Source organism: Hemibagrus wyckioides, linkage group LG01, assembly GCF_019097595.1.
Source record: "Hemibagrus wyckioides isolate EC202008001 linkage group LG01, SWU_Hwy_1.0, whole genome shotgun sequence".
Lineage (NCBI taxonomy): Eukaryota > Metazoa > Chordata > Actinopteri > Siluriformes > Bagridae > Hemibagrus > Hemibagrus wyckioides.
Window position 1 is genome coordinate 11,085,186 of NC_080710.1, and position 125,594 is coordinate 11,210,779.

The 125,594-nt window shown below is 38.9% G+C and overlaps 4 protein-coding genes and 1 long non-coding RNA gene across 10 annotated transcripts; 2 read left to right on the top strand and 3 right to left on the bottom strand.

The window, feature by feature from the left end:
• Window positions 1-9,335: 9,335 nt before the first annotated feature.
• ephb6 (eph receptor B6) lies at window positions 9,336-58,376 on the bottom strand. 3 transcript variants are annotated; one of them, XM_058385859.1, is made up of 19 exons: window positions 58,142-58,375; window positions 39,467-39,531; window positions 36,769-37,041; window positions 32,650-32,813; window positions 32,008-32,303; window positions 24,891-25,046; window positions 24,146-24,417; window positions 22,652-22,733; window positions 20,195-20,319; window positions 18,753-18,915; window positions 18,289-18,403; window positions 17,573-17,628; window positions 16,907-17,023; window positions 15,433-15,680; window positions 15,053-15,271; window positions 14,067-14,216; window positions 12,930-13,114; window positions 12,318-12,473; window positions 9,336-9,748 (listed from the first exon to the last, which is right to left on the bottom strand). In XM_058385859.1, the coding sequence occupies exons 1-19, from the start codon at window positions 58,197-58,199 to the stop codon at window positions 9,643-9,645; spliced, it is 3,006 nt and encodes a 1,001-aa protein (XP_058241842.1). In that variant the 5' UTR covers window positions 58,200-58,375; the 3' UTR covers window positions 9,336-9,642. The 3 variants fall into 3 exon arrangements, with proteins under 3 accessions (XP_058241842.1, XP_058241897.1, XP_058241977.1); XM_058385914.1 differs by lacking the exon at window positions 12,318-12,473 and having other exon boundaries at window positions 58,142-58,376; XM_058385994.1 differs by lacking the exons at window positions 39,467-39,531; window positions 58,142-58,375 and adding an exon at window positions 36,268-36,349 and having other exon boundaries at window positions 36,769-36,938.
• Window positions 58,377-58,435: 59 nt separating this feature from the next.
• On the top strand, window positions 58,436-68,539 carry LOC131351063 (uncharacterized). Its single transcript, XR_009204337.1, has 4 exons — window positions 58,436-58,662; window positions 63,647-63,860; window positions 66,968-67,168; window positions 68,401-68,539. It is a non-coding gene; the product is annotated as an uncharacterized LOC131351063 (long non-coding RNA).
• On the bottom strand, window positions 61,792-74,139 carry slc2a3b (solute carrier family 2 member 3b). Its single transcript, XM_058386117.1, has 12 exons — window positions 74,101-74,139; window positions 73,372-73,471; window positions 71,180-71,281; window positions 70,821-70,981; window positions 69,865-70,105; window positions 68,983-69,145; window positions 68,425-68,612; window positions 67,548-67,652; window positions 66,726-66,830; window positions 65,796-65,882; window positions 64,238-64,441; window positions 61,792-63,842 (listed from the first exon to the last, which is right to left on the bottom strand). The coding sequence occupies exons 2-12, from the start codon at window positions 73,396-73,398 to the stop codon at window positions 63,582-63,584; spliced, it is 1,644 nt and encodes a 547-aa protein (XP_058242100.1). The 5' UTR covers window positions 73,399-73,471; window positions 74,101-74,139; the 3' UTR covers window positions 61,792-63,581.
• Window positions 74,140-81,347: 7,208 nt separating this feature from the next.
• Window positions 81,348-85,443, bottom strand: LOC131359261 (cytochrome c oxidase subunit 6B1). The gene is made up of 4 exons (XM_058398974.1): window positions 85,285-85,443; window positions 84,559-84,695; window positions 83,329-83,429; window positions 81,348-81,598 (listed from the first exon to the last, which is right to left on the bottom strand). The coding sequence occupies exons 2-4, from the start codon at window positions 84,662-84,664 to the stop codon at window positions 81,545-81,547; spliced, it is 261 nt and encodes an 86-aa protein (XP_058254957.1). The 5' UTR covers window positions 84,665-84,695; window positions 85,285-85,443; the 3' UTR covers window positions 81,348-81,544.
• A 6,740-nt stretch (window positions 85,444-92,183) lies between these two features.
• On the top strand, window positions 92,184-105,849 carry rasip1 (Ras interacting protein 1). 4 transcript variants are annotated; one of them, XM_058398167.1, is made up of 16 exons: window positions 92,184-92,592; window positions 93,498-93,619; window positions 94,156-94,595; window positions 94,950-95,219; window positions 95,597-95,799; window positions 96,968-97,120; window positions 97,551-97,755; window positions 98,995-99,293; window positions 99,476-99,637; window positions 100,970-101,010; window positions 102,644-102,798; window positions 103,309-103,421; window positions 103,518-103,809; window positions 104,052-104,215; window positions 104,542-104,683; window positions 104,766-105,849. In XM_058398167.1, exons 2-16 carry the CDS (start codon window positions 93,498-93,500, stop codon window positions 104,942-104,944), a joined length of 2,940 nt encoding a protein of 979 aa, XP_058254150.1. In that variant the 5' UTR covers window positions 92,184-92,592; the 3' UTR covers window positions 104,945-105,849. The 4 variants fall into 4 exon arrangements, with proteins under 4 accessions (XP_058254150.1, XP_058254129.1, XP_058254142.1 ...); XM_058398146.1 differs by having other exon boundaries at window positions 92,185-92,592; window positions 95,597-95,829; XM_058398159.1 differs by having other exon boundaries at window positions 92,185-92,592; window positions 94,950-95,210; window positions 95,597-95,829.
• Window positions 105,850-125,594: the final 19,745 nt, after the last annotated feature.

The window sequence follows — 125,594 nt, forward strand, 5'->3', positions numbered from 1 at the left end:
TTTATTTGGTCTGTTCATTGTTGTGTTCAGATTTAAATCCCCACCAGGTTTGCAGTCAAACAGTGTTCAACGTTTCTATACTATAAAAAATGGCTGTGAATTTTTATAGTAACTTACTACTACTCTTTAGCAAGACTTTTACAGTGAAAATGAGATTAAACAACACATATGTAGTATAAGGTACTGTAATATCTCACATAGTATGAAATAACATAATCCAGTGCTTCCAGTACATTTGCTCATTTGGATGATGTTTATAAAAAAGTCAGTTTACAATTGATGTAGGATTCCAGCTGAGCTAAAAGTCTTGCTCAAGGACCCAACCATGGCAGTTTCACACACAATGAGACACCATAACAAGTTACTCGACATTGATTCAAATGTGAGTTGGTGAAGGTTTTCATTCATTCATTCATTCATTCATTCATTCATTCATTCATTCATTCATTCATTCATTTATTTATTTATTTATTTATTTATTTATTTATTTATTTCAGCAACTGTACTGGATTATGTGTTATTTTATACTATGTAAGATATTTCAGCACGTTTCAGTGTAACACTTTTCTATAAGGCCCAAAAATAAGTTTCACATTAATACACACACATGCCCTAATGCTTAATGCATCAATATACATAATATTTGAATAGTTTTAGTATTAGTTAACTTCATTAATAACATAATTTTCTCAAATCAATACCATGATGCACTATTAATAAAGATCATTTGCATTTAGATTCCAGCACACCCAATTCTAAACAATCATCAAATATTATGATAATAATTAATAATTAAATATAACAGTTATCTAAAATCACATGCTAACGACAAGTGAACTAGCTTTTCTTAGCATATTCCACAGACCTTCCCATCTCACCGTCTCACTGATAAAGCAGTTTGATTTTGGTTTGATTTTGCTTATCTACCTTGTATAAAATATCCTTAACAATTCTGAGTAACTCATTATAATTAATTAACAGAATGGTTCTTAATGTATTCACTACACCATCTCCTGATATCTAAATGATTCATGCGTGTATTTGTTCACATCATTATGGTAAGCATTAAGGAAGTATTAAATTATCGCCAATTGATGTACCTTATATTAAGACGCTAGTTTTATAAACTATGAGGTAAAATTTCTAAATGTGGTGTGGAAAAGAAAAAACACAAAACAACAACACAACAAACCCTAATTGGACCTCAACCATGATGTAAGTGCCTAGGAAGCTTTACTCTAAGATCTAATTAAGGTAAAAGATACATACTAAATACACAAACTTTTTGTTATGTGTGGTAAGACCCATGTGATAAGGAAAAGTACAGATTGGTACCTTTATTTCTGAGAGCGCATGGCATTGTGATAGAACTGAATAGAAATGAATCTGGCAGACATGGGAAGAGGAACTTTACATTTACATTTATGTCATTTGGCAGATGCCTTTTATCCAGAGCAACTTACAGAAGTGCTTTAAAGTCTCTATCAATGAATACAACTAAGGACTAAGAATACCATCAGTCAGATACTTTGTATGGGGGTAATACAACAAGAAGAGCACACACTTCAGGTAGAGGAAGGTCTTTACACAACATTTGAAGACAGTTAGTGACTCAGCTGTTTGGACATCTAGGGGAAGTTCATTCCATCACCTTGATCACCTTGATTTCAGCTTGAGTTGAAAAGAGTCTTGATGCATACCTTGATGTATCCAGAGAGATGATTGGACCAGTTGAGCTGTGCTGGAGAATCTGAAGGAATGTGATGCAGATGGAACTGAAACCACTCTTGAAGTGTGGGAGACATGGCTTCAAAATCTACACCATAGTTCTATCAGTGCTGGCCACAGTCTAATACAGTTCAAAATAGTACACTGGCTTTATCTTTCTTGAACAAAATTAAATTATACACACATATTTCAACATTATGTTCAACAGACATAGGGACAGTAATGATATGCCATACTTTTTAGTTCATGGCACAGATTAAAATTATTGGACCTTTTAATTTAATAATTTTGCAGTAGCTTTTAAGATGAAATTATAAGCTGTCCCCACATTTGAGATCAGTTGTATTAATAATGGAACCAGTCTACTACATACACTCCAAAAAAAGGGGAGACATTAATATTTTGAAGTGATTTATTAATCTGCGTGACTGAAATACTGTAAGGTTATGCATCACTATTTATGTTGTATTGCTCAGCTTTTTATGTAACCCTGTACAATGGATCTTCACCTCTCTTTCCCTTTCCCTGTATATTTTCCTATTTTTTTGTAACCAAAGTGTTAAAATATCTGACCAGATCAATTGGCATTTGCTTTATTTTACAAAGTTTACATGTAGGCTAAATATGCTTATATGTGTGAAGTATGAAACAACATAGTGAGCAGTTCTGATATTTTCAGACTAGTTAGATGTCGTAACCATTAGTCTAAAATGTCAAGATCTGTTATTTAATATTATACAGGCTATAAAAGATTTCCACTGGCTAAGACAGATGTTAATAAGGTGCTTTTTTTAAATCCATCAATAGAAGGTTTGTTGAGGGACAAGAAGGAAGAAAACAAGCCTGAGTTCTAATCACATATTTGGGCCGTAAAGAAAAGTTTTGTTGCTATTTGAAGAAAGGTATCTGGAAGGATGAGCCAAAATAATGTCTATAGTCGGAGCCTACATCATTTAGCTTTTATGTCCACATACAACAAAAAGTGTCCTTGTCTGTTAGTCATTTATCAGCTTAAATGATTTGTGTTTGTTGATCCATGAGGGGAGAGAGAGACAGCAGGGTAAGCGGGCAGCTAGTCAGCTCAAATAATGAGTAATAGCGGTCAGCCAAGTGCTTTTTAAAGGATGAGTGAATGTCTTAAGAAGGCACTGTGCAGCACTATCTTTAGTACAGGCACTGAATCCAGGTCGGCTAGGTGTTTACTAAGGCCTAATAACCATTTCAGACTCGGCTCTGTAATGTTTTGTTGTGTGCTGCAACACTGCATGTCCCCCGTATCATTATGGGTCTTTGGTAAAGGGTGGCCTTTTCACCTTGTTTTTATAACCTCTTCATTGGTTTGTTGCTCGTGTTGCGACAGATTGTTTTTTGTAGTACTGGACCTTTTGAAACTTTTGAAGTGAAGCAGAATACAATTTAAGCAAAAAAGCTGATGAATTAGCTGAAAACAGAACTTCAACTACTTATTTTCATTTTTTTATTATCAACTATTCAGAAACATAATGTGTAATTACACAACATAACACATTGTTCTACTGTATTACAGCCTGGAGGTTGTGAGTTCAAACAACAGGACTCCAGGACTGGGATTAATTGCTAAATGCTCAACCATTTGCTGGGGTTTGATTCTGCTTTGGAGAAACACCATCCAAATGATTAAAAACGAAGATTTGTTACCTTTTGAGGTCATTGCAGAGTAAGGGCTGAGACAGTGTTGGGATTGATGTCCACTTGTCTTCATGCTTTAAATGTTATAGCTAAATAGTGGAAGAGATGTAGTTCTATTGTGAGGTATGTGTATGCTCTACTTAATCAATTTTCTAAAATTATTGCTCATTATTAAATGATGATGATCACAATTACTTACTCTTATTAAGTTAGATTAAGTATTTAGCAATACTGATAATCTCTTAACTTATAATATAGTAATATAATCACACGGTTTTAGGCTTGCAAGCTCATAAGTCTCAGTTCATATAAAAGTCAGTTTGGTCAGTATTAGGGGACAGGTTAGTGGGCTATTAAATGATATGTATGTTTATTTACTTCAGGATGCAACATGGGAATTTACTATTTACACCTGTGTGAAATGATCCATTGGCATTTCTGGTCACTTGACCACAGAAGTAATTCATAATTATGTAATTAATAAGAATAATACTAATTTAATAATTTACTACTTAGTACTAACAGTATACACAAGCCATCAGCCATAACATTAAAACCACTCACAGTTGAATAACATTGATTATCTTCTTGTCACAGTGGCACCTGTCATGGGGTGTGATATTTAGACAAGTGAAGAGTCAGTGCTCAAAGTCGATGTGTTGGAAACAGGAAATATGGGCAAGTGTAAGAATCTGAGGCCCTTTAACTAGGGTCACATTATGATGGGTAATATAAAATTGTTTAAGAATGGTTTGAACAATGGTTTCAATATGTCTGCTGGGAAACCTGGGCATTCATGTGGATGGTACTACCTAAACATTGTTTCAGACCAAGTACACCGCTTCACAGCAATAGTACAGTGACCTCTTTTAGCAGGAGATTTGTTTAGGAATAAAACAGACTTCAAGGTGTTGACTTGGCCTTCAGATTCCCCAGATTTCAATCTAATCTAGTATCTGTGGGACGAGCTGGACAAACAAATCTGATCTATAGATGCCCCACCTCAACACTTACAGGATCTGCTGCTAGTGTCTTGGAGCCAAACACCACAGCACACCTTCAGAGATCGTGTGGAGTCCATACCTCGACAGCACAGAGCTGGTTTGGTGGCACATGGGAAAACCTACACAATATTACACAGGTGGTTTTAATGTAATGGCTGATCAGTGTATAGATATAATTGTGTTGTCTGAAAGAAGTATTAATGTACAAATAATTATGATGGCAATGAAAACTGCAAATACCTTTAACACAAAATGTATCTGATATAAATAACAAGGAATGTTCCATCATTGCCCTAGATATACAGCACAAATTCATAGGAAATATCTTTTTTTTGTAGCCTATAGCCACTATGTGGTAGACAACAATAAACCCATTTTGAAACTGCTGTTCGTGTTTTTGGCCCGTATAATAGATTAAGATCTTATGCTGTATACAGATCAGATCTCTCTATCTAGAGCTGACTAAGACTGAACAGGAGCTATCTGCTGACTTGCAGTGTTTTATGAGAACAGTGCAGTACATAACACTGCACTGGGAGAATGTTATGAGAAGGCATGTACTGGGTGGTTCATAAATAATTCAGCATAATTCAGTGAAAATAAATAAAGATGTGTTGCTATGTTTTTAAAAATGACATCTAGTAAGTTCAAGCAACTGGATGAGTTTTTTAATTGAATGCTGCAGACAAAATTTGAATAGAATATTTAGAAGATAGAAACGTTCTCATATACTAAAGATATATACCAAAAAAAAAAACATATACCAAAACCATGAATATTAATTTGGTTCCACATAGGTTATAACTGTTTACCCTCCTCCCATCAAGAAGATGCTACCGGTGCCTCAGTGCCCACACAAACAAACTGGGAAATAACTTCTTCCCTATGGCTGTTTCCATACTGAACAGCTGATCACACTGTACTATCTGTTTACATTTGCTGCACCTCCTGCCCATAAGACATTCACCCTGTACATAGTTGTATATGTTTATTCATAATTTATTTTAAATATGCCACTTATGCCTTTCTGGTTAGATGCTAACTGCACTTCATAGACTTTGCACAATGACAATATTTGAATCTAATCTAATCTAATTTTGATTTCTCAGAAAGAATAAAATTATTTGATAGTCCTTGATAATGTAGGTCATATATCATTGAAATATGTTATAGTAAATTTTCATTGTAGTAAATAATATATATATATACATATATAAATAAAAATTATTTCATTTATTTATTCATTTTTACAAATATTCACAGTAGTGTAATATTGGTGAACAATAGCAAATTATACAAACTCAGGTGCTCCTGTGAAAACACACTCATTCACACACACACACACACACACACGCACACATGAGACAGAAGTGTGCACAAAAAGCATTGTCCCCTTTTCTTTCATTAATCAGAAGTCCCATGAAGTCCTAAAATATTGCCTTATTTGATGTGTACATTGTTACTGTGTGATGTTACAAGCAGAATAAAGCAGGTGATACAGCAGGTGGTGACTTGTGTAATACACAAATATGGGGTGATTCGGACAGAGTACTGCCTCTGGGAGATTCACCGTAATGACCATATGCTTTTAGTACAAGGAAAAACAGTGACTCCATTAAAAGGGACAGGGAAGTGCTTGTGGTTTTGGTGAGCTCAGCTGTACCAGCTGTTCTTCTGCAACAAAGCTGAATGCTTTTGAAGCATTTATTAGAGTTATTTAAAATATATGCACTAACAAACGTCCTGATTAACAGTGGGCTACTGAGTTTTACCAGGGAGCCAACGGGCAAGTATAATTCTGTGACAGGTTATAATGAAAAGGACAGCAAAAAGAAAATATACTCCAGGTATAATGCATATACATTAACATATGTTTATGCACTATATAGGGCTTTTACTCTTGGAATAGTTAAACCTGGCTTATTGTAAACACAGAGTAAGCAGAATCGTGGTTTATCTTGTTTCAACTTTTTATACAACTCATACTTTACCTGGGGTTAACAATAAACCCTGAGTATTCATAATCTCACTTTTCACACTGAACATTCCTAAACCCTTGGTTAACATTTTTATTCGCATATATGTGGTGTCCACAAGCATGATTGGATAAATACAGCACATGACTGCTTTAAATAATAGCTTGTCTCTTGTATTGTTGGTAAGCTTAATATTCTAACACTGCACCACAAAGTGGAGTTAACTTCACAACAGTGAAACGTTCCTCCACCCGAGGTTAAAAAGCAGGGTTTTGAATGTCAGTAACCCGGGGTTAAGTGAAGTGTGAAAAGTCCTCATGTCTTTTTGATAAATATATAAAATCCCATTTGTATAATCCCACCATAAATGATGTAGTGGCTTGTCTCTGGTCACGTAGTTTGAAAATTATATGCCCTAATTTTGCACCCACAATTATAGTAATGTACTGCATTATTTACTGTTTTACATAACTTAGGTGTTTCTGTGTTCTATAAAAAGTATATCAAAGAGCGTTGATAGGTTTACCAAGCATGCAGAAATCCTGTTTGAACTATAGACTAATCTGCTTTGTTAATATGCTGCTACTGTACCTTCTCAAATCATAGGCCTTTGCATTATGTTGGTATAAAATCTAACCATAAACTACAGGCTATCCCAAAACACTGGTCTTCAACACTTCCAGCCTTTTTAAATTTGTTTGTAAGATTGGGAACAGCGTCATGTGTGAAGTGCTTGCTATGTTTCCTGTTAAAGCCTCTAACAACCTTGCAACAGCTTTCTGATCCAGCCGTGAATACGTTCTTCTTTTGTCAAATTGTTCATTTCTCCTATGTGTTGAGACTTTTTTTGGGACACCCTGTAGAGTCACTGTGTCATCAAGAATGGTTCTGAATCAACAGTTACATGTTTTGCTTTCTGGCAGCCTGCATACCTCAAGTTATGCTGCTGCTGCTGCTGCTGCTGAACTGATGAATTTGCAAGCGTAAGCTTAAGGTCATTGACTTGAAACTTGTGGGTTTGATCCTAATCATGGTAGCTCAAGGATCTGAAACTCAAACTCTGCGCCGGTGACTTTAGGGAGCATATTTATCCATATCCGTATATATTATTTAAATCTGAAGCAGCGTATACTGCATGCAACAGAAAAATAAATAAATAGAAATATTAAATAAAATGTTGTATTAAATTAGAAAAGACTGCAACAAAATACATTTTTCTCTATTTTTGCAGGCAATATATGCTGGTCTAGAAGATGAAGAAATGGAGAAATTGCTGAAGGACTGCCTTTATATTAAAAGTCATGGCTTCATCATTTTTTTTTTTTGTAATGTTTCCTATGAATGTCCCTACAAAATGCACACTAAATTCCAGTAGCCAGCACTGGTAACAACTCAACACACAGCATTCTACAAGCAAACAAGTATATGACAGATAGAATAATAATTTGGTTCAATTTAAATCAATCAATTAATGAATCGATTAAAACAAGCTAAATCATTACCAATAACCTCCACTGAAATAGTCAGATGAGTGCTACAGCAAACCTATTGCTATAGCGTGGTAAATAAGTGCACTTGTGCTAAACCTTTTATGTAGTATAAGCTACATTACAAGAAGCATGAATTATGAAATAACTTCTAATAACTACTCATACATTTCAGTGTAATGTAGAAGCTTGCATTCTACTCAGCTCATTACACAATACACAGGGACAATACACTTAGAAACACTTTTGGCTGAAATTGTACATGATGAGGTGACAAACGATATCCTGTTAACAGTGAACACTGTTTGTTTAAAGACCGCTAGCCTATAGCTGACAATGAAAACAAATATTTTACTGTGAGTGTTAAAAAAAGAAAGATTAATGGGTCTTCTTGTAATATATTGTTGCAAATAATAATAATAATACAGAAATGTACCTCAGTTTACACTATAACGGCCTGTTATAAGCAATATGATTCAAATATGAGTCAAATCAGTGGAAAAATACCCAAATCTTTCCATTCCGTAATACCTTCAAGCCGTAATGCTGATTTTAGCACATATCTGATGCTTCTTGTCCTCTGAGTAAGTTTATGTGACCCATATGTAACAGGCTACCAGTGTCTGAATCTGATCGTCATGCACATAAATTGTATGAACCAGCAGTACAAGCCTTGAATGCTTGCAGGGTCATTGCAAACAAAGGGTAATAGTAGGCCAATTGCATTGCTTTTGTTGCAGATAGTACTGGTGTTTCTTTGTATGCAAAACTGGTGCCAGGAGTGATCATGCAGATTTGAATCACATTTTCAAGACGGTCACAGCTGTGTATGAGATATGAATGCAATCTTGGATCAGACATGACTGTGGTTCAAAATTATATTTAAAAAAAAACAATCAGAATCATATCTAGGCAAAAATCTGGATTTGAGCCACCTCAGCCATCAAATCTGACTAAGAATTGCAAACTGGGTACAATTGAAAGGGTTTTGGAATAGTGTTGAATGTTACTGATTTGCTTTTCTTTTTTTTTTGAAAAGGTACAGAAATTACCTTAAACAGACATAAAACAGACATAAAAGACCTAATTTTGAAGAAAGTGAACAAATCTGCTATTCTGATTGGTGCTTGACATTAATGAGTGAATCCAAAGCAACTCAATACAATCATATAAGCTCTAACATTTTAGCTTCACTGCCCTGCAGAGTTGCAAGTGGTCCCTACTTCAAAACAAAATGGGATTCAGCTCTTGAAAGACTGATGAACTGTCTTATGTCTATTAGAGGAACAGGGTCCCTAATCATTAGAGATGAGAAGCCTGGAGTAAAGTGGAAAAAGATTTGAATTAGTATTGAAATTCCTAATTTGAATGAGTATTCCAAAGCTTTGTAATTGCTCAATTAAATCATAGAGTCCGTCAAATAATGTAAGGCAATGCCCTTTGTTTTCTTTTCAGACATTAGCTTATAGCTGTTGTTTTTTTTTTTTTTTTTTTTTTGCAATTTGCAATTTGCACTAATTAAAAATAGACATTTGAGTGTGTGTGTGTGTGTGTCTGTGTGAGTGAGAAACAAGGCAGACAGGAACATGGATAGATAAAAAATAAAGACAAACGATTGAGGAATATGGATACCTAAAGAAGCATGGCAAGAAGAACAAACAAAGTTCTTCTCAGTAAAGTCCTTTTTATCTCCCTGTGTTGCAGGGCTTGGGCTGCTGTGTAGGCTGGACTGGACATCTGTGTATTTAAGTGTCCACACAAAAGTAGGGGAAAAGTCCTCTATACCTCCACCTGTCCCTGAGTGAGATGAGTCCTTAGCTGCTGTGCTGCATTCACAATCTTCCTTTGATGACCCAACAGGTTCACTCCCAAAGCCTGCACATCTCTGAAACACACACACAGTATGCACAATTTGTATAGCCGCACCAACAAGGTCCAGTAAGTGCACACATTAATGAAAAATATCAGCAGCACTGCTGTTAATAAAAGACTCGTACAACCACCACACACACACACACACACACACACACACCCCACAATGCCAGTATCACTGCTGTGTAGAGAATGATCCACTATCCAAATAATATTCATTCCCTGGTGGCCCTGTAGTATCTGATAAAATGACCAATGAGAAGACACACAAGGTATGTGTATATGCATGGGAAATCATTAACATGATGTTAAAATATGATTGGTCTTCCATAGCTTGCTGTTATTTAAAAAAAAAAGCATAATTGCCTGCACACCTCCTTCCCCACTGGCTTGAATTTTGTCCGGCAAATTGCTATTATGACGTGAAACTGTTTTTATGAAAGAGAAAGGTGATAGTTGTTGTTTTTTTTCCTGTTCAAACTGAGCAAACAGTAATGTTAATAATGCTGGCCACCAACACTGTGTGTTTCTTGAACAGGATGCTTTCAACCATAAAGCGTTTGGCTACAGAATTTAAGATCAGCTCATTTTAACAGAATAATACTGTATGTGGGAAATCCCATAACATCTGGAGATGACATAAATCTGGATGTATGTGAAAGCAAAGCAGACTGCACTATGCAAAAATATATCAAGAGTGACCTGATAAAACATCTTAAACAGGGAACTCAGAGTTCATTGCTACAACAAATGCTGCAGCAATCACTGGGTAGGCGAGGTAAGTGAAAGCCTAGGTAAGTGAAAATAACAGCCTTTAACCAGTATACTCTTCATGAAAATGACTATTGGTCTTTAACAAGAAGGGATTCTGAAGAAATAAAAAAGCTCTATTCACAGCTATGCAGAAATATGTTTGAAACACAGCCTGCTCTCTACTGCAACCTTTTCTATTAGCTAACTAAACTAGCTAGCTAATCAACTCACTGAAAACAAGCCTTGTAGCCGATGCACATCAACATACTATAACTAGGGGAATGATAAACAACTAAATGAAACATGCCATGGCACTCAAGTATTCGTATTGATAGTGGTACTAGTATAGACCAAAACTATGATTAAATGATACTAATGTATCTCTTATCCCTATTATTTACACTGTGATATCAATCTTTTTACAGATTTACTCTAGCCATTCTCTCAAAACTTTTGACATGAGTGAACAGTAGATCTTTGGCACAAAGAACAAAAGTTCCCCTCAGTTCAACTTTAGTGTTCTCAGATGATGTAACCCTGTTCGCAGCATGTCTAGTATCTGAAAATCATAATGACAGGACCTTTGGCCACTCATCCGAAGGACTCATCAAATGAGTGGTGGCACATTCTCCAGCAATTAAACTCCAGCGTGTGAATCACATCAGTGTTACGAACTTCATTAAGGTCACAACAGATTTGCTGTACTCTGGAGGTGTAAATGGGAGTGAAGCTGTCAGGCCAAAGATGAAAGTTGTTATCACAGCTTTACAAATAGCTGATAAATGGTGGCGCAGGCCTCCATTTCAGTATGACATAAATGCCCTCCAGACTGTCCTGTCTTGTCAAAAAATGTGCTAGTGGTCACTTTTTAAAGTAGCTTGCATGTCTTGATTGCCCTGAGAGTCCTGTCCTGAGGAATTTGTGCAGATATGGAGTGTCTGCTTTCTTTTAGCAATTTACAAGTCTGTACCTTCCCTGCACTACACGTTTTAGTGAGAAATATGATGGTAAAACATAGGGCATAACATTGTTGTTCTATTTGCACTGTTTCCTTCGTAACCCGCTTGTATGTATTCCTATTGTTGATAGTTTTGGAGCAATCTAGTCAGAGTAGCCATAAAACTCCTCTGAAATGTTAGCAGTTCTTGTTTTTTTTTTTAGATTCATTACACTTTACACAAGTTAACAATACCTGTCACCATGCCGTTGTAGGTGTGCCTATGAGTAATGATGAGTAACAAAAGGCCTCACAGAATCTAGCAGTTGCTTTGACTTTGATACAAGCAAAACAACCTGGATAGCTGAAAACCAGTTTACTATTCATAGTAGATGCTGGATGATTATTGACTGTTAACAGTAATTAATGACATTGCTATTTTAGACCAATTCATTAGTGCAGATAAATGCTATTAAAAAGCAAATAATAATTACATTATTATAATTGCAATGCATAATTACATTATACACTAAAATAAATTCTTATTGTACACTCTTAAAAAGCAAAAATAAACAAATCAGTGCAATAAATGTGTGCTGTACAACTGTGTATTATATTGCACTATTCACAGATGAACCAGTTCTTAAAATGCATTGGTCTGGACAACCTGGTGGCTGCTTGTGAAACTGAGGCTGCACAGCATGGAAGCCCATCAACAAGGGCCTTATAGCAGCATCATAAAACAAATCTGGCTTAGATGTGCCACTCTACCCTAGCTGATGAGTGAATTTGCATTACTCTGTTGTCTGTAGTGAATGTATTAGTCCACTTGCCCTTAATACAGAGCAATTACTATGACTAGGTTATAACCGTGTATGCTAAGTGTACTTACTCCATAGTAAGCAAGCTCACTCTCTCCAGGCTGTTTAGCTGTGCTCTCTCAAACTCATCTTTGTATCGGTCCATCCTCAGCGCACTCAGCCACTCACTGACTGTTGTCACTGTTGACAGATCTGTGGAGGTGGGGCTAAGCAGGGGTTGGGTGGGGCTTAAAAAGAACATGTTAAGAGGGATATAACGGGAGAGAACGCATTATCCAAAATGAATCCGAGTGCCGTGGCTCTTTCAAATATTTACATTGCATTTAAGAATTTCACAATATTTTATCAGGAGCATGATATAATTTTAATAAGGAAGGATGGAAGGATAGGAAGTTTCTCTAATGTTTTGGACACATTTGGATTACCTTTCTTCCTTTTATTGGCATAGGCATTTATCTTTACTTTATATTATTTTTTTTGTAATGAGATATGCAGTAGTAAACTAACTGCATGATATGAGTATGTTGCAAAGATCCGATTTTGTCATTATCATGGTGGAGCCATAGGCTGAATATGTTTTGGAATTCCGAGTGAAAAGCTGACACAGTTCCTTGTCAAGGACACATAAAACCTACTAAAGGACAGGTCCTGATGACAGATGTAGTTTGTAGTGCTTGTCGTACCGAGCATGCTCAGCCTTCAGGGATGCAGGGTGACGTATGAGACGGTCCAGAGAAGAGAGGATAGAGTCGAACCTGGGACGGTCCTGTCTGTCAGCCTGCCAACACTGCAGCATCAGAGCATGTAGAGCAGGAGGGCAACTGTTAGGAGCGGGAAGACGATACTGATCAACTACTGCCTTCATTACCTAGAGACAGAGAAACAGGGAAAAAAATTAAATAATGTGTAGGTTAGTAATGGTGACAGCTGTCAGTTGCCATTTCCTACCTTGTTTGTCTGTGAATTGATTTTGTGGTTCATTGCATAATTGCAGTGAATCTGAAAGGACGATTTTCTTGAGTGTTGGCACACACATTTTGCTAGTGGGTGCCTTTTATTTTAGACTTGATTAGATTACATTCAGCTTCACTGTTGTTGAGCAGAGTACAAGTACAAAGCCAAGGAAATTCAGTTAGCATCTAATCAGGAGTGCAAAATAACAAGTAGTGGTCAGCCACATGAACATTTCTTCATGTAAATTATTTATGCAGAGAAGGCATTCCACAGAAACGTAACCTTCCAACCACAATAGTTATAAAAATAGATGCACATGCCACATGAATAATATTGCTTCAGTTGCATGGCTGGAGGACTTTGGTGACATTACGCATCTTAGTGTGCACTCCACACACACACACACACACACACAGAGTTTTCAAACTGACTGAATCACATAACAGCTCCTTCATTAGAATGCTGTAGGCATACACAGATTTATTCCTCACTGCACATAACTGATTTAATTAGAAGTAGAAAAACTGGAGGTTGCTTATCATGTCTTGAGCTGCATTACACAGTCATGGTTAAACAGCCAAATAAAAAAAGCAATTATTTGAATGAACCCTCATATGAACAAGCTCCTGCAAAATTTTTTGGCTGTACTGATGCCTAGTGTATTAACCCATTGTGCCTTATCAAATTGGTGATTATGTTGTATTTGGAACACTTGTATACCATAAGTCTATAGAAAATATGGATTTATCTGCCCATAAATGATTCATTGATTGACCACAAATCACTCTGTAATTTTCCTTTAATTCAGTTCTTGAGCAAAAATCTAGAAGGCCTTAACAAACACAAACAGAAAACACAAGCCTTACTTCTTGGTTGCTCATGTCCCAGTAAGGCCGTTCTCCATATGACATCACCTCCCACATGAGGATCCCAAAGCTCCAGACATCACTAGCTGAGCTGAACTTACGATGCTGGAAAGCCTCAGGAGCTGTCCATCTTATAGGTATTTTACAACCCTGAAAAAGAACAAAACCAGTTTATCTGGGAAGATATGATGTGCCAAATGTATTGTTGACTTTTTTTGAACATTTTAGGAAATTCTGGTACATGTAGATGACGTGACAAATAACAGTTTTAAGTTTTAAAATCAATTTCTGAATAAATCTAAATGGTAAAAGTAAAATTGAAAGATAACCAGATAACCTAATTGTTAAATATAAATAATAAATGTTATTGTTAAATCAAAATATTGAATATAAATGTTAAATATAATTGTCAATACATTATACCTGGTAACTGAGTCATTACGGATGCTACATGTATTTACATTTACCTATTTCTGTATGTTTATACATCAGTAATTTAATAGCAGTGACTAATTTCAGATTTTATTAGTTAGTAATGATGACACTGCATTTCCTGAAGACAGAAGTGGTTCTGTTTATAAATAGGTCTAAACCCTCTGCGATTAAATTTTCCCTTTGCCATTGCATATATTCACAAAAACTGATTTGATTTCATTCCAATTATTTGCTCTAAAGCAAAATCTTGGCTGGCTGGATACTGTTTTTAAATCAGCCCATGAATTCCATCAGTTGACCTGCTTTTCACATCTTCAACCTAGTTCCAAACTAGCACAGTGATGTACAACTGATTTAACTGTTTATTTATTTATTTTTACATTTAAGATTTACATTTAACATTTATGTATATTTTTAACATTTACATTCGACCATTAAAATTTAAAATTTAGGTTTAGATTTAAAACTTATACTGAAATGTAGTTATTTGAGAGTAAGTTATTTATTTATATTTATAGCGAAGTGACTCAGCTCAGTTTCCAAGAACATACCAGTGATGCAGTGTAGGTGGGCATATTGTGGTCCAGGTCCTTCATGAGCCGTGACAGACCGAAGTCTGAGACCTTACAAACCAGGTTTGAGTTCACCAGAATGTTACGAGCTGCGAGGTCACGATGGACAAAGTTCCTCTCAGAAAGGTAACACATTCCCGCTCCGATGCCTCTCACCATACCCACCAGCTGCAACACACTGAACTGGTCCTCATTTTCCTAGAAAATGGAAACAAGAGAAATAACATAAAGACATCACATACTTCGATTTCTAGGAAAATCAGATTCTCAAACTGTTGCCCAAAAGTAACCTTGTTTCATTTAGAGCAGAATCTATCATGTTAAAAAAGATCTGTGGTATAGATTTTCCTCCCTCTCACCCTGAGGAAGGCATCCAGGGGGCCGTTCTCCATATACTCCATAATGATTCGCTCAGGTGGAGTGTGTGTGATCACCCCCTCGAGCTTCAGCACATTGGGGTGATCGAACTGACCCAGGATCCCAGCCTCGCTGAGGAACACTCCTCTCTCACGGTCTGTGACTCCCCAACGCAGAATCTTCACCACTACCATCACTTCTCTACGGCCCAGAGGTCTGTATCTGCCCCTGGACACCTCCCCAAATTGAGCTGAAAAGAGAAACAACAGGAAAGAAAGAATGAATTACAATATAATACAATATACAGCTAAAATTCCACTAATAATAATCTGAAAGAAAGAAAAATAGAAGTAAAGACACATGATTAGCAATATATCTATAGAATAATATCTGATGAATAAAACAGACATGCTGACTCCCTTCTAATGGCTCTTGCTCCACATTTAAATCTGCAGTTTCAGAATTCATGATGTCCTTCTGCAAAAAATTCCATTTTATTTCTTGTTCCATTCTTGGCATTAATATTCACTCCCTCTTCTTATTATCAGTGGACTTGTCCACAGCAGGCCTGCTAGTTATCTGTAGCAGCTTCACATTTCCATTTTCCTACATAATCTATAGTGTGTGTCAATGTTAGTCGCTGTTAGAGCAAACCCAATTACACACCGACTCTTCTTCTGGCTCTCTTTCTTTCTCACATACATCTGTGCAAAAAAATGAAATTTCTGGGCAATGTATTTCAAATGTTTCTGTAAATGTGATTGGTGAACTCTCCTGCCTGCATGTTTTAACTACACTCTTAATTATAATTATTTTTCTCAGCAGTTAAGTCACTCGTAACATCACAGCTCTGTGGTGCCCCCAGAGGCCTAAGAAACTCTTAAAAAGGGCCGTGAAACATAGCCAACACAAAAAATGTACTCACTTTCTGGATGACACTTCAATAATTTCAGGCTTTCTAGAGAGACTGTTCAATTAATTTCAGAAATTTGGAAATATTTCAAATGTTTCTGCAAATGTGAACTCTGATTTCATTTTGCTTTTAAATGCAAATGATGACCTTTCCTGCTCACATATTCTAATTACACTATTATTATCACATTATAATCATTTTTGACTGTTCTTTCTCTGCAGTTTAGTCACTAAAACAGCTCTGTGGTGCTCCTAAAAAGCTTAAGAAACAATAAAAGAGGTCACATAAAAAAGCCAAGACAAAAAAGCGACTCCATGACACTTCAATAATTTACGCCTTTCTAGAAAGACTGTTCAATTTAATGTCAGAAATTAAAAAATCAACATAAAAAAATAATAAATGAGATGATATTAATGCACGAAAACTTGAAATATTTTTTTAAACACTTGGATTCACATGGATTACTTTATATATATATATATATATTTTCAAACCATAGATCTTTTAGATCTGCAATGCAGCACTGATCACCAGCCAATCTAAACCCTTATCTGTCTACTCACCAGCACCGATGACTTCCTCAATCTTCAGGTGAGCGGGCTCAATTTCTCTGGCAAATTCTTTGACTGCCTCACTCGGATCCTCGTAAGTGGAAGGATCCACATAATATTTTACCCCAGCTAAACAAGAACACAGAAAACATGTTAATATTCAGAACACCATAAATAGCAGCTCATAATGTAACCTCTGGAGCACAAAACAAAATCAGCACAAGCATCCTACAGACAGCAGGAAACTCTTTGAGAATGTTGCTCTCTCTCATCCTTAGAGTACAACACACCTGTCAACCAGTCAAACATGAAAAATTACAGTGCAGCTGGAGAATTATTTACCAACGTAGAACATGGAATTAGAACACATGATGCTGTATTTTCTTTGATATGTTAATGCATTTCGAAAAAAACATCTTTTAAAAACAAAACTGTTTTAAAAACATTTTAAAATAACATCATGAGCTCACAACCTGAGCTGTATAATGAAAACAAAAACAAAAACAAAACAAGGTAAATATAGAGGCTGTAAAAAATGCAAAAGATGTGTTCATGATCCTGAGGGAAATGTGCTAAAGAGAAAATACATTCTATAAAGCATTCTTTATTGGAGCTAGAGGAGAAGAAAGCACTATAGTCATATTACTGCTGTTCATACACACACACACACACACTCACCTCGGTTGCTAATATATCTCTGAAGTCTGTCACTGTAATGGCTCTCTCTCCTTTTTCTGTTGAAGGAAGAACAGAAAGAGAATTTTCATCAACATAACATTGTTATTACCTTTTATAGATTCATTTCTTCATGTCACTATTCAGTTTAATCAAGCTTATAATTTATCAGTGCATCTGGATCTTTGTACATGCAGTGTACACCGTTCAGACACAACATTAAGACCACTTACAAGTGAAGTGAATAACACTGATTATCTCCTCATCATGGGACCTGTTAGTGGGTGGGATATATTAGGCAGCAAGTGAACATTTTGTCCTCAAAGTTGATGTGTTAGAAGCAGGAAAAATGGGCAAGTGTAAGGATTTGAGCGAGTTTGACAAGGGCCAAAACTGCATTCCAGGTGCTTCTGGTCTGCAGTGGTCAGTATCTTTCAAAAGTATCCTTTAAATCCTGTAAATCCTTTAAGTCCTGTAAGTATCCTATAAGTCCTGTAAGTTGCGACTTACAGGACTTAAAGGATCTGCTGCTAACATCTTGGTGCCAGATACCACAGCACACCTTCAAGGATCTAGTGTAGTCCATGCCTCGATGGGTCAGGGCTGTTTTGGCAGCAAAATGGGGACCAACACAATATTAGGCATAATGTCATGCCTGATTGGTGTATATAGTATACATAACTAATATTAGAATCGATTAAATATTCAAATAAACTTACGTCCTGAAGACAAACACGATGACAACTGCGGCCACAACTAACAGGAATGCAGCTCCGCCCATCACCGACCCCACCAGCAAAGGCAGACGGCTCTGAATTTGCCTTGACCGCTCTTCTACAGTGACAAAAACAGCAATCAAGACAACTTCATCGATTACATGGATACTTTCTGAATAAAGTCATATACTTCTATTCATTTTTCCCATTTCTGTTTACATTTACACTGCCACATAAATTCCACTCAAGTTTGCTGCTCATATCTATCTATCTATCTATCTATCTATCTATCTATCTATCTATCTATCTATCTATCTATCTATCTATCTATCTATCTATCTATCTATCTATCTATCTATCTATCTAAACAGTACTACTCTTTTATATTACAATCTGCATCCTTTTGATGTCAATGGCATGAAAGGTGAGAAATTGGTGGAAAAGTATATAATCTATATAATCTGTACCCATAGCCAGAGTGCTGAAGTAAACCGAATTGCTGTAAGGGCCATAGCCTCGCTCATTGCGGGCTCGGATCTGGAAGGCGTAAATGGAGCCTGGGGTCAGATCATCTATGGTCACTGTGTTGGTCTCAGTGAACACACTGGTTGCACTGCTTTCATCAGAGCTCTGCAGAGGGAAAAATGGATTGTTAGCCACCCCTGTCCAAATTACATATTTTACTGTTTTTCTTTCCTAAGAATGAAACATTGAAAAAATAACATTGTTGGCAAATGTTAATGAGAGATCATTTACATCATGTAAACATAAACAAACAAAAAAAAAGTAATTGTGGCAAGTTTGGTCATCTTACTAAGTACTCAGGACTTAGTAACACCCGCTTTGGCAGTGTTCACAGTGTGCAAATATTTTTCTAGCCTGCTAGGAGTCTCTCATGTTTTAAGAATTTTAGCACACTCTTCTTGGCAGAATTCTTCTAGTTCTGAGATATTCTTGGTCTCTCTTGCATCAGTAACTTTTGCTTCTGATCACTCTTCCATGTAGCAGGATGTAACACACAGCAGAGCAGAACGGTGCACCACCACTCCTGTGTCAGCTAAACCATCCTGCAGGTCCTTTGCTGTCATGTTTTCTTTGACCATTTGCCCAGTATACAGGCAGTTCCATCTGATTGTTTTTCTAGTCTTCCAGATCTCGTCTTGGCTTTCACAGCTCTCCTTATCTGTTATTTCAAAATGAGATTTTGTCATCTTTTTCTTGACTTTATTTGGCTTGTAGGCATCAATTAGTTTGATTTTCTAAGCAGATCCTTAGTCAGCTACTTAGAGAAGCCCAACGTTGCTGAGTGTTACAAGTAAAAGGCTTGAAGAGTCAGAGAATTAATTACACTCTAATTCCTAATAATATCTTGACCTGCTGAACAAGTCCTAATGAGCCAATTAAGACCTAATGAGTTCATTATATTCTGTGAGTAGAAGGGGATCCATTTTCCCCTTATTACATTTTGGCATTTTGATTTGCAAAAAAATGTTTGCTTCAGCATGTGTTTAAAAATTATTTTGGATAAAGGCATCCAGAATTTTATATACAACTGTACTGAGTGCAAGGATTTTCAAGGATATCAGTAAATATCAGTAACTATGCACATAAAAGAAGACACATGGGGAAAGCTGCACATGGCTAAACAGACCAAAAACATTTTTAATTTACATTTAAATCAATTCAATATCCTAACAAATAGGTGTGGCAGAAATAAATAAATAAATAAAAACGAATTCATAATTTCCATTAATAAGTTCACATCCCTCCCCCTTCACTTTATTTTACGACATTAATTAAAAAACATGCCTCGGAGTCATTCGTGACCTAAAAATAGCATATTGAAAAAACTCAAATATATGTCATGACAATGTTATGATAGTGAATTTTAGTGTAGATGCAGTTAGACCTTGTCATAGTATCGAAGCTGATACTCCAGGATGTCTCCGTTGGGCCGGTCAGGCTGAGGCCAGGACAGAGTAATAGAATCTGAAGCACTGTTGAGCTGATGCAGCATGGGAACCTCAGAAGGTACTTAAAGAGAAACACATAGTGAGTGAGACTGCTATTATAACTGTAACCACATGGGGGCATGAACATATAGCACGGTCGAATACTGTATAATAACACTGTTTTGCTCTACTAAGTGTAGATTTTTGTTATTCATGGGGCTTGTAATGATTTTAAAATAGGAATACATTAATGTTTAGTTTTAGATGAACTCCCTAACAAGATGGATGCGGAGAGCAGGTTAGGAACAAAATCTGTTGTTTGCCAGTGTTCAGTTTGACAGAAAGAAACACTGAAAGACTCTACTGACCCTGATGTCACACACATTACTCATCAACTCATTGTTCAGGGACAACCAACCCCCCCACCCCCCACCCCCAAACACACACACACACACACACACTCAGCTACCTCAACTCTCAAGCAGTCGTGTACAAGAGCAAGGACAATTTACACTGAGAACTGGTACAGACCACTTGACATTTAAATAAGTGTTACATCATATCAATTTAGGGAATCTGTACAGAGTAAATGTGTATGTGGGTGCAGACTAAAGCTTTGTACTAATAGACCAAAAAGTGGGAGATGAGATAAAGAGAGAGAGAGAGAGAGAGAGAGAGAGAGAAAGATCAGGAAGAAAGAGTGTGAGAGTGAGAAACACACAATCTTTTCATGATTTCATGTGGAGGGGGGCCTGAACTGTGTTGTTCATCCCCAAAGTTTCTGTGAACTGCCATAACGATTAACCTCTTCCTCTTTCTGCTTTCTTGAACATTATTTGAGCTGACAGGATATCGTGACCTAAAATCACCACAGTCCAAAGCCAAGGAGGAGAAATGATAAGACTGTGAGAGAGGAGGAGACTCCAGGCAAAAATACACTAATAACAAATGATGGACATTGATATACAGAGTAAGCATTTGCATGTTACAGAAACACAAATCGGCCACAAGATATGACACGATCACTGACATTGTCTAAAAACAATCACAGATAAAGAACAAATCGTTTAAATTTTTTTTTTATAGAAACAAAACCTGACAATATGACAGACAGAAACATGCTCACATCAAATCTATACCTTCTGTCAGTGGTGGTTTGCCTGGAGGGGTAGCTGGAGCGGAGCCCCACCACATATATCAGCTGTTTAACAAATGTTTATCTACCTAACCTTGTCCTCATACATAACTCTAAACATTTTAAAATTTCATCTAATGACATCTTTTAAATGACTAAAAATGAGAACTGCAACAAGTGCTAATAAAGGCCATTGGGGCAGGAATCACACTGCCCCATGATCAGAGAGGAACAGCAGACAGGACAGTTCATGGGGTTGACTGGGGTTGTTCATGGGGTTAATCAGGCTAGTTTGAAAAATACTAGCTGAAATCTTATTTTATAGCTATAGCTTAATGTAATATATTGTCACAAACAAAGGCTTTGTATGTTCAGTCTTTGTCTAAGACATGCAGAAGTATGTTGTTTGTAATATATACTGTATTGCAAAGACTGGGTGAGGTCAAGGGGGATTATAAATGGGATATTATCTGCACATTAGAAATGCATGTGCACTACGGTGACCTTGTTACTGATACAAAGCTGTGTTTGAGGCATAGTCGGGCTGAAATCTGGCAATGCTGGTTAACGATATTAGCTTTTCTCTGTGTGTCTTGTATCAAACACAGATTACCAAACGTGTGCCTAACAACTCTCAAAACACTAGACTGGATGCTGGATGACTGTTGATACACTATACTGCCAAAGGTTTTGGGACACCTCTCCAAATCATTGAATTCAGGTGTTGTTTTTCAGGGGTTGGGCCTCACCCCCTAGTTCCAGTGAAAAGAACCCTTAATGCTTCAGCATACCAAGACATTTTGGACAATTTCATGCTCCGAACTTGGGGTTGTCCAGGCCAGTCAAGCTCCTCCACAACAAACTCACTCATCCATGTCTTTATGGGCCTTGCTTTGTCACTGGCCATCCCCAAACTGTACCCACAAATTTGGGAGCATGAAATTGTCCAAAATGTCTTGGTATGAAACTGAAGCATTAAGAGTTCCTTCCACTGGAACTAAGGGGCCAAGCCCAACTCCTGAAAAACAACACCTGAATTCAATGATTTGGAGGGGTGTCCCAAAACATTTTGCAATATAGTGTATATTGATCACTCTCAACTGCAGTTACTCGAGAAAAGCTTGTTGTTTAAGGCTGTGTTGTCATCCTGCCCCAATAAAATCTCTGGTCATGAGAAGTTTCTTCCTCTCAGTGTACACCTAAATCTATATCTATACACAGGTACAGACACACACTCACTGATTACATCAACCAATTAAATCAAGGTAAAATAACTCACCTGATTGGCTGGTGGTGAAGTTGATACTAGCGAATTGCGGTGGGAATGGACTGAGAGGAGACACGTCGTTCATAGCTTGAACCTGCCAGTCAACATTTTTGAGAAATCATGCAAAGTTCAAAGTGGTTGTTATTTCTCATCAGTTCTCATCAGTTTCTCATCTCAAAAATCTATACATTTCTTTTTTAATTTCATGCATTTATACTGCATATGGGATTACAATTAATGTATACAAAAAACAACAACAAGATAAATCTTCAGTGCATCACTGTTGGACATGTTTAACAAATGAACCCATTTATTCTCACTGCATCTGAAAATGTAGTTTGGAGAGTAAAAGAGATTTGTATACAAATGGAGGGGCTGCTATATCTGTCTGTGAAAATGATGGATGGTCCATTTAGGCTCATTTTAGTAAATGGGCTGTAAATGAACATCAAACTACATTGCTTTCTTCTCACATCCACTTTCAGGTTTAGTTATCATTATAAAACGGGGTCAGGTGTCTTTTATAGACACTATTATAAACAGGAACAAGAGATTTACTGAGACTGGAGCAACATACACAATAAGACATGAGTTTCATTGCTCATCCGTCTTATTTTTTACACATGGATGATGTCGAGGGTCATATAGGAAGGGTACTAGTCTTAGTACTGGAGTGAGAGGGTTTTGTATTGTGGATCACAGTGTTATCATTTATAAAGTTATAATTTATCATTTATAATACATTTATAAATGTATTACAATAGTGTTTTTCCAGAGCACCAGCTGTTTTACACTGGATCCAATAAAACAATGTCTGGATTTTATTCAAGTTTTTGATAATGACACAAAGGAAAAGGTAATGAGTTTTGGAATAGTCACAACACACAGTACCACCCTGTGTGTTTCTGAAAATTTAAACAGTAATAACCCAAAACAGTAAAATGGGGTGTCTGAGAACACAAGATGACAAATACTCATAAGAGAAATCTCTAACAGATGAGTCGAATCAGAGATTGTTTCTTGTAAAGCAGTAAAGCAACTGATGATGATGAACAGGTTTTAAAACTGCTAAAATAAAAAAAATTCCCTTTTCATGCACACACACACTATCTATCTATCTATCTATCTATCTATCTATCTATCTATCTATCTATCTATCTATCTATCTATCTATCTATCTCTCTCTCTCTCTCTCTCTCTCTCTCTCTATATATATATATATATATATATATATATATAGATATAGATATATATATAAAAAATTAAGCTGATTTTTGGATAGCATCTTACAGGCAGACAGAGAGAGAGAGAGAGAGAGAGAGAGAGAGAGAGAGAGGGATGCATGATCTACATATTGTACACATATATAATGCCAGGCTGATTTCTGGATAGCATTAAATAATTAATATTACATTACATTTTTATACTATTCTTTCGATAGTGTTCTGTATGTTGGACTGCTCCTGTGTTAGAGTGTGTAAGTGCTCATGGATATAGTCTGCTTACCTGTATGAGATAGGTGACTCGGGTAAGCAGATTGCCGAGGGTTATTTTAGTTTGTCTGAGGCCACTTTTATAAGGAGTATAAGTGACAGAATCGCCGCACCAGGAGCAGGCACCAGGCTGTGTCTGTGTGGCCGAGGGACAGATTCTACACACCACACTATATGTAACTTCACTCCGACCCCCCAAGTCCAGAGGGGGCTTCCAGCGTAGAGACACCCCTCCCTCTGAGCTCTCGTACTCCCAGGACAGAGACACAGGAGCTGAGGGTGGGGCTGGTAAGGCAAACACACTCAAATTACTCAGAGTTTCCAAACAGTATTTCAGTCTCTCTCAAATCATGTCTGAGCAGATGTGGAGCCTACAAATAACTATAATGACCTGTAACTACTCAAACTGCCCTGCTTAGGCTTCATCACTTTAGAATGGTCTGTGGTAATTAATTAGAGTATTCCTAATCACTTTGTTGATTTGTTCCTTTATGTAGGCTTTTTCTCTTGCATTTGTGACAGTGTTTGCAAAGGAAGCCAACTTACCCCCCAGTTTACCCGGTAAATATAGCTTTGCCTGTTGCATAATATCTGGCTGTTCCTTTACCCCAGCTAGAGGCCAGGATTATGACGCTACTCTCCTGAGCCCCTAAGAAGTTATTTCTGAGCACCTACTGCTTACCTAATTAGGTTTCTTCTAAATTTTGTTAGTTGATGGAATCTGTAAAGACATGCTGCATTAGTCATGTGGTCCTTACTAGTGCAGGCAGTAGTGTTGGCATCATTTGGCGCCCGATAGTAGCCACTGCGGCACTCACAAACTTTAGAAGCCTCCAAGCTGGTTCTGCTATTAGCTGGACACTCGGTGCATGAAACCGACCCTGACACGGCTTTATAGAAACCCATCTGACAGGCTGAGGATGAAGAAAGATGCAGAAATTAGTGATAGGATGGGTTTGATGTTTTATGAAAAATGCTGTCAGCTTTAATGTTGCAGAATAAAACTCAAAGGCAAAACATCAACACGAGGCTTTGTAGAATCTGAATTCACCTGTCAGTCGTGTGTAAATAATGAAACGTAACTAACTACATGCATTCATACTGACACAGTGCCAAATAGCATGGTCAGGTGGTCAGGTGTGTGTGTGTAGATGTAGATATACATGTAAAGGTGTGTAAAGCTCCATTGAGCTACCTGAGTGCTGGCCCTTAAATCCCTCACACTTTTCTCTAGTCTCACAGCAAGCGCTGTCTAACAAGTGTAACACCTTTTCAAGCCTTCAGTAGTGTGCATGTGTCTGAGTGGGACACGTCAGAGCACAAGAAAGAAAGAGAGAGAGAGAGAGAGAGAGAGAGAGAGAGAGAGAGAGAGAGAGAGAGAAGACAGCAAGAAAGTATTGCAATTCTCCCCAAGATAAAAGCTTTTCCTTGTTTTCACTTCTACTAAATCTGTGATTCGCTCGCAGCACCGTTGTGAGAGGCGAAAGAGGAAGAAAAATAAGGCAGAGAAAGAAAGCGACAGGAAGATGTTTTCTATCTTTTATGCTGTTGGAACTCATTATGTGATTTTCCTAGAGCTTTGACAAAGAAGGTACAAAAAAATGCCCTGGCTTTCAGTGATCTCTTTGCTCCCCATCATTTACTAATCACTGCTCCTCACATCCTCCTTCTCTGCCTTTTCTCTATTTTAAGTAATATGATAAATGCAGGTACAACAAAGGAGATATGCTAGAAGAAAAGTTTTCTTTTATCTCATCTGTACAACATTTTGGACACAGAGTCTGTTTACTATTTGTCAGCCATCACAATAAGAAAATATAATGCCTGTGAGTTATAGATGGAAGAGGCATAGAAATTCTTCACTTGACTGAATGCATAAGCTGATGTCAAATTGCTCACAGCATCACAGGATAGTAAAAGGAAATAGGACAGATGATGCGGAATATATCAAAGCGAAAAAAGGGATGTATTGTGTTTGTTGTAGTTGGGATTTTATTGTGATTTATATATAAAATAAGGGGAAAGCTGCCATTTCAACAAGAGGGAATAGATTTTGGAGGAAAAATGGAAGCAGCAAACAGGAAAGAGAGAGACATCAGTGGCGTGTGTAATCTGCCGTTGACATTGTACTTGGTATTTAGATCACTGACCCAATTTCAACCTCTCTCTCTCTCTCTCACTTATTTTGTTTTGCTCGCAGCGCTACATACTGACAGAAACATGCAGGCACAACAACATACACACTTCCTCATACTGTGTCTCCTATAGAGCATTCGAAAAACAAAAAGATTTTCTTTTTCTGATTTTAATTTACTTTGTTGTTATGCTCTTTTACCTCACTGGCCTTAAATATACATAAATATATACACAGATCAGGCATAACATTATGAGCACTGACAGGTGAAGTGTATAACAAGTGTATTATCTCCTCATCATGGCACCTGTTAGTGGGTGGGATATATTAGACAACCTTTTGTCCTCAAAGTTGATGTGTTAGAAGCAGGAAAAATGGACACGTGTAAGGATTTGAGCGAGTTTGACAAGGGCCAAATTGTGATGGCTAGACCACTGGATCAGGGCATCTCCAAAACTGCAGCTCTTGTGGGGTGTTCCCGGTCTGCAGTGGTCAGTATCTATCAAAAGTGGTCCAAGAAAGGAACAGTGGTGAACCTGGCGACAGGGTCACGGGCGGCCAAGGCTCACTGATGCACGTGGGGAGTGAAGGCTGGCCAGTGTGGTCTGATCCAACAGACGAGCTACTGTTGCTCTAAGAGCCAGAACCAGCATTAACTGGTTAATTAATTAAGAAGCTAATGCTGGTTCTGATAGAAAGGTGTCAGAATACACAGTGCATCTCAGTTTCTTGCGTATGGGGCTGCATAGCCGCAGACCAGTCAAGGTGCCCATGCTGACCCCTGTGCACCGCCGAAAGCACCAACAATGGGCAAGTGAGCATTAGAACTGGACCACGGAGCAGTGGAAGAAATTGGCCTGGTCTGATGAATCATGTTTTCTTTTACATCATGTGGATGGCCGTGTGTGTGCATTGCTTACCTGGGGAACACATGGCACCACGCTTTATGGGAAGAAGTCAAGCTGGCGGAGGCAGTGTAAAGCCAGTCCTTTGGGCAATGTTCTGCTGGGAAACCTTGGGTCCTGCCATCCATGTGGATGTTACTTTGAGAAGTACCACCTACCTAAGCATTATTGCAGACCATGCACACCCTTTCATGGAAATGGTATTCCCTGATGGCTGTGGCCTCTTTCAGCAGGACAATGCGCCATGCCACAAAGCAAAAATTGTATATATACACCAATCAGCCATAACATTATGACCACCTGCCTAATATTGTTTTAGTTCCACTTTTGCTGTCAAAACAGCACTGACCCATCAAGGCATAGACTCCACTAGATCCCTGAAGGTATGCTGTGGTATCTGACACCAAGATGTTAGCAGCAGATCCTTTAAGTCCTGTATGATGAGATCCTCCATAGACGAGACTTGTTTAAGGTTATACTTAGCACAAAGCAACCAAATCCAGTTTTGTCGAAAGGCCAGCATTCCACGGTGATGTATCAATAATGACTATATTGTTGTACTGAGTATATGTTTACAACTACTTATGAGAAGATGGTGCTTTTTAATAACAGCATGGCTGAATCTATTTTGGAATAAATATCCTTGTTCTTATATCTTATTGGTTCTGTTTAAATTCCCGTATGCCAAATGCTTTAATAATTTAAGCTTAATAATAAGCAAATGTTTTTTTTTAAAATACATGCACATATTGAACATGTATATAAGGAGTTTCAAGCATGGTAACTCACCTCAAACTCTAAAGGAAGTCTAAAGGAAGTCTATCACTTCGTCTCACTCACTGTCACTCAGTATACAGGACAGAGCTGTATTTGTATTTTCTATTATCAACTTCAGTAGAAGGAAAAAAGAGAGGTTGCCAAGGGGATGAATGTTTGTATCTGCTATAACGTCAGTGTTCACATGCGCTTACTTGTTTCCATGGGCGTTGAACATTGGGAGCAATGATCAAATGATTGTTTCATTGAAAGAAATTACACAGAGTGTAATAACAGTCCAAATGTAACTTAAACACATCGTTTATTGTGATATTTTAACACGCCATGGTAGTGCAGGCAAGAGAAAGGGAAAGTCTGATCTCCTTTGCACAACGTCCAGTGTGAACAACGCTGCTGTTGTTGATAATAAAGGGTTTTCGATAACTTGCTATGTTGATAGTTATTGCAATGAATTAGTCATCTAGCTACAACATATGTGGAGTGTCGTTAAATAGATGTTATTGCAATGAATTAGCTAGCTAGCTAATATATTTGAAGTGTCATTAATTAGATAGTATTACAATGAATTAACTAGCTAGCTAATATATTTGAAGTGTCATTAATTAGATGTTATTGAATTAGCCAGCTAGCTAATATATTTGAAGTGTCTTTAATTTGATGTTATTGCAATGAATTAGCCAGCTAGCTATAATATATTTGGAGTGCTGTTAGTTAGATCACACCTCCTTATCCAAATTTTCTTTTCATTTTTATTCTTCCTCTCTCACCAGCAATGCAAAGCAGTCTGCTGAGCAGTGCATCTCATCTTTAAGAGCTACCTGTGATCTGCTCTCTCGGTCAAATGGCAATAATTGGCTATTACTAACTAGTCCAAGGGGGGATTTTTGTATTTGTACATTTTATATTTATTATGACACACTTACAATCTATTTGGATCACCAGTAATGTTACACAATAATTTACTTCTTCATATCTTTCAATTGATCGTGGTATAAAACATTCCACAAAATGAAATCTTACTATAAATGGTTAAATAGGGCACTGGTGGCTCGGTGGTAGGTTTCTACCCTACCATGGGCAGTGCCCAAACCCCAGCCACTGGATGCAGTGGCAGTCCCAAGCCCGGATAAAAATGGGAGGGTTGAGTCTGGAAGGGCATCCGGTGTAAAAACCTGTGTCAAGTTGTTGTGCGGACCAGTTGGTCCACTGTGGCGACCCTTCACACATGTAGGGAGCAGCCGAAAGATCAACAACTTAAACATAATGGTTCAACATAATCCTTAATAATTCTTTAATATATGGAAAAAAAAATCAAATTGTTGTTAAATTGCTGTGGTATAAAAGGAACAATCAACTATTGTACTAACACGGCACACCCTGATGTGTATTATTTCTTACTTAATCTTTTATTGTTATACAATAGAAGTTTATGTTGTCATTAGAGCAAGTTGGCTGATGTTCATTGCTCCTTGTTTGTTCTTTCTGTTTCTGCTCACTACCTTGACAACAAATCCCATCATCTAGCAGACTGAGCTGGACAGTGATCATGTGACTTAAACACAAAACAAAGATGAAAGCTGAAATTTTCTCTTTTGATACCAAAAAGGCAGTGAACTAGGCCACATGCACTGTAGATATTCTGCTGCTTTAAAGTCAGGTTCCATCAATGAGACTATTATATCATTAAGATTGTTATGTATATTCATTGTGTGGAGGAAGATGTTTAGTGGTTAACACATTTGCCTTACACCTCCGAGGTTGTGATTCCCGCCCACCTCCACCCTGTGTGGAGTTTGCATGTTCGCCCTGGGTTTCCTCTGGGTACTTGTAATAGGCTGATTGGCATCTTTAAATTGTATGTAGTGTGTGAATGGCCATGTGAGTGTATGTGTGTCCATGGTGTCCCCTGCCTTGTGCTCCAAGTACCCTGGGACTCCAGCCTCCCCACAACCCTGTGTAAGATAACACTTCAGAAAATATATGGATGGATTTATATTCATGGTGCACTTATACTCCTTATAAAATATTGCCTCAAGGAAGCTGAACAGAGAACATCATGTTGTATTATTTATCACAAGAAAACTGCAGGAATCTATATGTAAATCTATATAATATGATTCAATGTCATTATATATGGCTTTTCTGCATGCAGTGTAGAACAGGGCTAAATGATCAGAGGCAAAGAAAGATATAGCATGTGTGTGTTCAGTCTGCCCAAATGTCCATGTTTGTGTTTTTTGTATGGCTGCCCAACATTTGTGGATCATTTGATCCACAAACTCTCTGATCTCTGTTTCTCTGAGCTTGTATGTGTGACTGAACATCAATGAGAGAAAGTAAATGAGAGAGAGTGAGAGAGAGAGTGAGAGAGAGAGAGAGAGAGAGAGAGATGCTAAAACAATTAGAAAAGTTGGTATTACAGTATGTCAAGAAAAGATGCAACTTATGATTTATAGCTTCAGAACACTGTTCTTATGAGTGTGTGGACTGAGATAGGCAGCTGTTTTCTGCTCCCTCGACATGGAACAGCTTGCAGAGGTAACATTTCAGGCCCTTGTTACTCACTGTGAATTTAATGTCATGTTGACTTTTCACACTTTATTATATCCTCCAGTGTTTTTATACCAGGCACAACCTCAGTCGTTCCCATACCTTTTATCAATCTTTGTCGAGGATTTACTCTAGCTTAAGTCTTGCGTCATTAACTTGTGTCCACTCACTCTACTGTATGTTGGACCCCTTCCCCTGCACTTTCTGTCACTTGTTCACAGTTGAGTGGCCAATGCATCAGTGTGACCTAAATGTGTCACGCCCTGCTCTTTTCCTCTGCTCTCTCACTCTCTTTTCTTTCCTCTTCTATCCAAGATATGTTCTCCTCTGAGTTTCTGCCATCTTCCCTGGAATTAAGCTCCACCGTTCGTTGCTGCTCCTCTAGGAGGACGAGCACTTGTTGCTGCTTCTCTTTCTTTTTATCTCTCTCTTGCTCTCTCTCTCTCTCTCTCTCTCTCTCTCACACACTTTCTCTTTAAGTAAAAACACAAAGCGTCACTTTGTGAACACTTACATCAACTGCCTACACACACATACACAAGTGTTCAAGGGAGAGAATGATGCACACACACACACAAATTTTATATACACAATTTCAGTAAAAGCTCACGTGTATTGTGCAGTGACACAAAAAATGTACAGGTTGCCACAAAAACACACACAAACAGTGCAGTGACACACACATTTATAGACTGGCACATGCACTCACAGATACACACAGCATAAAAGAACACTGCGTGCTGCAGATGGTCTCTTTTGTCCATGAACAAATCTGTGCAACTGACTCCCCCCCTACACACACTGTCCACTGTAATAACACACACAAACGCAGACATACACACCGTCTTCTGTCCATCAAGCCAAGATTATAATTACAGTGACAGGAGGGCGCATGGACTATTGATTCAGAGCCACACTGACACAACGAAGACATACAATACGCTTATGCTCTATTGGTGTGGACAAAAGGAAACAGTTAGGGTTAAGAGTAATATTCCCATAATATGTATAATAGTTTAAAAAGTTTGGGATGTGTAATATGCTTGGGGTTACCTTGACCTGGTTCATCCTTTTGCCTTCATTAGTCTTTTGTATATAGATCAGTTTGATCCTGTTTTTATTGGATGGATTTTTATGTCCAATTGATGGGATTTGTTCAGCGGCATGAAAACCACAGATGGATGTTGTTGGCCCTGGAGATTGGTTGGTTCAGTGATTGTACTGACAGGCATATCTTACAGGCAGTGATGGTTCAGTGGTTACGGTTGTATGCTATAAATACTGTAAATATCATGAGCTCTGAATCCCAGTGTTGACTCAAAGGCACTGATTCCACCGTTCAACAACCTTAACTCTCAGGTATAGACTTAGAAGGTATGATATAAATCACTTCGGATAAAAGCAGATGGATGAATGTACATGTAAATAGTCCCACAACTTAGACATATGTTGATATCATGCTTGAGACCTATTTCATATAACATCTCAGTACAGCATTACAAAACTCACCAAGGCAGGAAGAGCCATTGTGATTTGGTTCGTGTCCTGCGTCACATGTGCAGCCTCCTACAGGCACCATCCATTCACCCTCTGCATTACAGTGCATCCGGGGAGCCGTCCCGCCCTGTGATTGACTGTGAGGTACACAAGTCCCAGTCACTGGCACCAGAGCTGAAGGCTCTGCCCCTGAGGGCGTGGCCATATAGGAGGCCAGGTACAACGTTGTTGCTGGACAGCGGCGATAAAATATGGACACGCCCATGAGTGACACACATGCTCCACTGTCTACTATAGCCAGCACAAATCTGAAAGACAGAGACAGAGAGAGAATGAGAAAGAGGGATGAAAGAAGGTGAAAAATGTCATACACTGCATGCTCAGCTGTCATCCAGAGCAGAAGAAAACAAGCTAATGTGGACTGACTAATTCCCGTTGTCTGTTTTCTCTCTAACCAGACTTTCTTTCCTGCAAATATTAGCACTGGAACACACTGATATTTACTCAGTTGAATTGCTTTGGCTGTGCAGACACACAGAGCCGGCTGAACCATACAGAGCTTAATTTCATCTCGGAACAGTGATCCATCACATATCAGCATTGGACCACGCAGTTGTATGAAGGTGACCGTGAAAAGGTTAAAGGGAATAGTACCCGCGACGTGTCAGAGGGCCAAAGCTGCGTGTCTTGACGTTGATGCGCCGCATCCGGTCTGGTTTGTACTGGTGAGGAAGACTTGGCTCTACACGACTAAAACTCTTGTCTGCTGCGATGGTGTCTATCTTCATCCAACCCTCTCTTGTCTCGCCACTGGAAGGCTAAAGAAGGACAGAGAGAGAGAGAGAGAGAGAGAGTGAGGGAGGGAGGGAGGGAGGGAGGGAGGGAGGGAAATTTGAGCACATACCAAAGAGTACTGGGTTTAAGCTGCAGTTTGGCAAAAACACAAGTTTTGAAATGTTCATTTATTCACATCCAGCAACTGCTTCATCATGGTCAGGAGTGTAGTGGGTCTGGAGCCTATCCCATACACCTCTCTCTCTCTCTCTCTCTCTCTCTCTCTCTCTCTCACACACTCTCTCTCTCTCTGTCGGGCTACACATGCTGCTCCTGAGATACCACTGATCCTGCCCACTTCTGCTCTCCGGACCTGCCTTAATCCATCCTTATGCCCTACTTCTGGTTGGAGTTCTCATCACTTGGAGTAGCACTCGCTGCTGCTGAGGATGCCCCATATGGACAGCATCAAGATACGCAGGATTACTGTGGATAGTACCACATAGAAACCATGTAGATGGCTTTGGGTCTGTAATTGTCACAAACAGTTTCGCACTCAAGTCTCTATCAATAAACCGCTGCCAATGTCAACAAGATAGGCTTCATGTTAAAACTACAATTACAGAACCAGATAAGATTTCCTTTGGAGTTTGTTTCCTCTCAAGGTTTCTTCCTAATATTGTCTCAGGAAATTTTTCCTTGCTACTGTTGCCTCTGGTTTGCTCATTAGGGATAAATGTTTAAATGTTTATAATTTCTATCCAGAATTTATATATTTCACTTAAAGCTGCTTCATGACAATTGTACATTGTTTAAGTATTAAACTAATAAAATTTATCCTAGCCATTTTCTACCCACTGTACTATCATGTTGCCCCCTCCAAATGTTTTGATGTGATTTTTTTCTATGTTCCTTGCCGGTATTCATAAGGATAAGTGAGACTTATTAATCCCTGTTTTCAAAACGTTTGTATTTCAATGTAAGGTGCCATTGCTTATGGCCCACAGCAACTGTAAATAGATTTACTGTTCAGTGTTATGGATGTTGTTTTCAATGTTTCCTCCTGTGTTAGCTTTAAGGCCTGGGTTTGTTGTGTTATTAAATGTTTCGGGATATTAAGTGTTTTCTTAGTTCTGTTGTGTTTTCAGTTATTCATTTGTGACTGTGTGTGTGTGTGGGCATGTAGATTGGTTCCGCCAACTCAACTGTTGTTATGAAAACTAGCATAGGTTTAAGTCTACATTGTTTAATAAAAACGTATATGTCCAGAGCAATATAGACATCTTGTTCCTGTTAATGAACTGGTGCAGAAAGGAATATTATAAAGTCTACAGCACAACACCAGAGATTAACACATAAATGTGTTAACTGCATTAGCTGATCCTAAGAGAACAAGAGCAAGAATAGAATGCATGCAAAGATAATATTTGGAGTGTGTGTTAAAGGTATCGTGGGATGTGCCAAAATAAAAGTGAGAGCATTTTGCGTCTCAGTGCAGGAGTCCAACTCCCTGATTATCACTCTCCAGATCCCCTCTCATAATGCTGGGGTTTCCTTTGCATTTTAAATTGGTGTAGGACAGCTACATCAAATGCCATGTCCCATGAGCTAAGTCTAAACTTAGCAAACTGTAGAACTGTCAATAAAAAAAGACAATCCAAAAACTTTATGCTTTAAGCATGTTAATTTTCACTGACTTATTATTCTACAGAATTAGATCCGAGTTTGATGTGAACAAGTGGATTTGGAAATTCAGTAAATGTAGGCTATCTATTTTGGTAATTCTGTAGCCTCCATTTCCTCTGGCCTTGGGATGCACTCTTGAGTGAGGATACCTCTTTAGTGATTGGAGAACACACTAGCACAGTGGATCGAACCGAATGGCAGACAAATACATCTCAACTTTCATTGCAGATTGGAGCAAAGATACCATCTCCTCCCCTTGAGGAGCATGAGTCAGTGTCGTGGATGCACACAGTTGCCATTACTTGATGGGGTGTTGCATTGGTACTAATTAGAAATGAAATAATACATTTAATTTAGTAATTATATCACTAGAGATTGAGCTATACTGTATATTAGTGTTCAAATAGTTCAATAAAAGAAAGGTGTGGCTAATTTGATCATATGGACTGGGAGTAATGCTATGAGCTCTGAACCTTCTAATCCTCTCATTACTTCAATGGAAAGATACCTTCTAACTTGTAATTCTGACCAGATATTACCTCAATTTACTCATTTCATATTTCCATACATTTGCTATTTCTCGCTCTACTAAGAAGAGCAAAACCTATAACATTTATAACATTTATTTCAAGACATATGAAACCAGCCACGCAATCATGAGGTCCATGTGTTATACTTCCTGGATTTGACCGTCACTTGTTTTACAGGTGACCCTAATTAGGAATAAAGCGGGTATAGAAAATGGATGGATGGATTGCTAGCCTCCAACATGGTGGAATAGTAAAGCATCTCAATCTATTGACGATGCCATAGCTATCCATGGTCCTGAGCCAAGAGAGCAGGATTGGCTCTGCTCTCAGGGTGAGAGGGATGGCATACTTTCCCTTTCCTGTCAATAAGAACGACACTAGCCAATTGCTGGCATCTGTGAGCTCATTCATGTGGAATAGGGATAACTCTTTCCTCCGAGTGTGTTACACTGCCCTGTGATGCTGCATGAGCAGCAGTTAAAAAAAGACTGTAAAAGCATCATGTCTCAGCATGTGCACAAGCATGTGCCTGCCCCTGTCCCTGGTTGTTAAATGGCTTGATATTTGCAAGAGTTATATTATGTTTTAGATTATATTATAGTGGGTATGAATTGGAAAAAATAACAGAGAAAAAAATAAAATTAAAAAAATCATTTGCATGTTACCAAGTAGTAAGGCATTTATTAGACTGATTAAATGCTTTACTGATTTTCAGTCTCCTCTGAAAGCATCTAAAAGTGTTAACATATCTCAGACTCTGTGATATTCTCAAACAAGAACTCCATAAGAAGAGAGAAAAGAGGCATGATCTTAGCTGGTCTGTCCCATAGCTAATGTGTAACGGGAAATCAAGTTCATACAATTTTACAAACATCAGAAAAGCATGGAGATGAAACTATCCAGACAACAACCCCTCCCTTGGATCACTCTTATTCTTGGCTGTAACTCACACAAAAAGACTCTAAGCCAGGCTGAGAGTTGTTTTATGTCAGTGTGTGTGGGAGTGCTGAACAAGACGCCAAAAACAACACGTTTTCAAATACTCAGAGATGCCAGTTTTAGCCAGAGAATAATGCAAAAGAAATGCAAGTTAGGAAGCACTAATTTACTCAACTGCCCATTTTTATCAGGTACAGTCACTAAAAAACTGCACTTTGTTCTCAGCATAGCAGTAACACTGAGGTGTTTAACATTCCTGGCGTTTGTACTGGTGCCACACACATACTAAGATGCCATCGCCATGTCAGTGTCACAACTGTGCTGTCAATGGATAACCACCCACGGGCGGTCCTGAAGTGGTCCTGAAGTGGTCCGTTCCCTCTGATGGTTGGAATAGAGAGGTGTGGTTGATAAACTGAACACAGCTAAAAAAAAAAAAAAAAAAACTAAAGTCCCTGACAAAAATGCACCTAATTTTAAACATAGCTGTTAAAATGATCAGATTTAGATTATACAGAATTTTGCATTATAGATAGTGGTCTGTCTGTCAAAACAAGATGGTCTTTTGTCTCTGGTCTGAATTGTGTTTTGTGTGAAAAATAAATGGACTTCCAATTTAAAATCATTACCTCTCCTTCTTCCAACTGTGCCAATTCAGGAACTGAGTGTCTTATAAAGTGGCAATTGATTGTGTGTGAGTGTGCATTCAGCCTACCAAAGTCTATGGTTCATTATCTGATGATGCACAACAAGCTTCTCTGTCACCCTATATGGCATTCACTTATCAGGATTCATCTCCATTTGTATACATAATGTTGAAGACATGTAGTCCTGTGGCTCTCACCTCTGCGCTCCAGGTCCTCTCCAGCTCTCTCTGAGAGTCAGCCTGTCTGTAGTAAAGCGTGAGTGTCTCCCTGCAGGTCGGTGAAGGTGAGCGCAGACTGGCACAGTCACGTACGGAAAAGTGTAGCGTGACGAAGATCCGAGGAGCCGAATGGCTGTACAGGAAGGGCGTGGCCAACCAGTTGTCATGGAGGCGTTGGTTTTGATTGACGTTGCATACCTCAAAGGTGCGGATAAGCTTGCCCTTGTCATCAAGCACGCTCACTTCATCCCACTAAAAACAGGAATGGATGTAAAATTTCACTTTCATTAAAAAAAAAATCACAGGGATCTGTTTTTGTACAAGATGCTTTAATGCCAGTGTATCACTAATATGGTTGGAAGTCATTTTTTTTCCCCCAGTTGCAATTTTTTATGTTTAGAAATGAACATGTCTGATATCTGATGTGGGTGGAGCCGTATAACAAGCAGTGATGATGTAATTTTCAACACAGTGTGACCCAAGATTCCTCTATGTTCACACTAGCAAAGGATAAATTGACAGGTTTCTGGTTATTTTCTACACACACATGCATTTTCAGCTACAGTGACTAACCACTGCATACCAGGAACACCTCATAACACCAGTTGTTTCGGAGATGCCCTGACACAGTCGTCTAGCCATCACAATTTGGCCCTTGTCAAAGTCACTCAGACCCTTACACTTGTCCATTTTTCCTGCTTCCAACACGTCAACTTTGAGAACAGACAATTCAGTTGCTGCCTAATGTATCTCACCTCATGACAGGTGGCAGTGAGATAGTCAGTGTTATTCACTTCACCTGTCAGTGGTTTTAAGGTTATGCCTGATTGGTGTAAATCATTAAAATATAGTCCTAGAGGCTCATACATGAGAAAACACCCATAAAATTGCATAGGACTGAAGAAACATTTGATGTAAGTTTAGTCAGTGTGTTTGCTAAATTATTTAAATGAAATGTACAAGTAAAATCTAATAAATTATAATGAAACCTTTTCTTTTTTTTCTTTTTTCTTCCTTTTTTTTTTTTTTTTTTTACATTTACACAGATCTTCACCAGATTGCCACCTGCCCTGATGATGGAAATACCAAAAATATTTCTGCCACCTTCACATGTGCCAACACTGTAAATCTTACACCTTATTTTGTCTCAGGAAATATGGCCAAACAATCACTATTATTGATTTCCTCACACAGAAGAAAAATACAGTGAGAAAAAGAAAATCTTTGTTGTTGTAAGGGTGATTCATTTGTCATTACAAAAATATACATTTGTCAGTTTTCTTGGGTAGAAATAACAGACTGGATCAGAGAAATGACTCAACCTGAGTCCCACTTAAAGTGATATGATGTAATCTGATCTGAAATTCCCAGAAAATGCACCAAATCTCTTCAGGACAACTATCACACAGACACAATCACACAGAGACAGGGAACAACTGGCACATGAGAGAGAGAGAGCGATCTGAAGGACGGACAAATGGAAGAGAGAGGGACGCCAACAAGACAGAGATGTGTGATTGATTCAAATGAATGCTGAGGGACAGAAGAGGGGATGAGGAGATAGAGACTGGCAGCTCGAACGGGAGAACGGGTGTTAAAAAACAAGTAGGCAGATTGAGAGGGGGGTGAGAGAATCGAGGAGGGGATTATATAAAAGCACAGATGGATAGATTAACAGGCTGCAGAACAAACAACAAAAGAGATGGAAAGAGACGGGCGAGAAAAAAGGATTAGAGGGAGAAAACGAAGCAATGAAAAAGGCTTAATGTTGTATGTGGTGTATGTAGTATGTGAAACTAAATAATCATATGAGAGTGGATCAGTAGGAGAGAGAGAGAGAGAAAGAGAGAGAGAGATGAGTAGTGCACTCATCTGTTGTTCAGTCACTAAGATGCTCCAGGGCATGAAGGCAGCATATCTGACTGGTCTATTGGCATCACCAGTATAACATACTGCAACTCAAACAAAAGGAGAAAGAGACAGAGAGAGACTGACAGAAGAAAGACAGATCCCTTAGAGAGGAACGACTGAAGAGGCTGTGAGTAATAAAGGTTAATAATAAACTCATGTCTCTCTCCCTACATCTTTATTCCTCCCTCGCGCTGTCTGAGCCCTGGGTCACATCAGCAAATCTGAGTCACAATGTGAACTGTTAACACCAGCAATATCCCCTTAATGATCCCAATAGCCACACACACACACACACACACACATCCTATACATACATATACTTCACATGCTGAGTATTCATTTATGCAAGGATTTTTGTCTCATATCACATCGATTCCCTATGAGATAAATAGGACAAAATTTCAAGAAGCAATGACCGTGAAAGATCACAGCCCTCTATTAAATGTACACAATGTCTTTTCTTTAACAAGATCATCTTAATTCGATTTTAAATTGCTTTTTTAGTCATTTTTCCCCTGACCCTGAATTTTGAAGAATAAAAGTGCTAGTTATGAGAAAGCTTATGCTATATGCCACTAATTGTAGAAAGAATTTGCAAAATGGCTTTACCCTTTCAAGAGTGAGTGATTCATTGTAGGAAATCATGGAATCACACACACACACACACACACATACAGAAAGAAAAGGAGAGAGAGAGAGAAAGAGAGAGAGAGAGAGAGAGAGAGAGAGAAAGAGAGAGAGAGATACACACTGCTTATACACTCACCCCAGTATCAGGATAAGTTGTCCAGCCAAGTTCAGAGGTGGACTCAGTCGTGTCCAGCAGCATCACTCAGAGAGAGAAAGAGAAGTGTTCAAAAAATGTAAGTGAAACAGAAAAAACTGCTACAGAAATGGTAACCATTACACTGACGCATACAGACAAATGAATACACATCTATACAGTACACTGTTCTATATACACTCACTTTAATGTCACTTTAATAGGGACACCTGTACACATGCAGTTAAAGTTATGCAGAGATGGTTCACAGGGCATCAATTAATGTTCACACTGAACACCAAAATGGCTCAGTGCCTTTGCATATGGAAACAGCAGAATGATCAAACTGCCACGAAGGCTGACACATGATTGGCTCATTGAATAATGCCTCAATAATGTTCCTTTTAAAGTGGCCATTGAGTATATATCATATGCAGTAAATTACACCTTCTCTAACATGAAATATTTAAGACTGACTGTTATAAAGTGCCAGACAGAACGAAAGTGAGATTATTTTATACATGAAACCTGCCACATTGTTTACAAATAAATTATTTCTGTAATTCACTGGTTAAAACTTTGATGTTTCATGTTTCTTTAAAGCAACATATTTTTTCACTTCAGGGGTGAGTCGATGCTCCTGTTGTGTAAAGCAGCCTTTTAATAAACACTGCTTGTGCTGTGCATACAGTCCGGTCTATGCCATAAAAAGCTTGAGTGAGAATGCTAGTCTAGAGAAGCTCACAAAGCATAAAACTGAGTGATGAGTGAGTTCAATACCTGTTTTAGTGAGCACGCTGAATAAAATGGAATATGTGTTAAAAAAAAAAGTATAGTTTACATTAAAATATAATGTTTCTCAACAACACATGACTTTATTGCTTATACTAAATTTAAACAAGTTTGTAATGACAAGACTGAATGCTGTAGAGCGAGGGTTACACTAATGGAAAGTATAACTATAGTATAATTATAGTATATATAACTATAATATTGCACATTTAGGCAATTTAGATGGGAATAGTGTAACAGTAGGCAAAGAATGTGTCTGTTGTTTGCAAACTGTTGGATGTACAAAAGCTGATTGTGTTAATGTTACTCAGGTAAATCACAATACACTAATTTCACTGAAGTAAATTCAAATAAGCTTTTTTTCCCCAGTGTATTCAGCATCACTACAATAAGTACTGAGACTCACAGAATCCATAGTTTAGCATGGTTTTCTAGAATTTCTTTTGCCACCACATCAGCATCAGCAATTATTAATGCAAATAATCATTTAAACTTAATTCGATTTAACTAGCTTTTATTAGTGAAAGATTATCATTTCCATTTAGATTTTGCTTTCATTTATCCCTCACACAATTCTGTATAAATCTACCCCGTAACTACTGTCAAGCAATAAAGCCTTTTTTATGAGGAATATTTGGGTAAATTTGGGTAAACTGAATTTGTTAACTTCAATTATTTTGCTCTAATTCTGACACACACACACACACACACACACACAAGCTATTATTATTTCCTAAATGTTGCACTTTCTACCCTAACATCTGGAGTCATAACATACACCTGAGATTGATCTATACAGTGGAATATTATATAGCAATATTAGTATGATGATGGTCTAGGGCTATAATGACATATTGGAGTGCTTAGTCATGAGTATGTTGTCTCATGCTTTGTCAGTGTTCCAGAAAAGTTTGGTCTTACATGCTAGTTGGTGTTAACTACTCATTTGTTATTGTTTTAGAGTGTGGTAGCTAAAATAAGCTTGTTAGTCAGCCAAGTTAGCTAGGATGTCTTGCTAAACAGCCTACACAGAAATATGGTGAATATAGAAACCGAAAAATGAAAGGGAAAAAAACTTTCTTTCTTTCTTTCTTCCTTTCTTTCTTTCTCTCTCTGAGTAAATATTAATACATGTTTTGATGTAAGAATAAAAATAACAATAACAATAACAATAATAATTTTAATAATAATAATAATAATAATAATAATAATAATAATAATAATAATAATAAAATAATAATAATAATGATAGATGTTTCATAAAAGCATAAAATAATGTAACTCATATGCTATGGCCTTCACACTCACCAGATATCAACAAAATTAAACACCTAAATACATGAGATTTTTGATTGATATTCTACTTCGAAAGACCTTAGCTGCATTTAGCAATTCTAGGCACTAGATCGTGTAAAATAATTTAAAATGATATCTAAAATGTAGAGATTAGCTCAGCCCTTTCACCCCATCTATCATGATCTTTAATATGAAAGCTTTAATATGAAATCTGGACCCACCGAAGGGATAGTGTTAAGTGTGTGAAAAGTTTCAATATATTTAGACTAGGGATAAAAAAATTTTTTTTGTTGGTGTCCATTTCTGCCTTCAATATCTTTGTCATGTCACACTCCACAGTAGTGATTAATAGCTCATATGAAATTAGACACTCAGTGTTTTAAGAATTTGTCGTTGTAAGTAGTTCTGTTTTTACTTTGCTTACTAGCAGCAAAATATTCTTAGTTCCATAAAAAACAAAAATGTTAAATTTTTTTTCACGCAAATGTTTCTATCTTCAAAGTAAATGTTGATATCAAACCTATTTCTGTTCTCTGAGATGCCCCAAGTGCTTGCTCAAAAGCACCTAAAATCTGAAGGAGTTAAATTCAACCACTAAATTTCTGTGTAAGGTTATTCCAACAAAGATGAAAACATCTCACACTGTAAGCCAACTGTATCTTCTCTAATTTTATATTATACTTGCAGTGCTAAAATATTTCATTTGTTTTAACTGATCAAAAATGTCTGATAAATTGATTTCAATTCTGCTGGCAATATGGAAAGCCAGTGTATTGGTATAAAGGGTTAAAAGGAAACGATAGGTGCTATTTTCATAACATTTAACTCTGTCTGACTCTCATTCTGTAGATATTTTAGGATATTTGTAAAACGGCCATATTTTTTACCCAATCACCCTTAAAGCTGCTGGAAAGGGCAGTGAAACACTGAGAGCAGTTTGATTTTTAGGATGGAGGTGGGGGGGGGAGCACGAGCTTCAGTAGCTTCACTGGGGCTACGCTTCACTAAAGGTTTTTCAGCTCATAGCTAAAATATGTTCAGTCCATCTGGAGGTTGCTGAGAGCCAGATCTGTGCCTTGCAGTATTGGCAAGCACCATCTAAAACTTTACCACCCGCTTCTCCAATTTTCTTACACCCAGGTTGTGTCAGACTACATTATAGCAGTCCTGTCGGAATTTATGGAGCAGCATCGTTCAGCTGCAGGGCTTCTGGTAAATATGGATTTGCAAGTCATGCTGTGTGCGCGCCTTTAATTTAATCAGCTAAATCCCTCAGCATTCATTCATATAACCTTGCCTGTGGTAAATATGGATCATTGATGATGAGCTAGCAAGTCTGATTGACTCTTTTACTGTTGAACACCGGAATATTGAACCTCACAAACAAACAAACAAACAAATCCACAGGATTTTTTCAGAGCTTGGTTTTAGAATTAGACACAGTGAAAAAGACTGATTCTGAAATTCAAGACGAGTCGGGTTATGTGAGATCTGATAAAGAACAGGACATTGAACATATTATAACTTGGGATTATTTTACTGCTCTGGACACAATACAGTGTTGTGGACGGCTTCGGCATTTTTAAACGTCAGAAGAAAAGTCAGTACACAAACAAAATGGCAACAATATGCCGAATGAAAATGCCAAAAGGGTACACTGCAAGTCCCTTACAGTGAGTCAGAGAGAGGGACTGCGTTTTTGTGGCTAGCCCGATATAAACACAGCGTTAAACACTCTCCAGGGCCACTCCTATGCAGCTGCTTAGGGCTACACATCCAGCCACTAGACCGTAATACTATTACACTATAAATAATAATGTAAATGTTAATAAAACTGTTTTCTTGATCAGTTTAAGCCATCACAGGAGAATCGAACTGTTCTTAAGGTGCAGCATTTTTTTTCCTGCTTTGAATCATCTTTTTTCCAGATCCCAATAATCTCTGTTGTTTCACTCTGTACAACCCGGTGTGAGTAGAGAGGGCGGTTGAAATATTATGACATTTTCAAATGCTTATTCCAGGGTGGTTAACATAACACACACATCCAATGCAGATGATTATATATGTGTCAAATAACAGGTTTTGCACAATAATTGCAGTGTATGGATGATCACAAAAGGTCGACAAAGTCATCATTACCATCCCATATTTAACCTCTCAAATGTCAAATACATACATATGTCTCTTATAGCCAGCTATCTACAGCCATGAAAAACAGGATTAAATAGTCAGAAGCATGCGTTTCCTTCATTTCTGTTGATCCAGCTAGCTGTTGATCCAGGGGTGGGCAATTATTTTTCCAAAAAGGGCCACATGAGAAATTGGAATGGTTTTAGAGGACCGGAATATATATAATATATTTAATATATATATATATATATATATATATATATATATATATATATATATATATATATATATATATATATATATATATATATATATATAATATATACTTTTCTTTTTTTGTTCCTAGCCTACTAGGGGTAATGTATTCATAGAAAAGTACCAAAAAACCCAAATTAACAAAATGGTTCATGTTTTGTTCACATAAATGTTTCTATCTTCAAGGTAAATAATGGTGATATTAAACCCATTTCTGATCTTAGATATGAGAAGTGCTTGCTCATAAGCAATAGTGTTACCTTCAACCACTAGAATTCTGTGTACGGTTTTCCCAACAGAGGGTTTCAACACTCACTTTATCAGACTTAATAAAACAATAAAATAATTCATTTGTTTATATTGATTGAAAATATCTGATATGTCAAGAACGCCATTGTACTGGTAAAAAGGGTTAAATGTAGCTCCAACAATTAATATGGCAAAATTAATTATCTGTAGATGTCAACATCCACTTAAAATGTACAGTATCAGCATATTAAGCCTATCAATATAATTGTAAAGCTCACACATTGATTTTAATTTGAAAATTTCTTTATCCTGCCCTTAACTTAATTCCTGGCTATGCTGCTGACTCTCTGAATTATGAAGTTAACACATGGAGCAGTGTCAGAAAAGTATTTATTTAATTTTCATTCCATTTTCAAAAGTGTAATCCAGCTCTGCTGACTGCCAGAGGCGGTGTGAAATCCGTTGTACAGATGACTGGGGCTGGATTGTGCAATGCAACCCACACTACTGTATGCACTCATTCTCCCAATGATGACAGACTTTCCACAGTGCAAAGGTCTGAAAGCTGTATAGAGGATTTGGGCCCTCCTTAACTCTCCTACACCCAAACTCACTGGTGTGTACTGTAATAAATCAAGAACAGCTCTCTGCGATGAAAATTTAGCACACACCCTGCTCAGGCACTCTTTTCCTGTTAATGGTCATTGTATTGTTTAAAAATGCTGAAGGATTTTAAAAAATCATTTCATGTTTCTGTATCTCTGCTTGAAAACGCTCATCTTTAAACTGTAAGCCACAAGCATGGTAAGCAGTGCACTAATTTTTGTCCTGCCAGCATAATTTAATGTAACTGAAATGCCACATCTTGCTCTGGGCTCATAGAGTTACCCATCAAAACATGACCAAAATGTTTAGTCATGATGATGCTGTCATTCAGTGTTCAGAAATGAGTTTTTATGGAACTGTATATGCCCAAGATGGAAGGCAAGAATTTGAATTTCCAAACAGAGCAGGCTGGAGAATTTCACTAAACAAAAGCACTTTGAATAGAACTATCCAATTTAGAAATACAGGCTCTGCCATTCGCTGAAATGAAGCTGCGAGAGAAACATTACAGAACTGTTTCAGCACGTCGTCTCTCCATCAATGTCAACCTGACAAAATGCAACAAAATGAAGTCCCAGTCTCAGCAATAAATGCATGCACTCTCTGAATGCATTATCTGACACTTTCCACATCTACACCTTCAGTTCCTCATCACTAACCCAAGCCATTCTGAGTCTAGGAATGAATGTCATGTCAAGTCAAGAAGCTTTTATTGTCATTTCAACCTGGTGCACTACATACTGAAATGAAACAACAGTCCTTTGGGACGCTGGTGCTACATAAAATGCAGAGTTACAAGAGACAACACAGCACTAAGTACACTACAAGGTACACTACATAAAGTGCATGTGTGCAGACACTGCAAGACATTTGTTGTTGTTTCTGATGCTCCCTGTTCGGGGTCGCCACAGCAGAACATCCAATCCGAAATTTTGATTTGGTACAGGTTTTATATTCATGACGCAGCCCCCCCATTTTATCTGAGCTTGGGATTGGCACTGAGAGTTAACCCCTCAGTGGCTGGGTTGGTTCCCTGCCTAGGAATAGCTCCTGGACCAGCAGGGACAAACGGTTCAAGACAGTACAGTACAATATTTCACACCGGTCAGTCCACCACCACCCAGTACTCAGTTTTGTATTGAGTAAAATGCAACAGATGTAAACATAAAAGATTGTTTAATAAAAGACTATTTAATAAAAGTTTAATAAAAGACTAAAAAGAAATGTTCAAAAAAAAATTTTCAAGACAGTGCAGTTATGTACAGTTGAGTATGAGTTCATATGTGTGTGTAAAATTATTATTTAAAAAAAAAACTCATGCTGCATATATGTTATTTACATGTAAAAAAAAATTCACAATATGTTTCAAGTAGCCTGTAAAGTAATCCTTAAAACAAGAAATGAACAGATACAGTACTGACACTACACTCTAGAAAATTCTAAAAATTCTCTCCTTCAGAGCGAAACCATAATGGTTCTATATATAATCATACAACAGCGCTTCACTTGCAGACAGGGTTCCAAGTACAATCAGTTTGAGAAGATAAGACTGTTTAACTATCCAATAAACACTTAAAGAACAATTTTATTAGTATCAGTAATTATGGAATATATGTAAAATATTTTATTTATGTAATTTTTTTTTGCACAATTTAGTGAGATTACTCATGTTGAGATCTATGCTTTCAATCTAATGTATGCTGCCTACATTCTCTTATATGCTTTCACGGGGCATCAGAGTGGGTGTGAATAAATATTTATTTCAAGATCATTAAAATCTGTGTAGCGGATGTGGACCAGCGACATTCAGATAAGGACAGAGCAGTAAAGTAATCCAGAATAATCAAGTTAAAGTCCACAATGAGTTCTTGTTCTAGAAAGACACAAAGCTTTGTTAGTCTGTGGAAACAGGAAGCTGATGGAAGGTCATTTTGTGTCATGTATCGCTAAAGTTGCTTTACAAAACTGTAGAAATTGCCAAAGAGATTTGGCAAGTTCCTGAAATCTGAGCAAAACTTCACTTCAATACTCCATACACAGAAGTTTGGAGTGCAGGCACAGAGGTATTAAAAAAAAAAAACGCTCATCCTGTCCCTATTCAGACAGAGTGCAAGGAGGAAACTTTCAGTGCTGATGGAGGCATAAATTGCTCCGTAGGCAAAAAGCCCTGTGAAGTGCAACAGTAATGCACTGTGCCAACAGGTCATTCATATGCTTCTGACACACACACACACACACACACATACGCGCTATTCTTTCTCTCCTTCACTCTCGGTCCTTCTCTTTTGTGTGTATTATTAATCGCTAAAGTGACAGAAGGCCACTGTCAGAGCTTAAACACAAGGCTACACTGAGTTCTATTATTGATGTGTGAGAGAGAAAAGAAGAGTCACTTTGTTTCGAAAGCTGTGACACATGGACAGAGAGGAGAGAGAAAGCAAGAGATTGAGGGAGATGGACTCCATGTCGAAAAGTCACTCTCTTTACTTCTATTATCTCTTGAGTACCTCCTGCCAGCTTTCATTTCCATGTTGCTGATGCTAATAGAAGAGTGAATTACCATGAATAAACTGTATTATCATTCTGTCTCTCTCTCTCTCTCTCTCTCTCTCTCTCTCTCTCTCGGCTGGGTGTTGATAGTCTGAATGGTTGTCCTACATTAGTGGCTCTCTGTCTCTCTCGGTGTCAGAGCCACGTTCACTTGAGTGCTCAGACTTGCTCTCATTCTCACTCAAGTGCAGGCGTGCTCGCCTGCTAGGCGTGCTAATGTTTTCTGTTCTCTCTGAATTGTGTGGGCCTTTTTTTTTCTTGCCTTCCAGACGTGTTAACACGCTTTACTTTAGTTCGTGCTTGATTAGGCCGTCATGCTTGAGGTGAGGATACAAGGTTAATAGTTCTGTTATGTGACTAGTGAAATGTTTTTCTCTAACACCTTTACTGCATTGAGTGGCTTCACACACACACGCACACACACACACACACTACACACTATACAAACAATACACACACACACACACACACACACACACTACACACCATACAAACAATACACACACATACACACACACACACACACACATACTCATACTGACTTATAGGCACTTATGAGAGGGCAAGGACAAAGTAATAGACAAGGGTATGCCCCATAATGTGAATTGAACTGTTTGAAAATCTGTATGTGTGTGGCTTAGAGAGAGAGAGAGAGAGAGAGAGAGAGAGGGAGAGAGAGAGAGAGAGAGAGAGAAAGAGAGAGAGATGGCCCTGTCTTCTCTTTAATATGCTCCAGATGTCACTATCTACAAAGAGTCACCGCAGGATGTGAAAACACACACACACACACAGTTAGTCTTACTGTCCTTGTGAGGACCTTCAACTGACAGAAAAATGAATGCAGCTATACATAATGCTATGCCGACACCTAAATCTAACCCTAACCTTAAACTCAGCAATCAAAAGGAAACATTTCTTTGTCCAATAAAATCTTATTAAAATGTTTCTTTTGAAAAACAAGCAATATCAGCACGGCTGTGATTTAGTGAAGGCACACAAAAAAAAAAGCCGCAGTCTGAATCCTGTAGCTAATCACAGCCTTGCAGAAATTTAGTGTGACTGCACTTTTGCTCACGTTTTTATGATATTGGTTAAATACAACTGATACTTTCTATAAACAAGAAATATATACTGTGTATGTAACTTTTCTGATACAGTATAGTCAAATGTTTTGTTGAATTTTGCCATGCTAGTGGTATTCGATGCAGAAGATGCCACACCCAATGTATAACACCTCACCAAGCTGAGGAGAACATGCAAACTCCACACATACAGCGCAGTCTAGATTTGAACCCCCAACCCTGAGGTGTGAGGCAAATGTGCTTATTTGTATTCACGAAAAAATCTACTGTTTGCCAACTCCACTGATGATGTCTTTAACTCTACTGTAGTAATTGTTTCAGACTAACAAGTGGAATTTTATGCAGTGAACACAGACAAGCAGAGTGATCCAGTGAAAGGTCACAGTGTAGTTATACTAAATGTAAGTACTCTTGGAAATCCACTCAACCGATCAAATTAGTTGACCAGAACTCAGTGTTGTATAAGTGTATTTACACGTATCTACACCAGACGATGCAGTACCAGAGCTGCTAAAATCACCAAAGATTCCACCCACTGTAGCCTGTTGCAATCAGCCAAGCACTTCATCTGAATGCTAAAACAGAGATAACCTTCAATACAGACATGTCCATCTTAAAGATCCCTTAATATTGGATGAAGACTCGTTTACTCCACTGTCATTCTGCACACTGCACTTTCACACATTACAAGTAACTCACCTCCATGTTTAATACATCACTTCCCATTCTGAAATGTTTGCACCTTCTATGTATCATATTGCACACACATTTCTATTCATTCTATTTTTAACGTAGTTTCTTGTATTGACTTCATTTATATGCACAGTCTAAGGAGGAGTGGCCGGGGTTTTCATTTCACTGCAAGTTGTGTGTGACTAATAGAATCTTGTGAAAGAATAAAATAGTGTCCACATCACCTAAACTTAACACTGGCTTCATTAAAGCACCATTTGTTTGTAATGCAGCATTTTTGTACCGTCTTAGGTAAGAGTCTACCATATTGCTTTGGCAATTTTGTTCCAGAAATGCTGCAGATCTTTTGAATTGCAAATGGATCTCCTGTGTGCAGCTCTCTTCACATGATTCCACCATTTTTCCGTGGGATTTTAATCTGAGATCTGACTGGATTCCAAAACAGTGATCTTCTTCTTCGAAACTGATTCAGAAGTTTGCTTGCTTTGAGTCGTTATCATGCTGGAAGGTACATTTTTTCTTCTACAGATGCCTTCACGGCTGAAGAGAAGCAGCAGCTTAGCATGCTGTTTTGTATTGATGCTGCCACCACCATGCTTCACAGTGGATATGGTGTTTCTTGGGTGATCAGCTGCCTTGTTTTGGCGCCAAATAAATCTAGAATTCTACGAAAAAAAGTTCTAGCTTTATCTCCTCAGACCATCATACAGTGTGCCACATGGGTTGGGGTGATTTAGTCAAGCCTGGATTTTTTTTTCATTTCATAAGATTTAGCCACTTTACCCCACAACCAGACAATATGACAATTTGTTGCCACTTGTAGGCAGTCACTAGTACTAGTGCTAGATGTTCCTGCAGCTCCTTTACATGTCTTGGCAGCATCCGTGATGTTTTTGTCTTGTCGTGTTCTTGGTGATATCACTGTAGTGCCCCATTTTCTCCACTTTGACGACCGTCTTCACAGTATTACATGGTACATCTAATGTCTTTGAACTTCTTTTGTAACCCTCAAGGATCAATATCTTTCAACAGTAAGATCCAGTACATGGTTTGTAAGCTCCACCATGGTTTCAGCAGACGGATGAAACCAAAAAGATCCTACAGATGAAGCTGATCTTTATTTGGGAATTAATTAGAAAGACCTCACTGTATGATAATTACATATATATATATATATATATATATATATATATAACATTTAGTTCCAGTCAGTTAGATAAAAATACAACAGACTGGATTTTTGGTCAGATGAAGATGAAAAGGAGGAAGGCATGCAAGTTTTTACTCACAAATAATTGTGAGTGAGCGAGCCAGCTAGAAGACGCGCTGCAAAGTGAGTGTGGTTTTTTTGGGATCTATTTCCATTAGCGGAGCAAAAATAAACAGGACATTTTAAATATCACTGACTCTGATTAATTTGTTATTTAGAAAAAAAGTAATATTGTACTCACAATAGCACGGATATACTGAACATTGGCATTTCTGTGATTAGCAGCATTCAGCCTGTGGGCTCAGGAATGCGGTGAATCACAGTCATGCTGATGTTCAGTATAACGGCAGTCTTCCTCATGCCATATTGATTAACTGAGCATCATTTTAAATACGATTGATTGATTATGAACACAGTGGCATGCTTCATTATGAAAGGATCTTTTTTTCTCCTCTAAAATGCTTTTATTTGCTTTTTTACCTGGATTTTGTCAGTTTCTGTATCATATTATATCATATTCATTTTCTGCATAACAAAAAATCAATTTGGGAAATACTAAAAAGTGCAAACTCCAGTGTCTTGTGTGTGAAGCCTTTCTGTAAATGTTAAATTAACTTTTACTTACAGGACAATTATCAGCAATAAGTTTTCATTTTCTTTGCTAAGAATATGCTTTTAATCCATATAGCGTATTATCCTTATATTATGTAAATCATTCAGCATCTCTGAAACAATAATGTATTACATTTAAAATCATTTGTATTACAGTCAGCACTGTGCATGTCAGAGCCATGCAGTTCTGGAAAATGAATCAACACCTTCTGACCAATCAGATCTGAATTCCACAAAACTGGGTTCGAACATCTGAGACCACATTGAAAATCAAAGATTTTTTTGTTTATTTTTTATTTTTGGAAACAAATGTGCACAAATTGCTTATATATGCACTTTATTCATAAACAGAAAATCTATATTCACATCATCTGTCTTTTTTTTCCCTCATATGCTGTATTTGTTTATATTTTGTTTCTCCTCTGTTCTGTATAGTTTGTATAGTATGGTCTGTTAGGTATAGTTAACTTTGTTATATTTTACTCCTAAATTCCATATTGATGCTATTTCATTTTGAATTATTTAATTTAATTTAATTTAATTTAATTTAATTTAATTTAATTTAATTTAATTTAATTTAATTTAATTTAATTTAATTTAATTTTCACTCTACTCTTATAGAAGCATTTTACTACATATCATACTGCATATGGGAGCAGCATGGTGGCTTAGTGGTAAGCACTGTTGCCTCACAGCAAGAAGGTCCTGGGTCCGAATCCTGGGTTCGAATAGGCAGGAACCTTTCTGTGTGGAGTTTGCATGTTCTCCCTGCGCCTGCATGGGTTTACTCCGGGTTACTCCTACTCTGGTTTCCTCCCACAGTCCAAAAACATGTACATTAGGTTGATTGGTAATTCTAAATTGGCCATAGGAGTGAGTGTGTGTGGTTGTCTGTCTATATGTGGCCCTGTAATGAAATGGCAACCTGTGGGTGTACCCTTGAAATTGGATGGACGAATGGATCATACTGCATATGACTGTGAATGTGACAAATAATGTTTCAATTTGAATTAACAAAAAAATTTAAAACAATATAAGTAACTGTTCTACACTATTCATTTAGATTCTGCACTATTTCTTTATCTCTATTTAAATGTAAGCAAATTTATGATTAGGATTGATGATGATAACTGGTTTGCAGAAAAGTTTAGATTTACCTCCTGTTTAATCTTTTTTCCTGAAGCACGTGTTCAGATGACACTCTGATGGATTTGACCTAAAATTGATCTCAATTTTTTGCACAAACTTGTGGAATCTATGCCAGCTTGAGTTGACACTGTCATGTCAAAACAAAACAGGGGATGAACTAAATGCTAAGAAACTCATGTAAATTCATGTAAATATTTCAAAGATTTGACATTTTCCTCAAGTTGCAGATGATCTGGGTTCGGGGTGCTGAAAAAGGCAAGCAGAAGAAATTTGAAGAAGTTTCTTGGCTTCAAACACTGCATTGGTTTTGTCATTTGCGAAATGCTAATTCGATTCTGGAAATTTCTCATGAATGTTTTTCTGCATCAGGGAATAAATTTGGTGTAAAAAGGCACTAAAATGAATGGCTGCAACATACTTGAAAACGTTGCTTGAAAACGTTGACGGTCAGTTGGCGCTACAGTGCAGTGAAGCAAAAAACTCATCACGCTGGAGCATGAACGACGGGAAGGGGTGTGTGTGTGTGTGTGTGTAGGGAAGCGGGGGTTTTTTGGGGGTGGGGGGTGCAATCCTTGGAGATGGTATTAAAGGGCACTGCATCTTGTTGCTGTGTGTTTCGTTTGGATAAAGGCTGAAAATGGAATAAAATTGTCTGATTCTTGTGTGCACTGCAGTGTGCCTTGGTTATTAATGAGGCCATGCATGTGTGTTTCATCAGCTCTGATCTGATATGAACATGTCTTCTAATATAAACCTGAAGCTGCTGATATCGCAGTGCTTTTTCTCTTGGCTTCATTGCTAAATGCATGTCGTGTTCCGTGAGTGTGTTTTGTTTGGCTGGACGACGGTGTGCAGGGATAGTTGACTGCACAGAAACCCAAGGATGCACCGGCATGAGAGATCAGTCATCTCAACAAGCTGGCAGGACACACACACACACACACACACTTATACATAGAGTAACAGGAGAGACCTCAAAAATTGTGAGCTGACAAGCAAAGACAGAAGCCCATAGCACATCCACTCCACTCTGCATGAGGTTAACGTCCCCTGGCCCTGTTCCCTCTGTCCACTTCTCCTTCCAGTCCTCCTCCGCAACTCAGGACCGTACTGCACTGTGGCTGTGGGCGGTAGAGACTCTTAATGGAGCCAGGCTTTTAAAATGTTCAGCTGTCTTTCAGCTCAAAACACCCTGCTGTGTGCATTCACACGCTCCCTCTCTGTCACACTGCACTCCTAGGCACGTGTACACACCACACACACTTTCACTCACACCATACAGCTGGAACGAGTGGGTCAAGTGACTGACTAATTAAAAAATCAAACAAAACAGCTGAGCAGTGTGGCCATGCCTTGGAAAGTGACCCGATGCATTGGCCATCACACATTTCTGTGCTAGAAAGACACACTTAACCCAGCACTAGAGTGCGGTTCTTAGCGTTGCCATATCATTCGGATAATCTGATACAGATTCAAAGAGAACAATGATTTTGAGTAGACATGATCCCGACACTCTTCCATTAAGAGACAAATTTAGAAAGGAGCCGAGGATAATAGCCAGTGAGTAAGCAGATCTGATATGACAAGATGAATGAAAAAAAATGTGACAAATTAATGGATACAGAAAAATCTAGTCAAGTCCACTGGCTCATCTTACTGGGAAATATATATCAGAAATGTTTTCCGTCTTGAGCTACTCGTCGGTGGAGCATGCAGTGTTGCTGCCTCATAGCTCCAGAGTCCTGAGTTCATATTCTTTCTGTTCATATTGTGTCAACCCAGTTCTTGTCTCACCACACCCTACATTCTGGGATAGGCTTCAGATCTTCAGCAAACAAGAGAAAATACAGTGCTTATTGAATGAGTGAGTGAGATTGAGATTGTTGTATTGTTATTCCTTTCTTCCTTACTTCTGTCTTTGCTGTTGTGGATCTGGAGCCCATTGTGGGAACACTGTGTGAGACAGGAATATACGCTGGATGGAATAGCACCATACACACAGACATTCACACACAGGGCAAATTATTATAGCCAGGCCACCTACTGACATGTTTTTAGAGTTAACTCATCACTCAGGATAAAATCAGGGGCTGTGAGCTGGTAAACAACCCCCTGCTATGCCAATGTGTCACCTACAGTCTCTATTTTTTGCATAATAATTTGCATATTGGATTTTTGTTCAAGTTATGAAATCTATACTTCACACATACAGTGATTTTATCTCTGCAGGTTACCAGTCGCTGTACTATAAAGTTGCCAGTCGGCCTTCATAATACTGGTTGCCATAGTAATAACATTTCTCAGTGGGTGGTGCAACTAGAACTCAAACTCACTTGACAACAAATCGGTTTTCTTGCCGCTAAAATGAAACACTCTGGAAGGAGAATTGGTGTTTGTATATAACAATTATGAAAATATGGAGTGATTTGGCATACATGCTCTGCAGCAAAGAGCACACTCTGCTTCTGCTTCATCTCATATGATATGATGTATGTAAACACTGGTGAATCTTATATACAATCATAGCATACAAGATAAACAAGAGCAGCGTGTGATCTTTACCACGGAACATGTATGCCAAATCACTCCATATTTTCAAAATGGTCAACTTTTCTCAACTTCGTGGTAAGACTGGACACACCCCCGTCTAGTTGTTGCTCAGCTCACCGGAAGTTGCAGCTCTCACAGAAAATTAATAGTATCTAGATAATATAATAGTGTATAATAGTTGCTTTGTCACTGTATGTGTGGACGTAGCATCACTCTATGACAGCATGCAACGAAATTCACTGTGGATAAGTGTCAGTATTGTGGAAGTCTTCTTACCAGTGGTGATGGGAAAAGTACATTATCTCAGTGGTACTCAGGTTGAGGACAAATTCCACGATCCACAATTCGAGATCTACACTTTCATTTGTATTCTGTCTTGATTTCTATATATTTCTGTGATGTAATTGAACATAAATGTACATTAAAACATCTGCATCCAAATTTAGACTTTGCTTATATATACTAGTCGTGGTAACAGTTTGTGAATTAGTGTTAGTCAGCTGTTTAACAGAATGTGTGACTTTCAGATAAGCTGCAGATGTGGTACTATGCGCTACTCTATTAAGCTTCCATGGTGGAAAAAGTAGACTGGATTGAAGTAATATTTAATGTAAGTATGGCTCATGGTCTATTAATAAAAATCAGATGCTCGAGCATTGTTATTATATACCACTAAAAACTAGTTGTAGTCTCAGGTCTGGTGCAAAATGTGTGCTGTATGTATTTCCAAGTGTGTTGATGATGTCAATATTCTCAGCAACCACCATTTTCTCACTGGAGACAATTCAGGTCAGTTCAATAATGTAACATTTGGTAGTGTACAGTGGCAAAGAGATGAGTGTTACTGGGTTAATACAGCATTAGTGCAGTATGAATCAACCAAGCACATATCACTGGGGTATGTCTCTCTCTCTCTCTCTCTCTCTCTCTCTCTCTCTAGCTGTTCTATTTTCCAGTCATTTAAGTCAGTGAATTTGCTCTGTTGATGTACATAAATCTCTCTCTCTCTCTCTCTCTCTCTCTCACTCTCTCTATCACACACACACACACACACACATCGAACTGTGAAATGTAGGGACACTTATGCATGCTCCACAAAGACAACATCAAAAGTTCACGGGCACACATTCTGAAAATTGCCTCATGTAACGTGCTCAGGAATTCAAAATTCTCTCTCTCTCTCTCTCTCTCTCTCTCTCTTGCTCTCTCTCTCTCACACACACACACACACACACACATACAGAATCAATCCTTAATTCATCACAGCCAACCACATGCTGTTTTATTTCCATCTATTTCCCTTAATTTGCCCCTGTATCTTCTCATCATTACAAAACTGCAGTTCTAATCACAGGCTCAAAATACTGACAAAAAAATACAACCTCCGAGCAGACGTTGGCACTCTCCCAGAGCAACTGCACATGACATGGCGACAAAGAAGCACATAAGAAAGCGTAGTGAGAGAGAGAGAGAGAGAGAGAGCAAAGGATAAAAAGCGTAAATGAGGGACAGGCAGCTGTACAGTACAGCTGAATGGGACAGTGGGAGGGTCATCTGTAACAGTTATAATATCATCATAAAGGAGGCGACTGGGAAGGAGGCCACCAGGGTTAGAATGAGACAAAGGTTACATGACTGATTATGCACCCTATTCTGGCCCTGTCCTCTCTGCTTTTGTTATGAGGGAAGATGGCTTGGCAGTGCACGCAGAGTCCGGCTCAGTACACAATAAAAACTCACACACACACACACACACAAGTCATGTATATCATGTATATACAACACAGAAGCCATCAAAACACATACAAATTAAAAGGTCTACGCAAACAAATCCTTGCATTCACCACACGAGTTTTGCTTAGATATCCAATACCTAGGACGTGGTGGATTAGATACCAGAGAAAAAAATTCAACCTGATCTTATAACAAATGGAAAAGATTTTTATTTCAGAATGTTTACATTTAAATAGACTTGACTGTATTTTTTTTTATCAGTTTTGTTTGACTTCTATTATATTTATACTATACACTATATTATACACTTACTATTTTTGCACTGTTTAGATTTGTGTGTGAAAGCTGTGCTTGCTTTAGCAATGCATTTTGTCTTCCATTTTAAAGTGCTATACTATACTAAAATACTATAGCTTGGTAATTTAAAAAAAAATAGTTCAGGTAATAGTCAAGTTTTCAGGGTCAGAAAAAGTCAGATCTGTTTCAATCTGTCAGAGCATATAGATACTTTGCAGACAATAAGTGTGTGTATATCATCCATATTTACACTGGTGGAAGCTTTTGTGTGCCCTAACACACACACACACACATACACACACATACTAATAAGACATACATGCAAAAAATGTTTTATGATATGGCATAAAAAATATATTTTATATTTTCAACATTTACAAAACATCAACAGAAACAAATTGAGAACAAAAAAAAATACGGTACAAAAACACATCTTACCTCTAATATACAAGTTGTTACTGTGAGTAATGTGGAATTAATTGATGAGCTACTCTCAGGAAACAGTAAAGTTTTCACTAAATCAGTATTATTTTGTTTTATAGCATAGCGCTGTTGAAAGATTCTGCTTGGTCAAAAGTTGATCATTTCCCGCAGCATTGTTTATACTACTGCACATCTTCTGATACGTTTCTATAGTAACAACTTGCACAGGAATGTGGATTGTGGACACACCTTATAAACTGATTTTTTTTGTAAAAAACTCTTGATAAGATGTTTATTTAGCATGTTTGTAAGGAGTCTACAGTGTTAGCGCTTTGTAGGTCTTCTGCTCAGAGTGATGTGTGGTTTCTCGGGAACATGACAACTTACTTTTTTCACCTTATTATATTTAAGAGAGAGAAGGAAGGAGAGGCTGTTGAGGGAACGACTAGAGCAGTTTACAGCAGTAATAATTAAGCCATAACAGGAACTAACTTGTTTCACAGACTTTCCACCACACTAAATGTGACCATTAAGTGGAGAAAAAGTATGACGTGTTCTTTAATTCTTTAATCTATGGTATAAGAGGGTTTAAAAACAATATGGGGCGTGTTGTTGTGTTAATGTTAAGTAATTCGTTTTGGTGTGGTAGAGGAACTCCACTCTGCATCTGGCAGCATCACAGCACCTAGTTGTTGATTACTTTCCTGTAACAGCACATACCTTTTACATACATATTATACAGTTCTGTATGCACAGGTCGAACTGCCAATAGAGCAGCTAACTCTGCATTCATACACACTGTACACAGGCTCAACACAAACACACACACACACACACACCATATACAACAAAGAAGTTTGTATACACATCTGTCTGTGCAGGAAGACAAAATTAGAGCTTCAGATCCTCATTCATGTGCAACTATAGAGGTCCAGAGTCTATGTGCATGTATTTTGATTTCTTGTGCAAACATGCACAAAAATACCAAAATTGTATTATACATACTGAACACACACACACACACACACAACAAGTGTAATAGTTCCTTACCTTCTTCAGCCGAACCGGGCTGGAGCAAAAGGAAGAGCGAGAGGAGGATTGTCCACATTTCTGTCAGTACAGTCCACTACAAGAGTGACAAGATGGGAAGGCATGAGTGAGAGAGGGGCATCCGTGAAAAAAAAGAGGTAGACAGAGAGGAAGAGGGAGAGCAGCGGAATAGGAGGAGGAGTCTGTGTGCTCTTTTTGATTTCTGATTAGAGAGAGACAGAGAGAGAGAGAGAGAGAGAGAGAGAGAGATGTGGAGGGGGAGGAGAGTCTGTGTATGATGATTATGACTGAGAAGTCAGAGAGAGAGAGAGAGAGAGAGAGGGAGAGGGAGAGAGAGCATGAAAAGAACTAAAAACGTGTTTGGCTAGTCTGTACAAAAACTGTTGAAACATGTAGCAGACAGTGAGTCCCTGGCATTCACACCCATCCTCTAAATACAACAATCAGTCGGATGTCTTGGCATCTGCAGCATGAGACAAACCAGGAAAATATCCTCTGCAGTCAGACGGCAAGTTTTAAAGGTAATGTCTCTGTCAATTTTCAGCCATTCTTAGACAATGACATATTTGGGAATCTTTACACACACACACACACACACATCCATGTTCATCTTCCTAATTGGTTATCTATCCTTGTAAGGACCTTTCACTGACTTCTGTGTGTGTGTGTGTGTGTGTTATTTTTTAAAATAAACCTGATAGAATTTGTTTAAAAACAAAACGTAAACAAAAAAACAGTTTTTTCATGGGGTCCAGCCAAAGGTCCCCAAAATGTCAAAAAAAACCTTCAAATATCCCCATACTTGTGAGGACATGGTCTCTAACATTAAAACACACACACGCGTGCACACACACACACACACACACACACACAAACTTACTTTAATGCTTGGTTCAGTGTCAGGCTCTCTGTATAAAGACAGCGCCCTCTGCTGCACATCAGCACTACAACAGCTGCACGCCATAATAAAACATTTACAGCTCATTACAACAGAGATGTCAAACTCCTTTTAGGCAACAGGCCACATTACACTGAGTCCAATGTTAAGTGAGCCATACAAGAAAAATCATTTAATGGTCAAAAACCGATAACTCCTATTAAACATTCTCATGCGTGTCAAAAAAAATCCTAAAGGATTTCAATAAGAAATTTGTACAGGATTCTGATCAGAATTTCCTATATGATTTCTACTGGAATTGTCTTATAAAAAGATATAAATATAATATAGGACCACTTCTACAACATTTAATGGCATCCATGTGGGTTCCTATTCAGGTCTTTATGTGATATTTTTATGAATCCTGAAGGTGCAATTTCCACTGTTAGTTTTTTTTACTAAATAAATTGTACTTTTTTGACTGTGTCTTGAAATTTGATCTACCTCAGTAGAGACATTGTACAGAGAATATCTGAGCTGCACATTGTTTAATGTGCATTAACAAAGTGCGGCACAGCAGTAGAGAGGGTTGTGTTGTTGATTTGGGTGTTAGTCATAAAACATATTAAAAAAAAAACAGCCAGCAAAAACCTGCCTATGTAATAGCAAGTGAACATTTTTTCCTCAAAGTTGATGTTAAAAGCAGGAAAATTTGCAAGCATAAGAATTTGAGCGAGTTTGAGAAGGACCAAATTGTGATGGCTAGACGACTGGATCAGAGCATCTCCAAAACTGCAGCTCTTGTGGGGTGTTCCCAGTCTGCAGTGGTCAGTATCTATCAATAGTGGTCCAAGGAAGGAACAGTGGTGAACCGGTGACAGGGTCATGGGCAGCCAAGGCACATTGATGCACGTGGGGAGCGAAGGCTGGCCTGTGTGAGCCTATCCAACAGACGAGCTACTGTTGCTCAAACTGCTGAAGAAGCCAATACTGGTTCTGATAGAAAGGTGTCAGAATACACAGTGCATCACAGTTTCTTGCGTATGGGGCTGCATAGCTGCAGACCAGTCAGGGTGGCCATGCTGACCCCTGTGCATCACCAAAAGCATCAACAATGGGCCTGGTCTGATGAATTACATTTTCTTTTACATCACGTGGATGGCCGTGTGTGTGTGTGCATAGCTTACCTGGGTAACACATGGCACCATGCACTATGGGAAGAAGGCAAGCCGGTGGAGGCAGTGTCATTCTTTGGGCAATTTTCTGCTGGGAAACCTTGGCTCCTGCCATCCATGTGGATGTTACTTTGACACATACCACCCATACCAATACCTAAGCATTGTTGCAGACCTTTCATGGAAACGGTATTCCCTGATGGCTGTGGCCTGTTTCAGCGGGATAATCCGCCATGTCACAAAGCAAAAATGGTGCAGGAATTGTTTGATGAGCACAACAATGGGCTTGAGTTGTTGACTTGGCCTCCATTTTCCCAGATCTCAGTCTAGTCGAGCATCTGTGGGACGTGGTGGACAAACAAGTCTGATCCATGGAGGCCCCACCTCGCAACTTAAAGGATCTGCTGCTAACATCTTGGTACCAGTTACCACAACACACCTTCAGGCATCTAGTGCAGTCCATGCCTCAACGAGTCAGAGCTGTTTTGGCAGCAAAAGGGAGACCAACACAATATTAGGCAGACGGTCATAATATCATGGCTAATCAGTGTATATATTTATATATATATATAATACTGTAAATATAAACAAAAATATTCAAATATTCACAAGACATCAAAGCATCAATGCCATTGAAATACAAGAGTTCCAATATGATATTTGGACAAGGGATATTATTTTCAGCATTTCAGAGGTAAAGGTGATTCTGAATACAGAATTGGATTTAAATAGCATAAAAATATATATATATATATATATATATATATATATATATATATATATATATATATATATATATATATATATATATATATATATATATATATATATATATATATATATATATATATATATATATATATATATATATATATATATATTACTCCCACAGTTTGTGAAATGGACTGAATAATGACTGTAGAATTCACAAACATTGCGATTGTATAAGTATTCGATCTGGTTCTTTTAAAAACATCAATTAATTTATTTGTAAATTCAAGTTGAGTTTATTGTCCAGGGTTTATTGCTTTTATTTTGTCCCCTAGTGGTATCGAAGAGACTAGCTCCCTTTCTTTTTATCTCAATCTTTCAATTCAATTATTGGTCACTAGATGATTTTAGTTTAGAACATAGAGTTTTCCTGCGGGACTTGTTCAAGTCTTTTTTTTAAATCTACATTTAGTTTGTTGGTTTTGTGTCCTCATTACTATGTCAGGCAGATTTCTAAAAAAAGAATTCTAATCCTTCACTTTCCATAAAAAAATGAAACGTTGCAGAGAAATGCTTGAATGTCATTAAAGAAAAGAAGATTTTAAGTAACAGACCAGCAGCCTGACTTGGCCAGTAGTGAGAAACAGAAGCAATTGCAGCAGCCAAAGAGACCAGGGGAACTGTAGCAGGTTATGGAAAAACTTACCTTATAGCACTTTTTTTTTACTGTTAACTTCTCATTATAGTCCATATTTATGTGCAGAAATCTTTCATTTAATGATTCCTGGAGACAGCTACGAGACTTTTGCACAGTACTGAATGTTTGACACCCCTCCAAGCGTCTCCACAGAATAACAGCATTTTCCTCATTACAGAAACACAAACTGTGAAATATTCAAGTATTTTATTTATTAATCATTAGTCAAATAATAATAATAATAATAATAAAAAAACATGCAAGTATTGGACAACAAAGGAACATGAATATACAGAAGCTTCTTATGTGATACTGTAAACACAAAAATTCCCAAAACCCCTTAAGAAAAGTAAATTGAATAAACTGGGCAGTAGCAGTATCCGGATGGTAAAGAAATTTCCTTTTTTTAATTATTTTATTTGTTTGTTTTTATATGAGCATAGTTTGTTTGTAATCTTTATGTTTTAAGCAATCTGTAAGCTTCAGCAAATAAACATTCAAATATATTATTATTATTATTATTATTATTATTATTATTATTATTATGAACAACAACAACAACAATAATAATAATAATAATAATAATAATAATAATAATAATAATAATAATAATAATAATTACATTTCCTACATTAACTCCATTTCACTCTGAGATGCACAAATGTCTGCAGTCCAATTACATTTCAAATAAATATATTTAATCTTTTTATTTTTAAAAAATTTACATTTTCTATTCTCATCTTTAAAAGTGCTTAATTTTCTAAGAACAGATTTAACCGTCACACTCACTCATCAGCTCAATGCATTATATAACAAGGTGAATATTTAATATTTAATAAATCAGTGTCCATCTTTAAATAAAATGACATTTTTACTACTAATATTTCTTTTTTCTAGAAAATCAGAAGCTAAAACCGTGTTGTTCTCTTATAACCTGGTCCTGAGACTGACAGTGGCTTTGAATTTAGTATTTTAAAGATTTTTTAAAGACTGTCTACTTTTAACCCAGTGGGCAGATTTATTACAGCTTTGCACTGTCAGAAACATGACTGCTGTGTGTACATTTATTAAACAGACACAAGCTACTTATTAAAACACTTCCTCATATAAAATCAGAGCAGTGATCACAGAGATTTTGCCTAGATAGCTACGCATTTAATTTTCACATTCCGTTAAATAAATGATTTGAGAATGAGACAACATTACTTCCATCACTTCAGAATATGTAGAAGTACTGTTTAAGAATATCCAATATATCCTTGTTTCCTCATGGTGGGTGTATTTTGGTGTAAAGCAGGGAGAAGGAATAAGAGATGGCTTCAACTGCAGGGAGAAAATTCCCCAGAGACTTATTATGGTTTATACTTATGACATTTAATCTTATTTCCTTTTCAAGATAGAGATAATTAGGGAATTTTGGGAGTATTGTTAAATTTTTTTTTACCTAAACAGAATGTAAGACTTAACTAGAACTTTCTGTGTAAAGACAAATTGAGATCACTCTGATTTGTAAAAGCTGACAGCAATTATTTACTTTATCTTTGCATGCATTACTTAATGTGCCTGAAAACCATTTGCTTATTGTCAAATCACACATGGCTTTTATTGATTCTAAATTCATTTGGATCCCTGAAACTGATCGCCTGCCAAATTAAGTCCCAAACCGGACTCAGTGCAATTCATTCACTTCTTTTAGACACAACCGCTTGCAATAAATGGTGTTTATGCTGCTTCAGGCATTTTTAAAATAGGCTGTAAGCCTGTATTCCTTTGCATGCACATCTCTACACTGGCAACACACGCCATCATGGTAGCTAAAACAGCTCAATTTAGTGCTTCCTTTAATAAATCTGCCCCATGTGGGTATTATTATGAGTCTTCTCACTTAGAACCTAGACCAGTCTTTTGACATCCTGTTTCTCCTCTCTGGAGATTCTAATAATGTTATGAGTTGAAATGAAACCTTTTTCTCCCTGAGCCCTATGGGTTAGCTCCAGTTTTGGACTCGTTTCCACTAAATTCCACCATTGCAACTTTCTCTGTAGGGGAGGAGACTGACATCGTGGCCACACCCTCTGTCTGAGAGGACTGGGTGGGGCCAGAACCTGCCTTTCTAGCAAATCCGCTGGCAATATCCTCAAAGGTCCGACCTTTAGTCTCAGGAACCCAGAAGTAGGTAAATAGGAAGAAGAGCACGAGAAGAACGAGGAAAATGATGAAGACGTATGGTCCACATGCACTCTGGAGAGAGGAAAGAAAGTAAGTTGCATGGTCAGTTTGCTGCCTTAGTGTTCTACATCGTCTCTATGCTTGGGTTTGTGCTCTGAGCTCTTTTTAATAAACGTGTTTTGAGTGAGCTTTTCAAATTCTTTTGTCTTGTGTAGACCTTGCATTTTTATTTTTTTAAATACTTTGCAAAAATAAAGAATTAATTATAGTTTTGCATTTGTATAAAACTTTTATTCTGCCTTGTTCCTCTCTCATGGTTAGAAAACTGTACTTGTTTAGAAAACTATAAATTCTAAAAAATTATTTTTCATACTTAAAAAGCAATGTATGATTTTCTGATTGTCCAATGTTTAGTAAAAAGGTAAAATAGGGAGGTTTATCACAAACCAAAATGGAAGTATTCTTACCAGCAGAAGCGGGAAGCACAGACCCACCAGGAAGTTGGCCGTCCAGTTGGAGCACCCACCCACAGCCACTGCAGCTGGTCTTGCACCTTGAGCAAATAGCTCTGTTGCTATGAACCATGGGATTGGCCCTGGGCCAATCTCAAAAGTTGCTACAAACCCAAAAACTGCTACGATGGCTATGTAGCTTATCACTGGAGATGCACCCTTAAAAAGGAAAAAAAAAGGAAAAACATTTTTTTTAGTCATCAAAGGTGATGCTGAATGCTTTAGGAATACAATCTGAACACATTTTGCTACTGATCTGAGAAGTTTTTTAATAAATGTTGAGGAACATTTCAAACCGGTACCATTATTACACTTATATTTCAGACCACAAATCTATATTAGAAACACTGTAATATTCCCCACTGCATTTCCACAGAGCAGAGCAGACACAGAGTCTTACATGGCCTAATAGCAGAACCCATCCATTTTACAGATATTCATCAACACAGATATCACAGCTTAGGTTAATAATGAATACTGTTTCTGAATCTGGCTGTAAGATAATGCAGAATTTGGTTATTTTTAATTTTTGTTTTATTTTATTTTTTATATCTGGCCTAAATGTGGCAGAGACCAAGATCAGAAGTGGTGCACTGACAAATAACTCAGCACTGACTTCAATGAGACATTTTACATAATTATTCATGAAAAAACACAAGAAAGTGATGAAATTATAACTTTTAAGCAAACATAAAAACATATTTAAAAACATATTTTCAGGACAGCATTTAGGAGTAAACCCTCCGTGTGCAGTGGTTATTAGCTGAGTTGTAAAGGTCATGTGGTGGGTGAGGATAAACCCACAGTCTGATGCCAGATTAAACTATGTGATGACATGTTTGTTGATAGTTTCATCGGTAGACTGGAAGGCAACTGGATTTTTACTTCTGTAGACTTAATCTGAATTTTTGTACACATAATTTTATATACACCAGATGGTCTTTCCCAGAGGATATTTGTATTTTGTGCCTTGTCTTTAATAATGACTAATGACTTGATTTACATTTTAAAAAAATAAATAAATAAATAAAAAATAATGCTAAAATTTCTTTTTATCATATCACAGGAACTCATTTTGGTGGCATACAACTTAAAGTAGTCTTAAAGCTGAATAGTGTAAAATCAGTGCACATTTCTGTGATTATTATTTTTATTACTCTACACGTTTCTCTAACTAGATTATGTCTATTGTTATATTAATTCATTCACAACACACATTCAGTCAATAACTGGGAATACAAATGTAGCTGACTGAACCAAAACATGATATTATGATAATGAGGAACAAAAACTACTGACCTCAGCTTTCTAGAACTTTATCAAATGTCTGTAAACACACTTTTATGAAGGTGACATATATTTTGGGAATCTTTTGACATACAGATCATACATACTTACTATCAAGGATAACATTTAGTGTAAATTAGTGTAAAACTATTGGGGTAAATGTTATGGCAGCACTGAAAAAAGTTTCAAACTATGTCATAGGTGTTTATTGCACTTGAACACTAACCACATCTGGTGTTGCCCCCAAAGTTCTATTGCAGTCATTCAAGATCGCCGCTCCAGAAACGTTCTTTGCTTGTTCTCCACATGGGTCCTTATTTGGTCATGAAAAAGTTGAGGAGAAAAAGGTAGTATTAGCTAACACTGTGACTGTAAGCGATGAAGCAAATGTTTCACAATTTCATGTGAAGTGCTAATCATGCACAGTGTCTATACTCATGAGCAGTTCATTTAAAGCAGAAACAGAAACAGAAACAGCCTTTATTTGTCACATATACATTACAGCACAGTGAAATTCTTTCTTCGCATATCCCATCCTTGGAGATTGGGGTCAGAGCGCCTTCTAATACAAGATGTAAATCAACTCCAAATCAGTTGAGATCATTACTGTAACTTTAACTTCTGTAGGTCTCTAGACTATTTATCTATTTATCAAGAACATTCTACATATATTTTTCTAATATTAATTTTATTATTAATATAAAAAGTTTTTTGGTAGATAATTAGTTTGTTTTAAACTACTCTTGTTTTAGAGAAGACAATCTCTTTTCTTGCATCCAGTTCTAAACTATAAATTTTGTTCATAAAGAATATATATTTTTTGTCTTCATCATTATATATTTTAGATACAAATTTTTACAAAATTTTGGACATTGGAAAATTCGAATTTTTTTTTATTATTATTTTAGGCATACTGTTAATCATGGACAGTACAATTACTTTTTAATATAAGTCATACAGTATTTACGCAGAATCCAAATTCATATATCTTGCAAAAAAAAGAGAGAAAATATGACAGAATCTGGTTATATGTCTAAATAATTTATGAAAATTATTTCTGAAGTAGTTAATTAAAATGAGAAATATGCTTGAGTAAATACCTGACAAATAAACAGAAAATATGTACAATTTGAAGGAAAGGTCAGCTCTCACTTACCACCAGTAGCTGAAGAGTGATGGTAATGATAAGAGCACAAACAGCCATTCCTCCCAATCCAATCATTTGCAGTGTCCTTCGTCCTGCTCGCTCCACCAGAAACAGCTGAAGCAGAGTAAGGATGGGAGTTTAGAAGATTTCTGTGTAATATGCTAAATTGTGATATTCTACAACAGGCAGAAAATCCATGCATGCATCCATCCATCCATCCATCCATTTTCTGTATCGTTTATCCTACACAGGGTTACACCTGAAGTCTATCCCAGGGAACTCAGGACACAAGGTGAGGGACACCCTGGACACCCTGCCATCCCATTGCAGGGCACAATAGCACACATGGACAATTTACAGATGCCAATCAGCCTACAGCACACATTACTGGATTGGGGAGGAAACTGGAAAACCCAGAGGATACGCATGGCATGAAACCCCCAACCCTAGAGGTAAAAGCACTAAACATTAATCCACCATTACATCAGGCAAAAAATATATCCACCAATTATATAATAACGACAAGTTATTAGGAAAAGTATCATGTGGTGACAGACAACACCTGAGAACACAATGCAGAATTGTTTTTAATAGGACAATGCACACCGCTAGAGCACAAAATGGGTTTACAGAGTCAGCCAAGCCAATTGTCATGACATCAGACAGCTCAAATAAACTGAGAACAGAAACTGCAGCAAGTGTGGAGAATTGAATCAGACCGAGAAGCTGGCTCTATCTTTCTCTTATTCTGCTTATTAAAAAAGAGACAGGAGTTGGAGAGTTTAGGAGTTCTGCCTGAGAGCCTACAAACATTGCATGTCATGCACTCACCGAGACCACTGTGAAGATAGTGTTGACTACCCCTGCTCCTATAGTTGCGTATACCGGCTCAGTGATACCTGCGTTCTTGAAGATTTCTGTAGAGTAATAAAACACCTGGAGACATACAGAAAAACATTAGAGATGAGCCAATGGAAAAAGGTAAGTGCTAAGGGAAAGTGAATAAGAAGAATAATTATACAACTTGTCAACATATAAGGAAATTCTTTCATATCATGGAAAGAGCTCTAAGCTCTAAGCAGGACCATGATGGGTATGTTTAAAGAGTGGATCTGGTTTATTCCATATCCCTTCACTATAACTTCACTAACATCTTAAAACTTTTTATCAGTACACTGGAGTTCCCTTCTGCCAGTTGAATGTAAATAAAATCAGGACACTGTTGTCTTTCAGTGTGAGACGTTTTTGCCTCTGTTGGGATAACCTTACACAGGATGATTGAGAATAACGGCTTAAAATTTTAGATGCTTATGAACATTGAGGCATCAGAGTAGAAATTGGTTTAATATTAGCATTTACTTTGAATAGTATATACATTTGCATGAAAAAAATGAAAAAAAAGAGTTTTTTGCAACTTTTCTATGAATATATTGCCCTCATTAGGCTAGGTAAAAACTGAAAAAAGAAGAAATGCTACAAATTCTTTAATCTCTGAATGTCTATTTTCATTTGAACCATTAAGCACCACTGTAAAGTATGACCTGATCCGACCAAAGAAATGCATTGCTAAATACAGACACAACAAATTCCATTTCTTCTGGTAAAAAGAGTTAACTAGATAGAAGAACCAATTTTAGATGAAAATGAATAACTATACTGATGATCTGTACTGCTAATGCTTTAGGTAAGAAAATGACTCGACACTCACGGCATTGATTCCAGAGAGCTGCTGTGAGAGGTTCATGACAATGGCAATGATGATAGGCTGCCGGTAAATGGGGTTACTAAACAGCTCCAGGATGGACACTTTTTTTTCCATGGCCATCTTACTGGCTTCCTCCTTCATCTCCCGAACATCATCCTCAATGTCATTATTCCCACGAAGACGCACCAAAACTGAGATATATAGATATATAAAGTAAATACTGAGACACTGACACCAATCCATATTCTTTGAATCCTTTCTCGCAATAAATTGCTTACTGTAAGATCTCTTTTTCTTTTTTATATTTACATTAATAGACCATTGCTATGGTCTGGGATCCTCCTGACAGCATGTGTGTGTTTACAGGTGGAAATGCAATTAACAAATGGAGAGAAAGAGAACTATTAATACAACATAGTATTAATGCCGATATTAATGCCGATTTCCTGGGAAGTGTTCCCAGGAAAGGATCCATCAAAACTCTAACCTCAAGTTTAATGTAGGGTAATCAATTTGGGATGAAGCTGTGGTTGCTCTCTAATGGCGAGTGGAGTCTTTTACCTTGGCGAGCCTTGTCCTCCTCCTGCAGGTTGATGAGCAGGTATCTAGGACTCTCTGAGCAAAACAGCAACATGATGGTCTGCAGTACTGCAGGCAACACCGTCAGTCCCAGCAACAGTGGCCAAAGTTTTTGAGAACCTAGCAACATATCCAAACCTAGGATCTGCCATGATAACATAACTGTATAATTAGCACACACAAAGTTTAGAGATTTAAATAGTAAAATTTTGAAAGAGTATAGGATGACAGTATAAGAATATACACTATACACCAAACAGCCATTACATTAAAACCATCTACTTGGTTTACATATTGTGTAGGTTCCCCTTGTGCCAGCAAAACATAATCTCTGAAGGTGCAATGTTGTATCTGGCACTAAGACGTTAACAGCAGATTCTGAAAGTTCTGTAAGTTGCAAGGTGAGGCCTCCATGGATCGAACTCCAGCACATCCCACAGACTGAATTGAGATCTGGGGAATTTGGTGGCCAAGTTAACATCTTGAACTCTTTGTCATGTTCCTCAAACCATTCCTGAGTCATTTTTACAGTGTGCAGGATTTATTATCACCGTTTTTGGAGATGCTCTGACACAGTCATCTAGCCATCACAATGTGGCCATTGTCAAAGTCACTCAGATCCTTACACACACCCAGTTTTTCCTGCTTTCAACACATCAACTTTAAGAACTGTCTTTCAATCTCTGCCTAATATATCCCACTCTTTAATAGGTGCCATTGTGACAAGATAAACAAACTTCTTTACGTCACCTGTCAGTGTATTTAATGTTATGGCTGTTTAGTGTAATTACACGTATGTAATATGTAGGTATGAGCATGTAGGAAAATGTTTATAATTCTGCTTCGCTTGGAAGCACATTTTACCTGAGCTATAAGTATGCCAACGACAATCCCTAACTGGTGAAGGGTGCCGAACGCTCCTCTCAGTGATGTTGGTGCCAGTTCACCCACATACATGGGTGTCAGACCTGTATAGAGACCGGAGAAGATGCCAATGATCAAACGGCCGAGTATCACCATCTCATATGACCGGGAGACACTGGACAAGCCCATCAGTCCACCCCCGATCAGAGCCAAGATATTGCACAGGAGCATAGACTTGCGTCTGTGTGACAAAAAGAGGAAAATATGCCATATGTGTACATGCCATAGTTTAAGCCAATAGAATTTATACAAAATGAATTTATAATAAAATGCCTTAGATTACTCATTTAATTATCTAAATAATAGTTCAAAAGTGTTTAAATGTTTAGCTAGCAATGCTTTTAATGTGTTTCAGGGTGTCTGAATTCCTCTAGAAAAAATGGATTTAATATGAACTTCTAAACTTTTGTTTAATGTAAAATGAAAAGTGTCACACAAATCAAACCTATTTTATATTCGAAATTCTTCACAGTATTCCTGATGAAGTTTTGCAGACTACTAACATCTTTTTAAACAACTTTATGAGAAAGCTTCACCAATGTGACTTTTCTATGAATTCGGGGAAACATTTAAGAGATTAATACGTTTATATATTATTATATATATTATTTATATGTGTTTAAAATTTTGACCAGTATGACAGTATGTCATTTACAATGAAAAAATATACTCAATTCTGTGCGTCATAACTTTCGGAGGGCAGTGTATATCTACTTCTTGAAGATACATAGATAGATAATTAATTAATTAATTATATTAATTAATTAACAAATTAATACTTTTTTAGCACAGTATTCCCTTTTTTGTATAAGAGAAGTCTTTCATTTGTGGCCTAAATGCCAGCTGGCTTTGGCTAGCTTTATTTAGCCCAATAAACTCTTTTCTCAGCAGCTCACCTCCCAAACTTGTTGACCAGCACTCCTACAGACAGAGCACCGACCATGCCACCAGCACTGAATATAGCTACAGCAAAACTCCACAAGTTTGTAACGGTGGATTCTTTCATGGGTTTCCCATAGCGCTCCTGAGAGGCAGTCCTAAAAAACGCCTGGATTTTCTGATCATTTCAGCAGAGAAAACAGGAGAGAGAGAGAGAGATCATAATAAATCTCACAAACATCTGCCTATAGATAACATGCATCTTAAAGGGTACAGTATAAAGAGGTTTACTAAGATACAAATACATACATTATTATTATTATTATTATTATTATTATTATTATTATTATTATTATTATTATTATTATTATTATACCTCATAAGGTGCATTGATGACCCCTGTATTGTAGCCAAACTGCAGAGATCCAATGACTGCCGTACACACACAGAATAACAAGTGGCCAGTCAACTGATCTCTCTGCAAATGAAGGAATACAATCACCATTATTGCAGTCAAAGAAAAAGACACAAGAGGAAGAGCGGAGATGAGAGAATATAAGAGCATGAAGATGACCACTTAATAAAGATTATTGAGGAAAGCTAGTGTACTGTACATGTACACACACACACACACACACATTGTTGCAAAATCCTGGAAGTTTAGACATTCCTCATTTTTGCATTCCAGCATGTTACAAAAGAAAGTAAACTTATCATAAGAAGAACTAAAAAGAACTCAACAAGAAATGACAAGAAACCTTGTCTTCGCCATTAAATAATAACATTAGAACATGATGGAAAAAAGTTGATGCATTTAAAAAAGGCCAAGTCTAGCCTGAAATAAAATATCTGCTTGATGATTTAAATGAGCTTTGGTAATGACACACCTCTAACTATTGGGACAGTTCAGGGTTATGCAACGTAATTGTCTCACACTACAGTAATGAGCACACACATAACGGACATTGTGTCACATGCTAGGCAGATAAGTAGTAAGTCTAACATTGCTTATCTGTTATGTTCAACAATCTCTCTCTCTCTCTCTCTGTCTCTCTGTCTCTCTCTCTCTCTCTCTCTCTAAAATCTATTCAAAAATGAATTCACATAAATTAGCACTCTCATTTTTTCTGTTGCCTTTTCCCATATCCTGTTTCCTTGGGACAGAAGGAGCCCTGGGGTAAATATGAATTATTCAGTAACTTCGATGCAAATGCTAAAGTAGTTCAAAGAATGAATTTTGAACCCAGTGTTTTGCAGAAACTTTGCAAATACAACCACCTCGGAAAACTTCATGTTTGTAACAATATTGTGTTATCTCCATATGGTTTCAATGTTAAAAAGATGCTTGTGCATGAGTGTGATATGTAATGCAGAGCAACTGAGCTTCAGAACAGGATGTGATCAGACTATCAGCAACAATATGCCATTAACTAGCTAGTAGGAGAGGATATTACAGTAGAGTTGCAGTGCATAAACATGGCATTATGTATAAGAATGTGCTTTGGTTCAGTGGTAAAAAAAAAAAGCTCAGCAGAGACATAGTAAAAAAGTAATATGGTCAGATAAGCTGTCTGTCACACATACAGGTGACAGGGTCTTTTTTTAAGCCTGTTTTGCTTGGATCCCTTGAGGTATTTAACCCCAATTTGTTCTTCCCATTTGCTTACTGACATCTGTGTCCTGCTGAACCAAACCAGATGTGCTAAATGAAGTGAACTAGGCACTGCAGGGTCTAAGATCTCCAGCAGTGATGATGAACGTTACTCGGACACTATAAGACATTTCAAGATGTAATGAAAAGAAAGTTCACCTGCTGCCTTAAAAACGTGAGTAAACTCAGCTTGAAGATAACCTCTGTTTTAAATTGCAAGTAATCAAGACAAGGGATTGCTTTAAGTTTTACTTATAAAACTTATAAACTTTAGTTCAATATTTAAATCTTAAATAAAGTTCAAATAAAGAAACAAGTTCACATGGCTCATATCATTTTTTTTACAGTGTACATATCATTATAAGATATATGCAATAACTATGCTCAGTTTCTGATTATTATTATTATTATTATTATTATTATTATTATTATTATTATTGTTATTGTTATTATTATTAATACCACATTTTGGGAGGAATATTCAGCTATGGACGATTTACATTGTGATTAAGTAGAACCAGATTGTAGAGATGTGCAGTGATATATATTGCAAAACAAATAAATAAATCTGTGAGCTTTTGTGACATAGATAACATTCTATAGATTATAGTTAGTTAGTTAGTAGTCTATAGTTCTATAGATTAGAGTTTATTTAAAACACCACAAATGCATCATTGCATCACACACACACACACAGAGAGAGAGAGAGAGAGAGAGAGAGAGAGAGAAGAAATATGGGAAACATCAAAACTGATATATAGTCTTATATCCTGTGTGTTATACTACTACTTTGTTGTGTACAGCATGCTGTTTCGAGATAATGTTTAAACATATTTAAAGTTACAAATCACAAAAACACAAGCATACCAAAACTCTAAAACATGTGATAGGAATAGTAAAAACAGCGTGCATCTTACCTTGTTGCCATTTGCCATCTTCTCCATCTTCACGCTGCTTTTAAAATCCAAGGTAAAAAGTTTAAACTTCACTTATCTGTCAGTTGCACAAGCTCCTTCTCTGAAAGGGAAATGATATGAAGGCATTATATACAATGTGGATGTGGTGTCAGAGCATCGTGTGAGATAAGTTAGAACTAGAAGACAGTAATTTCCTAGCGGATGTTGCATCAGCCTCATTGCAGAGCAGTTGAGATGAATGCACAAAAAGTGTGCCTTAGAGAAACAAAACCCATTCTACCTAGCAGAAATAATAAACCAAGAGTTACACAAACCACCTGGTAGAAGGTGGAAATGAAAGTTCTTTTAATTTCCTTATTAAATTTCCAACATTAAAGACATTAAAAGTCAGGTATCAAACTGACATTATTATTATTTTTTAAATGAATACTTCCTGGCAACATCCTGGTACTTCACTTTTCCTTACTGATGAGATGCTACTCTTATCTTTTGCTCCTTTAGTGTGTATATTTTACTGCAAGAAGCTGCACGTGGTGTGCCTTAGGTTTTAGAGTAAAGGTCTTAAGGTCCAATTCTGAACCTTAAATTAGTTTAAAGGTATACTATTGTCACATTAATACACACTAAACATACAAAATATGTGCCATTGATAGTAGTCATGTCTTTAATTCTAAATCTATGGATGTAAGAAGAAATTAAACAGTCATCATAATGAATTCAAAGACATACCTGACTTGTCAAAATGTCGTAGCCCCCCCCGGTTATAACATGCTGATTTACTTCGTGCCCTCTTGTATTTATATCAGGAGTTTGACCATTTACTTCCTATTGCTCAATATGATGACAGTTAAAGCTCTACAAGTTCATAAATGTCCAGGATTGGGCATGTCTTCTCGTCTACAAAGTTCCGGAAGTCTGGTCACGTCAAATACAGTTCACGTTAGGTTGTGGGCAAATGCACTAGGCACTGATATGTGACTTGAGTAATTGAGCAGCCTACACCCCTTCCCACCTCAAACTGATGAATGAAATAAAGTCTTTGACTCTCGCTTCCACAACAATAGGACATGGCGTGCATTTTAGTCATGTGCGTGAGCTGGTAGGAGGCAATCAGAGAACTGAAAAACAAACAGTCTTCTATTAGAAAGCTGAGCAGAAACAACAATGTGCTTAAGGGAGTAGAGTGAATTACTGCATCTGGGATATCCTGCAAATATCATCATCTGGATTTGATCTGGAATGTGTACAAGTTTACTCAATTCCTTTTTACTGCATAAAGTGAGATATCAGTTCCTACTTCCTGTTTCTAATATGTTTATGTGCATTGTTTTGTAAAGTGAGCACCCTTTCTCCCCAAGCTCTCGAACTCCCTTACACATGCCCTGCACACTGTATACATTCTTTGTCCACCATTTAGATTTTAGTGCCATTTTATTTCAAATGGATTTAATTTAAAATAATCATGCAGTTTTGACATGACATGTACACTATACAGTATAGCCAAAGGTTGGTGGACATCTGACCATCACAGCCAAAGGCTGACCTTGCCTAAACTGGTGCTGCAAAGTTAGAAGCACACAGTGACACAGGATAACATTGTATATTGTAATATAACTTGAACTACGAAACCAAGCCCAAACACACTCCATCATGACACAAAGCGAAGTCCATGAAGACACGGCTTGACAAGGTTGGAATAAATGAACTCAGCTGATGTATACATAGTTCTGACCTCAACCATCTGAATGTTCCCCAAGACTCCTTACCGTAAATCATACACTTCTTACCCAACATTTGATTTCACTAATGCTCCTGTGCAAAATCTAGCGGAAATCCTTTAGAGAAGACCAGAGACAGCAGCAAAGTGGGACCAAATCTGGAATGGGGTTTTTATAAAATAAAAAAAAACAAAAAAAAACAGTAAATATTAAAAAGTGCTGAACACCCGGCTTCCCTGCCAGTCCAGAAATATGTGGTGTAGGCTGATTGGCATCCCTAAATTGTCGGTAGTGTGTGAGAGTGTGATTGTGTGCCCTGTGATGGTTTGGCACCCTGCCTTGTGCCCTGAGTCCCCTGGGATCTCTGTGTAGGATAACCCCTACAGAAAATTAATCAATGCTTGTTTAATTAATTAATTAATTTATTTATTTATTGCCACAAACCATCATCCTAAGTCTGATTTAAATCATGGCTTCAACTGATACTGTCTTGGAATTGACCCATAACCTAAGCTCACTACACATTGTGCTACTGTGTAAGTACATATACACTATATTGCCAAAAGTATTCGCTCACCTGCCTTGACTCGCATATGAACTTAAGTGACATCCCATTCCTAATCCATAGGGTTCAATATGACGTCGGTCCACCCTTTGCAGCTATAACAGGTTCAACTCTTCTGGGAAGGCTGTCCACAAGGTTTAGGAGTGTGTTTATGGGAATTTTTGACCATTCTTCCAGAAGCGCATTTGTGAGGTCACACACTGATGTTGGACGAGAAGGCCTGGCTCTCAGTCTCCGCTCTAATTCATCCCAAAGGTGTTCTATCGGGTTGAGGTCAGGACTCTGTGCAGGCCAGTCAAGTTCCTCCACACCAGACTCTGTCATCCATGTCTTTATGGACCTTGCTTTGGTCACTGGTGCACAGTCATGTTGGAAGAGGAAGGGGCCAGCTCCAAACTGTTCCCACAAAGTTGGGAGCATGGAATTGTCCAAAACTCTTCCATCAGACTGCCAGATGGAGAAGCGCGATTCGTCACTCCAGAGAACGCGTCTCCACTGCTCTAGAGTCCAGTGGCGGCGTGCTTTACACCACTGCATCCGACGCTTTGCATTGCACTTGGTGATGTATGGCTTGGATGCAGCTGCTCGGCCATGGAAACCAAACCATGAACCCATTCCATGAAGCTCTCTGCGCACTGTTCTTGAGCTAATCTGAAGGCCACATGAAGTTTGGAGGTCTGTAGCGATTGACTCTGCAGAAAGTTGGCGACCTCTTCGCACTATGCGCCTCAGCATCCGCTGACCCCGCTCCGTCAGTTTACGTGGCCTACCACTTCGTGGCTGAGTTGCTGTCGTTCCCAAACACTTCCACGTTCTTATAATACAGCTGACAGTTGACTGTGGAATATTTAGGAGTGAGGAAATTTCACGACTGGATTTGTTGCACAGGTGGCATCCTATCACAGTTCCACGCTGGAATTCACTGAGCTCCTGAGAGCGACCCATTCTTTCACAAATGTTTGTAAAAACAGTCTGCATGCCTAGGTGCTTGATTTTATACACCTGTGGCCATGGAAGTGATTGGAACACCTGATTCTGATTATTTGGATGGGTGAGCGAATACTTTTGGCAATATAGTGTAAGTTAAATCATAGCTATTCTACCACAAGCTACTGTACTTTAGAATGAAATCAAATCACCAATGTAGATCTCTTCTTCCGGTGGTATCATTTTTTTAAGCAAAATACTTCATGCTAGAAGTTTGCCAATGCTCTGCCTATGTGGCCAAACTGAAGTCTTTAATGGTGGAAAGGAATATCGCAATCATTGTGGCCTCACTATTGCAAAAATCTTTAGGTGTTGCGAACAATACCAAGAAGTTTGGAAACTTTTTCTCTTGCAAGAATTTTTTTTGCAATAACTCTTTTGAGACATCATTTTTTGTAACCTCCGACTGCTTGTACTAGAGCTGACACTATAATAGGCAAAGGTTTGGTTAGCCAAACCTAACCATCATGCTCATATGGCATGTGATGTGTGGCATACCAAAATGTTGCCATAAAGTTGAATCACACAGTTGTTTAGGATTTATCTGTACAGTGTATTGTTAAATTATTTAGAAGACATCCTTATCCAGAGCAACGTGACCTCAGTTTGGGGTCAGTTTGGGGATGACCCAACGTGACCTCAGTTTGTTGGAACAGTTTGGGGATGACCCCTTCCTGTTCCAACATGACTGTGCACCAGTGTACAAAGCAAGGTCCATAAAGATGGACGGATGAGTGAGTTTGGTGTGGGAACAGTTTCATCCCCAAACTGTTCCCACAAAGTTGGGAGCATGAAATTTTCCAAAAATGTCTTGGTATGCTGAAATATTAAGAGTTCCTTTCACTGGAACCAGGAGGTCAAGCCCAAACCCTGAAAAACAACACCTGAATTCAATGATTTGCAGGGGTGTCCCAAAACTTTTGGCAATCTAGTGTACAACTGAGCAGATGAGGGTTAGAAACTTGCTAAAGGGCACAGCAGTGGCAGCTCTGTGGCTTTGCCTTTTGAACTAAGCAATCTCGGTAATCTAACATCACACCCATTTAGCTTGAACTGTAAATTCAGAAATGCATAGCAAGCACCAAGTCAGTTTCCTTATTCTTTCCATCCCATATTTTTAATTCTCCGAAAATGACTTTAAAGGCCAAAAGTTTACAAACATCTCATCTTAATTTAATACCTCAGTCTTGTTTCATGTCATCTTACAATTACTATAAGAGGTAATTTCATAGTAATAGCAAAAGAGACAGATTTATTTCAGATTCATTTGCTGTGGATAAAGTTTATACACACTTAGATGAACAGGATATGTTGCAACAGTGTTTCTAATAATCCATCCACACTCATGATGCTGCCACCCCCATGTTTCACTGTTGGTATGGTGCTTTTTCTCCAAACATAGCACTCTTTCTCAGTATTCAGTATATGTCTTCTGACCAGAAAGGCAAGCTGACTGTTTGTTTTTTATTGTAAAGGCCTTGGAGATGGGACTTTTTCACTGCATGTCTTTCAGGCCATGGTGATGAGGCCATATGTGGTGCCTGATGCCTCCTTCACCTCTGTGGTTGTCAAATGGAGTTCAGATGAACCTTTTGGACCCAAATTCACTTATCCACAGGCATTAATTTGTGCCTCTTTCCTAAACAATGCAGAGTCTGTATGGTCCCATAAATTTTATATTTGCATACAGATGCTTGAATTATCTTCATTTGTCCAGAAGTTGCTCATAAGGACAATATTTTATACAATTTCACAATTTTTTCTGGTCTTGTCTGAGTTTGGGTTTTTCCCATGAAATCAAGGGCAAAAAAACATGGATTCTAAAGGTAGGGCCTTTTACAGCCACAGTGGACTCCCAAGCAACTCCTAATTATGACAACTGACCAATCACAAACTTCTAAATCACTAAACTCTAACTGATTGTTTTAAAATGACCTCTTAAATGAGCAAAGTAGTTGCCCTGACTGATCTGCTGAAAGAATGCATGGATTTTAAAGAACTGAGATTAAATATCTGTAGACTAGGTGCATTCAAACCTTTGGTCTCAACTTTATATTTATGTTTTATATTGATTCATTGAGGAGGTTAGCCATCATAATGCTTTTCAGTATTTTATTTATTTATTTTTACAATATTTAGCATATTATTGCCTCAGAATAAAATCCCCTTTTCAAAGTGTTTCAGTGGTTTATAAATGAAATGATACATTTACACATACAGTATCTCACAAAAGTGAGTACACCCCTCACATTTTTGTAAATATTTTATTACATCTTTTCATGTGACAACACTGAAGAATTGACCCTCTGCTACAATGTAAAGTAGTGAGTGTACAGCCTGTATAACAGTGTAAATTTGCTGTCCCCTCAAAATAACTCAACACACAGCAATTAATGTCTAAACCGTTGGCAACAAAAGTGAGTACACCCCTAAGTGGAAATGTCCAAATTGGCCCAAAGTGTCAATATTTTGTGTGGCCACCATTATTTTCCAGCGCTGCCTTAACCCTCTTGGGCATGGAGTTCACCAGAGCTTCACAGGTTGCCACTGGAGTCCTCTTCCACTCCTCCATGATGACATCACAGAGCTGGCGGTTGTTAGAGACCTTGCGCTCCCCCACCTTCCGTTTTAGGATACCCCACAGATGCTCAATAGGGTTTAGGCCTGGAGACATGCTTGGCCAGTCCATCACCAAGGCAGTGGTCATCTTGGAGGTGTGTTTGGGGTCGTTATCATGTTGGAATACTGCCCTGCGGCCCAGTCTCTGAAGGGAGGGGATCATGCTCTGCTTCAGTATGTCACAGCACATGTTGGCATTCATGGTTCCCTCAATGAACTGTAGCTCCCCAGTGCCATCAGCACTCATGCAGGCCCAGACCATGACACTCCCACCACCATGCTTGACTGTAGGCAAGACACACTTGTCTTTGTACTCCTCACCTGGTTGCCGCCACACACGCTTGACACCATCTGAACCAAATAAGTTTATCTTGGTCTCATTGGACCACAAGGCATGGTTCCAGTAATCCATGTCCTTAGTCTGCTTGTCTTCAGCAAACTGTATGTGGGCTTTCTTGTGCATCATCTTTAGTAGAGGCTTCCTTCTGGGACGACAGCCATGCAGACCAATTTGATGCAGTGTGTGGCATATGGTCTGAGCACTGACAGGCTGACCCCCACCCCTTCAACCTCTGCAGCAATGCTGGCAGCACTCATACATCTATTTCCCAAAGACAACCTCCGGATATGACGCTGAGCACGTGCACTCAACTTCTTTGGTGGACCATGGCGAGGCCTGTTCTGAGTGGAACCTGTCCTGTAAAACCACTGTATGGTCTTGCCCACCATGCTGCAGCTCAGTTTCAGGGTCTTCGCAATCTTTTAATAGCCTAGGCCATCTTTATGTAGAGCAACATTTTTTTTTTTTTTCAGATCCTCAGAGTTCTTTGCCATGAGGTGCCATGTTGAACTTCCAGTGACCAGTATGAGAGTGTGAGAGCGATAACAGCAAATTTAACACACCTGCTCCCCATTCACACCTGAGACCTTGTAACACTAACGAGTCACATGACACCGGGGAGGGTAAATGGATAATTGGGCCCAATTTGGACATTTGGGTGTACTCACTTTTGTTGCCAACGGTTTAGACATTAATGGCCGTGTGTTGAGTTATTTTGAGGGGACAGCAAATTTACACTGTTATACAGGCTGTACACTGACTACTTTACATTGTAGCAGAGGGTCATTTCTTCAGTGTTGTCACATGAAAAGATATAATAAAATATTTACAAAAATGTGAGGGGTGTACTCACTTTTGTGAGATACTGTAATTACTCACTTCTTTCCACAAAACTGAGCAAAAGTGTGTCTGAAAATCGTCTGTGTAAATGTTCACCCTGGATTTTCAAATGTTTCAGAAAAGCTGATTTTCTTCATGCTTAAGTGCGTATGCATACCGCGTTCCCAGCACAGCTCATTTAGTGACGCATTTAGCACTCTATAAAAAGTTCAAGTGCACAGACAGCTGTAAACATATACATGAAGAAGCAGGATGAAGCCTAAAAAACAGAAGTGGCCGGGGTTTTGACTCAGATTGAAAGAACATGGAAGGGCCAGTAAAAGAGAAGTGGAAAATATTCAGATTAATTTCGATACCAATACAAATATGCAATAATTAACAATAATAATCAAGATTTAATTTCTTCTCCCAGCTGAGGCATTTGTTTACAGGTTACATCTTTGTGCAGATAAACTGGAACATCCTCCATTTATTCAACAGCATTTTACTTAGCCATAAATTAATTATTTGTCTTATGTCTTAATTTATGGATTTGTGTTGCCTTACTTTCTTTATTTTGGATATTTCTTATTTAATGCCAATAATAATAATAATAATAATAATAACAATAATATACTGGTTTTCACTCATTTGTTGTATATTCTTTCTTCCTGACTTAGTGAACTAGCATGAGAATGTTATGAGACTATGAGACTGAGACTAAACACTTCTACAATTCACAATAGCCTTTTCTAAATTTATGGGATTTTCATAAATACAGAATTTTGTGTGTCCATGCTTGTGCATTTTATTGATGAAAAAATCTGTTCGGATCCAGCTTGATGAGACAGACCCATTATATTTACTGCCATCAATGTTGAACTGAAAGTTTTCAAAACATTAAACAAAAGACCCCAAAACAAACTCATTAATATTGTGCGTCTTTATTATGTAACCAGCGTGAATAAGACATAGTGACAAAAGTGAACAGTATGAGCCATTGAAAGGTCTGGGTCAACGGTCATAAGATCTCATGACTAGGTCACCTCTTATTGCACTCAAGCTATACAAAATTGACATGTTTGTAAGTGAGGTAATCTAAAAAAAAAAAAAAGCACAAGATGTTCAGATCTTTCCTGGGAAGCTTCCGTCCTGAACTTGTCCATCCCACTTCTCAACCTGAGGAAAGAGGGGAGGAAAACGGTAAAAACTGTACAGATATTTTTTGCAATTACATTTCTTGCAGCACTGATGCCTAGGACATTTTAACCACACCTCTACCATCAGCTACAATTCCACAACAGCCTGGCTGAAGTGAAATGTGGGGATTAATGGAAGGAACAGCTTTTTTTTTTGTGCCTCCACCCTGGAATCGGTAAAAAAAAAAAAAAAATTCAGCTGAAAATCTACACTACAGGGCGACCTCTAGTGGCTGCTGTAAGGATTGTACCAGAGATCTGCTGAATGACATCTGAAACAGAAAAACCAAAGATATTCAAAACAATAACAGCTTTTCACTAAACAGCTCCATAATACTGCTGAGTATTACATCATCCCAAAAGCTCTCAACTAGCTTCAGACAATCACATAAATGCCACAATGTGAACAATCCCATGGTAGGATTTAATAGCCATTAGTTACATGACTTCATTATGCTAATTTCTTCAGTTCATCATTCAAAACAACCCATGCCTTAAACATCATTTTTTTTGTTTAAACAAATAGCTAAATCCTCCATCAACAGCTAACAGCTTTGTGTAGCCCAGTCTTCCCTCAGTTTATAATAAAGCAGTTCTTTTGCCATAACTGAATAATTTATTTGTCTTAATTTATGAGTTAGTCTTGGCTTTCTTTCATTTATTTAATTAATGCATTTAATAGAAAAAAAGTGTGTGGATTCAGGATACTGAAAATGTAAGAACACTCAATTTACCCTCCACACTATAGTCCATATTTAAAAGTGGAGTGCAGTTGTATGACTCACTGAGCACAACAACTTTTCCATACAATTATCTAAATCAGCCAATCGGGTGGCAGCAGCACATGCAAAATCATTCAAATACGGATCAGCAGCTACAGATAATATTCACATCACCATCAGACTGGGAAACAAATCAGGGATTTTTAGTGTGGCATTATTGTTAATGGCAGACAGGCTGGTTTAAGTATTAATGCACCTGCTGATCTCTGGGGACTTTCACTGAAAACAGTCTCTAGAGTTTACTCAGAATGGTGCAGTCAAAAAAAAGCATCCAGAGAGCAGAGGTACTGCATACAAAAACATCTTGCTGATGACAGAGTAACTGGTTTGAGCTGAGAGAAAGGCTACAGTAACTCGGATAACCACTCTGTGGAGAGCAGAAAAGCATCCCAGAATGCACAAAATGTGAAACCTTGAAGCAGATGAGCTACAGCAGGTTACATGAGTACATCAGACCACATCAGGTTCCACTTGTCATCCAAGAACAGAAACTGAGGCTGCAGTGGACACAGACTCACCAAAACTGGACAGCTAAAGTCTGAAAAAATGTTTCAAGAGCAAAGGGAGGCCCGACCCTGTGTTCCTAACACAGTACTCAGTGAGTGTATTCCATATTATTTTGTCTAGGGGTGTCTGATGTGACCATAATTGTTTATGGGTCATTTATTGTTATTCTTCTTGTCACCATCAACTGATATTAGAGATACTGGAGGAACAGTTTGTCCTGGCTTCAGTTAAGGAGTATTAAAAGTCTGTACTTCTTTCAAATGATCAAATAAATCTAATAAACACCAATCATTCTATAAAGGTGACTGCTAGTGACAAAACTGGCCAGTAAGAGGGGAAATTTTTGCATGGAGAATATGGACTTATTTTCCTGCTGCTTGATTATATTATTTTTCTGATTTAGATCATAATAGACTCTTACCCAGCTGATAGGGCACAGGCTCTTGTAGACCCTCTGATACCATTCACAGGGAGTGATGTCCTGTCCTTTTGCTGACAGGGCCTTATTACACCTGTGAAAATCTGCAAAAAAATAAAGAAATGCAGCAAAAGTTAAAAAACAAACAAAAAAGCCAGTATCATTGCTTACAATGCATTCATAACAAGCCTCTGAATACCAATATTACAAATAAACATGAGGATAAAAATTTTACTTAACAGTTCAAATAAATTCAGTAAGCAGTTCTGGACAGGAAAGAGCAAGTTTCATGTTGTCAAAGATTCATGAATTAACTCGATTCAAGTGAGACTAAAGAGACCTGGAATTAATATTATACTATTATTGACACACTGCTCTGATCTTAGACACAATCTGAACTGTTCAGGATGATACTTGGCAATCCAACCTGTTGATGCGTTATGTTGTGAATACATGATGTTGACAGAACACACACATCATGCCTGTGGATACAGGACACAACTTGGTCTGGGCCTAAACACTGGTGAGGTTTCAAAAAAAAGCAAAAGTGTCGCACAGAGTCTGCTGGATTACAGAGAGGAGGCTGATATCTATATCAGAAATAAAAAGGAGATCAGTGTATCTTTAAAACTGAGCTGAAAAAGACATTATATACACTGATGAGGCATAACATTATGACCACCCACCTAATATTGTGTTAATCCCCTTTTGCTGCCAAAACAGCCCTGACCCATCATGCACTGTGTATTCTGATACCTTGCTATCAGAACCAGCATTAACTTCTCCAGCAATTTGAGCAACAGTAGCTCATCAGTTGGATCGGATTACACGGGCCAGCCTTCACTCCCCATGTGCATCAGTGAGCCTTGGCCGCCCATGACCCTGTTGCTGGTTCACCACTGTTCCTTCCTTGGACCACTTTTGATAGATACATTTAGATAGATGCAGTTTGGGAGATGCTCTGATCCAGTCGTCTAGCCATCACAATTTGTCCCTTGTCAAACTCGCTCAAATCCTTACTCTTGCCCATTTTTCCTGCTTCTAACACATCAACTTTGAGGACAAAATGTTCACTTGCTGCCTAATATATCCCACCCACTAACAGGTGCCATGATGAGGAGATAATCAGTGTTACTCACTTCACCTCTCAGTGGTCATAATGTTATACCTGGTGCATGTCTTCAGTGTTGACTTTTGAGTCATAGGATTAACTTTAACACAGCTCAGACTCACCAAGGTAGTTCTGGAAGCAGTTTCGTGTCTGGTTGGTGTTGGGAAAGCGGGCATCAAATGGAGCGGTTCTGTAACCCTTAATCTTTTCTTCAATAACCTCAGCCATGTTTGACCAAAACTCAGTGGTGGGTCTACAACTGTAAACAAGCATAAGGTCAAGTCAACACATACACACGGTTTAATTACAACCAATAACCTCAGATTCTTCTTCTCTACCAGGGTTTGTTCTTTAACTTAAGGTATAACGTACAATTAATTAACTTGGATCCAACGAGCTATTACCCCAAAAGTATCCAACAACAGTAATTTGTCGTAAAATGCCGCAAAGCAAAAAGGCCACAGGACTCGGTGTACAGTGTAGCAGGGAAGGGTAACGATTAGAGGTCGTCTGCTGTCGCTGACGAACTAATAATATTCTTGGGTGGCAACTATAATAGATTTAGTTGTTTGAGAAAGAATTCTGCCACATTTTCAGCAATTATCAATGCGTTAATACTCGCGTTTATCTGTACGACCCTTGTAAACGTCAGACCTCAGCTAGCTGGCTAAGCTATAGCGCCTGTGCTGCTGAAAGTCAACCAGACAACAAACTACTAGATCATTTAACCAATAAAGCATCGAGTAGCTGAATAAGTCGAATATCCGCCAAATATCGTGATGGGACAAAATAAATATGAGGTTTAAGTTGACTATGATATAAACTTTAGACAGGATTTTGCGGCCTACCTTTAACGCGTCCTTAGCAAAGGATCCCCTTGAAAGAGCGGTGGGACGCAATGAATTATGGGATCGCTGAGAGGAAGCAGAGGCGGGGTTTCAACTTAAGCTACATACTACCATAGTAGTATAGTAGTAATAACTACAGAGTGTCAGAATAGTGGTACTGTAGGCGCTCCTGCTCCAGCATACTGTTTAGTACGGTAGCATGCGAGTGCAGCTGTTTGCCAGTAATGTGATAAACTCACACCTCCTAGCTGCTACGATAGTATAGATAGATAGATAGATAGATAGATAGATAGACCTGTCTGTCTGTCTGCCTAACTATCTATCTATCTATCTATCTATCTATCTATCTATCTATCTATCTATCTATCTATCTATCTATCGTAGCAGCTAGGAGGTGTGAGTTTATCACATTACTGGCAAACAGCTGCACTCGCATGCTACTGTACTAAACAGTATGCTGGAGCAGGAGCGCCTACAGATAGATAGATAGATAGATAGATAGATAGGCAGGCAGATAGATAGATAGATAGATAGATAGATAGATAGATAGATAGATAGATAGATAGATAGATAGATAGACAGATAGTTAGGCAGGCAGGCAGACAGACAGACAGACAGACAGATAGATAGATAGATAGATAGATAGATAGATAGATAGATAGATAGATAGATAGATAGATAGATAGATAGATAGATAGATAGATAGGCAGGCAGATAGATAGATAGATAGATAGATAGATAGATAGATAGACCTGTCTGTCTGTCTGCCTAACTATCTATCTATCTATCTATCTATCTATCTATCTATCTATCTATCTATCTATCTATCTATCTATCTATCGTAGCAGCTAGGAGGTGTGAGTTTATCACATTACTGGCAAACAGCTGCACTCGCATGCTACTGTACTAAACAGTATGCTGGAGCAGGAGCGCCTACAGATAGATAGATAGGCAGGCAGATAGATAGATAGATAGATAGATAGATAGATAGATAGATAGATAGATAGATAGATAGATAGATAGATAGGCAGCCAGGCAGGCAGGCAGACAGACAGATAGATAGATAGATAGATAGATAGATAGATAGATAGATAGATAGATAGATAGATAGATAGATAGATAGATAGATAGATAGGCAGGCAGGCAGATAGATAGATAGATAGATAGATAGATAGATAGATAGATAGATAGATAGATAGATAGATAGTTAGGCAGGCAGGCAGACAGACAGACAGACAGACAGACAGACAGACAGATAGATAGATAGATAGATAGATAGATAGATAGATAGATAGATAGATAGATAGATAGGCAGGCAGGCAGATAGATAGATAGATAGACAGACAGATAGTTAGGCAGACAGACAGGTCTATCTATCTATCTATCTATCTATCTATCTATCTATCTATCTATCTATCTATCTATCTATCTATCTATCTATCTATCTATCTATCTATCTATCTATCTATCTATCTATCTATCTACACTATATTGCCAAAAGTATTCGCTCACCCATCCAAATAATCAGAATCAGGTGTTCCGATCACTTCCATGGCCACAGGTGTATAAAATCAAGCACCTAGGCATGCAGACTGTTTTTACAAACATTTGTGAAAGAATGGGTCGCTCTCAGGAGCTCAGTGAATTCCAGCGTGGAACTGTGATAGGATGCCACCTGTGCAACAAATCCAGTCGTGAAATTTCCTCGCTCCTAAATATTCCACAGTCAACTGTCAGCTGTATTATAAGAACGTGGAAGTGTTCGGGAACGACAGCAACTCAGCCACGAAGTGGTAGGCCACGTAAACTGACGGAGCGGGGTCAGCGGATGCTGAGGCACATAGTGCGATAGGTCGCCAACTTTCTGCAGAGTCAATCGCTACAGACCTCCAAACTTCATGTGGCCTTCAGATTAGCTCAAGAACAGTGCGCAGAGAGCTTCATGGAATGGGTTTCCATGGCCGAGCAGCTGCATCCAAGCCATACATCACCAAGTGCAATGCAAAGCGTCGGATGCAGTGGTGTAAAGCACGCCGCCACTGGACTCTAGAGCAGTGGAGACGCGTTCTCTGGAGTGACGAATCGCGCTTCTCCATCTGGCAATCTGATGGACGAGTCTGGGTTTGGCGGTTGCCAGGAGAACGGTACTTGTCTGACTGCATTGTGCCAAGTGTAAAGTTTGGTGGAGGGGGGATTATGGTGTGGGGTTGTTTTTCAGGAGCTGGGCTTGACCCCTTAGTTCCAGTGAAAGGAATTCTGAATGCTTCAGCATACCAAGACATTTTGGACAATTCCATGCTCCCAACTTTGTGGGAACAGTTTGGAGCTGGCCCCTTCCTCTTCCAACATGACTGTGCACCAGTGCACAAAGCAAGGTCCATAAAGACATGGATGACAGAGTCTGGTGTGGATGAACTTGACTGGCCTGCACAGAGTCCTGACCTCAACCCGATAGAACACCTTTGGGATGAATTAGAGCGGAGACTGAGAGCCAGGCCTTCTCGTCCACATCAGTGTGTGACCTCACAAATGCGCTTCTGGAAGAATGGTCAAAAATTCCCATAAACACACTCCTAAACCTTGTGGACAGCCTTCCCAGAAGAGTTGAAGCTGTTATAGCTGCAAAGGGTGGACCGACGTCATATTGAACCCTATGGATTAGGAATGGGATGTCACTTAAGTTCATATGCAAGTCAAGGCAGGTGAGCGAATACTTTTGGCAATATAGTGTATCTATCTATCTATTGTTCTGCAAAATCTTGCTATAACAAAAAAGTCAATACTTCCAAAGACTTCCAAAGGCGTTTAGGATGCCAGATTTTATTGAGAACCTACTGAGACATCTGCAGATGATCTGAAGCAATACAGCTGTGAATATGTTTTTGTACAGTTTATAAATGACAGCCCTTTTTCTTTTTCTCACACCTTGACCTTTCACCACAATTATTTCCCTGCATTATCTTATTTTTAAATGTGGTGAGAGCTCAGTCAGCTTATTTATTTTTTTAAAAACAACTTTTTAAATGCTAATTACTCCTTAAGCCCATTATGATCAAACCTTTACACTTAATTTTATTTTAAACAGACTTATCAGACATACATTCTTTTAGGCAGAGTCAACTTGAAAACACACTAATATTTTGAGAGAGCTGCCCTCTATTCCCAGGCAGGGTACTCCTCATTCCCTGCCACTCCAACGACAGTCAGCCATGTTGGACGAAACATTTACAGATGTCAGGGGATCAGGAGCACTGTCCAGATGCTCATAAATATATAGAATTTTTTTTCCAAAAAAATATTCCAGACTATGTATCAATTATCTGGATTCAGTGTGCTGCTACAATCCCTGACAACACTGAACATGCACAGTATGTTGTAACAATCACAACATGTCACAACACTCAGGCTAGTGTTTTCTTGTAAGCTCATAACCTTTGGTGTAGTTTCCTGGAACAAATACAGCTCTTTTCATGCAGTGTAGCCTTTCTGAAAGTTTTGATTTCAACACTGTCCTAAGACCCTGACAGTCCTGTCACTACCATGCAAAATCAAAAGGATTGGGGGGTCTAATCATATCCACTTCATTCAAATAAAAACAGGAGTTGTGCTTTATTATCAATTGTAGATTTAGTTCAACTGATTAAATAGGTGAAATTGTGTGATCCTCTTTGTGGAAAAAAAAAATGGACAACCCTGCTGAAAGACTGCATTTATGTTGGTGATCAGTTCAGCAACTACATGCCTTAGCAATAAGCTCACCTTTTATGTGTTAGTAACCTTGTAGCTGAACTCATTGTTTCTACCCACCTACACTATATTGCCAAAGGTTTTGGGACACTCCTCATTGAATTCAGGTGTTCCAATCACTTCCATGATCACAGGTATATAAAGTCAAGTACCTAGGCATGCAGACTGCTTCTACAAACATTTGTGAAAGAATGGGTTGCTCTCAGGACCTCAGTGAATTCAAGCATTGTGATAGGTTGCCACCTGTGCAATAAGTCCATTCATGAAATTTCCTTGCTACTAAATATTCCACGGTCAACTGTTAGTGGTGTTATAACAAAGTGGAAGCAATTGGGAACAGCAGCAACTCAGCCACGAAGCGGTAGGCCACGTAAAATCACAGAGAGGGGTCAGCGCATGCTGAGGCGCACAGTGCACAGAAGTCATCAACTTTCTGCAGAGTCAATCGCTACAGGCCTCCAAACCTCATGTGGCCTTCAGATTAGCTCAAGAACAGTGCGCAGAGAGCTTCATGGAATGGGTTTCCATGGCCGAGTAGCTGCATCCAAGCCATACATCACCAAGTGCAATGCAAAGCGTCGGATGCAGTGGTGCAAAGCACGCTGCCACTGGACTCTAGAGCAGTGGAGACGCGTTCTCTGGAGTGAAGAATCGCGCTTCTCTATCTGGCAATTCGATGGATGATTCTGGGTTTGGCGGCTGCCAGGAGAATGGTACTTGCCTGACTGTATTGTGCCAAATGTGGTGAAGGATGGATTATGGTGTGGGGTTGTTTTTCAGGAGCTGGGCTTGGCCCCTTAGTTCCAGTGAAAGGAACTCTTAATGCTTCAGCATACCAAGACATTTTGGACAATTTCATGCTCCCAACTTTTGGACTTTTTGTTCCAACATGACTACGCACCAGTGCACAAAGCAAGGTCCATAAAGACATGGATGAGCAAATTTGGTGTGGAGAAACTTCATTGACCTGCACAGAGTCCTGACCTCAACCTGATAGAACACCTTTGTGATGAAATAGAGCGGAGACCGGGAGCCAGGCCTTCTTCTCCAACATCAGTGCCTGACCTCACAAATGCGCTTCTAGAGGAATGGTCAGAAATTCCCATAAACACACTCCTAAATCTTGTGGAAAGCTTTCCCAGATGAGTTGAAGCTGTTATAGCTGCAAAGAGCAGGCCAACTCCATATTAAACCCTGCGGATTAAGAATGGAATGTCATTAAAGTTCATGTGCATGTAAAGGCAGGGGTCCCAAAACTTTTGCAAATATATTGTACTTTAAAACATATACTTTGGTGTAGTCTATGTATATGTCTTTAGATGTCATAGGATTCATTGTGAAAGGTGAATAGTTTCCTGGGAAGTTGGGTTGCAATGTCTTGGCCGAGACCCTGACACAATGTTATTTTAATATCATGAGTAGTTTTCAAATAAAATCTTGTTTATATAATTATGCAAAATTGTATATTATAGCTATATATTATTATTATGTTACATCCATGTGACAAAATATTCATATGTTGAGATGTCACATTCAATGCCTTTCTTGCACATTTAAAAGAAACCTGTAAGTGAAATGTTTGTATTGATGTATATTTTCAATTTCTTTCTGATATGAGTAAAAGAAAAATTTTCGAGCCCTTGAATCCATCATTCAACTTTAGAGGCACTTCAGAGCCTACTAGAATTATTTTTAAAAAACAGAAACAATTATTTAACAATGGAAAACATGGCTGCAATGACTGGACACTGTATTAATCACTTAAATTGAACTTCTGTGATCCTACACAGACTGTAACCCTACAAAAAGAGAGAGGAGCTCAAAGCTGCAGATAATGCTGGGTGAATGATGGCCAGTGTGTAGTAACTGTTGTTTGCCTTTGCAGGGCACTGTCAGCTTCTGAATCAACTACCAACAGGGCAGTAACCTTCCAAAATAGGAAAGTACTGTAATGTGCTGTGAAGTCTGGCGTTTAGCAGCTCAGTGAACACACTACTGTACTGTACTCATTCATTCCATGCACATTCTCTCCTCCAGCCATCCAGTCAGGAAAACCTTTCACTCCTTTGCCAAAAACAAACTTGGAGGGACGAGTCTGAATGACGCACAGGAGCCTTCACAGCCTGCTGTCAGAGCTTCCTGTCTGAGGATCCTGCAGCTCAGGGCATCTCTGACCTGCAATATTCTGTGTGAGTGTGTGTGTGAGTGTGTGAAAGATTTTCATTCCGACACTAAAGGGTGGCTTCTGATGTGAATCAGAAGTAATGTTAAATACAACTGATTGGAAAACAAATAAAACAATAAAACTGAAAGAAATGCAGAGTATCAGGAGTATAACATACTAGAAAAGACTTTTAATACTAATTTCATATCTCTTTCTCTTATTCTTTCTCTCTCCATCTCTTATACAGGCACCCACATTCCCTCTTTCCTGTCACCATTATCCTGTTGTTGCCAAAGTCAAAGGTCACAGGTCCCTTTCTCTCATCAACTTCCTGTCTGTTTCCCATTTCCTTTTTTTTTTTTTAAAAAAAAACAGACCCCTACCTGAATTAAATAAAACATACTATGTATAAAACATGCTGTGTTAAGCAGAATGTCTGCACTAGGATTGTTAGTGTTCCCAGTGGGCCTGCTTTAATACATGCAGAAATATACAATGGTACCATCTGTAGCTCTGTCACCAGGAGGAAATCATGAAATAGAACTATCCTGCCTGCCAAATGCTGAAATAACCGAACCACAGAATTGTATGGTATATTGTTATTGCTACTCTATACATGTAAAATGTCATGTTTCAGGGTGTACAAATGGCTGCAGTAGACTGTTGCAGCTTAAATGTAGAATACAGTGAGATTTGTAATTACTGTACTAATGTAGCGTTACACCTGTGGCTTCAAGTCATTTCAGATCCAGTCGATGCGTAGGAACATCCCAAGTGTCACATGAGTATCCAATCAAAATCTACAGCGCAGCCCAATCACACCCAAAACGAATGTTATATCACCTTAATAAATGTAAAAATCAATTCTGTGTGCACTGGTGTAATTCATAACAGTTCTACATTACACATCTCCCTCTCTCTCTCTCTCTCTCTCTCTCTCAGGATATAGGTGTTGTCCAGAAAGGGGGGGAAGGAAATTCTGTCAGTTAGAACAATGGGCCTGCTTCTCTATCTATAGGCACAGATCAGGAGAGAAAGAACGAAACAAGGGAACCAGAGAAAGCAAAAGCAAGACTTAGTTGTATGGAGAAATGCGTTTGAAATAAGAAAATAAACTTAAATAAAATGTTACGAGAACCAGAAGATTGATTTGGCCTGGAGAAGATACGGGATCCAGCACCGTGAGGCCATCCCAAAAAATGGACTTCTCAACCCTAATTTCTTTAAAATAAGGATACATATTTCACAACTTGGATTTGCACAAAAGTCCAAAGGTTCTGAATATATTTGCTGGATAGTGAGAAATTTTCAGGACGACAGCAGAGTTTTAAGGAGATTTAATCAGATTTAACAGAAACGTGTCGCAGTGGGTGAGTCAGACTGAAAGTCATTTGCTGGTGAGAGGAAACGCTTACTTTATGCTTCATATTATAACTCTTTGGAATGTTACTGGCATCTTTACATGCTTTCCGATATTCAATGGTTCTATAATTGGTTAAAACGAAGTTAGACTGAATTCAGTGTAAGAAATTGTTTCTAAAATGGTTTTCTGGAATATGAGTAGCAGTTAACATGGACGCTTGAGAAGATCTTCATATACAGGAGTGGGAGCGTAAATAAATGAGTTTGCCAGTGTGATCGCAGCTGTTGACAGCTTCAGACTGTCAGGAAACGTTATATTGTTATAATGCTCTAATGTTTAATAATTATTATATTCAGGGCTTTTAAAGGTTAGTTATAAATACAACATTAATACTACTAACACTATGTGGGTTCCTTGATTATTCTGTGGCCTATGGGGCCATTTGCTTAGTTCAGGAGCTTCAATGCCAAACCAGTTGCTACAAAATAAATAATTTTCATTAAGCCCTAAGTATTCACCAGATCCTCACTAGTTTTACATTAATATTCTCTGAGGTTTTGCTTAAAGCTGAACAAATCAGGAAAAACGTTCAACCTTGCATGTCCTGATTACTCGAAAGGATATTTCAGGATTTCCTGTCGCCTATTGACTGATGTCATACACTGCCAATAACTCAGACACTATAATCTGATTTGGCTAAGGACAATAAAGCAAAGCTTTATGACGAGCAACAAGGAAAAATTCCTAATGGTATTAAAATCTTAAAAGATGACTCATGTTATGAGCTCGGTGAACTCTTTTATTGTTGTGTCCCTCTGTTGTTGTTCTTTTAAAATAATTTTTTCATCGTCTTTGTCTGCACTATGTATGTTGCTTAAGCCTTTAATTTCCCCTATCGTTTTATATTTTGCTTGTGTTTCTCTTCTCTTGACCACCAAGATGGAGGAGTCTGGTAGTCCTCGCTTTGGGAAGCTCCATTTTCCTGTTGGCCTGTGGATAAATTCTCCACGGAAACACTTTGCCAAGCTGGGAGCACGATGGCCAAGTGCAGTGTCAGTCAAGTCAGTGTTCTAGATTGAATGGGAAAAATGCACTGTTGTAGTATTATTTGTTTGTAGTATATACGTATGTCTTTACCTCTGTGATGAAATGCAGTGGACAGTCATTATCTTTCTTCACTCCAGTATCAGCACTCACCAATTCTGAGCTAAGAATCATTACACCAAACCATTTCTGGCTTTTTTCCCCGACGAAACCTAAACAGAAACCCCAGAGCTGTTGAGCTGTTATTGCTTAAATTGTGTTCCCAATCAGGCCCCACTTTGAAACTATCCTAGAATAGATGCTTGTTTTTGTTACCAAATGACACGAATAGTTGTAGAAATAATATTTAAATCATTCTGAAAGTTACTGCATGCTTAAATTATAAAAAGTGCATTAGCTGCTGAAATGAGAGTATGATTTGTGATTCATCAGGGAGAAGTTGTGGAGTAACGTTTCTGGAGTGAAGAAACAAGAACTCGCTTAACATTTATACTTTGCTGAATATTTATTGTTTTTAGTTCATTTTAAAGAAATTACATTTCCAAATTCACAGATCTACTACTAGCTCAGATGCGGCCTCTGTGCATGAGGCCCCGGCACCTTCCACTGCCCTCTCTAGCCCATCTGTTGCTCCACCCTCCCCTTCACCTAACCCCGCGTTCCTTCGTCCTCGGCCAGCCAATCAGCAGTCTCGTGCTAAGCGGCTGTCCCATCTCTTTTTGAGAGGGCGATCCAACAGTGATCGTGACCGTGCCATCGGAGATCGTGAAAGGGAATTGTGGGCTCATTCAGCCACTCCATCACAGCATCATTACCTGCCCCCTGCATCATCTTCTGCCCCTGGACTAGTGAAGATTTATGGTGATGCTCTCTCAAGTGGAGCTAACTACCGTAGCCTGCTGGCTAACATCCACTCTACGGCAAGACAGCTTATCCAGCAGGTCATCACCCGATACACTGAGAGAGAGAGGGAGATCGAGAGTGATGACATAGGTAAGTGTGACAGACGTCACTTCCTGTTAGCAGACCATGTATTTTAGGGCCATGCTTTTCAAATCTATCCCATTAGCACCGCCATAATTAGGTTCTTTCTCCACTGTAATGTAATTGTTTCAAATGACTTAATTGCCTGAATGAAGTGCAACTGCACTACAGCTTCCAAGAAAGCACATAAAAGGAAATCATCTTTATGAATATATTTCTGCTCAGGAAAACATTACCACTGTTGACCCAAAATTTATTAGTGGGAACACATTAACACTCAGCTACAAGTTTACTAGGTCTTCAACCTGCCTGTGATAATGTCACTTCCTTAAGAATGTCCCAATGTCCTGTGCACCTGCATAGCGCTCCAGAAGCATTCTCCAGAGGACTTCCTGTTGTGTGACGTCATTGGAAAGCCCATTCAACAGGCAGATGGAGCTGTACAATGGCAGACTGAATGCCGGAGAGGTGTTGCACCCTGGGAATGTCCCCTGCTGCTAGTGGACATGTGGAGGCCCAAGGAGGGCTTTGAACGTCGATTTGAAATCCAGCGACGTGACGAGTATGAAAGGGAGGAGAGAGAAAGAGAGAAGGAGAGGGAGAGGGATGGAGAGAACAACCAAGGTGAGAAAGGTATGAAGTGGCTGTTTTGGAGACCCAGATCTAATTATATAGATATGCTGTATGAGATGTTTTAAGATCTGATCTAGCCATGTAAAGACATTTGACAGATGTTCTTTGTAAAAAAAAAAAAAAAAAAAAAAAAACCATCTGTTTTTCTATAAACTTATGCAGTATATATTACATTTCTGTGCACAAACACAAAAGTTTATATGGAACTGTGTCTGTATAACACGTGGATTAAGAAAATGGAAACTGCTGCAAAATACCAGAGCAAGCTTTCCACAGCAACTGAGTCTTTCTCTTTTTATGTAGTTTATTTAAGCCTAAAATCTTGTAAAATAAAAAAACAACGGAAAACGAAACGTTACATACGGTTTTAATGGCAGTGCGCTGGAGACGGAGCCGCATGGCCTCAGGAGGTGGTCCTGAAGAGGAGCGAGGTCATCGGGGGCGCAACACTGAACTCAGAAGGAGCATCAGTGACATGAACCTGACTCTGAGGCGTCGCCAGGGCAACCAGGCCAACAACGAGTCGAGGCGTAGCGGCAACACAGCAACCAGTGGTGGAGCACAGGACAGGAAGAACATTGTGAGCATGATTGCAACAGAGCCAGGACAGGTGAGAGTTTCAGAGAGGTTAGGAAGGAAGAGGAAGAAGAGCCTGTGAAATACCAAAGCATCAGGTGTTAGAGTATCAGGTAGAACAGTGTTATAGGGGGTTTAAACAACTTCCTGTTTTTGCTGACAAACCAGTCCACCTACCATTATATATCCAGTTACCAGTGCTTCTTAAGAAACTGAGCAGTGAATTGGGTTTGGGGTCTGGTGGCTCCAAAAAAGTTGTGGGAGTGGCTTAGGAAAGTATTAGGGATGAGCAATACTATAGCTTTTCTATGTGAAATAAAACAAAGGTGACTGAAGTTGGGCCCTGATTAGGTACAATAAATAAATAATCAAACAATCAAGATTACACTAACTTATACCACTTTATTGATTTGAATTTGAATTCCTGAAGTTTTTCTAAAAACTTTTTTTTTATCTTGTTTATTTAGTCACTGTATATTGTGTGTTACAATGAATTTGGCAGTAGAAACTGGCACTGACAATGGAATATAAAAACCACAGGATTTTCTGAGGTTTGGTTTTGAGGATGTAAATTGTCAAGATATTAAATAGTGAAGGTGTGAAAATGAGAAGGGTTTTAGTGTTCACCCACACACACACACACACAGACACACACACACACACACAGAGACAGAGAGAGAGAGAGAGAGAGAGAGAGAATAGTGTGTCACTTAAATAAACCCACATGTAAACCCACTTGTCAATCTATTTTATTATTTCATTCTGATGAAAGATCTGTTAATTGGGTATGTCTTCACTCTCTCTTGTTAGTTTCTGTCTTCTGTTTGTTCTGTGTGTGTGTGTGTGTATGTGTGTGTTTTGTATGAGCTGGCTGGCAGGGAAATGGCAAAAGGAGCAGTATTTCCTATCCTGAACAACATTATGTCATTCTGTCATGTTTGATATAAAAATAAACAGCTCACTGTATCAATATTCTTACACTAAAAGAATCTGAATTTTGTCTGAATCAAAAGATTCAATTGTGTGTGCATGTGTGTGTGTGTGTGTGTGTGTGAGAGAGAGAGAGAGAGAGAGAGAGAGAGAGAGATGGAGAATAATATATACAAAATCTCCGGGAACTGCAGGTGACGATTTAAAAAGATTTTAATAACCATCTATCTTTTGTGCCAAAGGTCACTGGATCGCGGGTTGTGGGTGAAGCAGACAGACATGCACGAGCAGCTGAGGAAGAGAAGGATGACCTGGAAGTGATGTCCCAAAGCCTGATCCTCCCACCTACAGACCGTCCTTACTTCCTGTTGCTGCAGGGCTATGACCAAAGCAAGGCTAGACATGCAGCACAACACTATCACACTGCTCCCACTGACATCATACCTGCATCACCATTATCACAGCATTCCATCTCTTCTTTCATACCTTTGGAAATGGCATTGAGCACAAAACACAAAACAGCTAAACAGAGGCTTACAATGGCCACACGGGCTACACAATAGCTCTATAAACCCGCTGTGTCTACATATGGCCTCACTGCACAATGAGCTCACACAAGGCTACATTGTTGAAAACTGTAACCCACTTCATTCCTTATCGCATTTGCCTTTCTGATCAACTTAAGTTTGAAGATTGGCCCGATACTCATTATCAACCACACTGAAAATGGCAACAATATTTTCCCTTTTATATCTCTCTTTCTCTCTCTCTCTTTCACCTCATTCTGTCTCTCTCTGACTCGGGTTTTCCATCTCATTCAATCAGGACTTTGTTTTGTACATCATGGCGGGCCACACGCACGTTTTTGGGCGGAAACCTACATTCCGAGAGAGGGAGAAGGACAGAGAGCGGGAGCGGAAAGGGAAGAGGCCTCTTAGAGTGGACACTTTCCTCTCGGCTCCTGACCTGCTCGTCCGTCACCTTCTTGTCAGAAGGGACTCAGCTGTCCCCGAGCAACCCTGCGGTCAAGGTATTTCAGCTGTCTACGACCTCATACACACAACTAACTGTCAGGGAAAGGCTGAATGAAAGGCGAATGCACTACAGCAGGAATCATTCCTATTGTGACAACACACAATATAGCCAAAAGCAAGTGGACACATTTACATTTCTGGCATTTGGCAGATGCCCTTACCCAGAGCAACTTACAATTCATCATATTTTTTTACAACTGAGGGTTTAAAGGCCTTGCTTAGGAAGCCAGCAAGGGTGGCTTGGTGGACCTGGGATTCACAACCTTCAAATCAGTAATCCAGCACATTAACCACAAAGCTACCACATCCCCACACATCCCCATCCCATTAGCTTTAACATCTTTCCAGTAAATTTTCAGATGGTAGCTGTGGGATTTCTGCTCATTTAGCCTCAAGCACACAAGAGGTTGAGTACTGATGGAGCAAAGTTGCTAGTTCATCCCAAAGAGTTCTTCTACACCAGCCTTAGTAAATCATATTTTACATGAAGCTCACTTTGTGTACAGGGGTATTGTCATGCTGCAACAGCCTCTTACTTCCAGTAAAGGGAAATTGTATCTGTATTGCAAAGGCATTCTCGGCAACTGTGTGTCTCTATATTTGTGACATCATATTGAGAAGCTCTATATATGAGTGTTATTGTCATCTGAGTGTTTCTCTAACAGCATTATGTAAGACAATAAACTGTGTGTAATAGAATGGAATATTTGATATCTATGTAGAATAGTGTTCACATTTCCCATTGCCTGGGGCTTGATGTTTTGTCAGATGGAAAAAGTCATCACAACCATCAGACAATTTACTGGACAAGATGACATCCAGTACATTTGTATATACAAGTATATAATGTTGCACATTTATGAGAGAGAACTGGTTATTGATATGTGACACAACTCAACCGTGAAATTTAGAGGTGTTCATTTGTCTTTGTCTTTGCTACCTCTTGTTGTTTCTAACCTCTTAAAACAACAAAAAAATAATGTTTAAGGTAGTGACAAATGAACACTTTTCAATGCATGCATTAAAAAGTCAGTTTGTGTTCATCCTTCTGACCAATTCTGAAGCCATCTCAATTTAGCGCCTCAGCTCCAGTGAATCAATCATAATTATTTCATTTGCCTTCTGGATATATGTATTAGTTCAAATAAACCACCAAACTGTGATGGACAGCCATTCTTTATCAATTTTAAGTTAAAACCGCAAATCATTTTAACTCCTCGATATTGTTCCAATAGCTCTGCTGCGCCCATTCAGAGGAGGAGCTGTCAGTCATAATGGAGTTGTGCTGTACAGAGAGGCGGTCCTTAAGTCTGGAGATCTCATAGGACTCGGCAGCCACTTCATCTTCTTGTACCGTGACCCCAGAGTGACCCCTGCCCCACCCCTAGCACTGGCTCCACCCTTGCAGGCAGATGGGACGATTTCCTTTGGCCCTGGAAACATGATGGACAGACAGGAAGCTCTCAGGAAGTATCTGGGATCCACTGAGGCAGTGCTGAAGTTTCAGGCACACCATGCAGATGTCCTCTTACAGGTACAATAATTGGTATACATGCTACTATTAGTTATAGATTTTTTGTTTTGAAAGGTAAATGCAGTTTGGTAGATATTTCAACCTACAATCTTTAAATAACCGAACAACTACAACAACACCTACTGACTAACCAGGCAAGACCTTATCTTTCCTCTGCATTTTACTTTCCATTTCTCTTTTAGGAAATTATCTCAAAGAATTCGACTCCAGATTCAGGTGGTGGACCCTTAGCACCAGCTTATCTGCTGTCACTCATGATTGACTATGCCTCCAAACATCTGGACCCTGCACTAACACCCCAGCTGTTGTTAAATGCAGCCAATCAGATAAAGGCGATTGTGTGGGTGAGAATAAATCATCTACTATCATTTCAGAAAGCAGTATCAAGTGCTTTAAAATTTTTTTTTATTACCCAAGTTTTTGTTTATTCTGCTTGTGTGGAGCTTCTATCATACAAGTAAGCTGTTACTACAGAAGCACAGAGTAATATACATCTGTGGCTGTGTCTCAATCAGCTCTCTAGCTCCCTAGGTGATGAATCAGTATACTGTTTACATGAGTTGGGGTGCTGGTAAGGACGCTGGCTCTCTACACCCTGAGAGAACATCCGGCGAAATTCTAATTTCCTCATCAAGCATTGTACAAAAATAAACATTCAAAATATTTCAGTTTTATAGGTCATACATTTGTTAGCTTAATCACACGTGTTCCTGTCAGGTGCTTCAAGCAGGATCCTAGGCTAGCTAGTGGAATTTTTTAAAATCACTTAAAAGTCAAACAAACCGTATAAAGAATGTCAAATAGAGTTAAAAATCACAAGCATAAGGAATCATGTGAGAGCTACAACGACGACACTAAGCTAATTACGTTTGTTGATGTAAAATGGCTGAGATTTCGTCTGCCATTTTTTTCAAGTTGGGAGGCTTCCGAAAATATGACGTTATTTCCGGTAAGGGAACATTGTGAGCATTTATGCTCCCCAGTTTTTCTAGTGCATTGTTGGATTTTTTAGGGATCTAATGTTCCAGTGCACTGGAAGGATTTTGCGATTGAGAGGAAAAGAGAGAGAAAGAGAAAGAGAGAGCCCTTAAAATGGCCGACTCCCTGTTCAGTGCCCTGATTGTTAAACCAGGAAGGTGATTGAGACACAGCCATCGATTTAGTCTCAGTCATGCTGTTTAAGAATCTTAATCAACTCTTCCACTCCAATCAGAATTGAGAATTCAGCAGCACCATACTGTAAATAGCACTTGTTATCCCTCGATCTGTGTCCTAGACACGCTTGCTCTGTTTTGTTAAGACCACATGTAAAGTCGTCTACATAGTGAAGGGAAGACATGATATAACTGAAACAGAATTGCGGCAAGTAAGATTCTGTGACAACAGGGTGTGTGTGCGTGCATATGTGTGCTGTGAAGAGCTGGGGCTGGAGCAGGCTGTGGTTTGAGGAGCCACAGCTGCACACACATGGGCTTTCACTGGTATTTCGCCGGAGTTTGTAAACAGAGGTTGACTGATGTCATTTCCACCCATTTGGAAAATGTGCTGTCATTGTCCGGACACATTGGCCAAACACACCCGCCCAAGTATTTATCCCAGTCTGCTCTAATCTTTTCTCTCTCTCTCTCTCTCTCTCTCTCTCTGTATGTGTGTGTGATTCATTATCCATGTTTCAGGAGAACATTAAAGAGTTTGGAGACAAACATCCTACACAAACGTAAGACTGACTTCTGAATTTAACACGGTGGATGTGAAGCGTTTGACGTGCCATCCTGTTTATCACGGCCTCATCCATACAGCCCACATAAACAGTGCTTGCTTCCACCTTTCCACTCCTCACACTTATAATGGAATATTAGCTGCATTGTTTGTTTGTTTTTAGTTGATGGTTAATAAACAGTTTGATTTATGATAGAACATATGTTGTGCTGATGGGAGGATAAATTTGACTCAACGAAACTGTTCACCAAATCCTGGAAAAGCCTGGATCTATAATATATAAAGAACTGTAATTCTGACCTTTATGCTAAAAAGAAAAAAACAGAACAAAATATATTGTAATTTGTAGTGTGGTAGTGGGTTACATGTTTGAGATCCAGGAAATTTGGGTTTTCAAGGCAGTAACCAGGATCAAAATTTTAGCTAATATACCATGTTGAATGGACACTACACACATTACTTCCATAAACACCAACTGACCCAATTTAATTTTACTAAGTTATATCTCTCTCTGTGTGTGTGTGCATGTACTCATTGTCTTTTTCTCGCTGGCATCTCATCAATGGCTGAAAACATCATACAAAAAATGTCATATACCCTTCATCCAATGCATGGCATGTCAGCTAACATTATTGCAATTACTACTCTTTACAAACCACCCCCATATTTGTACGCCAAATTTATTTATATTATGGCATGAACTCAAATGTTTATACACTATATGCATTACAATATATGGCCAAAAGTTTGTGGACACATGACCATCACTTCTATAGTTCTCCTTTACTGTTATGATAACCTCCACTCTTCTGGGAAGCCTTTCCACTAGATTTTGAAAGGCGTGGCTGTGTTCATTCAGCCACAAAAGCATTGGTGAGGTCAGGGTTGAGGTAAGGGCTCTGTGCAGGTCTCTCAAGTTCTTCTACACTAACCGTGGCCAAGCAGGACTTCACGTACCTCGTTTTGTGCACAGGACAGTGTCACACATGTTTAGACATCTTTTCACATAGTTCCAATGACAAATTAAATTTATTGCTACATCATACAAAGACATTCCATATACTTGTAATTGGGCTACCACATAGAGGGGTCAAGTCCACAAACGTTTAGCCATATAAAGAAACTATGAGATTTGTGTTCTTTCTCAACAAGAAGTTATGGTCCATTAGAGTCGCATAGTTTCTTGTGAGAGCTAAACATAGTGTCAAATTCAGTCCATACACAAACCTAAAGTGTCCTCCTCAGCTCAGCTCAGGTCAGTTAAGAACCAATCCTCACTGCTGATTTGGTAGTCAGATGATAAGATGGCATTCTTATGTAATATTAAATTTTATATAGGCTGAACTTGTAATGTCTAAACCTCAAATTTAGCTTTACAAAGATTTGTAGGTATCTGATCTTCAAAGCCAATGTTCCTGTTTGTTCGGATGCTTGTTCAAAGCCCTTAAACTTCTGTTGTTCACCTTTGCTTAACTCATATCTACATTAGGCTGCCAATTAACACGTTTTAAAGCAGTAATACACTAATTACACTTTCGATCAGCAACAGTCCAGAATCCACTACTGTCCATACACACAATAGATAAATATGATGTATGTGGTGTGCATGGTGTGTGTGTATGTGTGTGTAGCTCTCCAGAATCCGAGGCTGACCTTCCTCCTCCTAGTGTGCAGAAACTCTCCTCTGACCTCCGACCTCTCATGTTCTGGATGGCCAATGCCACCGAGCTCCTCAACTTCTTCCAGGTCAAAGTAGAGACCCTGGAGAAGGAATGGGAGTTTGAAGGTGAGAAAATAAACTAAATTAAAAAAAACAAAAAACAAAAGCAACTTATCTCTGTGGTGTTTACAGGAAAATTTACATGACGTGCATTTTCTCAACAAATAAAAATACATAATAACATGCAGCATGCTATCTGGTGAGATAAAACTGTTATGTCTCTGTAGGCTTGAATCATTGTCTCCACATCTCATTTTCTCATGCTGCTGTTTGTGTTTAACACAGTAGTCAAAACAGACATGCACTTTATATTCTCTTCTATCTAATTATTTGCAGCTGTAAAACAAACAAAGCTGTGTTGGAACTGCTTGCATATGGAAATAATCGACTATCTAGTGCGCTGAATTGCTGCTTATTTTTCTATTGGGTGGAAGGCATAAAACTACACACCATGACCTAATCTGACCTTCTTCCTTTCTCAAATGCTTTATAAATATAGCTCTGATCTGTAAATACAGTCTAATGGATTTATTCCAGTTTTCAAATACGTAAGTTCTGTCATTTCCTGACATTTAGCCCCGGGTGACCCTGTTCTGTCAGCTGACATGGACACTTGCTCGGATGCACTGGCGCAGCTGGATGATGTCATCATGCACACTTTCCAGCAATGTGTGTATCACCTGACAAAAGTAAGACGTAGTTAATGTAGTGCCTTGAGATATTAAAGATGTGACTGACTACTCTATAAAAATGAAAAACATACTCTTGCTCTCTCCCTCCATCAGACCTTATACTCCCTCCTCCCCACTCTACTGGACACTAACCCCTTCTCCAGCGAAGAGAAAGAGAAGGAAAAGGCAGGAGTGAGTGATGGAGATGGAGCAGTTGAAGGAGAGGGTGGCGAGGAAAGTGATGTATCTAATCTACCCCCAACTGTGGCAGGGCTGGTGGAAGTGTATCGCTGTTCCTTGCAGTTGACACGAGAGGCCTGCCTCTCTCCTCCACTCACTTCCCAGACCTTCGGCTACCTGTTCTTCTTCACCAACACCTCACTCCTTAACACCCTGCTCGAGAGAGGTAACATTGCTGTAGTGTTTCATAATTATTCAGATCTGAGAGGTCAACATTAAAGGTGGCTACTTAAATAAGGGAAAAGGGAAAGCAGTATAAGCTGAGAGAGAGAGAGAGAGAGAGAGAGAGAGTGTGAGAGAAACTGCATTTGGTACAAACAAATTCCACAGGAAATCAAATATAAAATGGAAAAGCGCATTGTGTACTGCTCTTTTTAACTTAAAATTGTATCTTTCCTGCCATTTCAGATAGTTTGTTTTCTTGGGCACGTGCAGTACAGATTCGCACTAATCTGGACCTGGTTCTAGACTGGCTACAGGGGGCGGGACTAGGAGATATTGCGTCAGAATTCCTCAAGAAGCTGTCAAACACTGTGAACTTCCTGTGCATTCCTAAGACCCGCCTAATCCAGGTAAAAGTCTAAGGGCAAAAAAATGTCAAATGTAACTACAATGATTTGCAGTGTGGTAAATGCTTAGGATATGGATAATTAAATTTGTACATCAGAACTTTCTGGAAAAGTCATTATAGTGTCTACATTCTGAAGAATGGATGCAATCGATCTAAAGTGAAGGTTTCTTTAAACATTTATCCAATGTTCTAAATGGATATAGGCCGAGGGTTTTAACTATAATCAAAGCATGTTCAATGCTTTTAAAAATCACTCCATACAGGGAATTTGTTCAGTACCACATCTCAAGATCTCCTCTTTTTCAACATCATTTACTGTCTTGTCAGTCATCTTGGGCCAGCCTACAGGAGGAGCATGGCTTATTAAGCCCTGCGCAGCTTCACCACCTTCTGACTCATTATAAGCTAGGACCAGCCAGAGCTCCGCCTTCCTGTTGGGCTCCACCCCCAGGCACTGATCTCGAAGGCGGTAAGTAGCTAATTCTTCTCAGAGAATGTTGAGTCATGAAGTAGAGAAACTTTAAGTTTTGTTTGTTTTTTCCTAAATGTAGATATTTTCGAGAGCTTCCTAGAACATCCACCTCTCATCCTACCCAATGAAACCCCAAGCCTGGACCTTACTCAGCCAATCCCAAACCCTGAGCTCCAAAAGGAAGTGGCACGTCTGCGAACTTTCCTGTGGGGTCTGGATCAGGATGAACCTCCCGCCAATCAGAGAACTAGGCTGTAGTAGGAGAATACAGACTCTCTGGGGTTAAGAATACTTAAACTTTTGCAAAAGACACACCAAAGTCTTGGCCTATACAGCACATCTGTAAGACTGCAATACATATCACTTTCTCTCTATGGAGATACAAATTGCTTTTAAGAGTTTTTCATAGAGTATTTCTAACTGACATGGGCTGTAGTCCTTTAAATCTCTGAGGAAGGATTAAAATGGTGTAAAGGACGTGTTTTCAAAATGCCCCCATGTTATTGTTTGCATAATTATGATCTTGTATAACTTGTGCATTATGTTAGATAAATGTCCATCATGTTATACATATCCACAGTAAGTTGTATAATCATTGCCTGGTTGCAGTGGTTCAAATTTCTTTTAGATTTTTAAAGAATTAAGTGTATATTCACTCTGTACTTTTTAGGGATGTCATTGTTGGTAACACCTAGTCCAAACATACACTAATGCACACTAAATGTCAGAATCTAACATTAAGGGTTCTAATAAATACATGCATCATAATATGTATACTTTTAATATTTTAAATCTCACCTTGTGATGTTTGTGTTTTTTTTCCCTCTGTATAAACACATTTTAGTTACTACAGTTACACTGAGCAACACACCTGACATCCTATTCCCTACAGTGTAAGAGTTTTCACCATCGTTTACAGTGAAGACTGCACCCGATCTTCCCCTCCAGGTCCTCTCACTGCACTATAAAGTCTGTGATTCAGAATTATCCGTGATCTCACCCACCCTGACAACGCGTTACACTCCCGACCCATCTCCAACATCTGCTTCTCACTTTAATACACTGACCTCATAGTACATTGACAAGGTTCACTTAGATGCATTAAATATTTTATCCATATGTTGCATGTTCACATATTGCCAATAAAAATGATTGTCATGGGACCAGTTGTTTTTTTGTTTTTTTTGCATACAGTATGTATAGGTCATGGAGTGCTTATACTAATTCCATGTCAGCCATGAGCTGCTTGTGTCATTCCATTAATGGACACTGGGGGGCGCGATGGCAATACACACAGTCCTAATACACACAGATTTAATAAACGAATGATTACCAGCAGATCCCTCTGAGCAACAGGGGCAACAGTTCAGCAAGACAAGTGTGAGGTCTGATGAGCTCATCAAGTCTGTCGTCAGTAGACAAAGTGGAATTCAGTCGGCGAGATCTGACTCCTGAACATGATTCAATATGTCAATTAAAGGAGGCACACATAAATTCTGAGACTTTATAGCATTCTGTCTGGACAGATAAGAGATCTAAATGAATTTGTTCAAAGACAAAGTACATTTGAGTCAAGATGCTCGGATTTAACGTAAACACAAACCAAGAATACATTAGAAATAGGCAAAAACAAGACGTGTACTAGTGTCAAAATGTCCAACTAACACTATAAGCTTTTAGAAAATAATGCACATATCTAATAGCCTCATAAAAGCAGGATATTGATAATAGCTCTTACTGATATGACGCACCAGAATGAAATTAACCCAATAAATCTGCTTGCACAGGATTGACATCTTTCCTTTCATGTCAGTGCTGATAGGATCAGGCTCGGAACTAAGATCAGACATCACTTGTAGTCCAAATGTTAGCACTAATCACTAAACCCATTCAGCATGGATTTCAGAATAATTAAAAAATTATTTTCAGAATAATTAAAAATTTATTTTCACATTAACCTGAATGTCATACATAACAGCTGGGACATGTATAAAGATATAGGCTTACCTAAACGAAGCTGCTACTGTCAAATAGACTTTCTTGTAGCAAGTGCTCCATGAACTCTTTCTTCTCTCTCAGTGTCATACGTTTTATCTGTGTCTTAATTGTTGTATGAGCCAAAACTTTCATTTCAAATTTCCTAAAACAGGTTCATAAGACAAATGACAGGATGTAACTTGTCAACGTAAACAATACCTGTTAAGTCTGAAGAGATGCATCCCAATTTGTAATGTCCATTTTTTTATTTTATTTTATTTTTATTTTATTCTATTTTGGCATATTTGAACCATCACACAAACTGGAATAGTACACATTTTGTACACCATTTGTTTTCTGACCTGATTAGTGAAAATCAAAACTTATGCTACTACACCCTTATGTAGTCAATTATAATTGAACAGTCCACTATATTCATAAAATATTAGAATAGTTTTGTAATTAATAAGAAAGTGTTCAAACAAAATGACGAAACAGGGTTTCGGTTAGATTTGACACACCATACGTCCTCAGAATTCAGTATAAACACTTTTCTTCACATGTAAATACTCAACACATGGAAGATTTCCGAACTCTGTTATGTTTTGGAGTATTTTGTTTTGCTAATTTTAAGAAAGATTAGCTAAACCACCCCTTTTCATCTAAACTCACCCTTCGTCCTATATAGGTGCACTATACTGGGTATGAACTAGTGCTTTACAATCTCTGAGTCATTTTGGGACACAGCCAAAAGTTTCTCTGGTTTGTGAGTCGTTAAGAGATAAAGATGAGAAGCAGCTCAATGTCAGGACACTTGGGAAAGTAGCCTATCTCGCATGTTGTGGCGAGCGCATGCAGCAGTTCACGTCTTCTTGTAGCTCTAATGCACTGATATTGTCACCGATTAAACAAACATGCGTATTGTTCTCAATTTAAACAAAAACAAACCCAGTCTTTGAGGCCGTGACAGAGTACGCTATGAGTAAGAAATGTCTGTATTTTACTTGTCACAAACATTTTTTATGGTTAATAGCTAGTTGTCCCGACCCAGATGCTGGTTGAGATGAAATCTCTCAGTGTGTGAAAGCCAGGCTGAAGACCTTATTACTTCAAAGCATTGTATTTTGTGCACAGCCTGTTTTCCTGTTGACAGCTCGACTCTTGCGCTCTTTACGGTAAACAGCACGCGATCCCGTGAGAGCCAATTACATCATAGTGAGCTCTGATTGGCTGATCTCCCTCGGGCTCCATCCTGAAAAAAGCCCCTGCGCGCGCTCAGTCGCAGACGTAAGTCACTTGTAGATTTGTGAATCATCACTTCGCGGCCCTGTGGTCGAACTTTAATCAATTAAGTGACTATGCCGTTTCTGATTCTTCAGGCCGTGTGGTTTGTGAGCGAGACTTGCCGACGGCTGTTCTGAACTGGTCATCCACTCATTATGGAAGAGATTGGTGATTTCTGACTTGTCTCAAAACAGTTCAGATGTTTTTAAGGGCTTGGGCTGACTTACTGACCTTATGCAGTCTGAATATTTCCAAACCGAGTGGGTGTCTGAGGGATCTCGATCAGAGAAACCTGACTTTCATAAGCATTGTTTCATGCAGTTTGGAGTGTTTTATCCTGTTACCTGCTAATGGTAAAGCAGAAATAACACAGACCAGTAAAATTGCGTTCCCATCACTGTTAGCTACAAGGTAATGTACACTATATGGACAAAAGTTTCAGGACATGTGACCCTGGACTATGACACCCATATGTGCTTCCTGAATATCCTGTCCTTCCAACAGTATGGCGTTATTAGTAAAGAGATGGCCCCCTTTCCTGCTATAACAGGTTTCACTCTTCCTGAAAGGCTTTCTATGAGAATTTAGAGAGAGGCTACAGGGATTTGTGTTCATTCAACCACAAGAGCAGTACACCGATCAGGTATAATATTATGAGCACGGATAGGTGAAGGGAATAACACTGATTATCTCCTCATCATGGCACCTGTTAGTGGGTGGGATATATTAGGCAGCAAGTGAACAAAGTTGATGTTAGAAGCAGGAAAAATGGGCAAGCATAAGGATTTCAGTGAGTTTGACAAGGGCCAAATTGTGATGGCTAAACGACTGGATCAGAGCATCTCCAAAACTGCAGCTCTTGTGGGGTGTTCCCGGTCTGCAGTGGTCAGTATCTATTAAAAGTGGTCCAAGGAAGGAACAGTGGTGAACCAGCGACAGGATCATGGGCGGCCAAGGCTCATTGATGTATGTGGGGAGCGAAGGCTGGCGAGTGTGAACAGATGCAACAGATGAGCTACTGTTGCTCAAATTGCTAAGAGAGTTAATGCTGGTTCTGACAGAAAGGTGTCCGAATACACAGTGCATCACAAAAGGGGGGACCAACACAATATTACGCAGGTGGTCATAATGTTATGCCTGGTCCATGTAAGTAGTGACTGAGTCGTGTGGCCAGTTCATCCCAGGTGAGGTTAGATTTTTTTAGATAGCAAAACATATCTTTATAGACCTTGCTTTGTGTACAGGGGCACTGTCATGCATTGTCTGGCTTGGGCCTCTTAGTTTCAGTGAATGGAAATTGTTATGTTTTAACTTCATTGCAGAAAATTTGAAGAAGATTCACTATTTGGAGCATGGTCAGGTGTCCACATTTTATTTTGCCATATTGTGTATATTCCTGTTGAGAAGTAACCAGATGGTGTCATAGATTACTTTGCATATTTTTTGAATCATCAGTAATATTTGTATATCATACTGTGTTTCTATAAAAAAAAAAAGAATGTTTTTCTGTCACTTAAAACAGGATAGAATTGCCCTTAGAATGGTGAAGTGATCAGTCAGTTCTGGTCACGAGATCGTAAAATTATTTACTCACTCGGGTCTCGCTACTTTTAGTAGCTGCTTAATCATGGTCAGTGTTGCAGTGAATCCAGAGTCTTTCCCTGAATCACCTTGGATGGGACACCAGTCCTTCACAAGCCACCATTAACACACATACAAACACACACACACACACACACACACTCAGTTAACACAGTAACCCGATGACATTATCAGACCGGCAGAACAGGGATATTTGTAGGACGGCAACTCTACATGCTGTGTCACGGTGATACCACAACTATTATTACTAAATTACTAAAAATTACTACTATACTTTCTATTAAGAACACAGATAAAATGAAAATGTGGTAATAGTGAAAGTGGTAGTCAGGAAGTAGACCCGGAAGATGTAGTTACAAACAGAAACCCTTGCTTTTATGATTTTATATAACCAGACATAACAAAACCGAGAAACAATGGAGAACAAATAAATGTGGAACCAACAATGGTGTTTAGTAATTCAGTGGTCTTTGAGAACAATGATGATCAGTGATTGGTTGATGAGCAAACACAACAACAATCAGTCAGGGTGAGCTGGACAGCCTTATCAAGCGCAAAACATTTGATAACATCGCTGGATTTGTCACTAAGTTAGCAACGCTTCCCACACATATGTTAGTTTAAGTCTCAGCAACGTCACAACCTTATTTTCTAAAAATAAAAATGGGACCACATCAAAAAAAGAAAACAAATGTTTGATAATTTGATCCCGACATTTTTTTCAGCCATTCAAGTGTAATTTAAACATGTCGGTGTTGTAAGAGAAACTCCATCCTGATGAAGAGTTATTAAATCTCTACACTCTCACGATCCGATTGACAAACTCATCTCGACTTCTCTTCACAGAAATTTCCTCCTGCCATATCTTACTTTTTGGAGGGATGGCAAACTTGTGCAACACAAGACTGACAACTGACATTTAGTTACAGAATAAAAATGTCTTGTCTGTTACTATACTGCTCTATACTACTTGTCTCTATTTATAAAAAGCTCAATATTAAGAATGTACATGAAGAGAAAATATAAAGTGAGCCGACATATGCTCCAGTGAGCATAATCAGAAGAAAAAGCATCTTTTTTATGTGTTAGTTCAAAGCTAGGCCAGACTGAGACTGATGCTTATTAACGTAGGTTCTCTGGAACAGGAGAACCCAAGTGAGTGGACGCTTCTGGGAAAATCAAGACTTTTGCCCACATGAGGTATGTCTGAAACTGTATACTATTGTACGAATTTGAATAAAGCCTTTGTCATGTATCAATCCCGTTGCTTATTATAGCCGTTGTATGTATTTGCGGTACTATTCTGCATGCTGGTACTTCTCATGCAATGTCTATCTGGCCCATGTGGCCACATCTCCAAATACACAATACCCACAATAACGCAAGTATATGGGTATGTGCCCATTTACAGTCTACAACACACCCACGCACTCGGGCTCTCCAGGTGCAGCTCCCCACACCTGTTCAAGAACCTCTCTGTAATTAGGACAATACAATTATTTTTCGGATATGGTGGACAGAGGGAGGGGGACTGGGATAGACAATGGAGTGCTTATTCTCCCTCTCCTTCCCTTTTCTGCATTTCTCAAGTAATGATAGATTCTTCCCGTCTTCAAAGGCCATCGGTTTCCTACACAACAGCTGAGTCAGTAAACTGAGAGGGAGGGGGGGGTGTGACGGGACGGTTGGGCACAGTGTGTATTTGTAGGACTGAGTGTCTTGACCTTGTTGTGCGAACTTTGGTGTGAGCGTGTCTATTCTGCCCAGCAGCTATATTCAGACACTTACACACCCCGTGTGTGCCTGAGTGCACATAGGCACTGCACTGCAAGCTGTACTAATCTGCTTTCAGTCAATGCTCTTGAAAATCTCAGTGCTCTTGTGTTTTACTTCCAAAACCCCGATTAGCACCAAAGGGAATTTCCAGGCCTCGGCTTTAAAGTTAAAGCCTCAGGTGACTGCACAGAAGCAACACTTACTCAGCACTTAAGCTGCTTTGTCATGAGGGTGACATAACGATGAAGTGCAGATGATGTCATACTGTCATTAGCATAGATTCACTAAGGCAGCTAGATATTGAGTAAAAATGTAAAACTTTGCTATTTTTAAATGAAATTTCCTCAAGTTTGGGCCGGGGCCAGGTCGAGTCAGAGCTGATGAACATAGGAGCTTACTGAGACAGCACAGGGTCATTCTGAATCACAGACGACATTAATGATTTAAATGCTGCTTCTGTGTAAAACAGGGAATGGACATTCACTTGCCACAGGTTATTTCTTTCTTCCTAACAACACAGCAAGCTTTTCTTGGCTTTGCACATGAGAGATATGTTTGACTTTGTTCTGTTTCTCAAGGATAAGAAATAGCTTGATAGGTGACTATAAGGTGTGTAGAAGGTGGTGGCTCTATGATGGATAGAGTAAGACTAAAAGTTCGTGTAGTGGGAGGGAATTTATAGAAATATGTTTTTAGTCAACAGAATCAGGTTTCCATCAAATGCCGAATATCTAAATATTTCTAGATCACAAATGTTTTGATTGGAAAATGGGCTACTAGAGTGTGTGTGCGTGTGTGTGCTTGCACACATTGGTTGTGTCTGCACCCACTGCGGTCAGTCTAGTCGAGCCGCCCAGAGTTTCCTTTGCTGCTGTGTGCGTGTGCATGAGTGTGTGTGTGTGTGTGTGTGTGTGTATGACACTGTCTGCATGTGTGAGGACCATTTCTTTGCATCTGAGTAATTATTTAATCAATGTTTATGACTCGTGTACTCTGGAATATGGCAAGTGATGGACTGTGATACTGAGTGTGTGTGTTTGTGTGTATGTCTCTGTGTCTCTGTCTATCTGTCTGCTTGTCTGTTTAGGGTTAGACTCAGGGTGAGTGAAACACCCAACTTCTCTCCAGGGACAGATTCACTTTCTCCTACTGCCAGGTCGATTACGTCATCACGGCCTGCTATATAAAAGAGCCCTGTGATGTCATACTGTCAGAGAGAGGCTGTCCAGTGTTGAAGGGGTGACTGGAGTAACCCTCAAAAACCTCAGCACACACATACACACCTTTAAATATGATTGCTTTCTCTATTCGTCCAGTCTCTGGCTGTCCTCTTCTATCCCGTTTTACCTTTCTGCTGTCTCTCACCTTTTTCCTGCACTCCCTATATCTCTCGTCTGGTTTCTCTCACTCCGCCCTAACCCTTACTCCCTGTTCATTTCCTTTCCTTTCCCGACCTTTTCCTGTGTCTCCTTTCCCATTTTTCATCTGGAAACCTCTAGTATGTAGTGTAGATTCTAACAGTACAAGCATTTCTGATTTCTATTCTCCTCCCCTCCCCTCTCCTCTCTTCTTCAGGTCTGGGCAGCAGGGTCAGCGGTGCTGTGGGCTGGGGCTGTGTTCCGACAGACTTGCTTTTTCTGTCACACTTTTGTTCCATCCTGCGTCATCATGTTGACTGAACGGACCCCACAGTTACCGGCTAGGCGCGCGCCCGGCCCGGTTTTAACACTGAGCCGAGTTAGTGCCTGTAATCTGATGGCCGTGTTTATTTTATGTAGGCTCCCTTTGAAGGTACTGAGAAAGTCTTTGGGCTTTTTGTCCCAGCCCGTTTTGGCTGCCTGGGCCAAGACGCTCGCAGTGGTAATACCCAGGAAGAATAATATTTGCACTCGTATTCACTCCAAACAAGTTTTTCCATATTAGTGTCAGAAAGGGGAGCTCTCTTGCTCTCTCTCTCCCTCTCTTGCTCGCTCTCTCTTTCACTCTGTCCTCTCTTAAACTACGAGGAGTACCTCTGGATCCTGGCTGTGACTGCAGCACTCTCCATCAAGTCTTATTAAACCTCCACAATCCTCTAATAGGCACTTAAACCCTTCAGAGTACTGGAAGCTTGAAGAGTCTGTTGTTCCTGTACTCATTACTCCTGCCTTGACACTTTACAGCTCTTTTTTCGTAGCTGAAATCCGTTACGACAATTTGCAGTGCACAATTTCCGCTCCGATTAATTTACAGTAAGGCTGATAGGCAGTGAGTAACAGGTCATTGTGTAGTGCTCATTGACTGAAATGTATTGCAGTGCTGACATAGGTAGTAACCTGAGACTTGCAGGTGAATTTTACAGCTCTCATTTCCTAGCTGGCGCTTTTGTTTTTATTGAAGGCTATTGAAAAGTTTTCTATGTGTGTGTCAGCATGTGCATGTAAGCGCACGTGTATGTGCGTGAAAGTTCACGGCTCTGTTTTAACTGCGGAAAGCCCTGTGACATCATCGACTGAACTCCGGTGATGCGTTCTCATTCAAGTAAATTACAGCGTGTCATTTGTAAATCATTGAGAGGGTGGGGCTTAATACCATGCCAAAAGACAGCTCTCTCTCCACATCAGTGACTACTGGATAAAGAAAGCATTAAGCCATCGTTTCATTCTTCCTTTCATCCCGATGGGAAGATAACACAGCCGTTTGTTCATCCTGATTTGTCTGGGAAATATATCATTACTCAGCACTTTGAATGACGGAGACAAATTGATGACAAAACTGTGCAGTCACTATTGCGATCAAAAATCACTTGCAATCATTTGCAAACGATTTCTAACAATTTGACCTTGATATTTATATTTGAAACACAAATTTGTATTCGCTTAGCTTTGTTTATCCAAATTATATACATAGAGCAGAGCATCAGAAGTCTGCAGTCACCCACTCACCATCATTTGACTTGGCAGAACTCACGTTCTCAATTTATAAGGAAAGAATTGTTTTTGTCGATCCTGAGCTCAGGTTACCGTCTGCGTGGGTTTTCTCCGATTTCCTCCTATTTCACAAAAACATGCCGGGAAGGTGCACTGGTGACTCAAAATTGACCCTGGTGGAATGTATTCATGAATGCCCAGTATTCCCGGGTCCCTGTAACTCCCTGTTTATGATCATAGAAACAAACTCAAAATTAAGCAAACTCCACGATATTCAGAGGAGCTAGCAAATTATCAACATTACCATAGATTTTCTGCAGATCTGGGCCAAGAGTGTTGTGTAACTTCATCACAATGGCCAAACTCTTCAATTCATGTGCATCGAACATGAGTACCTCCATCATAGAAAGTAATTATATACAGCATGTGTCTTCAGTGGTAGGAATTTAAAACAAGTATTCTGGACTTAAAGGGAGTTAAAGCAATTACTGAAGATAAATGAATGAATGAATGAATGAATGAATGAATGAATGAATGAATGAATGAATGAATAGGTGGATGGATGGATGGATGGATGGATGGATGGGTGGATTTGGATGGATGGATGGATGGATGAATGAACTTTATACAAGTAGGCCAGAGGATGTTATTTAGAAGAGAGATTACTGTTATAATTATAATCGTTCTTGTATATATCCCAGTGAGTTTTGTCAGAAAGGACAAATTTACATCACATATAGTAGGCCATTATAGTTTTTGTATGTAAAAATATAAAGATTACAGTTATAAAATCTACTCTACACATTTGCAGAGTTCACAGAGATATAAAGAGTTCCCAAAAAGAAATGGCCCCCAAATTAGTAAATCTTCTCATTTGCAGTGTGTAAATATATGCAGCCTCAATCAGTGTACTTTTCATTACATTTCATAAAACTTTTACACGTTCGCAGCATTTTTCATAAAGTAGTCTTCTGTTTTAATTTCTCATCCTCACTTTCTGTTGGGTTCCTCTTCCTTCTCTTTCTCTGTTTTTCACTCTTTTGCATGTCTATCTCACACTATCATTCTTCACTGTCACTACAGCCTGTGTCTCCTCCCAAAACACATTTCTCTCACTTCTTTTTTTCCTCCTCTCATCGCATTAGGCCCAAATATAGGAGTTTAAAGTGGGATCAGAGACTGATGGGTGTGATGTCAGACCTGTGTGTGTGTTCTGGGCCTCTGTGCCGGGTGGGAGGAATATGGCATGCGTCTGCTCACGGCCTGTTGCAGTGTAAACGGTGATGTAACGTGAGGAAACAGGGGAAACTACTTTGGCGGTCCTATAATCTGATGTATCTGTGTTCTGCCTGCTCTGATTTTCACTTCCCCTCTAAGACTCTGCTTTTATGTCTCATACACTGTCTCTCTTTTTCTGTCTCTGTGAAGGTGCAGACAGTGGTAAAGCTTCTGATACAGCCTTCGTTTGTACTGACTCATTCCTGGCTAATTGATTCGTTCCAAGGCCGAGTTGCGTGCCGCCCAGCTTCTGCAGAGTGTCACATGGCTTCATCAAAAAGAGTTTGTTTTCTTTCTACCTCTCCCTCTCATCCTCTGTCGCTCCTCGCCCATCCGGCCGACCCCTCCATCTGCCCTTTTTCTCATCCCTTGTTCCACCCCTACTGCCAATTTTCTGTCAGCTTCTTAGTTTCCTCCTGTCTTTCCCTAAGGGAATTTCCCTTGATCCATGATTGTGTCATTCCCTTCATTCCTACCATACCTGGGAGAGGTTAAAACAGGAAACAGAGTGAGAGAGAAAGAGATAGAGAAAGAGGGAGAGGGGATGAAGGAGACAGACCGAATGGGAATTAATAAGAGACAGACACTTGAGGGTTTTTTTTAAGAGGACACTGGTGGAGGTGAACCTTTAGCTTCCAGGCGTGGGAGGGTAACTGGGAATGTAAACTGACTTCTAAAAATAAATCTGCCCATATGCAGGGCATATAACACATTCCAGTGATGATGCAGACTGAATGAATGAGTGAAAAACGAAAGAGAAGGGGGCTATTTACCAAAGCAGGATGAGGCAAGAGCCTTGGCTATCTCCTCCATCCATTTCTCAGTTAAAACAACGTTCATTATTTGCAATTGATCACACACAAATATATACACACTGACAGATGACTAAGTTAAAAGCCTTTAAATATCAGCTTCATTCCTTGACAATGGTTTAACTGGTTCTTTTTTACTGGAAAGAAGTTTAATGGAATGATGAAATACTATTTTGAGATATGTTTTTTTAATGCCACCCACTCACAAAGTTTTTTATTTTTCTTTGACTGCTTGCAATACATTTGTCCATGTCTGCTTGTCTGCATTCCCATGACTTTTTTGTCTCACTGCATCTCTAGCATCATTCTTCCAAAAGATATTCCCTTTAAAGTTCAAAAGCTTCAGATAATGTCCATGTCACACACTGGAAAAAATGTGATCTCTGTGACTTTAACTGTGGCATGGATGTTGGTACCAGATGGGCTGGTTTGAGTATTTTTAGATATTTAGAACTGCTGATCTCCTGGGATTTTTCTAGAGGATACACATAGTGTTGAGAAAAACAAAAAAACACTGAGTGAGCGAATGTTTTGTCAGTGGAAACACCTTGTTGATAAGAAAGATCAGAGGAAAACAGCCAGATTGGTTCGAACTGACAAGCATGATATAGTAACTCATACAGTATAATTACTCTTTACAACTGTGGAGAGCATCTCAACATTGAACCTTGAGGTGGATAAGCTACAAGATTAGAAGACCACATCAGGTTCCACTTCCATCATCCAAGAACAACAATCTGAGGGCACAGACTCATGATAGCCTCAGATTCTTCTTCTTGGCTGATAGGAGTTGAGTCTGATGTGGTCTTCTACTGTTGTACCTCATTCACCTCAACATTTCATGTCTTGTGTGTCCTGAGATGATGTTTCAGACCTTTCACTCACATGATGTTTTCTTTTGTTTTTCACACTAACCTGTGTAAACATGAAATGCCAGTGACCCTGCCAGCCAAGCCATGGTTAAGTCACAGAAATCATACATTTCCCCCCATTCGGATGTTTCATGTAAACTGAAGCTCTTGATTTGTATCTACATGATTTTATGTATTGTGCTGCTGCCACATGATTGGCTGATTGGATAGCTGTATAAAATGAGCAGGTGTGCAGGTGTTCCTATTAAAAAGTATGTCATGCCAGTGCCTTGTGTTCTCCAAACAGAGCATTGTCAACTACTAGAAATGTTGTGACACGTTCAGGTGGTACTTTGCAGGACCAGAGTGGTCTCTATGGTCATTTGGTCATATGGTCTCCTTCCTTATTCCAACTAATAAACACCAGTCTTATCAGCAGTTAACAATCAATGGATGCTATTTATTGCTGTTAAAGGAGGAGCTTCCAGTTACTCCAGATATTCAGTACAAGGCTTCACGTTCTCCATCCCAGATTGTAAATGATTAATCAGTATGTTCAATAAAGACAGGAAAAGTACAATGGTACGTGTGTTATTAGTTCAAGCAGAATGTTTGTCTATCTGTTATTATTTCTTGGATGGAGATCAGACCCATTTTATTAGAAATTAATGATGAAATCCAGGTCATTTTTCAAAGCGGGGATTCTAAATGGTAGACCTAATGCTTATTGCCAATTTTATCAGACACACCTACCATATAGACGCACTTTGTAGGTTTAAAATTACAGGCTCTATCCCGTCCATCAAAGGATGCGACCACCAAAGAAGCCACAGCTGATATTATTTGGGCGGGGGAGCATTTACAGCACAGCTGTGACTCTGACATGATAGTATTTGTGTCAGTGCACACCAGCAATGTTTGAAGAATAGTGTGCTCATACTGGCCTCGGCATTAGACAAACCCACCTTGTTAGTACATCATGTAGGTGTTATGTCTTTCTGTGTTATTCTGGCCCTATGTCTGTGTTCAATATTTGACCATAGCATTGCATTTGGCTAGATTGTTTTAGTTGGTTTTTAAACCCAGTATTGACCCTGAAAAGTCTTTGTGTGATGGTACATGGTTTATGGTACATAAACCAGTGCCACAAACACTAAGGTGGTTTTCATACAAGGCATGTTTGTTGTGGTTCAATGCAGAGTGTAATTGCTCCTTGATTCTGTTTCAGGCTTTATTCTGCTGAAACCCTGGCATATTTGCATTCATCTTATATCATCAGAAACATGTAGGGAGAGTTCATGATGTGAATTATTTTTCATTATTATTATTTTTGTGCTATTATGCACAGTAAGGCACCTCTTCGGTGTTCCTCTGCTACACGTGTTGTTGTTGTTGAAACTAACGATGTCACTATCAGCTAAAACACATGTGCAGGTTACTTTACTTCCTGAACAAGTGCAGACCTGAGTTCAAGATGCATTTACATTCACAGGAATTGCAACACAGTTCCAGTGCAACTAAACTCACGCCACTTCCTACATGTTGTCTCGGGTTTGGTACCACAGTGCTCTTCCTGATCCACATGACAGTTACCGATTTTTTTATGCAAACTGTGCGCTGTTTCAGAATAAACTGCCTGTGTGAAAGCCCCCTAATATGCTACGGCCCTGCAGGTATATTAATCAGTAACGTGAGACAAGCGACTCTTATGTCTGGGATATTCGCTTTTTTATTATAATTGCCTATGGACAACAATGCAAAAACAACCCTAGTTTTTTTCTGAATGAATGAAACAAAAATGTACTGTAGTATATAGTCACTGTAGTACAAGTACAAACTCAGTGGGTTTGGCAGTAGTGTGATGTGTTCCTTCATCCGAATCTTCACTTATCACATTTCCCGAGGTGAAATCACACAGACAAGATCTTCGCAGAATCAAAAACATGCAGTTATGTGGAAATGATATTGAGAGAAAAAAAGCAGTAGCCAAACTTTAGTGATATCTTTTACCTGCAATGCAACGACAAAACACATCTGATTGCCAAACTGCTGTGAAAAAAGGCACAAACACAACACACTGCACCGAAATCTTTGTTATTATAAAGTAAAGAACAGATAGATAGTTTGATTCGTATAGACTTTTGTAGTCCATTGAGGTAAGATTCATGCTGCCCCAAGCTTTTGCTCCATAAACACCTATGAAGGTGGAGCAGCAGATTGTACGATTAATGACAGGGTCCTGTTTTTTCTATTGTTGTTGTTGTTGTTTTGTTGTGCAGAGGGCATGGTCAGTGTCTAAGATGTTCAGCAGCATTTCTATTGTAAGATATATCACACAGCCTGTTCAAGGGAAAGGGAGATTAATGGAGTGGATAATGTCTGTACGTTAGAAATGTGTCTGCACCACACTGACCTTGTTTTCCATGCAGAGACTAAGGGAAAAAAAGAAGAAAAATGCCTCTCCCTTTTGAGATGAATTTGGGCTGGAAATTTTGTTCGAACCTGCCAACCATGCTTAATAGCATCGGGAAGCACATCTGCTGTATCAAACACAGCTGAACGAAGGTGCATCTAAAACCTGCTCAACACAAGCTGGTAGATGAGAGTTTGCTGTTGATTATCAACTGATTGTTATGGGGTTCCTCTAAAAATGTATTAGATTGTAGCTTATACAATAAGTGCCAAGTGTTAAGGTTCTGAGACTTTTGTTTGAGGCTACATTATTAACTTTTATTAATAATCTAGCCAAAAAAATGGAATTCATGCCTGTTTTTGTTGTGTCCTTATTCAGCATTGAATTTCTTAATGTCACATACCACAGTGGTGATTAATGGTTCTTATGAAAGCAGACACTCATGGTTTAAGAATTTGTAGTTTTTCACAAATATTTCTGTTTATACCTAGCCAAAGGGCAATACATTTTCAGAAAAGTTCCATGAAAAACAAAATTTACAGATGTTTCTATCTTCAAAGTAAATGATGATATCAAACCCATTTCTGCTCTCTGAGATGCCCCAAACGCTAGTACAGTATCTCACAAAAGTGAGTACACCCCTCTAATTTTTGTAAATATTTTATTATATCTTTTCATGTGACAACACTGAAGAATTGACCCTCTGCTACAATGTAAAGTAGTGAGTGTACAGCCTGTATAACAGTGTAAATTTGCTGTCCCCTCAAAATAACTCAACACACAGCCATTAATGTCTAAACTGTTACAAACAAAAGTGAGTACACCCCTAAGTGGAAATGTCCAAATTCGGCCCAAAGTGTCAATATTTTGTGTGGCCACCATTATTTTCCAGCACCGCCTTAACCCTCTTGGGCATGGAGTTCACCAGAGCTTCACAGGTTGCCACTGGAGTCCTCTTCCACTCCTCCATGATGACATCACAGAGCTGGCGGATGTTAGAGACCTTGCGCTCCCCCACTTTAGGGTTTAGGTCTGGAGACATGCTTGGCCAGTCCATCACCTTTACCCTCAGCTTCTTTAGCAAGGCAGCGGTCGTCTTGGAGGTGTGTTTGGAGTCGTTATCATGTTGGAATACTGCCCTGGGGCCCAGTCTCCGAAGGGAGGGGATCATGCTCTGCTTCAGTATGTCACAGTACATGTTAGCATTCATGGTTCCCTCAATGAACTGTAGCTCCCCAGTGTCATCAGCACTCATGCAGGCCCAGACCATGACACTCCCACCACCATGCTTGACTGTAGGCAAGACACACTTGTCTTTGTACTCCTCACCTGGTTGCCGCCACACACGCTTGACACCATCTGAACCAAATAAGTTTATCTTGGTCTCATTGGACCACAAGACATGGTTCCAGTAATCCATGTCCTTAGTCCGCTTGTCTTCAGCAAATTGTATGCAGGCTTTGTTGTGCATCTTCTTTAGTAGCGGTTTCCTTCTGCCATGCAGACCAATTTGATGCAGTGTGTGGCGTATGGTCTGAGAACTGACAGGCTGACCCCCCACCCCTTCAACCTCTGCAGCAATGCTGGCAGCACTCATACGTCTATTTCCCAAAGACAACCTCCGAATATGACACTGAGCACGTGAACTCAACTTCTTTAGTTGACCATGGCGAGGCCTGTTCTGAGTCCTGTAAGACCTGTAACCTGTCCTGTAAGACCGCTGTATGGTCTTGCCCACCATGCTGCAGCTCAGTTTCAGGGTCTTCGCAATCTTTTAATAGCCTAGGCCATCTTTATGTAGAGCAACAATTCTTTTTTTCAGATCCTCAGAGAGTTCTTTGCCATGAGGTGCCATGTTGAACTTCCAGTGACCAGTATGAGAGGGTATGAGAGCGATAACACCAAATTTAACACACCTGCTCCCCATTCACACCTGAGACCTTGTAACACTAACGAGTCACATGACACCGGGGAGGGTTAATGGCTAATTGGGCCCAATTTGGACATTTCCACTTAGGGGTGTACTCACTTTTGTTGCCAACGGTTTAGACATTAATGGCTGTGTGTTGAGTTATTTTGAGGGGACAGCAAATTTACACTGTTATACAGGCTGTACACTGACTACTTTACATTGTAGCAGAGGGTCATTTCTTCAGTGTTGTCACATGAAAAGATATAATAAAATATTTACAAAAATGTGAGGGGTGTACTCACTTTTTTGAGATACTGTACATAATTATCTAAAATTTCAACTAAATTTCTCTGTGACTTTATCCCAACAGAAGGTAAAACCTCTCACACTGTGTCCTGTGACTCATTTTATATCAGACTTGAGGTGATAAAACAATTAATTTGTTTATACTGGTCGATTGTATGCCAGTAAAAAGGGTTAATGTTTCCCTCCTCCAACAACCCCTTTTTACAAGCCCAGGGATAATGTTCCAAGGCAAAGCTCCAGTTTAGTAGCCTTTTTTTATCTGAGAGTGTAAATAATGCCTTTAGTGTGGGAATAAATATCCTCTGCACGTTCTCGTAGCAGCATGTAGATGGTCTGTGTGCTTGTGTCTTGTGTCATGCTCTAAAGGGTACTCTCTCAGATCGTTCGGGTCATGGTGATGAGCTTCGTCAGTGGGACACGAGTGTGACGTCAGAGCATTCCAGTCTTTTTGTCTCTCTGGCCCCCCTTGGATCAAATGACAGTCTTTACTTCTTTCTCTCTGTCCCCCCTATCTTGTTCGTCTGCTCCTCCCTTTCTTTATCACTGCTGCCCTACATGCTCTTCTGCTTTTCAGTCGTGAGATTCTTTCAAAGAATAACACACTGTGACGCAGGCAGTGACAAGAAGGTGTCCAGTAATGGGAGTGTATTACCCAGTACCCCTATGTGTGCGTGTTATCTTGAGGTCCGGTAAGTGATGGGGTAACCAGTGGGTCACTGGCAGGCTCTGTATCGGAGCAGATGTACAGCAAGGCTTGACAAATACGTAGGGAATGCGCAAGTATCATCTCCCAGGAGCTTTTCTTTACAAGAAAGAATGTGCTAAAAATAACCCCTCTTGTACTCCCTCGCTCTCCTTTTCGGCCTTTTGTCAGCTCTTTTTTCACTGTTTAGCCTTTGGCTCACTGTCAGTCCATGACTCTAGCAGGATTCCTGGAGTACATTCACAAAAGACAGACAGAGAGAGAGAGAAAGAGAGAGAGAGAGAGAGAGAGAGAGAGAAAGAAATTTGAGGTGATATGAATCAAATCTTGCTTCACAGTCCCTTCAGTGTTCGTCCAATGGCCAGACCTGTTTACATTCTTCAGTCTTGTTTACATCCGGCTGTTTTTGTTGCTGTTATTGTTTAGTAGCCCACTGTTTATGTCAAGCCCTCTGCGTCCAACACCTACTCTTCCACTGAGAGCCGGAAGGATGGAGAGATGGCAGGAAAGATCAACATACGTGGAGAGAGAGAGAGGGAGAGAGAGAGACAGAGAGAGACAGGGTGTATTGGAGAGTCAGACAGACAGACAAGGGGAAAGAGTTGGAGAGAAAGGATTAGACGCCACATACAATGACAGGCAAGGAAAGAATGTTTAGGCAGGCTGAGAAGGGGAGAAGGGACATGCACAAGTGTGTGTGTGTGTGTGTGTGCGTGTGTGCGGTAGCCTGGGATCAGGGGTGTGTTGGTGAAAGTGTGTGTCGGCTTGTTCTTCACAGACTGAAATACAGTCTGCAAAATGTTAGCAGGTTTTTGAGATGGCGAGAGCTCTGAGGAAAGGAAGAGAGAGAGAGAGAGAGAGAGAGAGAGAGACAGGGTGGAAAAGACATGTTTATCCTGTAAGAAATTCCCTTTGCGTGCTCTGCCTCTCCTTCAACATCTCTCCACACAATTTCTCCCACCAACACCCCGAAAGCCCCCCCACTTCCATTCCCTGGCTTCCTGGTGCTCTGTCTTATTGCTCCACTGTGGTCATTCCGCCGTTTCGCCACCAGCCAGAGACAGAGAAAGTGTTATGGTAAATGTCGCTCAGCTAAGCACTTTGGCCCAGTGTCTTACTGTACCAGTGAAATTACATCCAGGTTTATTCTTGCATCACAGAGGGCAAGTATGAGTGAGCACGATTGTGCGTCAAGGCAATATCAGAGTAATGCTGGCTGCCAAGCTGTGGAGACCGGAAGGCAGCTCCTTTAGGTGATTTATACCGTTTCGAAGAATTTTCGTAACTGGATTGAGTGAGTGTGTAATAAGAACGAGAATGTTTCATCAGCAGAAAAGTGAGAAAGTGTTTGAGGGGCATCACCCGGTGGTACAGAGAGCTGCCTGGCCTGCATCCAGCCCTCTTTGTGTGTATGTGTGTGAGTGCGAGGGAAGCAGTTGGCTCAGTAACAGTCCTCATTAACTTTGCTTTATGAGTGCGGTGGGATGTAGATTGCTTATACCACAACACAGGCTTCTTTCTCTTTTTACTCGTTCTCTTTCCGCCTCTGACCTAGTGTGACTGGATAGTTTACATACATGGCAATTGTGTTTGTGTGTGTGTGTCTGTGCGTGCGTGCATGTGCACGTGTTTATGTGTGAGAAAAGAAGCTTTTCAGACATCACATTATTGCTTAATGATCCCCCCACAGTTTGTCATTCTTTTTTCCCCCCTCCCTTTCCCTTTCTATTTTCCCAGAGTCATTTCCACACTCACATGTTCTCTGACGTCTTTAAAAGGAGGTGGGGGGGTGGGGGGGTCAGGAAGCGAGGCGATGAGGGGGGGGCGGAGGGGGGGTGATTGGGAATGGGGGGGCTGTGGTTTAGAGGTTGTCATGGTGACAGACCCAGCTGGGACGCTCATCTTCCCTCTGTTATAGGATTTGACCTAAGGGAAAAGTAGTGATGTAGCAATATGAGAGTAAATATTAACTCAATCTCAACACAAACACAGACACACGCACGCTCATGTAAGACTTCCGACTCCCACTCTCTCACTCACTCGTGCACTTTCCTCCTTGTTTTATATCTCTTTCCATCGTGAAATTCCCTGCAGGAAATGATGCGTGATGGCCGAGAAATGATAAGTTATGAGCGTGTTCTTCTTCAGGTCTTCTTCCTGTTACCCTGCTGTGTCATAGCAATCATTCGGACATCAGACTTTTGTTTATGTTGGTGTGTGTGTGTGTGTGTGTGTGAGAGAGAGAGAGAGAGAGAATGCGTCTCTGTGTTCCTGACAAAAGCAGCAAAAATGCGTGCGCATTCGCATAATGTGAGCGCGTAATCTGATGGCCTAAAAACCTCAGTGTTTTGAAGCATTAAAGAACAGAGTAACATTAAACACTATGTTTTATTTACTGATGCAGGCGAAAGTCTGAAACGTACCCTTTTTTTTATCAAGGTATGTGTTCCAGTTTATTTAGGCTGGTGAAACTTTGTCTCATAACACCGGCTAAATTCAATAAACTTGCAATGATTTATAGGTCACACACGCATGCATGCACACTCACACTCACTGACACATACACGGTCATTTTTCAGGTCTAGACAGAACATTTTAAAGGGCTTTCATGCTAGCTGACCTACTCAGTGGCTCCACAAATAATCTTTGGTATTGCCACTGGCAGCGCTCCTGTACAGTCCAGTCAACGAGGACACATTCAGATCTACCGGAATGTGACCGATACGCTGTGCGCTGATGGACTGTATTTTGGGTAAAGCATTTGTTTAAGCTTGTTTGTTATATATTACTATTAATGTGGTATGAAGTAAAGACAAACATTCAGCACGATTTCATCTAATCAATCAAACCACTGCAATTCTCACATACATACACACCTAAAACTGTGTTCACACAAGTCACCAGTCACTGCACTATGAAGTCGCCAGTAGGTGTTTCCACCACTGGTTGCCACGGTGACAATGTTTATCAGTGGGTGGCATAACTAGCATTCCACTTTTCTACAACAAATCAGTTTCTTACCGCTAAAATGAAACATTCTGGAGGGAGATTTGCTGTTTGTATATAAAAATTCAGTAGTGTATAT

Excerpts from the sequence above, each read along its gene's own strand:
- ephb6 (XM_058385859.1), bottom strand. The coding sequence starts at position 58,199 with ATGTGGACAATCCTCCTCTCGCTCTTCCTTTTGCTCCAGCCCGGTTCG. Across the intron at positions 18,916-20,194 it reads AGCTTCGATACTATGACAAG|AGCTCTGATGAAAGCAGTGC; the intron begins GTCTAACTGCAT and ends TTCCCTCTGCAG. Across the intron at positions 13,115-14,066 it reads GGGACATGAGCAACCAAGAA|GTAATGAAGGCAGTAGTTGA; the intron begins GTAAGGCTTGTG and ends CTCTGTCTCTAG.
- slc2a3b (XM_058386117.1), bottom strand. The coding sequence starts at position 73,398 with ATGGAGAAGATGGCAAATGGCAACAAG. Across the intron at positions 70,106-70,820 it reads CTGGTCAACAAGTTTGGGAG|ACGCAAGTCTATGCTCCTGT; the intron begins GTGAGCTGCTGA and ends TTTGTCACACAG. Across the intron at positions 64,442-65,795 it reads TGGGGGCAACACCAGATGTG|GGTGCATCTCCAGTGATAAG; the intron begins GTTAGTGTTCAA and ends TTCCTTTTTAAG.
- LOC131359261 (XM_058398974.1), bottom strand. The coding sequence starts at position 84,664 with ATGGCTGAGGTTATTGAAGAAAAGATTAAGGGTTACAGAACCGCTCCA. Across the intron at positions 83,430-84,558 it reads CTGCTTCCAGAACTACCTTG|ATTTTCACAGGTGTAATAAG; the intron begins GTGAGTCTGAGC and ends ATTTTTTTGCAG. Across the intron at positions 81,599-83,328 it reads GCCTGTGCCCTATCAGCTGG|GTTGAGAAGTGGGATGGACA; the intron begins GTAAGAGTCTAT and ends CTCTTTCCTCAG.
- rasip1 (XM_058398146.1), top strand. The coding sequence starts at position 93,498 with ATGGAGGAGTCTGGTAGTCCTCGCTTTGGGAAGCTCCATTTTCCTGTT. Across the intron at positions 95,830-96,967 it reads TTGCAACAGAGCCAGGACAG|GTCACTGGATCGCGGGTTGT; the intron begins GTGAGAGTTTCA and ends TTTGTGCCAAAG. Across the intron at positions 103,810-104,051 it reads TAACACCCTGCTCGAGAGAG|ATAGTTTGTTTTCTTGGGCA; the intron begins GTAACATTGCTG and ends CTGCCATTTCAG.